This window comes from Bubalus bubalis, chromosome 1 (assembly GCF_019923935.1).
Source record: "Bubalus bubalis isolate 160015118507 breed Murrah chromosome 1, NDDB_SH_1, whole genome shotgun sequence".
Taxonomy (NCBI): Eukaryota; Metazoa; Chordata; class Mammalia; order Artiodactyla; family Bovidae; genus Bubalus; species Bubalus bubalis.
The window spans coordinates 118,243,979-118,387,343 of NC_059157.1; the positions used below are offsets into that span (position 1 = coordinate 118,243,979).

General features: G+C 45.6%; 3 protein-coding genes across 8 annotated transcripts; 2 read left to right on the top strand and 1 right to left on the bottom strand.

Moving 5' to 3' along the window:
- Positions 1 to 1,113: 1,113 nt before the first annotated feature.
- On the bottom strand, positions 1,114 to 4,323 carry FAM43A (family with sequence similarity 43 member A). Its single transcript, XM_006040605.4, has one exon. It carries the CDS (start codon positions 3,305 to 3,307, stop codon positions 2,036 to 2,038), a length of 1,272 nt encoding a protein of 423 aa, XP_006040667.2. The 5' UTR covers positions 3,308 to 4,323; the 3' UTR covers positions 1,114 to 2,035.
- Positions 4,324 to 17,655: 13,332 nt separating this feature from the next.
- On the top strand, positions 17,656 to 40,840 carry LSG1 (large 60S subunit nuclear export GTPase 1). The gene is made up of 14 exons (XM_025286175.3): positions 17,656 to 18,040; positions 19,458 to 19,584; positions 20,751 to 20,871; positions 21,053 to 21,139; positions 21,641 to 21,727; positions 25,929 to 25,989; positions 27,150 to 27,326; positions 32,645 to 33,040; positions 33,487 to 33,588; positions 33,735 to 33,878; positions 34,318 to 34,441; positions 36,637 to 36,716; positions 38,676 to 38,849; positions 40,381 to 40,840. The coding sequence occupies exons 1-14, from the start codon at positions 17,942 to 17,944 to the stop codon at positions 40,558 to 40,560; spliced, it is 1,959 nt and encodes a 652-aa protein (XP_025141960.3). The 5' UTR covers positions 17,656 to 17,941; the 3' UTR covers positions 40,561 to 40,840.
- Positions 40,841 to 49,145: 8,305 nt separating this feature from the next.
- On the top strand, positions 49,146 to 97,498 carry TMEM44 (transmembrane protein 44). Of its 6 annotated transcripts, none has more exons than XR_003109554.3 (13): positions 49,147 to 49,684; positions 52,113 to 52,239; positions 53,937 to 54,030; positions 55,128 to 55,294; positions 55,500 to 55,586; positions 60,701 to 60,871; positions 62,273 to 62,413; positions 63,996 to 64,100; positions 76,853 to 77,011; positions 89,612 to 89,644; positions 92,179 to 92,995; positions 96,896 to 97,092; positions 97,222 to 97,498. XR_003109554.3 is itself a non-coding variant. In XM_025286179.3 (11 exons), exons 1-11 carry the CDS (start codon positions 49,530 to 49,532, stop codon positions 92,287 to 92,289), a joined length of 1,350 nt encoding a protein of 449 aa, XP_025141964.3. In that variant the 5' UTR covers positions 49,147 to 49,529; the 3' UTR covers positions 92,290 to 93,477. The 6 variants fall into 6 exon arrangements, 3 of the variants coding, with proteins under 3 accessions (XP_025141976.3, XP_025141994.3, XP_025141964.3); XR_003109546.3 differs by having other exon boundaries at positions 96,896 to 97,074; XR_006551292.2 differs by lacking the exons at positions 89,612 to 89,644; positions 92,179 to 92,995 and having other exon boundaries at positions 49,146 to 49,684; positions 96,896 to 97,074.
- Positions 97,499 to 143,365: the final 45,867 nt, after the last annotated feature.

Consider the following 143,365-nt stretch of genomic DNA (forward strand, 5'->3'; position numbering starts at 1 on the left):
CCTTGTTCTAAGGCCCTCAAGAAGTGACTCTGAATATTTTTCAAATTCCCACCCACACTTGCTTTTGTAATAAGGATCACCAATTAACTTGTTAATTAGGAAGAAAATCTCTTCTCTCCACCCCACCCCGCCACCCCTCCTTCCTTTATGGTTTCAGTGAATTCTAGACTCCTTAAGATCACTGGGTCTATCTGCTCAGAACACATTTACAATGAAAACAAAACCAAGGGCCTCAGGACAGCAGGGAAGGCCAAGAGAGCAATCAATTTCTGCAACATAGGAAAAAAGGGCCCACAGGGGCAAAGGGAAAAAAATAATTTGCAGAAGGCACAGTTTTGGCAGCATCTTATTACAGCTTCCAGCTGATCGGGTGCAGCCAAACTAGAGACATCTGTTTGGAGTTTACAACAGAAACAAACACAGAGCAAGCATGAAAACACTAAGACACACACACAGACCAAGCTCTAGCAGTCCTTCTCCGCCCTGACCTCCAAACCACTCTCCCACTGGGTCAGGCTGGGTTGTAGAAGGAAAGAAAATGGGCTTTTCCACCTGCTCCCCACCCCACCCCACCTGCACTGTGGCTCATTCAAGCCATGACTAGAACTTAACTTTCCTTTCTCCTTGCTTTTCCTCTCAGGAAAAACAGAGATGCTCCCACTCCTTAGAGAACCTCATAGGGACTTCCATTCGTTCTCTAATTCTCATCTTTACAGCTCCTTGAGCTGTTTGGGAAGGAAAAGGTGAACCACAGGAGCTGGTAAAACCCTAGAAGACCTTGAAAGTTACCCCTCCCTGAATCACCTCACAGGTCTGGCAGTGAGGAACAGAATTCACCCGGCATCTCCAAGAATTCCCTCAAAGAGATCAGAAACAGCTGATGCTTATAGAGCTGAATAAGTGAAGAATCCGGGCCCAGCTGCAGTACCCAGAGTTTCAGAGGACAGGAAAGGCCCCAGACTACGCATAAAGCGGGTTCCCCCTTCTCAATCACCTCCAAGTCCTTCGAAGGACAAAGACTAGCCTCCCAACCCTATCCCAGTCATGGTCACACCCTTTCCCGCCCACCCCCATGGCCAAGCATTTTCTGAAGCAGCTGTGGATGCTCACCTGTTCTGTTCAATTTTTCTCTTTATTCTCTTCCCCACTGGCGTGCAAACAGAACCAGAGCAGTGCTACTCTTAAAAAATAACAAAATGTTTTATACACATTTCTGTATATACAACTGAACAACATTTTACATGTCCCTTTTGCACAGCAAAAGATATAAACATTGGACTCTGAGAACACAGTTATGTACAAGAAAACCAAAAAGATGTCAAAAATACTTCACAACAGTGCAAAAATATTTTACACAGTATCACGGAATGAGATCTTTTGAGCAGGAGCAAGGTGTGTGTGTTTCTTAAGGAAAACTTTTTTAGGTATTAGATGTCAATAACTGTAAACAAATACGACTTTCTTTCTCCCCCTCTCCCTTCCCCACTAGTTATTTGAGGAATTTGGCAGAATTTCAAGGGTCTGAGTCTGAGGTAAACCACCCAAGCTCCCGCACCAAAAAGACTGGGTCCAAGGAGGTGGCATTAAAGCCTCAAACACTGTGAAATCAATTACAAAAAAAAAAAACCCAAAAACTGCCATGTCAATGACAACGCTAGGCCCTCCCAGATGGCCGGTGGGGGAGGAAGTTAACCCCTCCTCCTCAGGCCCCAGCTGCCCCACAAACAGGAAACTGGCCGGCAGGCACTTGAAGCCCGCCGGGCTTTGCTAACACCAGCGGCCTTTCCCTTCCCCAGACCCCAGATGGCGACCTCTTTCCCCTTCCTTGTATGGTTTCCCCTCCCCCGTATCTCCACTTGCAATCTGAGCCCCGGTTCAAACACAGCCATAAGTATGGGTGTAGAGGGGGAGGGTCTGGGCCTCAACTGTCCCATTTCCCCTTTCCTGGGGCAGGTCGGGAGGTAAGGAAGTGGTGGAGGGGCGCGTGGGGATCACGATCGGGCGCCAAGGGCGCGCACACGACATTGCTGGGAGCTCAGCCCGAGTGGGGCTCGTCTGGGCTGGCGCAGTCCGCGGGGCCGGATGAGTCCCCGGCGGTGGCAGTGTTGGCATCCGGGCCCCCTCCTTCGATGGAGCTCTCGCTACCCGTGCTCTCGCCCGACAGCAGGCGCGTCACCCGCAAGTCCGCCTGCAGGCTGCGCACGTCGTTGCCAAAACTGAGCTCGCCCAGGTCGTTAATAAGCTGCGAAAGCTCGGCCCTCATGTCGGAGGTGCTGCCCAGCAGCAGAGGCGACGACCCAGCCTCAGGGCCCGGCGAGACCCCGCCGCCCCCCAGCGCCTCCTCGTGGCCACTCTCCAGCGTGTCCAGCAAGTCCCCGCATTCGAAGTGCATGGCCACCACCAGCGCCCGCTTCGCTTCGGCCTCTGGCTCTGCCGGCTCTCCTTCTCCGGCTCGGTCCTCCTCCTCCTCGGGGCAACCCTCCGCGTGCTCCTCTTCCTCTTCCTCCTGCAGCTCCTGCTCCTGCTGTTCGCCGAGCAGGTCCTCGGTGATGGAGCCGAGCTTGGGCGCACTTCGGCTGCGCTCCACCGGCGGTTTGTAGCAGCAGGGTCCGTGCAGGAGCAGCTTGCGCAGCGGCACTAGCGGGATGGTGTGAGCGCCAACCAGCTCCTGCTGCTGGTGACGCGCGTCGTCCCGCCGCTTGAGCCGTTTAAATTCCGCCAGAGCGTTGGCCGACGTCTGGTAAAGCAGCAGGGCCATGGCCTGCGCCTTCTCGGGCTTCGACACGAGTACCGCGTGACAGCGCAGCATGACCGCCTTGTGCTTGAGCTCGTGCCGGTACACCCAGGCGAAGACCTTGGGCAGTCGCGCGTCTGCCACACAGTAGGTAACGCGGTGCAGCAGGTACAGGTGGCCAGGGCGTCGCAGCGCGCGCTCCTCGGCGTGCACCATGCGGATACCCTGCGCACTCACAGTCAGCTTCATCTTGGTGCCCTGACGGCCCGCCTCACTCTTGCTCCAGATCTTGCCCACCGCTAGGTCGGTGCAGCCGTCGCCGCGCGCCTGGATGGTGGTGGCATTGCCCAGGTAGAGCACAGTATAAGTGGGATCCTCGCTGGTGATGTGCAGTTTTTTGCGCTTGGAGCGAAACATGCTGCCCACCCGGCTGAGCGCGCCTTCGGGGCACGCCCTCGCTAGAGAGCTGAGTGCCGAGTAGTGCAGGCTCACCGCGTAGCCCTTGGGCTTGGACGCCTGCCGTGGCGGCGCCTCGGCCAGCAGCTCGAACTTGTGCTTCTTCCACGGCAGCATCTCCGGAGGGCGCCCCCGCGCAGCTGGGCGGCGGCGGCGTAGCGCCGGTTGAGAGCCCGGCTGAGCCACCCGCCCCGGCCGGGCTCGGCCCGGGCAAGACCGAAAAATAAAACTCTGCTGGGAGTGGCCCAGTCCGGAGTGGGGGCGGGGGAATAGGGGTGTATAAGGCTCGAGAACCCAGCACAAGAGGTAGGGGTCGAATTTTTTTTTTTAAGATTTAACTGCAAGGGGGAGGAGGGAAGGAGCACACAGATTTATCCCAGCCTGAGCAGGATCAGGGCAAAGAGTCTTAGGCAGGCAAAATGAGAGAAAGACAGCACAAGAGTGGGGCGGAAAACGTCTTTAGAAAAAAAGAGATGCAAATAAATGAGGAAGCCCCCAGCAAAAGCAGCCGGGATGGTGCGAGAATACGCAGGAACTCCTCGGCGAAGGTGAAAAGAGCCCCCCCTCTCACATTCACACACACAGTCGCTAGGGCCAGAAACCGCGGAAACTCAACCGCAAGTGTACCCAGGGGTCGGTACTCCCCACCTCCAAGGGGTGCTGGAGGCAGAGAGCCCCTCGGTTGAACGGGTCCCAGAAGCAGTTGCTTGCCCCAAGTGCGCTCCGATGGTGGGTCGGATGGCCGCGGCGGGCCCCGCGCAGCAATCCCCCCGTGGCTCACTGCATCTTCCCACAGGCAGGACGCCGGGGACTCGGGCTCCGTGGCTCACTGTTAGGGCTGGCTCGGCGGGGGCAGCGCGGGGCTCCGAGGGCCAGGCGTGCGCATGGTCGGCTCCCGGGGCGGTCGCTACCTCATTTCTTTTCTCCGGAGGGTGTCTGACTCGGCTCCCGGGATCCCCTGGCTCGGCTGCCAGTCTTTGCAGCGCGCCCTCTCCGGTGCTACGAGCGGTAGCTGCCTCGCCAGCCTCACATCCTTGCCTTCCGAGAGGAAGATCTCGGGTAAATATAGGCCGGCACGAACCATTCGCCGCACGGGGACAGGGGAGGAGCAGAGACAAGGATCTGTTTCAGGCTTGGACGCCTGGCGGTTTGCCGATCTCTTAAAGGGATCTGGTTGCAGCCATTGGTTGGGGGGAAAGGGAGACCGATCCAGTCTGGCAATTTCATCCCAAATTTACCAATATCCCCTATATCTACAGAAATCTCCAAGACCTGGGGTTACCCCGCAGGAAAAGCAACTTGAATTCTGACACTCCACCCCCAGGCTGAATTGCAACTCACTGAATAAATGTATGTCTCCATCGAAACTTCTGGGGGAGGCGGTGTAAGGTGGGATTTAGACTATAATGTGCAAAAAGGTTGGGGAAATAGTAATTCTTTCTGTGTGTGACAGCTTTCTGAGAATGACTGGGTGCTATTTTTTTCCCCAGAATTTTATTCTGTCAAAGAAAATAAAGAAGGGCAAAGAAAACATCTTTCACTCTCTTGGAACCCCTTCTACACAGATAAAGAGCAGATAATGAAAAGAGAGATGAGTGGTAATAAGATGGTTGGAGTGAAGACTACAGTGTGTATTTGATAAATAAGCTCCTAACCCCTAGCAGTGGCCCTGCCTTCTGTCAGGGCCTAAGCGGGAGAGCACTTTTCTGAGATATATACAGTTTCTAAATAATCCTTGTGTGTGGTTAAGAATTCAGTTTACTTTGGCAGGCCAGTCATTTAGTTTTATTACATTACTATCACATTATGGATGAAATTTCCTAGTAAAAATTCAAATGACTTTTATTTGTTTCAAATAATGCCCACCCACCCTCCATGAGAATGCTTAGCATTAATCACTCTCTTCTCTTGTGCCAGCTTGACACTGCCACTTGAATCATCTGTCCGGCTTGACCCTTGGTTAGTAACTCATTTCTGGGCCCTTGAAACAACCAGCTTTCCTCTATGGTCTGCTCACTCAAAGCAAAACCACTTGTAGCTGGAATATGTAATAAATGTCCTGATAACCCTGCATGGAACACCCAAGCTCATCCCACAGGAGGACAGTAGACCCTCCCACTCTCCAGGCCCAGGCTTCTGGGGATCTGGGTGTCTGTGGCTTCCATGCCAGGTCCTGATCTCAGCACAACCGTAACCCCTCCTGGAGATTCTCTGGCCCTCTATTTTTGCTAACTTTTAACCTTTCTTTGAAAGTAAGTGAAATTCACTCAGTCGTGTCCGACTCTTTGCGACCCCATGGACTGTATGTCCATGGAATTCTCCAGGCCAGAATACTAGAGTTGGTAGCCTTTTCCTTCTCCAGGGATCTTCCCAACCCAGGGATCGAACCCAGGTCTCCCGCATTGCAGGCAGATTCTTTACCTGCTGAGCCACGACTCAATTTTCTAGAGTCATTGGTACTGAATTTCAGTTTAACTAACTTTCCTGAGTACCTTTTGGAACCAGGCCCTGAACTGGGAGTCGACAGACCTAATTCCTGTCTCCAAGAAACCCCCAGTCCAGTGAAGGATATAAAGTTCACTCAACTCTGGGCTTCTGCTGGAACGTAAATTCTATGAGAGCACCCTGTCTGCACAGTGCCTGGCACCACTTAATTGTTGAATGAATGAATGAAACATGCATGTAAACAAGAAGACAGAGTGGATCAAATGGCCTGTGAAGATCCCAGAGTACTCTGAGAAGCTGGAGAAGAAAAGATTCTTTGTGACTAGGAAAATCAAAGAAGGTTCCACAGAGGTGGTTATGTTTAAAATGAACAAGACGTCACCAAGCCGGAAAGAGTTAAAGGGCTTTCCAGATATAGCAAACATAGAACATAATAATGCATGCACGTGTGCAGTTTAGGATGGCATTTAATAACAATGAAACAGGAGAACTTTCCTGGTGGTTCAGTGGTTAAGAATCCACCTGCCAGTGCAGGGGACATGGGTTCGATCCCTTGTCTAGGAAGATTCTACATGCCATGGGACAACTAAGCCCATGTGCCACAACTAATGAGGCCCACATGCCCTTCAGCCTGTGCTCTGCAACAAGAGAAGCCCCAGCAATGAGAAGATCACACTGCAACCACAGAATAGCCCCTGCTCTCCGCAACTAGAGAAAGCCTGCATCCAGCAGCAAAGACCCAGGGCAGCCAAAATAAAATAAATTAAATAGTTTTTTTAAGTGAAAGACGAAAATTTCCTGATCAAACAAGGAATTCTGCTGATCATGCTTTCTGGGCTCTCCTAGTCTCTGAGAGAAGGAATGGCCTTTTCACGGCTGGCTGGGCCCAGAATGTGATTAGACCAGAGCTATAATGACTTACCCCTCAACTGCACTGATAGGTTAATGGAGGCAAGGTGTTGGAAGGAGCTGGTTAGGACTGTAATAAGCCACTTAAACCAAGGTTAATTCCTCTTCTGCTTGCATTTCAGGAATATCTTATAGTGGCAATGAAGTAGAGAGACTAAGTGGTCCAAACAATAAAAAATCCTATAAAAACCACACCAAATTAACTTGTGCTAAGTGACCTTTCGGAGAAGGCAATGGCACCCCACTCCTGCACTTTTGCCTGGAGAATCCCATGGACGCAGGAGCCTGGTGGGCTGCAGTCCATGGGGTCGCTAGAGTCAGACACAACTGAGCGACTTCACTTTCACGTTTCACTTTCATGCATTGGAGAAGGAGATGGCAACCCACTCCAGTGTTCTTGCCTGGAGAATCCCAGGGACAGCGGAGTCGCACAGAGTTGGACACGACTGAAGTGACTTAGCAGCAGCAGCAGCAGCAAGTGACCTTTAGCTAGTCCATATCTGAAAGTCTAGACTCTACAAAAGCAGACATCATGTTCAAGCAGTTAACATTTCCAAATTACTCAGAGGTTCAAGGATTACGACAAGGCTGTGTATTGTCACCCTGCTTATTTAATGTATATGCAGAGTACATCATGTGAAATGCCAGCTTGGATGAAGCACAAGCTGGAATCAAGATTGCCAGGAGAAATATCTTCAGATATGCAGATGATACAACATTGATGGCAGAAAGCACAGAGAAACTAAAGAGCCTCTTGAAGAGTGTGAAAGAGGAGAGTGAAAAAGCTGCCTTAAAACTCAACATTTGAAAACTAAGATCATGGCATCCAGTCCCATCACTTCATGGCAAATAGAAGGGGAAAAAGTGGAAGCAGTGACAGATTTTATTTTCTTGGGCTCCAAAATCACTGTGGATGGTGACTGCAGCCATGAAAATTAAAAGACACTTGCTCATTGGAAGGAAATCTATGGCAAACCTAGACAGCACATTAAAAAACAGAGACGTCACTTTGCTGACAAAGGTCCATATAGTTAAAGCTATGGTTTTTCCAGTAGTCATGTACTGATGTGAGAATTGGACCATAAAGAAAGCTGAGTGCTGAAGAATTGATGCTTTCAAATTATGGTGCTGGAGAAGACTCTTGAGAGTCCCTTGGATTGCAAAGGGATCAAACCAGTCAATCCTAAAGGAAATCAACCCTGAATATTCTAATGAAGGATTGATGCTGAAGCTGATAGGCTCCAATACTTTGGCCACCTGATGCGAAAAGCCAACTCATTGGAAAAGACCCTGATGCTGGGAAAGATGGAAGGCAAAAGGAGAAGGGGGTGGCAAGAGGATGAGATGATTAGATAGCATCACCGACCGATTGAATGGACGTGAATTTGAGTAAACTCTGGCAGACAGTGAAGGACAGAGGAGCCTGGCATGTTATAGTCCGTGGAGTCGCAGAGTCGGACACAACTTAGTGACTGAACAACAATGAACAACAACCAAGGATCAGAAGGGTTTAGGGAGGAAGTGGAGGCGCTGGTGATGGGAGCTAGGGCTTGTCTCAGCCTCCACGAGAGGCACCTCCTTGCGCTTCATGCAAGGGCAGAGAAACCAGTGGTGCACAGCAGCAGGGAGGACTCCACTGGCGGGCCAGGCTTTCCAGCACACCCAATGTCCCAGATGCACAGGTTCACAGAGCTGCTCCTGGGCTATCGTCTTAGTAAGCTTATTTTCAACCTGGGAGGACAGAGAAGATTTAGGCAAATATGAGCACTCCAATGTGTAAGACACACACCATGTAGACCTGAGATGTAGAACATTTCCAGAATAGACCTCAGCAAAGTCAGCTGGCAAGGGCTGACCGAAACTGCATGGCTAGAAACTGCATGGACCACAGACTGTTTTTTATGACACTGCCCCATCTACTGGTGCCAGGCAAGAGTGACACTTGGTGAAACGTTTTCTCACAGAAGCAGATAAGCCAGAGTTGAACCAACACATAGCCAAGTCACAGCTGGAAAGAAACCCAGCCTCTAACATAACATCAAAGAGTAAGCCTTTTAGCTTGCATGAAGCTTTGGGGCTGGCTTTCTCCCACCTTATTTCTCGCATAATGCTCTTCCTGGTTGGTCCCCCTCCCCCTACATCCCACTGAATGAACACTGGCTTCAGCCATGACAAATGACATACCTGGGATCTTCAAAGTCATTCAACACATATTTGTCGAGAGTCCACTGTAGATGTGATGTCATTGCTGGGGATACTGCACCAAAGCAGACAGACAGGTCTTTGCCCTCATGGGATTTATATCCTGTGGCGAGGCAGATAACAAGCAAACACCTGAGAAAATATCAGTTAGTGAAGAGTCTCTGAAGAAAAGAAAGCAATGTCAGGAGGAGGAAGTAGCTGGTTTGGACTACATAGCCACGGAAGGCCTCTCTGGGCAGATACCTGGATGGAATGAAGCCAGCCAGACAAAGAAATGGAGGGAGAGCATCCCAACCTGTGATGGCCAAAATGGTAGTCATGGGCCAAATGCTGTTAATGAGCACCTGAAAAGTGCTGGGTCCAAATTGAAATGCGATGCAAACATGAAATACACTCAATATTTTAAAGACCTAGATAGTATTGTAAAATATTCAATAATTTTATAGTAATTATATATTAAATGATAATGTTTTGGCTACATTGAGTTAGTAGAATATGCTGTTAAAATTAATTTTTCCCATTTCCCTTTACTTCTTTAATGTGGCTGCTGGAACATTTAAAACTATGCATTTGGACAGCTTTATGCTAGGCAGAGTTCACAGCCAGTGTGAAGTCCCCAAGGTGGGAATGACTCCAGTGGGTTCAAGGACTCTCCAACTTCAAAATCTTACTGTGAGATTACAGCCTCTTACTCTTCCAGCTCTCTTCATTCCTGACTCCTATCACATCAGCATTCTTCACAGAGCAGACTCACCCCCTGGCTGTATCAGAATTCTGTGGGAAAATTCCTGGATCCCACCCATAAACCAGAATATCTGGAGTTAGAGGTTGGGAATATGTGTGCTTCAACTTCTCATGATTAAACAGATACTCAAGTGCAGGGAGCTCTGCCCTACCCCACTTAATTTTTCCCACTATCAACCCCTTCCTAACCTCTTATCCTTGCCCTTCTCCTCATCCAAGACCTTCTGGATGAGCATCAGGTTCACAATTTCTGTGCACTGTATCCACTCCTTCCCTGGATTACTACCACCGTCTCTGTGCTCTGCTCCTGGAGTCAGAACGTAAGTAGAATCCTCCAGTTGTTCAGACAGTGCCTCGACACATTCTGACCATCCTAAATAGGCAGAATAATCACCACCACTACCAACATAAAGAAGGCTGAGCACAAAGCATTGATGCTTTTCAACTGTGGTGTTGGAGAAGACTCTTGAGAGTCCCTTGGACTGCAAAGAGATCAAACCAGTCAGTCCTAAAGGAAATCAGTTTTGAATATTCATTGGAAGGACTGATCCAATACTTTGGCCACCTGATTCAAAGAGTCAACTCATTAGAAAAACCCTGATGCTGGGAAAGATTGAAGGCAGGAGGAGAAGGGGATGACAGAGGATGAGATGGCTGGATGGCATCACTAACTCCATGGACATGAGTTTGAACAAGTTCTAGGAGATGGCAAAGGACACCAGGGAAGCCTAGTGTGCTGCAGTCCACGGGGTCGCAAAAAGTCAGACACGACTGAGCGACTGAACAACAACCACAACCACCACCAACAATCTCACCCCCGCCAAAGATGCCTATGTCCTAACCCCCAGAATCTATGAATAAGTTACAGTACATGGCAAAGGGAAAGGAAGATTGTAAATGGAATTAAGGTTGCTAACCAACTGAAAATAACCAGGGAAAATAGCTTGAATTATCCAGATGGGCTCATTCTAATCACCATGGTCCGTGAGAGTGGAGATCTACAAAAACATTATGCTAAAGTGAAACCCTAATGACAGAACACAGGTTGGGCATTGCCAGGGGCTGGAGGGATGGAGGAAGAGGGAGCAAGTGCTTAAGGTATACAGGGTTTCCTTTGGGGTGATGAAAATGTTATGAAACTTGACAGAGGTGGTGGTTGCATAACATTTTGAATATACTAAATACCACTCAATTATTCCCTTTAACAAGGATAATTTTATGTTACATCAATTTTTTTAAATGAAAGCAGGATGTAAAAGAGTTAGAGTGGTGTCATATTTTAGATTCCACCTATAAGGGATATCATATGGTATTTGTCTTTTTCTGACTTTAGTATGATAATCTATAGGTCCATCCATGTTGCTAGAAATGACTTTATATCATTCTTTTTATGGCTGAGTAGTGGAGAAGGAAATGGTAACCCACTCCAGTGTTCTTGCCTGGAGAATCCCAGGGGCGGGGGAGCCTGGCGGGCTGCCGTCTATGGGGGTCTCACAGAGTCTGACATGACTGAAGTGACTTAGCAGTAGCAGCAGCAGCAGTATTCCATTGAATATGTGTACCACATTTTCTTTATCCATTCATCTGTTAATTGTTTCCATGTCTTGGCTACTATGAATAGTGCTGCAAGGAACATAGAATTGCATGTATCTTTTTGAATTATAGTTTTGTTTGAACATAGTGGAATTGCAGATGATATGCCAATTCTATTTTTAGTTTTTTGGAGGAAACTCCATACTATTTTACATAGTGGCTGCACCAATTTACATTCCCACCAAAAATGCAGGAGTGTTCTTTTTTCTCCACACCATTTATTATTTTTAGGCTTCTTTGATGATGGCCATTCTAATCAATGTGAGGTGGTATCTCATTGTAGTTTTGATCTGCATTTCTCTAATAATTGACAATGTTGAGCATCTTCTCATGTGCCTGGTGGCCATCTGTATGTCTTCTTTGGAGAAATGTCTACTTAGATCTTCGGCCCGTTTTTTCAATTGGATTTTGTTATTGTTGTCATTGAGTTGTATGAGCTGTTTGTATGAGCTGTTTTGGAAATGAAGCCCTTGTAGGTCACATCATTTGCAAATATTTTTTCCCAAGCTATGCTCTTTGCATTGAGTCAGGTCAGGGACTGAGTCTGGAGGACCCTGAATAGCAGGTAGAGGCATCTTGCAAGCTGGGTGAGTCACTGGAGGCCTTTGAGTAGGGATGTGCTGTGATCAGAGTCAGAGCTCAGATACCCATGTCCCAGCTCTGACTCATTGAGGGTCCCAGAGCAAGATGCTGCCTCTTCCTGGCCCCTCTCCTTCCTGCTTGTGAGCTGAGCAAATTCCCCTCTGGTTCTAAGATCATAAGAAGCTATGTTGGCTTTCTAAGTCTGCCATAACAAATTACCATGAACAGAATGGCTGAAAATAATAGAGTTTTTTTTCTCTCTTAGCTCCTGAGGCTAGTAGAAGATAGCATCCTTCCTTGCCTCTTCCTAGCTTCTGCAATCCCTGGCATTCCTTGGCTTGTAGACACATCACCCCGTCTCTGCCTTCCTCCTCTGATGATGTTCTCCCCCGATTTTGTATCTTTTCTGTGTGTGCCCAAATTTGTGTCTTCTTATAGGGACATCTGTCATTGCAGTAGGGCCCACTCTAATCACATGTAACCCTGTCTTCACTTTAGTACATCTGCAAAGATCCTATTTTCAAATAATATCAGGTTAAGACTGGAATCTCTATTTTTGAAAGACAGCATTCAACTCAAAGCAAAGGCCATAGTAGGAAATTGCAAGGATAGGAGAAGAAAATAGACAGATTAGATGTCTATAAACTTTGGAGGTCATCCTGTGTCCTAAGGCCCCAAAAATGTTCTCACGGTTTTTTGACTTTGCTTGCATTGAAGCCCCGCCTTTCAAGCACTGCTTGCTTGGAATGTTTACCACCTGGAGAAGGGCCTGGCAGAAATGCAAAGGCATAAGAAGGCAGTCAAGAGAAGTGAAACTCTGAGCCTTGCAAGTGAGCCTTTCTCATCAGCACCACCAGAGTCAAGGAATGAATGCCAAGTTTGTTCCCTCAAAAGGCAGAGGACAGAGAAACTGCTCTGCCTGCATAGTTATCTTTAAAACTGGAGCCTTCAATACACATTTTCATTTGTGCTAGTCAGTTCAGTTCAGTCTCTCAGTCACGTCTGACTCTTTGCAATCCCATGGACAGCAGCATGCCAGGCCTCCCTATCACCAACTCCCAGAGCTTGCTCAAACTCACGTCCATCGAGTTGGTGATGCCATTCAACCATTTCCCCTCTGTCGTCCCCTTCTCCTCCTACCTTCAATCTTTCCCAGCATCAGGGTCTTTTCTAATGAGTCAGCTCTTTGCATCAGGTGGCCAAAATATTGGAGTTTCAGCTTCATCATCAGCCCTTCCAATGAATAAGTGCTTGTCAGATCAGATCAGATCAGTCGCTCAGTCGTGTCCAACTCTTCGCGACCCCATGAATTGCAGCACGCCAGGCCTCCCTGTCCATCACCAACTCCCAGAGTTCACCCAGACCCACGTCCATCGAGTCAGTGATGCCATCCAGCCAACTCATCCTCTTTCGTCCCCTTCTCCTCCTGCCCCCAATCCCTCCCAGCATCAGAGTCTTTTCCAATGAGTCAACTCTTCGCATGAGGTGGCCAAAGTACTGGAGTTTCAGCTTTAGCATCATTCCTTCCAAAGAAATCCCAGGGCTGCTTGTAGTACTTGTAAATAATAATGAGCACATTTGCTAGATCGTTGGCTCATGATGCCCTTGACCCTTACATGACAAAGAGGGCAGGATGTACTCTTCTTCCTGGGTTATGTAGTGAAGGTACCATGCTGATATTGCCAGCCTAGGCACCTTCTCTGAGATCATCATTGTGCTACTATTATTTCAGATATTGGAGTGAAACAAAGAGTGGCATAAGCAGGAGGGGCAAGGAGTCTATTAGCTAAGAACCTTACCTAATTGAGCACCTTAGTGACTATCCATTCCAACACCCACTTTGAAGCATGAGCCTACTTGAGAACATCCTGATGCTTGATTATTTAGCCTTTGCTTAAACACCTCCAGCGACAGAGAGCTCACTCCCTTTCAAAGCTGTCATTCCATCTTTGAACCACTTCAATTGTAAGAAGGCTCACACAGGTTGAAATGGCAACTCTGTAGTTTCTCCCTATTTGTTCTAGTTCCACTTTCTTTGTCAAAACAATCCTCTCCTGTCCCTATGACAGTCCTTCAGATAAACAGAAACGGCCCTATATACTTTCTCCTGACTCTATTCACACTTCCTCCAACTTTTTCTCATTTCCTTGCCATCCAAGTGTACCTGCTAACATTATCGATGTATCTATTAAAATGATTTAGGGGAGGGACCACAGTTAGAGACAAACAGTGAAATCCCAATGGTCAGAAGGCCCTCCTTGTGGATTAGGGTGTTACTGGTGGTATAGTTCATCACCCCACCACTGACTTGAGCTATTTAACCTTGGATGAGTCCCTCTGTTGGACTGATGACCACTAAAATATAAGCTCATGGGAGCAGGGAGTTTGTCCATTGCTGAACCCCAGAGACTAGTAATGAATGAATTAATGAACAAATGAAAGAAACCTGGCACTTTTCATCTGAAGATTTTAGAGTTGCTGAATATTCACTCTACTAGGAGCCTTCTTTATTTTGTATTACTTCACTGAACTTTACTGGATCTCAATTTCTACTGCCAAACGTTCAGAAAACAGACAGTGCCCTTTCTTATTTGCTGTTGTGAGGGAAAAAATAATTTTCAGAGTCATCTGTGAATAAAAAACCCCAGAAATTCCACATATAACTCCAAGAGTTGGGAAAAATTCATGGGTTCAAATACAGAACACATAGGATCTTGTTGCCTACCCAAAAAAAACAAGAGGTCTTTTACATGTTTCATTGAACACACAGTGACTTGCACAAGCAGGAAAGCAATGTTTGAAGTGACTCAAATTTATCATGTATAGTCACTGCTGAACTATTGAAACTTGCTTATGTGTAGGAATCCACCCATTTTCACCAGGGATAAATTGAGAATCAGAGATAATCGAAGGGAGTTTCCTACTGATTCAGTGACTCTATGGGGACTGCCAGACTTCTATTTTCACAACTCTCAGGCTTATGCAAATTGCTTTAATGTCCTTGTGGAAGAAGTTGGTGTAGAGAATGGGAAAGAGGGAGGGCAGGGTTGCAAGCTTGCCTTGGGATAATTTTTCTGCCACTGACACATTGTTGGCCGAGGGGTGAAAACAAAACCAAAACAGAAACCCACCCACTCACCCCTCTCCATCCCCAGAGAGAGGTGGAGCTCAGAGGCACAAGAGTGTAAAGCTGGAGAGCAGAAAGCTACTCCAAGGTTTATTCCTGCATGTAGGTTTGGGGGACTTGGAATTGCATTTGTTGAATCACAGTAAATCAAGAATGAGGAACACCCCGTATTGCTATTTGGAAACTGAATAGGAGGCTCCCAAGCTCCAAATCAATGCAACATTCCCCAGGAGTCAGCTATTTAGAGAATCTTGGCCTCAACAGGTCTCAGCTATATGGGGTATTAGGAAGATCTGACTAGTCTTCCAGACACAAACATTTCCACTGTCGTGACAAAGTGATGAAGAGAGTTTGGCTGGGTTGTGTTGTTCCCTGAAGTGTGTGGGTGGAATGGCTTTTGTAGTTAGAGGGTAGGGGCTGGGCTGATTCATCTTTGCAACTTCCTCACTCAGGAGCAGCAACCAACACCTTCTCCGCCCTTAACCATCACCATCACCATTCCCTGTGCCCCCATCTCATTTTGTTCCTCTGAATCTAGATCCCACAATCGTGTCTCATCAGCATCCTCAATTCCCCTTCCTCCTTGCCCTCTCACTGAACTAGCCTCATAATCCTTCAGTATAAACCAATTATACATCTGGAATCTCACCGGCATTATCCAGTTGTTGGGGAAAAAAATTTTTCAGTTGTGAAAATGAACACAAAATACTAGGCAATGATCTTGCAGCATTATCTCATTTACTACCTCTGCAGGACAGGAATTATTATTATCCTCATTAACCAGATAAGAAAGCTGAGATTTAGTTCTTTGTCAGTGGTAGATTTGAGGAATATCTCAGGGGGGAGTAGATTTTTTTTATGCCTTACTTATTTGTCAGCTAAGAGTAGTTGTTGACATTTTACGATGTCAGTGTCTTTTTGATGCCCTATCTATCTTGATTAAATTATCACTTTATTTGATCCAGATTTTTTGAAGCCTAGGAGAAGAATGACAATAGAAACCAAAAGTGTTTGTTTTCCTTAAATCACTGAAGGTGACAAAATCTGGAAGAGGAAATGAAAGTGAAGTCCCAAGTTTCTAACTGAGCTCTAGGTGGCAGGTTTGTTTACATCCTTTGATTATTATTGTCACTAGAATATAAAGTTCACTGAATCTTGCTTTATGAGTTAGTTTTTTCCACTGAGCCCTGGTGGCTCAGAGGGTAAAGCACCTGCCTGAAACACAGTAAATCTGGGTTCAATCCCTGGGTCAGGAAAGTCCCCTAGAGAAGGATGTGGCAGCCCACCACAGTACTCTTGCCTGGAAAATCCCATGGACGGAGGGGCCTGGTAGGCTACAGTCCATGGGGTCGCAAAGAGTCAGACATGACTGAGCACATTCATTTTCTTTCTTTCTTTCTTTATCCACTCAGCTCTAAGAGAATGCCAGAAACTGTCTCTTCCATCTTAGTTCTGGAGTTGATGTTCAGGTTTGGGGGGGGGGGGTTGTTTGTTTGTTTGTTTAACCCAATTTTATTGTATGTTGTTATTGTGGTCATGCCTCAATGCATGTACCATCTTAATTCCTGACCAGGGATCCAACCCATGCCCCCTGCAGTGGAAGGGTGGAGTCTTAATCAGTAGACTGCCATGGAAATTTCTCAGGTTTTTTGAAAGATATGGTATCTCTAAGTTGAGAGATGGGAGAAACCACATTCTAATGCTTTCCTTCACTGATCTGTGAGCACCACCTTCCCAAAGCCTTGCCGACTACTACATGGTTTGTCAGCAATCCTTTGCACGTTTCCCAAAGTGCACTCCAATTCAGTTAAGAGTCAGCAGTGAGATACAGCCCACAGCAGGGCTTACCAGGGAATGCAGACATGGGTGGGGGATATGGTTCCAGCTCTTCCTGACCCAGACTTGCTGTGACTGACTTCTAGCCAGTGCTCTTCAGGGTCTTCATCTGCACCAGCAGGAAATGGACTTCTCTTGCTCTTCAGAGTGGCCTGTGGGCCAGACCAACATCATCATCATCTCCTGGAAGAACCCAGTGCAGCCAGACCCTAGACCTTATCAGTCAGAATCAGCACGTTAGCAAGATTCCTAGAGGGTTCACATGCACATCAAAGTTGGGGAAGAACTGGGTTCTAAAATACACAATAACAACCCTCATTCTCCCCTCTTATCCGCCCCAGGAACTGATAAAATATTGAAGAGACTTGGGTTTGATGCCTGACCGAATATATTTCAGCTATGATTTGGGCATGCTGCTTGCTCTCAGAGCATCACAACAATGAGGTGTTCTGATTAATGAGAATGGAGTTAAAACCCCCAACACCCTCATAACTTTAATCCGACTTCTCTAAAGATAAAGTGAGAAGCAAAAGTCAGGCCACAAAGAGTGGACCGGGATCACTGCTTTCACTTTATTTTAATTTATAGGAAAATTTAAATACAATTCTAGCTGGAAGTTTTAAACGCTTTTTAAAAAGCTATTTGAAAAAACAAAACAAAACAAAACAAAACGTTTAAGTCAGATTCCTTTGGCTTTCCTTGCAACCTTGTCAAGCTCTTTCCATTCCAAACTGCCATCCACGCAGGAACTCTTCTCACCAATTCACAGCTTGGGAAGACCAAGTAAACACAAAGCTGTTTAGTTGCCAGGCGTGACAGCAGTAAAGCCACACCTTACAACACTAGGCCGAAAATTAGCGCCAGAAAGCAACGCCACCTAGCGCTGCAGGAACACCCTACACGCACGTCACCGCCTCCTCCTGACGAAATTAACCGGAGGCGTGGCTGCTACCGCAAATATGCCCGGCCACTTTTTTCCGAATCTCCTAGTTGTACCCCGAACACTAAAAGTCGACGCACAAATTTAGAAGGTACCATTCGCGTAATCTAGTCGCCCTATCCAACTTTGAGATATTGTTAGGAATATATATTGAAAATTAAGCTCTGAGGCCACTTTTTGCATTTACTTTCTATCGTAGTGGCAAGTGTGAGATATATAAGTGGAGATTTGAGGCAAGTTATTCTGTCCCTGCGATTTCGGGCCTTAACCACTTCGGCTCGCCTACACGTCACTTCCGGAGATCGCGCTCCTGAATACCCGGCAAACTGGTGTGACTCTTGCTTGCTGCTTTTCGTTCGTCTTCTGGATAAGCATGGGTCGGAGAAGAGCGCCAGAGGGTGGAACCCTTGGCCGGGCTCTTATCCGCCAGCAAGTTCAACGGAGCCGTAGCCACCGCCACACTGACTCATGGGTAAAAACGTCTTTCTCAGCCTTTCTGCCTAGTTGTGAGTCTGAACGCTGCGAAATTTACGGTCAGGGTTCTCAGGGAAATATTCCAAAGGAAATGATGCCAAAGTAGGGTTTCTAGGGATGAATACAGTTGCTCCCCGGTAACGGCGGGGATCCGTTCTAGGCCCACCCCCAGCCCCTCTCGGATACTGAAATGCGCAAATGCTCAAGACCGTTAGAATCGACCAGACGGGTGAACAGGCCCTCCTAGCAAGACACAGGGCCCATAGGTGGAGGCTAATGTGATGAGGTCGGAGTGGGATCTTGAAAACCAGGGCAAAAACCAGGGCAGAAACAAGGGCAAAAGTTTGATATTTATCCTGTAGGCCGTGGAAGCATTTGGAAGTTTCCTCATAGGAATGACGCAAAAACTACTTCTTGTTGTATTCATTTTTCTAAAGAATTGATCCTCCAAGAGCCGCTGGTTGGTAGCAGAAGTACAAAATAACTCAGATTCGTGCTTCACTTTTTTTTATTCCCTAGTGGTATTACTCAGAACTGGACAGCATTTCTCCAAAGTTTGGCGGGCCTAGTAGCTTCCTGGGCCTGGAAACGGTCATAGCTTTAGGATCCTTGAAGAGCGAATGAAGTGGTTTGATTGATTTGTAATTGTCATTTTGACATTCATTCCTCGAAGTGTTTGAGATTTCACAAAGTTCTCAGTAAAGAACTGGATTCTAATCCTTTCCCTGATTTATGCTGATTCTGTGGCCTTTGGGCAAACCACCTAGCCTTTTAACCTTCAGTTTTTTTCATTTATTTGTACCTGTACAGAGCATGTAGCTTAGGATGGTGTTTATCTTATCAAACTGAGGTGTGTCTGGAATCAGAACAGTAAGTGGCAACTAGCCAAGCTTTTCACCCCACAGAATAAAACTCAAGGAAAAAACCACGTTGTGTGGAATGTAATAAAGGTAACTTTCAGGATTCTTCTGTTTTCACTTTACTATACTGAATGGTACACAGCATCTCACAGCATTTAAGTCACTATCTGAAGTGTATTGCTCACTGTGGGTGTCTGTCTAAAAAAGTTGACCAACAGTGGCTGCCAGAACCAGAGTATATGGTTTATGGATTTAGATTCAAATACCTCTGCCACTTATTAGCTTATGACTATAGGCAATTTATTCTCTCCAGTTTAATCCTGATAGAGATACGAAGTTTATTTCAAAAGATTTTGAAAATTAAATAAAGTAAAAGGAAAATAACTCTTATGAGGTAAGAAAGTGCTCATTTAAATGTTAACTGTTACTAGTGTTGACTAAAAGAGCTAACACCACCCTCAAGGCCATAGAATGGTTTTTTGAGAACATAGCGTTTATTTGGATGTGAAGAGCAGAAGAAGGCAGCTGTCTTACCCTCGTATGTTTTACTCATAGCTACACACAAGTGAGCTCAACGATGGCTATGATTGGGGTCGACTTAATCTTCAGTCCATGACTGAACAGAGTTCCCTGGATGACTTCCTTGCCACTGCGGAACTTGCAGGAACAGAGTTTGTAGCTGGTAAGTTGTTGCTGAGTGCCTCCAACGCATTTCTGTCTTTGCTGACTAGATACAAGTAAGTCTACTTGGGGGTGTTTTGCCAATCTTCCTAAACTCTTAGGGAGCTGTTTTTAACCCAAAGGCAGATATCCCAGGAGCAGTGCGGAAGGGTCAGTTGAATTCAACAGGGAGGTACAAAATGTGCCACGGTTTTAAAATTCAGCTCTAAAAAGCATCTGTGGTTATCTGTCATGTCAAATTCGAGAAACTCAGTCTCTCATCAGGGAAGAGACCAGTTAACATTATGGTGAGTAAGTTCCCATATTAAGTGGGAACATTGGGTAGGAGGTCTCCATTGGAAGGAGAAATTAATGTCAAAAAATGATCAAGCATGGGGTTAGAGGGGTGTGTGTTCTGACTGGTGGTTGAGGAGGACATGATGAGAATGGTGACTGGACCGTCCAGTATTGATGTTTGCATGAGGGTAGTGGATTGCCGTCTTTGCCTAAAGATCAAGAGAACCATTGCTGAGGATGACCTGTTATCCTTGAATAGGACCTCCTCTTGGCATTTGGGTAAGAAGTGTAGCTGGCTCCCAAGTGCTTATCTCACTGGAGTCACCTGCCCCGGAGACTAGGTGGCTGTGTGGAGAGGTGCAGTAGAGAGGCTTGGAGCAGCTTCGGGGGATAGAGCCTAGAGCAGAGGCCTCTGGTTTATACATATACTGGGTGTTTTTTTATTCCTTTAAATTCTTGTACAGCTTAATTGTGAATGTTTATAAATGTTTTATGTAAATTCTAGCTTTGTAGTAGCTCACCAGTTTGATTGGAGTGTGTCTCCTTGCTGAACTTTGCTTTTCCCCTCAGTCCCTTTGGCTTATAATTATTCTCCATGGGTACAATGAGGAGATTGGTTGTAATGAATATTTGCAATCGCTTCCCATTTCTGTTGTTTCTGGTTCCAAGAAATGCATTTAGCATATGGAGTTTTATAAAAATCAGTACTGGAAAAAGTGGTTGACTTTTTGAAACATTTAGTAAAGATCTTTTCTTTTTTTTTAGGTTAGGGGAATCTATGTAAATCAAGAAAGCTTAAATTCTGTTTTAGGTGCTCATATTTTTAGTATTCTAAGTAATGAATTCACCGCCTCTTAAATAGCAGTACTTTTTTTTCCCCCCTATGGATAGAGAAGCTTAATATTAAATTTGTGCCTCCTGAGGCTAGAACTGGACTACTATCTTTTGAGGAGAACCAGAGAATTAAGAAACTCCATGAAGAAAACAAACAGTTCCTGTGTATACCAAGGAGGTGAGTTGAGTAAAAATGTATATTAAAAGGCATAACAAAACCACTAAATGTAGAATTTTTTATTTGGTGTTCACTTTTTTCTGCTTTCTTTTCTCAACTGCCGTTATTAAATCCAGTTATCCTATTCTGTTTTGGTAACTCATGTGGATTTTTTTTTTTTTTTTTTTAATGATTGTTTCAGACCAAAGTGGGACCAAAAAACTAGCCCAGAAGAACTCAAACAGGCAGAGAAAGATAACTTTCTAGAATGGAGACGTCAGCTTGTCTGGTGAGTGTTCACCTCCATGAAGAATTTTCTTGAACTTTTAAGTTAGGCATGTTGATGTCCTTGCATTGCTGTTTGCATTTTTAAGGTTTTATTCTTTTAAAGAGAAATGGTAGATTTCATCTTATAAGTGCAAATTAGCGTGTGTGTGCAAGCCACATTGCTTTGTGCATGTGTTTCCTTGCACAAAGGTTGTAAGTTCATTGCTGCATTCCTGGCCTTTTCTCCTTTTCATATCCTTCTCCCACCATTTGTCACTCTGGAGTTGATCGCTGCTCCCTGGAGCCTTCTTCCAGTGTGATGGATAAACCTCTAGGACTTAAAAGCTTAAGTAGAAAATTTAAATTTGATTTACATATTAACTCAACAGAAAGGATATAAAAATCATTTGACAATTAATATTTGCATGCTTATTTTTTAATGCAATGAATTTGAGTATTTATATCACTTGAAACCTAACTATCAAAATCTAGCAGAAAGATAAACTTCTCATTCTAAAACCAGGTTGGAAGAGGAACAAAACCTGATATTGACACCATTTGAAAGAAATTTGGACTTTTGGCGCCAACTCTGGAGAGTGATTGAGAGAAGGTAGATTACCATTTTCTTCTGGTGTAAGAAGGATGTGGTGATGGTGTTGTATTAGATTTGCATGTTATATATGTTTGTGAGCCCAGGGAGGGGTTAAGGGAACAGGATCAAGCTATACAAAGGGCTACTGAGAATTATTATAAAAACTGAAACTGTGGTCCTACATTTCTTTTAAAATATGGGGGGGGTTGTTATTAATAAAACACATTGATAAACTTAATGATTGTTTTCTGTAAGATGAGTTGTGAACCACCTATAGTTATTTCAGCAAATGTATACAAATTCATACTAGTAACATGGAAAATACAGGTGTGAAAAAGGATTGGTGTCTGCTTGCAGAGAGCAAATGTGTTTTGGGGAGGGGTCAAACACCAGGGACACACAGATAGATGAAATGCAATCCTTGCACTAAGTAGACGAAATACTAGTAAAATACAAGATGGAGTGTGAGTCCTGCTGTGTTACAGATGAAGGATCACGGGCCAAGTCAGAGCCAAAGGAACAGTTAGTATTGGGGGAATTTAGAAGTGATTTGTTTCAACTGGGATTTGAAAATAAGAGAATGACTTTGGTAAGTTGAGAATGGGAGATTTTCGATCATTGCCATGTCCTGATGGTTAGAAATTGATGAATCAGCTTTCTTCAGTCTCATTCTTTGTTATTGCTAAAGGGTTTTTATTTTTGTCAAAAGAGTGTATGAGTTATTTATAAGGACCCCTTAAATTAACCTTATATTTGAAATGATGCTTTTAACAATAAGCCTTCGGGGAGCAGGGGTGTGTGTGTTTAATCTATAAAATACACCCAGTGAGAACGTTAGGAAACAGGATGCTTTCACTGGGATTCTTGGGAAAGAATATTAGCACATTTAGCATTATTACCAAGAAAAAGGGCTTGGATTAAATTGGTAAAAGTCACATTTCTTTTTAGGGTGATTAAAATGCTCTGGAATTAGTGGTGATAATTATACAACTTTGTGGCTGTATTAAAAACCACTAAATTGTATACCTTTAAAAGGATGAATTTTATGATAACATGAATTATCTCTTTTTCTTAAAAGTCATTTACATGCCTCCAGCCCATCTTGCTCCCTTGGGTAGAGAGGGTCTTTGGGCTGGGATGTGAGGAGGTGAGAATATTAAGGCAAATCTCCAAGCCTAAAGGAAGGGGATGCTATGCTAAGTCACTTCAGTCGTGTCCAACTCTGTGCGACCCCATAGACGGCAGCCCACCAGGCTTCCCCGTTCCTGGGATTCTCCAGGCAAGAACACTGGAGTGGGTTGCCGTTTCCTTCTCCAATGCATGAAAGTGAAAAAAAAAGTGAGAAAGTGAAGTCGCTCAGTTGTGTCCGACCTTCAGCGACCCCATGGGCTGCAGCCTTCCAGGCTCCTCCATCCATGGGATTTTCCAGGCAAGAGTACTGGAGTGGGGTGCCATTGCCTTCTCCGGAAGGAAGGGGAAGGTTGCTGCTAATTGCCAGGCTCCATGCAGACCTTAGATTGACCTAGGTTTGAATGGGGCTTAGGAAGACCCATTATGGTTCTTTTGGGGACTGACGTGGACTGATCTCTCCTTCATGCAGTTAGGATGTATATTGCTGAAAATGCACTTTCTTATTTTCCAAAGAGAATTGATAACAATGTGAAATATTGAAACTTCTACCTTGAGGGAATGCCCCCATCTGCACACTCTTAGTTTATTTTTTAATTCTAGATTTTCTCCTATTTCATATATTGTCTGTCTTTTTCCATATTTCTTTTTTTCCCTATTTATTCTGGTTTCTGACTTGTGTAAGAGGCTCTCCACAGGTATCCAGTGATGTTTGCCATCTGTTCGTATTTAAGAAAACAAAGTGTTACAAAGCTGATTGACGAACTTCTGTTTGGGTGATTTTGCCACCAGCTGAACTTCTCTGTGTGGTGACTAAGCAGAGATCAATTTTATTTGGTTGGGGTACCCGAAGATGTTCGTATCTATGGGTGTTTTCCCTAGAATCAGTCAGTTTCTCAAAGAGAAGCACTTTCGTCTGCCAGGAATGGGGTAAAGGTGATAATATACTACACGGGGGCTGGGCCTTTGCACCATTTGGGGTATATGTTGACTTACGTTAATCCTCCTCTCTTCAGTATGGCATCTCTTTCCCACCTTCTCCTATGCTTGAGGTCTTAGTTCTGGAGCCTCTCAGGTTCATCTTCTCCACAATAAAGCCTGGCTTCTGCCATTGGGATAGGGAGCTGAGGGGCTGTGAGGTGAAGTGTGGCCACCTGGCTGAATGGAACAAGGGAATGGACCTAATCACTCCCTGTTCAGAGTGATTTTAGCCCCACACCTTGCCCTTGTCTCAAAAGCTGCATCTGATGCTTCTGATCCTGAGCTTTCTCGGAGCTCTGGAGTGTGAACAGGCCTGCCTCTCATTGACTAACTTTCTAAGTTGCTCTTTCTTTTTGTCCTAATGAGTTCCAGCCTTTACTTTCATTTTTGTAGGTTTTGAGAGGGAACAAAGGTAACCATATGAATTCTTCCATGTTTAACAGAAAGGCCCTTATTTTTTATGCCCCTAAATAAGCTGTTTGTTTCCCCAGAGTAAGCCTGGACCTGTTGAAACTTGTAGCTTCAATTGGATTACAGCATCACTTGTTCTGTTGCTCTATCACATGAAAGTGGATCTGAATTACATAAAAATATCATTAAAGTGACTCCTGCTGTGTCTCTTAACAGGAAATATTTACTGATATGTTCTGTAAAGCGGCAGATGTCTCCTGTTTGATAACAGGCTAGCTGTGTCATCTGCCTCTTTAAGTTCAAGAATAGTTATCAGAAAGGATTTGGTGTATGACATTTCATTGAAATGCAGGAAACCACTGAGGCACGGAGGGCAGAATGCTGCTTCTGGTCAGACAGGGCATTTCCGTTGCGTTGCATCAAGCCTTCCCAGCACGTAACTGGCACTTTGCCCTGCATCTTAATTCAGTACACAAAGCATGCCATCTTAAACTTGTCTTCTTACTGGCGTGTCTAAGCTGGTTATTCTCTCTGCCTGTTTGGCAGGTAGACGTAATGTTTATGGACTTTGGTTCATTAGACTTTGTCTGTTTTTTGCAGTCGTTTTTGCATTTACTGTTAAATCCTTACAGTTGGAAAGCAGTAGTTATTACCTTAAAGAAGGAAATACTAGGACCCACTTAACTAGAGAACTTTTTAAGCATCTTGTCAGAAATTAGCAAGTCTGTGAGTTCCTTTACTCACAAGATTATGCTGGGAATTTATTCTGAAGGAAAATGCAAACCCAGATTTGTCAAAAGCTCTACCCTGAATGGTAGCCTTGATTTAACACATTTCCTTGGTGTTCAGCATAGTTGCATAGCAGTTACTTGAGGAAGAGTGAACCGGACATGGATTGGGAAGACTATTAGAAGGTGCTGGCACATGTGCAGCTTGTTCCCGTCCCAGCGGTGGTCACGGTGTCCTAGCCGCAGAGGCTGAGGGCAGGGAGGATCCTACCAGAGAAGTGCAGTATTTATTTGTACAGTGCTGGCCTGCTGGTCCCCGCTACCTTTGTGAGGAGTTCGAGGGACTTGCGGTCTGCGCAGAAAGTTTTCACATTGCTCCATCATCTTCTGTGTGATCAAAGGGGTTGGATTCATCATTTCCTGCTTCACCGTGGCAACTTCAGTTGATACTTTGCTGTTTTGAATCTTTGCATTTAAGCACATTCTTGAAACTGGTGGATGATGATCTGCTACATGTCAGAAGGGTTTCAGTGAGGGTTATAGTGGCAGCTGTGATCGGGTGATGTATCAGGGCTTTTTGAGGCCTTAACACAAGTGTAGACTGGGTGCTGAGCATACAGTAGACCTTACCGTGGGTTGAAGTCTTTGAAATAACTCTTTAATCTTTCCAGGAGAGATGACTAGAAGGTATAGTTAAAAATTTTAGCATATTGAGAGCAGGAAAATGTTATGATTACAGCATGATCTCTGGTCCAGAGTGCTTGAGTTCCCCTTCAAGCTCCATCACTTAGTACCTTGTGACTTTGAATAAACCATTTAGCTGTTCCAAGCTTCAGCTTCTTCACATATAAACTGGGGATAATTGTGCCCATTGAAAGTTAACTATATCAGTGCCTGACATGGAGAATGTCTGCTCTCAATACTGTTTCCTTTCACTTCACAGTGATTGGCGTCTCCCATTTGTTTTTCAGTGATATCGTGGTCCAGATAGTAGATGCTCGAAATCCGCTCCTGTTTAGGTGTGAGGATTTGGTAAGTAAAACGTGACAAGATTCAAACTTAAAGTCCTTGGAGCAGCAGTGGGAGAACCGTGTGACCGACAGCGGTGGCTCTGGGCCAGCCTTTGCACCCTGTCCGGCCCCCACCCCTTCCAAGGCCAGGAGCTTGCATAGTGGTGCCCTTTAGACAGATGTTTTCTTCAGACAGTTGTTTCCATCTGCAGGAATGCACAAACACTTGAACTTTCTAAGTTTTAGTTTAGAAGCCACTTTGTTCAGAGGCATCTGCCAATGTTTCTCATTTTTGAAGAGACAGTAAATGAAGTAGCATTTTGCTGAGTTTGGCATATGCCTAGTCCCTTCATCCTACTAAGCTTTCTCTTCTCACACCATAGTTACTACCTTCTGTGGTATTCTACAAATGATCTAAGTTTGTAAAATACTGCAGGGGTCATCATTAAGGTGTGAGGAGCACTAGAAATGAGGCGATACAGGCTTTGAATTAATAAGACTGAACACACATGAAGTATTCCTACTTCTGTTTGAGGACCATAGTAGAACCATTATTTTAAAATGTACTGGTGAATAGCAAAATTCAAAATAGGGAAACTCTTACTAATTCAGCTTTCAATATTTTTAGGGTATTTCCTAATGGAAAGCTATGCTTGGGAGTTAATTTAATCACTGGGTCTTATTTTCCTTTTAGACTTCAAAAATATTTTTTGTAATAAAAGGTAAGATTATTATTGGCTGTCATCATTTGGCTTGAAAATAGTTCTTGCTGACTGACAAATCAGCAGTTCTTTATTTTTGCTTAAAAGAAACTGTATAAAGAAATAAGAACAGGGCAGGAAAGCATTTCTTTTTTACCCTTTTGTTTTGTTTTTAAGTTAAATTTATATATTTTAATTAGAGGCTAATTACTGCACAATATTGTTTTGGTTTTTCCATACATCAGCATGTACCCTTTAGTTTTTTATGTGATTGTAAGTATATGTGACCTAACTTCTTTTCAAAGCCTGCTGAAAGGATCCATAGAATGTACCATGATTAAAAATCTTTTGTATTAGGACTTTTAAAACTGGGGACCGTAAGACCTTTTAGTAATAGCTACTGGGAGAAGGGGGTCTTCAGTATAATTAGCCAAATTTTTCCCCATTTGGAGAAATATCTGAATATCCTTGTCTTGCCTAGGAATGTTATGTGAAAACCATTGATGACAGCAAGGAGAATGTTATTCTGATAAATAAGGCAGACTTGTTGACTGCCAAGCAGCGGAGTGCCTGGGCTGAATTCTTCGAAAAAGAAAACGTGAAGGTCATCTTCTGGTCAGCTTTGGCTGAAGCCATTAAGCTGATGGGTAACTCTAAGGTAACTGGGACTTCTTCAGGTTGGGCTTCAGGGAGGAAGGTTTCGGTTTCTGTTAAGTGCGTTTTGTTTGTTTTTTCATATTGTTGATTTGTGGGGCTTTATTTTAGTAGGATAGTCAGACATGACTGAGCAACTTCACTTTCACTTTCATTTTCCTGCATTGGAGAAGGAAATGGCACCCTACTCCAGTGTTTTTGCCTGGAGAATCCCAGGGACGGAGAGGCCTGGTGGGCTGCCGTCTATGGGGTCGCACAGAGTTGGACACAACTGAAGTGACTCAGCAGCAGCAGCAGCAGTAGGGTAGTATGATGACTTACAGAAAAGTGAGTCGCAAAGTTGCTTTCTCTGAAGACACACAATTTTTTTAAATGTTAGGCAGAAAGTTGTATAGGATGTTTCCTAATGACTTCACAGTTACTTTTAAGAGCAGTCAAAACCACAATTCAGATACAGCTGAATGTAATAACTTCTCTGGACTCAACTAGAATCTCTTTTGACTTTATTTTGAAAACAAAGAAATGAGGTAATACTAAATTAAGATACACCATGTGTTTTAACCCAGTTTTGATAGAAACAGTTTAAGTTATTTTCTAATAAAAATTAATGATAACCAGCTATGGAAAGAACTTAGCAATAACATCTTGGAGCTGAAAGAGACTTAAAGTCATATCTTGTCTTGTCCACCTCCTTTTGTCTCACCTCTATTTATCAGCCATTGCTGACTAGTTCAATGGCACCCCACTCCAGTACTCTTGCCTGGAAATCCCATGGATGGAGGAGCCTGGTAGGCTGCAGTCCATGGGGTCACTAGGAGTCTGACACGACTGAGCGACTTCACTTTCACTTTTCGTGCATTGGAGAAGGAAATGGCAACCCACTCCAGTGTTCTTGCCTGGAGAATCCCAGGGACGGGGGAGCCTGGTGGACTGCCGTCTATGGGGTCGCACAGAGTCGGACATGACTGAAGCGACTTAGCAGCAGCAGCAGCTGACTAGTTAGTGGCCTGAGCTGGGTGCTCTGAATACAACCCCTTCTTGTTGGTGAGCTCACAAGTTAGTGAGCTCTACCTCTGTGAAGGACTTCTTCCCTCCACCTCTCTGGCAGACAGTCACATACTGTCTGCAGCCATACATACCAGATGTCTCATTATTTTTCTCTCCAGGGTGAAAGTTCTTCATTCAGTCCAATGAGGCTCAGCTCTCCTGACTTTGATCTAAGGCCTCTTACTTTCTCCCTGTGTTCTCTCTTCTGCAGAAGATACATTTTTCTGCTTTGCTGCTCCCTATAGACCTGTCCTCCAGCACACTCCTCACGCTGAGGGCCTCTCCTCCTGAGTCAGGAGAGCACCTAAAATGGGTGGCCACTGATCGAGTATGGTCTTTCAGATGTGGTTTGCTCAGGGCATGTGTTCTTATTTCTTGTAATCAGGATACTCCCAGGAATTCAGAGTTTTTGTTAATTCACCTCCTTTCAAAGGAGCTTATGCTTTTGGCTCATTAAACCTATGAACAACCATATCCCTCAAATATTGGGTTGGCCAAAAAGTTTGTTCTGGTTTTCCCGTACTACCTTAAGGGAAAAATCTATATGAACTTTTTGGCCAACTCATTATTTAAAAGATAAGATTTTACCAAGCAGAGCTCATCAATCTTTACATGTGGGGAAAGGTTTTCACTTTATTTTTAGCTCAGCTTAGGACATGTAACTCCTAAATATTAGTGGTTTGCGGACAAGGTAGAATTCATTTTGGATGTGTCATTTGCTTTTCTCTTCTTCCAGCGTTGAATCATCTGCAGATTTTGTGTTGGCCCTTCTGTGTATTCTTAATGTTCATTGATAACGCTGTTGAGTAGTCTGGGGCCGAGGACAGAGTTATGCGACCTTTCGTGGACTTAATAAGCACAGGTGTACCAAGCATTTAAGATGTATTTGAAAGGCTATAAAAGTAGTTATTGTGCTATTACTGTTGTTAATAAAAGCTAACCCACAGAAAACCTGTTCTTAGCAGGCACTGCTATTCTGAGTACTTTCTGTATTTTATTTCATCTTCTCCAGAAAGAGTGTAAGTGCTTGTAATCCTTGGGCAATCTGGCTTCATAGGCTGTCCTCTTCACCATGGCTTCTCTTGTTTCAAATCCTTCCTAGAAGTTGGTGTCTAGTTGCAGTGCTGAATAATTATTTATCAATATATCACTCAGCCCTGATACACCAACCCAGTGGCCCTGTTAAAAATGGGGAAAGGATCAGTTTTTACATCTGTGCTATTCCCTGAACTGACAATCAAGGAGTAGATTCCCAAGGGAAATGGAATTTGTTTGCAGGATCTGTTCTCAGGGAATCTGCTGCCTCCTGTTGCTGATTGTCAGCTAACTTGTGGAATTGATTCCCTGTCAGACTGGATTACCAGTGTTTGGTTTATGGAAGATATTCTTTCTTCCTTTTTAGAAGTTGAACCCTATTTATTCTTCCTAAGCCTTCGAAAATCTCTGTTCACGATTTTCCAGTTTGTTACCAGCTACTGTTGTGATATCATATCTAATCACATCTGTCATTTGAATATCAAGCATGAACTTATTAAAAATAGATATTCACTATTTTTTCACCTATCTGAAGTTTGGTTCTTTCTCCATGGTTTTTTGGAGAAGGAAATGGCAACCCACTCCAGTGTTCTTGCCTGGAGAATCCCAGGGACAGAGCAGCCTGGTGGGCTGCCGTCTCTGGGGTCTCACAGAGCTGGACACGACTGAAGCGACTTAGCAGCAGCAGCAGCCATGGTGGTTTAACCATTCTTATTTTTTTTTTAATGAGACTTTTTTTTAATTGAGTACTTTTGTTTTCTCTTGACCATTTGTTAAATTGCACTGTGTTCCCTAAAAGATGGACTTTTCCCTTCTTTCTTTCTTTTTTTTTTTTTTTTTTGGTGTGTGTGTAGCAGAGTTTTATTAAAGTGAAAAAGGGACAGATAAAGCTTCTGACATAGACATTAGAAGGGGGTGGAGAGTGCCTCACTGGCTAGTCTTAGCAAGGGACCTGTATATACTTTTTCAATTGGTCCCTTCTTTCAATTTTTGATGTAACTACTGCAAAGTCCTTTTGTTGCCTTTATCATTTTTCCTGAACCTAAACTGCTTCAAGCCTTAGTTTTCCTAGTACATACCCATGTTCAGTTCACATTCTTGTGTTCTATCTCTTTCATACTTTTAAATGATTCCGAATAGTACACAGTGACTTCTTGACATTCATTATAGAAATTGCTTCCAATTCCAAGTTTCTTTTTGAGTCGCCTGAAATGACAGTGAAATCATACCTCTTCTCCCTGACTTTGTTTCTTCCCTAAAATGTAGGATACCTATTTAACTGAGTTCATCATGCCCTCTCCTGTAGATTATTTGGAAATGATAGGTTTGCATCATTTCTAAATCTAAATCAGTTCATCCTTATTGATAAGAATTGGTAATACTGTAAATTGTTGTATTTCTGCTTTATTATCCATAAGAATTCAGAATGATTGTTGTTAAGTTGCTAAGTCATGTCCAATTCTTTGTGGTCTCATGGACTGCAGCGTGCCAGGCTTCCGTGTCCTTTACTATCTCCTGGAGTTTGCTCAAATTCATGTCCATTAAGTCGATAATGCCATCCAACCATCTCATCCTCTGTCGTCCCCTTCTCCTGCCTTCTGTCTTCCCCAGCATCAAGGCCTTTTCCAGTATGTCAGTTCTTCATATCAGGTGGCCAGGGTATTGGAGTTTTAGCTTCAGCATCAGTCCTTCCAATGAATATTTAGGACTGATTTCCTTGAGTACTGACTGGTTTGATCTCCTTGCTGTCCAGGGGACTCTCAAGAGTCTTCTCCAACACCACAGTTCAAAAGCATCAATTCTTTGATGCTCAGCCTTCTTTATGGTTTAACTCTCACATCCATACATGACTACTGGAAAAAAAACCATAGCTTTGACTGTACAGACCTTTGTCGGCAAAGTAATGTCTCTTCTTTTTAATATACTGTCTAGGTTAGTCATAGCTTTTCTTTCAAGGAGCAAGTATCTTTGAATTTTATGGCTGCAGTCACTGTCGCAGTTATTTTGGAACCCAAGAAAATAAAGTCTGTCGCTGTTTACATTTTTCCGCATCTATTTGCCATGAAGTGATGGGACCAGATGACATGATCTTAGTTTTTGAATGTTGAGTTTTAAGCCAGTTTTTTCACTCTTCTCTTTTACCCTCATCAAGAAGCTCTTCAGTTCCTCTTCACTTTCTGTGATTAAAGTGGTATCATATGCATATTTGAGTTTGTTATTTCTCCTGGCAATCTTGATTCCAACTTGTAATTCATCCAGAAGGATTAATATACCCATGAATTGTAAATGATTTTTACCAGTCTGTTTCAAAAAAAAAAAAATCATTGTTTGGTGAATAATTTCCATGCACAGCATTCTTTTGTTGCTCTCATATTTCACACACAGGGACCTGTGCTCTGTGGTGCTATGATTTATTAAAGGCAGTTATAAAAGAAGAGTTTCCTTAACTATGAAAATCACTGTCTTTGAAAATGCAAATATATATTAATTATAAAATGGCACCCCACTCCAGTACTCTTGCCTGGAAAATCCCATGGATGGAGGAGCCTGGTAGGCTGCAGTCCATGGGGTTGCGAAGAGTCGGACATGACTGATCGACTTCACTTTCAGTTTTCACTTTCATGCATTGGAGAAGGAAATGGCAACCCACTCCAGTGTTCTTGCCTGGAGAATCCCAGGGACGGGGGAGCCTGGTTGGCTGCCGTCTATGGGGTCGCACAGAGTTGGACATGACTGAAGTGACTTAGCAGCAGCAGCAGCAGCATACCCATCTTGCTTTGTGCAGAGAAGAGAATGTTAACTGTTTTACTGTTAATGAGAATGCTTTTATTTTATTCTACAGTCCATTGCAAAAGTACTGCCAAGGAAATCAGCTTGACACAGGCTTTTCTAAATTCTTACTCTCTTTTTAATAGATAAAAGAGTTATCTATTAGACAAGATCAAGGTATTCAGGGTAGTATGGCCTTAGACAAGAGTTATCTGTTAGAAAAATAATAGATGTTATTTGTTCAAAGTTCAAGTAACAAAAATGTGTGATGTGAAGGTCCACCTCTAGAGGGCACCACTGTTGATAGTTCAGTTATATTCTCATGTTATCTCGTCTGTCACCTTTCCTCTTCTTCATAATGTTTTTTGTCCTCTGTTCATCTTAGATAACCAACTCTGAGTGTTTTCACCAGAGTGAAAAGTGCAGTTGTTACACACTTCTGAACTTATGTGGTTTCTGTTATTTCATCAGGAAGAAGGAAACAGAGACACTGGAGAAGCTATCACAGCCCAGTTTGAAAACTCCAGTTGCGACGAAGCTGAAATTCTACACAAAGAGACTGAACATCTTTCACTTGGTGAAGCTGCCAGTAGTGAAGAAGATGAGAGCGAGTATGAGGACTGTCAGGAGGAGGAGGAGGACTGGCAGACGTGTTTGGAAGACAGCAGCAGCCCTGATGAGGAAGCCTGTGGCCAGGACTGCAAGGAGGGCCATACTGTGGATTCTGAGGCTCAAGGAAGGAACACCCCACAAAGGAGGCAAATACACAATTTTAGTCACTTGGTATCAAAGCAGGAATTGCTCGAGGTCTTTAAGCAGCTGCACTCTGGAAAGAAGGTGAAGGATGGACAACTTACTGTTGGACTGGTAAGATGAGATATGTCATAAAATTGATTCATGAGGGTCTGTATTCCCACTGCACTGGAACCCCAGAGACCAGTCAGGCCCTGGTGTCACAGGGAACACTGAAGACTTCTTGTTGCCCATGGGCGTCGTGGGAGCAGGCCATGTGTGACAGTCAAAGCCCAACTCAAAGAATGAACTTTCTCAAGGCTTAAACTGGTTACACCCCTCTTCGTATTAGTTACCTTCTGCAGTCTCCCAGTTAATCCCTACATGATTCGTGACTTACAAGATATACCAGAATGCAAACTTTTAAGGTTGTCTTCTGCCCTCTGATCCAGTGTTCTTTCCTTTAGGTAGGGTAGGCTTCTGGCATCCTGTGATGCAGGCTTTTTAGATAGGGTGGGTTTTTGGCATCCTGTGAAGATTGCCAACTTTTACTGTAGACATTCCGTCTGACTCCCTTCTAGGTGGGCTATCCAAACGTTGGTAAGAGTTCAACAATCAACACCATCCTAGGCAACAAGAAGGTATCTGTGTCTGCTACGCCTGGCCACACCAAGCATTTTCAGGTATTTCCACAGCATCAGCCTCTGCATTTACTCCTCAGACAGTTCCTCCCTCTGAGTATTTTCTGGAGTTCTTTGCCGCTCGTGTGCTGCTCTTCTTCCCCTTCCTGTGCCATGTGCCCAGCCTAACCCCCTTACTTGTCCTTCAGACTCTCTATGTAGAACCTGGCCTCTGCCTGTGTGACTGCCCAGGCCTGGTGATGCCCTCCTTTGTCTCTACCAAAGCCGAGATGATTTGCAGTGGAATCCTCCCAATTGACCAGATGAGAGACCATGTCCCACCTGTATCACTAATATCCTTGGTGCTATGCCAAAATTGTGGTTGTTCTGTGTATATTGGAGCTTCAGAAAAATCTGGGTAATTAAACAGGGGAGGGAAAAATAATCGCTTCTTACATAATTGTAAGGATTAGAAACAAAGATTGTGTGATTTATCTCTGAATTAGGATTATCTCACAAATCTGTAGTGTATTTAGGTAAAAATTTGTCATCTTAAAGTCTGTTTCAGAGATAATATTTTTAAAGGATACATTTGGAGGTGCATACATTTGGTGCATAAGGCTTTTTTTAAAAGAGGGACTGAAAGTCTTTTAAAATTAAAAATAATCATACTTCTTAGGAGAGGTGGAAAGTTTTTTGTCACCATGGTGCTGAAATACACTGTTCTTAGAAGATGCCATGGGGAGGAGGAGGAGGGTCAGTTCAGAGAAGTAGATTCCTTGACAAGCTTATGTTTGCCAGAATATTCCAAGACATGTTTTAGAAGCTACATATGGCATTGACATCATAAAGCCTAGAGAGGATGAAGATCCCCAGCGACCTCCAACATCAGAAGAGCTGCTGACGGCTTATGGATGTAAGTGGTGATTTATTTTAAAATGTGAACAAAAAAATAACAATATAATTACTGATAGAAGTACCCTGCAAAGATACAAATTCAGAATTTTCCCTTAGCATTTTGTCATCTTTCAGGGTGATATTTTTGTGGTCCTGTTGGTCTTTCCTGCGGAGTAGCCTCCAGGTAGCTGACTTGGTAGTGGTTTTGGGGTCTGGCAGTAAAGGAAGGGGAGCCGGCTGCTGCCTGAATGGTATTTTATTTCATGTTAGGTGCTTTTTAGAGTTAGAGAAGGAGGTGTGCTATATTCCTTGCCTCTTCCCCAGGTTTTAATCGTAGAAATCAGTGCCTGGGAGACGTGTCTTCCCAGGCTTTTGTGGTTTCAGGCCCTTCCCTGTAGGAGGCCTTGGACCCAAGTGTAGACGTAGGGGTTCTGATCTGAGGCTCTGTTGGCTTTTCTTCATGGGAGTTCCATGTAGAAACTTTCCAGGTGGTGGTAGTGGTAAAGAACCTGCCTGCCAGTGCAAAAGACATGAGAGATGAGGATTCAGTCCCTCAGTTGGGAAGATCCCCTGGAGGCGGGCATGGCAACCCACTCCAGTATTCTTGCCTGGAGAATCCCATGGACAGAGGAGCCCAGCAGGTTGTAGTCCATAGAGTTGCACAGAGTCAGACATGACTGAAGCAACTTAGCATACACACACATGAGAATTATCTTTGTCATTTCTCCAATTGACTGTGATTTACTCATCTTAAACACAAACTTTAATCTGGAGAGACCTGTATCTACCTAAAGAAATACCAGTGTTAAAAAGTTTCCATGTATATGTATCTTGCCTTTCAAGAAATTGCCCTCAGCCAGGAAAGAGTTCAGGTTATTTGAGTGTTTCCTGGCAGAGAAAGGTGATTTGATATAAACCACAGTTAAATCAGACCTTGAATTGTTGCCTTAGTTGAGATATTTTAAAGAGGATGGATACTAAGCACTGTGGTAAGACTAGTATAGTCACAAAAGCATAGGACAAGAAGGGGTCTGAAGGATTTCCCCATCTCGCCTCTCCCTTTCCTTACAACAAGTAATCTGAACTCTGAGCATGAAATGACTTGCCTAAGGTGGTGTCTGGTCAGTGGCATAGCCTCAGTGAGAACCTAGGTTTCTTTCCTAATCCATCTCTCCCTTCTGCTGGCCTGAAAGATGGGGAAAAGTAGACTTTGTATCAGACTTTCCATCTGGTTTGATATCCAGATAAAACTGAAAGTAATATGAGTCTTTTCAAATTTTTCATCTAATTCTCTCTGGTAAATCAAAAAGTGAGGACAAAGCCAGTTTGTAAAAACACATGCCTAAACATTCTTAAAATACTAGTACAATCCATCATCTGTTCATGTATTTGTTAACCATTTTATCTTCTAAGAATCACTTTTTTCTATGCATCATTTGTGTCTTAATGATTTGTAGCAATTCTTTGCCACCTATGTTTCAAATGTTTTTCCTGATGTATATTTTCTTTAGCCCCATAGAAGTCAGTTTTGTTCCGTTTTTAGTTTGGTTGGGTTTGGTGTTTTACTTGGGAAAAGCTGTTTTCCTATAATTTTTTTTTTTATTTTTAGATTTTCATCCTCCTTCAAAGGTATCTTTGTGTATAGTTGTAACTGCTTTCTTCTAAACTAAAGGACCCAACAACATAGGGCTAGTAGGAGGAGCTGGGTTTTGAACCTGTCCGCTAAAGCCTGTGTTATTATCAGCTCTGCTCTGTTGCTCCCTTCTAATTGGATTAGTATTAAAGGGATCTTTGTTGTATGTTTGGGAAACTGAAAAAAGTGTAGGTATGTCATTAAATAAGAAAACTTGATCTGTTACTTTTGGTTTTGCTTATAATGACAACGTAGCATTCTACAAGTAGTCTCCTTGGATCAGTGTTTAAAATCAAAGAGATCAAAGAAATAAGTAGAGTAGAGAGAGGCTGAACGTGTCTGTCACAACATGTTGCTAGGTGTTTGTCAAAAGATCAGATGTACCAGTATAGTCGGTCCTGGATTATCAGATATATTTGTAATGCTAACCAAAATATTTTCTACATTGTTAATTGATTTTTTTTTAAGGTAATATAAGAATGCAGTGTAGTAATAGAAAAGGCTAGATTTCCATTAACCTCAAGTTTCTTTGTTACAGTGTCTTCTAACTTAGGTTTTACAAAATTCATTTCCCCTCATAGGTATGCGAGGATTCATGACAGCACGTGGACAGCCGGACCAGCCTCGATCTGCGCGCTACATCCTGAAGGACTATGTCAACGTAAGTGAACCTGGCCTCTTGTTCCTCTAAGATAAGTACGTAGGTCTTTTTCCATTGCCTGTGTTTAGGGTAATGGCAACCAGCTGGGTTATAAAGGAGATATTTTCTCTTTGATACTGTTTTATAACTGGAATTATACTCTTGATCCAGGGGAGCCAGCATCATATAAAACATAGAAAGGACTGACATGATACGAAATACATGAACATCTCTGAATATCTGTTATCAGTAAAGGTGATAAAGTATGTAAGTCTGTGAGCTATTATTTTCCTGTTACAGTGAGGACATAGTAAGTTTTGGGTTTTTCTTATCAGCAAAATAGGAGTTCATAGTACCTATCTCATGAGATTATTATGGGAGATAAATGAGAATGGCGTATATGAGTTGGAGACAGACACCCGCATATACACAAACACCACTTAGCTCAGTGCCTAGTGTAAAGTTAGCCCCAGTAGTTTTTATTAGCAATAGTGGTAAGCTGCTTCTTTCCACAAGAAGTATTCCAGGAGGCTCGTAATAGCCGGCTGTGAGGGCCGCTTCATTCCCTCCTCTGCTCAGTGTGTCACAGTGGGCTTTGGGGCACAGAAGTGAAAGAGGACAGCCGTGTTCTTTTTTTTCTTAATTTAGGAAGAAAATAGTTAATAGAATACTTGTATGGATGAATTATTTATTAATTATTCTTTGCCATTTGTCAATCTGTGAAGGATGGGGTGGTTGTTGTGTTCAGTCACTCAGTTGTGTCCGACTCTTTGCAACGCCATGGACTGCAGCACGCCAGGTTTCCGTGTCCTTCACCATCTCCTGGAGTTTGCTCAAACTCATGTCCATTGAGTCTCTGATGCTATCCAGCCATCTCATCCTCTTTCACCCCCTTTCCCAGCATCAGGGTCTTTTCCAATGAGTCAGTTCTTTACATCAGGTGACCAAAGTATTGACGCTTCAACTCCAGCACAGTCCTTCCAATGAATATTCAGGGTTGGTTTCCTTAAGTATTGACTGATTTGATCTCCCTGCTGTCCAAGGAACTCTTCAAGAATCTTCTCTAGCATCACAGTTCGAAAGTATCAGTTCTTCAAAGCTCAGCCTTCTTTATGATCCAGCTCTCACACCCATACATGACTACTGGAAAAACCATAGCTTTGACTAGACGGACCTTTGTCGGCAAAGTGATATCTGCTTTTTAATATGCTGTTTAGGTAGAGGATGGGGGAAATGAGTTAAAACACAGCACAGTCTTCAGAGAACACATGGTAGGAAGAGGAAACTTGGCGCCCAGTGAACAACGGCATTAGGGCCAGAGTCCCCATTAGTGCAGCCACACTGTCCAACTGCATCCTGGCTTTTGTTTCGGAAAATACATTAAGTATAGGGCTTCCCTGATGACTCAGTCAGGGAAGAATCCACCTACAGTGCAGGAGACTGCCTGCAAAGCAGGAGATGCGGTTCAATCCCTGGGTCAGCAGATTGCCCTGGAGAAGGAAATGGCAACCCACTCCAGTATTCTTGCCTAGGAAATCCCTTGGACAGAGGATTCTGGTCGGCTACAGTCCATGGGGATGCAAAGAGTTGTTCACAACGGAGTGACTAAACCCCCACCTACCACATTAAGTTTTGGATTGGCTAAAAAGTTTGTTCAGGTATTTACATAAGATGGTACAGAAAAACCCCAAACAGCTTTTTGGCCAACCCAATATAATCACGTACTTGTACTGAGGAATACATTAAACAAGATAAAGAGGGGCACAGAGAAGAAAGGTTACATTCTAAGTTAGGACTATGGAAGGAGTGAGGCCTCTAGAACACTAAGGATCGTCGTCTGGGTGTTTGCAGTGACCAGAACTCATCTCGGCTGTCAAAAGAACGCAAGTTCCATCAGTGTGCCCTGGGGAGAGGCCACCTCTGTGAACCTCACACAGGTGCTCTGAGGATGTGCTGTTACCACATGTGTTATCTCTGCAGGGTAAACTCCTGTACTGTCATCCTCCTCCTGGCAGAGATCCTGTGACCTTTCAGTACCAACACCAGCGACTCCTGGAGAAAAAAGTGAATGGTGGGGAAATAAAACTGCAGGTGGTTAGGAATAAAAAGGTACATCAGATTGAAAATGTAGTGGACAAAGCTTTTTTCCATCAGGTGAGTTTTTTTAAGTTTTTCTTTTAACTTCTGATCCAATACACTTTATTGAACAGCTTTATTTAGTAACAGCTTTATTGAAATGTCATTTGCATATCATTGAATTCACCCTATTAAAATATATGATTTAATAGTTTATGGTATATTCACAGAGTTGTGTTAACCGTCACCACCATCTAATTTTAGAACATTTTATCACTCCAGAAGGAGACCTTGTACCCATTAACATTCACTCCCCATTCCCCACTTCCACTAGCCACTTCCAACCAGTCATCCACTTTCTCTATAAATAGATTATTCTGGACATTTCATATAAATGGGATCATGTACTGTATGATCCTTTGTGGCTGGCTTCTTTATCGAAGCCTAACAGCTTCAGGGTTCATTCACATATCCGTACTTCTTTTGCTTTTTATTGTCAAATAATATTCCATTAAATGGAATATACCACATTTTGTTTATTCATTTGTCAGTTGATGGATATTTGGGTTGTTTCCACTTTTTGTGGATTATAAATACAGCTGCTGTGTACATTCACGTGAAGGTTTTTCTGTTTACATGTATTTCATTTCTCTTGGGTGTATACTTTGGAGTAAGATTGCTGGGTCATTGAAATTGCTCTATGTTTAACCTTCTGAGTAGCTGCCAGACTATCTTCCAAAGTGGCTACACCATAATACATTCCCACCAGCAATTTATGAGGGTTCTAATACCTCCACATCCTTTCCAGACTACAGAAGGGTAATGATATTTAAGCTAGGCTTTGAGAAACAAATAAAAATGTGTCAGTGGGAAGAAGTGATGAAATTTCCAGGTAGGAGTAAATGAACAGAGGCAAAAAGATATGGGAGTGTGGGTTTTATCAGCACCGAACCCATGTTGCAGGTGACCCTGTGTGCCATTGGAAGGAATATGGATTTGATTCCCCAGTCTGCAAGGGGCCTTCAGAGATCTGTGAGGACAGGACTTAGAGAGATACAGATTAGAGAACTCTGATAGAAGTGTGGACTCTGGACTCAACGAGTCTTGCAGTGGTCCAGTAAAAGCCAATGAACACCTGGGTTCATTGGGTTAAAGCAGTGGGGATGGATAAGAGGGGAGGATGTACAAAGTTCTAGAGACTGGAGTCCACGGAACTCAGTGCCTAACTGTTGTGACAGATAAGACGGAGTGTGTCATCTTGGGGGCTGAGCAGGTTCTTATACCACTGGCCGCAATAAAGAATGTAGAGTCAGCTTCTGACTAACTGACTTGCACAAGTAGAATTTTTATATCAAGAGAGATTTCCAGAAAATAGCTGGTATTACAAATATTGATATAGATGGTGTTTGAAGCCATGGGACTAAACAAAAGTTGAAGGCAGAATGAATTGAAGACAAAACTCTGAGAAACTTATTTCGGGAATGGGGAGAGAAAGAAGAGCAGTGAGAAATGGAAGTCCACTATCCTGGAGTTCTCCACAAACAATTCTGTGCGTATCCTCTGAAGGAGACTGCTGACACCGCCATTAATATCTTGCCTTATTCCCTAGGAAAATGTGAGAGCTCTGACCAGAGGAGTCCAGGCTGTGATGGGCTACAAGCCTGGGAGTGGCTTGGCGACAGCTGCTGCTGTGAGCTCTGAGAGGGGGGCCGGGAAGCCCTGGAAAAAACATGGCAACAGAAATAAAAAAGAGAAAAGCCGCAGACTCTATAAGCACCTGGATACGTGAACTTGGACTGCAACGAAACTGGCACCTTTGCTGTGCATCCTGGTGCTACAGGCTGGACCCTTGTGATGCACACACAGCAGCCGCTGTTAAGACCAAGGGGCTCCTTAGAGAGCACCAGCTCAGACTAGCAGTTGTCTCAGATTCCCAGAACCCTGCTCCTGTGAAAGGCTGAATTTATGATGAGGGAATTTATGATGTATATTTGTGTAAATATATACACAAATGCAGAGTAATTTATAAATTGGGAATTTTGGGGAAAGATATTAAAGTTCAGTTGCTACTTGTGGCTTTTTATTGGCTCATATAGATTTATTGCTATTTGGACATTTCACATTCTTTAAATGATTTTAATTTGCTGAAACATGGCTGGATTTTTTAGTACATGATTATATTTGTGATACTTAACCTCACACACATACCCAGCTTACGCCCCTGATACGGCAGAAGGCATATCAGATCTTAGAACGGGGTTTGACACGGGTGAGTTTTAAAGCCTGTGGAGAGCATGACCTACTGAAGATTTGAGTGTCCACCCCAGAGAGGGGAGCATGTGTTTTTTTGTGTCATAGATGGTTTTGGAAATTTAATGGAAGTTATGGACACTTTTTCCAGAAAAATGTGCATTACCACCTACACAAATATGCAAAATGTATCCAGAGATTCATAGACCCCAAAGTTCATGAATTCACAGTTAAGAAGACTTACCTTTAACTGACCATAATATATCTGGTATATTTGAAAATGTGTTCTATCTGGGGAATTTAAAAATTTTTATTCACCAATTTAACAAATACTCATTGACCAACTCTTCTATTTTGATGAAGTCTAAATTTATCTTTTTTCTTTGGTTGCTTGTTAGAAGTGTTAGAAGCAAAGTATTGCCAAATGCAAGATTACTAGGATATACTCATTTTTTTCCTGAAGAGTTTTAGGGTTTTAACTCTTAAATTCAGGTCTCTGGACCAGAGTTCACTTTTGTACATAGTGTGAGTCAGGAAATGGATCAGCTTAATTCTTTTACATGTGCATATCCAGTAGACCCAGTACCATTTATTGAAAAGGTTAGTCTTCTCCCATGTAGTTGTTTGGGCACCTTTGTGGAAAATCAAGCATAAATAGGAGGGCATTTCTAGAGATGTACCTTTGACAAGTCAAACGTTCATGAGTGGATAACAACTGTCAATAGTATCGGACTCAGCTTTCTAGCAAGTACAGCGTGTAAGAGATGGATGTGTCTACAGATGCCCCGCCCCACACACATACACACATACTCCACAGCCCTCAGTGTCAAATGGCATCCGCCTGCCTGCAGCCCGGTTCCTGTACAGGCTGACAGCTTGCCACAAGCCCTGTGTTCCCTGCTTTCCCACCTGAGGACTTTTCCTGCACCCCAGGAGCTTGCTCAGCCTACACAAAGGGCAGCTTGGAAGGGCAGGAGGTTGAACCCCCCAGAGTAACCCCCAACCAGTAAGGAGTTGGGGCCGGCTGGTAAGTACCCCAGCTTCCTGTCACGCAGCACGCACATTCTGGTTTCTCACAAGATCCTTAGTGGAACTGAGCCCTGTTTGCCCGCGATTAAACTGTCTTGTTAACTCGCCTTTCCTTGCTCTTCTCCCTATCCTTCTCACTTTCGCTGCTTCCTCACTTCTGCTTCATGGAGTTGCCTCCCAAATAAACTAACTGAACCTTTGCTTAGAGTCTGAGGAACCCAACTAGGACATCCTGAAAGGGAATTTCTGTCTTCACTTTCGCTTCTGCCTGGAATATGTCTTATTAAGCAAACTTGAAATTTGTAAATAGTATGCCCACCCTTGTAGAGGTTAGTATTTTGAGATTTTCGAAGGGCAGTCAGTATCATTTTATTGTTTTGAAGTCTTTTCTTACAGGGAACATACCATCCTTTTAAAGCAGAACCTGCTATACATCTGTCATCTGTTTACTTTCAGGAAATTAGAAGGAAGTAAAGTTTTTGTCAAGAAACCAATAGCAATGTTTTCTTCATGGATACACAGGGAAAAATTAATAGCAGTCCAGAAATCCAAGTGCTACCTTGTTTTATTAGCCCTTTCTCCTCTTCAGTCTTTGTGGAGAAGTGAGGAAAATTTTTGAATTTCCACCATTTACAGCCATTTGTTGTCTGTTGTGTTCAATGTACTGTATACTAGTTGAGGGTGAGAGGCCATACAGAAAGGAAAGATAGTGCTTTCAAAAGTCTCCAGTTATAAAAAGGTAACAACAACCATTTTGAGCAATTTAAAAATGAAGACTTACCTGGCCCTGTGGTTAAGACTCCGATTCCTCTACAGGGGCCATGAGTTCTATCCTTTGTGGGGCAACATCTCACATAATGCATGGCATGGCCAAAACAACAACAAAATGATTGATTTTTTTTTTTTTTTTAAGGCATTATGTTAGCAAAAAGTGCTCACTCGGTTCAGTTCAGTCGCTCAGTCATGTCCAACTCTTTGCAACCCCATGAATCACAGTACACCAGGCCTCCCTGTCCATCACCAACTCCCGGAGTTCACTCAGACTCACGTCCATTGAGTCGGTGATGCCATCCAGCCATCTCATCCTCTGTCGTCCCCTTCTCCTCCTGCCCCCAATCCCTCCCAGCATCAGAGTCTTTTCCGATGAGTCAACTCTTGGCTTGAAGTGGCCAAAGTACTGGAGTTTCAGCTTTAGCATCATTCCTTCCAAAGAAATCCCAGGGCTGATCTTCAGAATGGACTGGTTGGATCTCCTTGCAGTCCAAGGGACTCTCAAGAGTCTTCTCCAACACCACAGTTCAAAAGCATCAATTCTTCGGTGCTCAGCTTTGTTCACAGTCCAACTCTCACATCCATACGTGACCACAGGAAAAACCATAGCCTTGACTAGACAGACGTTTGTTGGCAAAGTAATGTCTCTGCTTTTGAATACGCTATCCAGGTTGATCATAACTTTCCTTCCAAGGAGTAAGTGTCTTTTAATTTCATGGCTGCAGTCACCATCTGCAGTGATTTTTGGAGCCCAAAAAAATAAAGTCTGACACTGTTTCCCCATCTATTTCCCATGAAGTGATGGGACTGGATGCCATGATCTTTGTTTTCTGAATGTTGAGCTTTAAGCCAACTTTTTCACTCTCCTCTTTCACTTTCATCAAGAGGCTTTTTAGTTCCTCTTCACTTTCTGCCATAAGGGTGGTGTCATCTGCATATCTGAGGTTATTGATATTTCTTCCAGCAATCTTGATTCCAGCTTGTGCTTCTTCCAGCCCAGCGTTTCTCATTATGTACTCTGCATATAAGTTAAATAAGCAGGGTGACAATATACAGCCTTGACGTACTCCTTTTCCTATTTGGAACCAGTCTGTTGTTCCATGTCCAGTTCTAACTGTTGCTTCCTGACCTGCATATAGGTTTCTCAAGAGGCAGGTCAGGTGGTCTGGTATTCCCATTTCTTTCCGAATTTTCCAGTTTATTGTGATCCACTCGGTAGACCCTAAATAAAATTTTTTAATGTTTTATTAAAAACAAGATCGTACAGTGTGTTGATGGCAAAGTTCTAAATAGAACTCAGGACCTTAACAATCCTATCACTTCAATCTCATCTCCAGTGTTTCCACAATGGGGCCAGTATGTCAAAATGCATTCTTTAGGGACTTCCTGAGTGATGCAGTGGCTAAGACTCCACACTCCCAATGCTGGATCAGGGAACTAGATCCCACATGCCTCAACTAAAGACCCTGCACGCTGCAACAAAGATCAAAGGTCTTGTGTGCTGCAACTAAGACCTGGGGTAGCCAAGTAGAGAGATAAACATACATTTTTTTTTTAATGCATTATCTTAGAATTTCTGTCTACATAGCAGGTAAATTAAATTGATGAACTTTTTTTTATGTTACTGTTTGAGGAGTAGCCACAAGCCCTTTCTCTAAATAATGCATTTTACAAGAACATTGACAGGAGACAGTGTGTCCTCAGAAGAGGAAAGCTGTTGAGCTGCTCACCTGCCCACAGCCACCTCCCACCCTCTCACCAACCCCACCCCCCTTCACAGGCAGCTGGGATTTATGGTCCGATTGGCTGCCCGCTCCGGCAGGGCTAGTCAGCCTGCTGCAGCCCTTCCTTCTTCAGGACAATGCCAGTGGCCGCAGTGCCTCTGCCAACAGGATGTGCTTACGAGCTGTGTGGGGAGGACGTGTGTTATGGTTCCCTTGTTAACTTTTCCTTTTTGTTAAACTCTGGACCATGGCCAGAAGACATTCACTCCTGGGCCTGGGAGGACCCTGGTAAAGGAACTGACTCACTTCCTGAGGGTGGATCAGGTGGAGAGCCCTATGGAAGGTACTGGAATTTGGGAGGGAGGGAGTTGGTTAAAATTCATCATCCTAAGTGTCCCCTACAGGACGGAGTCCTGGCTCCCTTGGGACTGGACCAACTGCCCCTCTCACATGGTTCTACCTGCTGCAGCATCTGCTGCTGCCTGTGCCCACAGGCCAGCCCTTCCTGCCATCAGGAGCACCTGATCGCCAAAGCTCAGCTCATGCCTTTCTTGAAAGCCTTCCCTAGCGTACTCACACAATACTAAGTATTGTTAGAGCATTTCCAGTATGTTCTTACGTACATATCACTCTCTGGCCTGTTTAAAAATCAATATTTTCGTTCTATGTATTTTCCTTACTATATGCCAAGCACTGAGTTGCAGAGACAGATACGAACAAAACCATGGCAAGGCACTCACAGCCTGGTAGAAAGACAACACTTAGCATGCTTGAAAGTCCCTAACAGAGGAGTAGAGTGGACACTGGACCCCTCAGGACCAAGATCCCCGATCACCTGTGAGGGAAGACCACCTCGGTGGAGCAGCTTTGGAAAGGAAAATCATCCAGTTTTGTTGTAGATGTGCTCAATTAAGATATGCAAGACATGTTACAAAGGCAGTTGCTATGTGGGACTGAACTGTGGGAGTTCTCAGCTGTGGATAATTCACTCCAGAGACCCAGGGGCAGAAGACAGATGCCCCTGGCACTTGGTAGAAAAGAGAACTAAGAACTGAGCTATGTCTCCATTAGTTGACGTTCCTTTTCACATTTTCATTGAACCACATTTGTATATAATATATATATATGTGTGTATGTATGTATGTATTTAGCTGCATTGGGTCTTAGTTGTGGCGCGAGGGATCTTTAGTTACGGCACGTGGGACCTAGTTCCCAGACCAGAGCACAGAGCTCCAGCCACTGGACCACCAGGGAAGTCCCTGAACCACATTTGTTTTTAAGTATATCTGAGGCTCTTCCTGGGAAAGACAGTAACAATAATAATTGCCACAGTTGGCATGTGCCAGATGCTTTATCTGTAGGATTTCTAATAATCATAGTAACTCTATGGTAGGTACTCTTGTTATCAGCTTACAGGTAAGAATACTCCTGTGCAAAAAGGATCAGCGCTTTACCCAGTCATAGCTGCAAGGAGGCAGAATGTGAATCCCAGTCCAAGATTATCGAAAACCCACACTTTCCTACTGCAATGTCCCATGTCCCCAGATATCCAGTGACTGGAAACAGCTCCCCACAGTTTCTCCACCCCAAGCAAAGGCCATCTCATAACCCTGTTTCTCATAAGCATCTCCCAGGAAACTTGCATAAAACAGTGCAGTTGGCTGGATAATGGCCCCCAAAGATACCAAGTCCTGATCCTTAGAGCCTGTAAATGTTACCTTGTATGAAGAAAGGGTCTTTGCAGGTGTGATTTAGTTAAGGCTCTTGAGACGGAGATTATTGTGGATTATTTGAGGAGGCCGCAAACACAATGTTTTTATAAGAGAGAGGCAGAGGGAGATTAAACATAGAAGAGGAAAAGGCAATACAGACATGAAGACAGGAGGTAGAGACTGATCAGAGTGATGCAGCCGCAAGGCAGGGAATGTTTGCGGCCACCAGATGCTGAAAGAGAGGGGACAAGAAAGAGCTTCTCCCTTAAAGTGCCAGGGAGTAGGGCAGGCACCAGATACCAGATACCACTAGGGGATAAAGCAGGCAGCCCAGGAAACACCTTGATTTTAGTCCTGTGACACTGATTGCAGACTTTGGGCCTCCAGGACTGTGAGGGAATGCATTTTTGTTGCTTTAAACCACGAAATTTGTGATGATTTGTTTCAGCAGATCTAGGACACTAATCCATGTGGATTCCAAGGACACATGCCCAGGGAGTTAGATTTAGTAGGTCTGCTTTTTGAAGGGCAACCAGAGCGATTCTGATACTGACAATCTGTGGGCCACACGGCCTCAACTGCTCAGGCAGGGCAACTGTAGGACTTAAACCCTTAAGTGCTAACCGCTGGACCGCCAGAGAATTACTGAAACAACTTTTAAATTAGGTCCATTTCCCCAGGATTTATGCTGAGGCTGAGGGAGAAGGAAACCATAATAAAGACTGAATCAAGTTAAACAGTGGTAATTTCAGATCGAAACAAAACTGATAGTATAAGGTGATCTTGGGCCTGGTGAAAGGGCGACACCAAACTGAACAGTGCTCACTTTAGCAAGACAACTAGTGGGATAGATAATTTGGGGATAGACCTGCCTCTGGGAGCTGTAGGCACCAGAGGAACCCAGGATCTAGGTGGCCACCAGTCAGCACCCATGGGTGATTAGATCAAGGCAGAGATGACCATTTGCAAACACAGAGGAGAACACCAGAAGAACCCACAAAAACCCAGAAGACAAAAACAAAAAGAAGGAAAAAAAAAAAGAACCAGAAGGCAGAGATTTGACTAAGGGTATTTATTGTTTATAGACTATGAGAAACTTGGGTTACATATATTTTTCCTTTTAATTTACCCCTCTAATCTTGTCTCGCATGTATGCATGCTCAGTTGTATTCAACTTTGCAACCTCACGGACAGTAGCCTGCCAGGCTCCTCTGTCCATGGGATTCTCCAGGCAAGAGTACTGGAGTGGATTTTCATTTCCTCCTCCAGGCATCTTCCTGACCCAGGGATCAAACCTGCATCTCCTTCATTCACAGGTGAATTTTTTACCACTGAACCAACTGTCTTAGTTGGCATTAATTTTATACAACTTCGTCTTAATCATTTTACTTACTTGAATTTTGGCCCCTTTTGTTTAATAATATATTTAATCTCTATTTGCTCAATTGCCTATTGAGCAAATATCTCTCTCTTCTGCTGAACTGTAAAGGTAGGTGGGAGCCATGTCTGTTTCTCTCAGCAGTGGTCCCCAGCTCTTAGCACAAGACTGACAGTGTTCGTTTCTCCTGTGAGTGATCGTAACTTTTAAAGATGAATGAACCCGTGAAATGGCACAGCCACTTTGGTAAACAGTCCAGTAGTTCCTCAAAACTTGAAACACAGAGCCACCCGGGGACCCAGCAATTTCACACCCAGGTATATGCCCAAGAGACTGAAAATCTGTATCCACACAAAAACTTGTACACAAGTGTTCATAATAGCATCGTTCATAATGTCCCCAAAGTGGAAACAACTCAATTGTCCATCAAGTGATGAAAAGATAAATAAAATGTGGTACACCCATACAGTGGATTATTTTTTAGTCGTGAAAAAAAATGGGGACTTCTCTGGTGGTCCAGGCCCTAAGACTCCGAACTCCCAAGGTAGGGGACCCCACTTCAATCCCTGTCAGAGAACTAAATCCCTGCATGCCTCAATAAAGATGGAAGTTCCTGAGTACCGCAACCACCCGTGCAGTCAAATAAATAAATAACAAAGAAATGACACTCTGATACATGCCACAATGCGGATGAACCTTAAAAACATCATGCTGAGTGAAAGAAGTCAGTCACAAAAAGGTTATCTATTGGATGATTCCATTTATAAGGAATGTCCAGCATAGACAAATCCATAGAGACAGAGGCTGCCGAGGGCTGGGAGTGCTTGAGGGGGACGAAGAGTAACTAAACGCTAGTGGGTGCTAGGTTTTTTGCCAGGTAATGAAAATGTTCTAAAATTCGATAATGATGGTGGCTGCAGCAACTCGGTGGATATGTTAAAAACCACTGACTTGTACACTTTAAAAGGGTGAATTTTCTGTGGTATATGAATGGGATCTCCATAGAACTATCTTTAAAAATAAAAAAAGAAATGATACAGACAAGTCCTTCTTTAAGTTATTAAAAATCAACAAGGAAAATTTTAAATTATAATAGTTTATTTTCAAGAAAAATAGTCCCATGTACTTGAGTGGCCGTGTGTCTGAATGGAAGGGGGCAGATTGCAAAAATCACGGGGCTCCCTGGCTGCGGGGGTCGCCGCCTAGGAGGACTTCACTTCTAGAGCCCCGCTTGGGCAAATGGTGGGGACGCAGGGTGCAGCCACAGCCTCAGAAAAGAGGGTGAGAGGATGACGGGGAGCGCGTGCGATTCCTCTTTCCTGGCCTCCCACCGCACCCTTTGTATCGTGCCATTTTAACTATCTCACACCTCTCGGGATCACCAGAGCCCAAGCGGCTCGCCGGGAGCGAAGTGTGTATTGTTTAGCTCAGGAAATGTGGGGTAATGAAGGTGCCTCCCACTGGGCTGGCAGGTCACTGTATTCCGCCCTGGCCTCCGGTTTGGGGGATGGGTGACAGCGAAGGGGTCCGCGGAGCCGCGCCGCCGCTGTCTGCGGGGCAGGGAGCGCAGCCTTTGTGCCGAGGCTGCTCCGGGCTCCCGCCGCTGGGGGGCGGCCTCTCACCCGCAGACCCCCGACAATAGCGGGAGGGGTGGGGAGCCGCACGGTTCCGGAAACTTTTCCCTGGAGTCCTGACCGCCGCCGCCCGCCCCCGGGATCGCGGAGCTGGGCGCGCCCATCTCCGGCCTGCCGACTGTGTGCTCGGGCTGGCCGGGTGCGGCAGAACCGAACACAGAAGGGGGAGTGCGGGGCGGCAGCGCCGGGGCCGCGGGCAGCAAGGGAGGCTGCACGCGGGTCCCTGGCCACGCGAAGGCGCGGGCACCAGACTGGGCGGAATGGAGCTTGCCATGGGGGAGGCTTCCAGCCGCGCACCGGAGCCCGCGCTCTGGGACTGGGACTACCTGGACCGCTGCTTCGCCCGCCACCGTGTCTGCATCTCCTTCGGCCTGTGGATCTGCTCCTCTTCCTGCTGGATCGCCGTCCACGCGCTGTAATGGGGGCCGGGGCGGCCGCGGGGGGAACGGGGCGCTGGCCCTGCTGACTCGCTCTTGGGCACCTAGAAGGAGGAGGGCAGAAAGGGAGGATCCGAGAGGCAAGACAATTCCAGGGTTGAAAGGAACATTTTGCTGTAGACTGAAATCAGATCCTTCTTTCCGGATTCCACGAACGAGGAGGCTGGGCTGGGAGCCCACAGAAGGCTGGGTGGTATGGTGGGCGGGACCGTGGACTGGAAGCCGCCAGTCCTGGGTTCTCTCGTTAGCCTTTCCCCATTGACTGGCCCTGTGAGCTGGGCGAGGTGTAAAGTCCCTGGGGCTCACTTTTCCTTACATAAATGGGAATGTTAGCACTTAGGACCGGCTGGGAGGATCTAATGAGTTAGTGCTGGTAGAGCTCTTCCTAAGTGCTCATTAAACAGCATTATTATTGCTCCCGCACTGCCATCCACCCTTGGCAGAGAACATGGGCCTGTCTCTCCATGTTTCTGGCCTCAGTTTACCCAAGGCCCTCCTAGCTGAGAAGGGGAGAGGTAATACTATAACTCTGGCTACAGACTTTGCCAACACCCGAAGTGATCTGGCCGAGTGATCACCGTAACCTGGATTCTAAGGGTGATGTCTGGCTAAAGGTGGCCTCTAGGTCTTCTGCCACCCTGTCCCAAGGTCTGAAGGATGATACCCCCCACCATGTATTCCCTAGGTGGAGGGGGAGGGAGAGAAGGACCACCACCAGGGAGGCCGGCACCTGCTCACCTTCAGCACTCAATCCTGTTTACTTCAGGTCTGACGTTGTTGGAGAGAGTCTGCAGGCCATGAATAAGAAAACACTTGGAACATTTGCTGAGGGCCTAGTCCTGCCATCGTTAACTCACCAATCGCTGCCACCACCCCGTGAGGCAGGGACTGTCACTGACTCTTTTAAATGAGGAAGCCTGAGGTTCTGACAAGTTAACTAACTTGCCTGAGTGAACGGGGAGAACTGAAACCCCAGGACCTACTGGAAGGGGCAGGCTTGTGAGGTGACTACCCAGACCAGAGGATGGGAACTAAGGAGGCAGTTTACCTGCATTGTCTCACATGTTCATCAGCGCCACCCTCTGAGATCGGTGTTATCAGACAGCTTACCCTCCGTGAACTAAACTTGGAGAGGTTACGGAGCTTCTGTGAGAATGCCCACTGGCTGGGCCGAGAGCAGAGCCTCTGCCTTTCCACCCTGCCTCAGCTGTGTAGGGGCTGGATCAGGGCCGACCCAGGGTCCCTGACCCCTGAGAGCTGGAGACGTGGCTGAAGAGCAGCAGGGCACACGCAGGGCCTCCATAGGCAAAGTGGAAGGCCTGCCATTAACTCACCTTTCACCATAGCCCTCAGTTTTCTCCTCTCTCAAATGGGAGGGTTGAAATGAATTATTTCTAATTTGGGTCCAACTCGGAGAGTTTCTAGTGTAGAGTCTTCACTCTCGGTTCTTCAGTTTCAGGACTCAAAATTAACAGTTGACCTTTCCACTGGGAGCTCTGGGCTTTGTCTGGCCAGTCAGGAATGTTTGGGAGCCCAGTCGTCTTCTGTCCACATCAATTTGTCCCAAGGGCTGATGCTCAGAACTGGCCAAATGGTCCTAATGATGTGGAGTAAGTCCTACCCTGTGGTTAAAGGAAATGAAACCAGAGCTGCAATTGTGCCTCAGTTTCCCTGTAGAAATGTTGGCAGGGAAACATCTCAGACAAAGTATTTCCAAGATCCGACTGATGATGCTGACCAAGAGATGTCTGCCCCTTCCAGCTTGTCCTGCCTTCCTGCACTTATTCCTGGGGGAACGAGGGGGTAGAAAGTGAGCAGTAAGGGAGAGAGAAGCCAGCAGTGGCAACCCAAAGTGCCACAGCATCTTTGAGGAGTCTTCCCTGGTGTGCGAAGAGCGTGCACCCAAAATGAAATCAACTCAGATGCAGCTGGCAGAAACTGAGCCATCTCACTGCACAGATGGATTAGAAGGATTTCATGTTAATTGCAAAGAAACAAGTTGCCTTTTTAATTTAGGCAATTAACTCTGCTCTGCAGTAAAACTGCAATGATTGGATTACTTTTATAACTCTCCTGTTTCCTTTCAAAAAAAGAAAAGCTGACAGCTCATTTGTCAGCACTGAGAGGTGGGTCGTGAATTTGAGGCAGCCAGATTGATAGGGGGAAAGAAACTCCTCCTTTTGTGAGGCCTGGCTCTTGCTGTGGGCTTGTTGGTCAGAGGCTCAGAGTCCTTTCCATCCTTTACTTTTTGCATCTGTAAACTAAGGTCAAAAACACCTGGTGAATATCTGGGGAAGAAAGTGATTCGTAAGGACACCAAGTCACAACTGCCTTTTTCAGACACCTGCTCTGGGAGCCCAACCTTACATCTCTGTATTCTGTCCACACTCCCGTCTGTCTCCTCAGGCTTCTGTATCTGAGATGTGGGAGGAAATCTGGACGGGACCAGTCAGCGTTGTGGGCTGCGTGCTGCCTCCTGATCAGTCTGTGTGACACCATTGGGGCGATTCTGGCCAAACAGCTCACCATTCAGGTGGGTTGGGCCCACAGGTGACTGTGGCCTCTGCTTTGCTCCTTCCCCACGCAAAGCAGCTTTGACCTAGGGTCTGTGCCCCTGCTGGCCTTTCTGCTCCTCCAATAACCACGTGACTCACTGCTTACCTCCTTCAAGTCTTTGCTCAAAAATCTCCTCTCAATAAGACCTCCTGACCATCTGTTAAAAATTGTGCCCTGTGTCTCCTACAGCTGCTCCAGACCCCTTATCCTGCTCATTTCCCCCTTAATATACCATCTGCTTTACTTTATTCATTATGTCTATTCTTTATTGCATGTTAACCCTTACTAGCATGTCAGCTTCATAAGGGCAACAACTTTAATTCAGTGCCGTCTCCCCAGCACTTAAAACAGGAGCTGGCACATAGTAGATGTCCAATTTAAAAAAAAAAAAAAAGGATGGTTGCTGTTAACTGTTTTTTAGAGCCTGGGCACTGTCCCCACTCATGCAGAGGTATCTGAATCCTTTCCCAGGTGGTGATGTGGGCTTTGGAGCAAATGAGAAACATTTCAAGTTTTTCCAAAGTCTGGGACCTTAAACAAATCTGTGTAGAAAGGGGCCTATCTCAAAACACATATCCCAAGGAAGAAGGACCTGTGGGCCCCACTTCAGGGGGCTGGTCCTGGCCTTTTGCCACCCAGGGAGATGTGAAGGAGGGCAGCCTGGTGGTCGGACACAGATTTGGAGAGTTCCAGACCCTGCTGTGAGCAGCATTCTATCAGAAACAAATCACCTTTCGTTTTGGAGGCAATCCTCACTAGCTGATAAAAGATAATGAAGTTCAGCTCAAGTCCAATAATAATAGCTGATATTTATTAAATAGTAAGGGTTTTTCATATATTAAATCACTTAATCCTTAAATTATGGGTGCTCACATCATCCGTGTTTTACACATGAGCTGTAAAAGTGGTGTGGAGAGGTGTAGAGAGGTTAAATAACCCTGCTAAGGTCACTCTCTTGTAAGTAGCAGTGTTAGGACTCAAACCCTAGAACACATGCGGTTAAGCACTAAATACAGTGGACCCTTGAACAATACGGGTTTGAACTGTGTGCATTCACTTATACGTGGATTTTTTCAAATAATACACACTGTGGCACCCCACGGTCCAAGGGTGGTTGAATCTATGGATGCAGAACACAGGATACAGAGGACCTACTGCAAAGTGACACTCAGAATTTCCACTGCAAGGAAGTGGACGCCCCACCCCTGAGCTGTTCAGGTGTCAACTGTAGCGTCAGTAGCGAGTGCGAGTTTCGGCAGGTGCATCTTACTTTCCTCCAATCACTGGCCTCAGCAACTTTCCACGTGTCAGCTCATATCATCTACTTCACACTGAGAAAACTGCTGTTATTATCCCTGCTTTACAGATGAGGAAACAGAGGCGCCGGGAAGGTCAGTGGCTGGGCCAAAGTTGCACAAGACTACGCCGTACAATGGAAAGTGTGGTGGGCTGGGATCCTGTCCCATCTCTATGATGAACGTTTTCATAATGGCTTTGGTCACTTGAGCAAAACCCCATTTCCTCAAATGGAGGTGATAACCAACCTTTATGGGGTGGGAGGTATCCCTGGAAACCCTATTTCAGTGGAACATATGTGGTGGAGGAGATGCAGAACGAGAGGTACTACAGTTGTTGAAAGAGGTTTGAACACCAAGACCTTTCCTTTGCTCGCAGGTCTTCACTGGTGCCTACCTAGCAGCTGTCGACCTGGTGAACTTTGTGTCCGTTCTCTTCCCAGTCTGTGGCTCCAAATTCAAGTCTAATTCGGGTGAGTGTGCTGCCACCTGTTCCTGACTTCATCACCCACTCATTTCATTCATCAGCACCTCTCCCTGTCGTGCCCGAGCTGGGCCCCCGCCAGGCACAGATGAATGGGCGAGCTCCCCGGCCTCAGCCAGAGCAGGGAGTCAGGGCCCTAAAAGGTAGTCAGCACTGCTAGTGAGGGGTGTGCGCACGGTGGGCAGCAGAGGAGAGGAGGGTCTGCAGGTGTCGGGAGAAGGTGATGTTGGAACTGGGACCGCACGAAAGGGCCCTCCAGATGAAAGAGCAGCCTGGGAAGAGGTCGGGAAGAAGGAGGGGGCAGGGCTTAGGGGACAGATGGTGATACTCAGTGTGCAAGTCTAGGGGCTCAGGTGAAGCCCCACCACTTCTGGAAATGGAGTCCAGGAACGGGCCTGCACGGCCTCAGGCCAAGCAGGGGCTGGAGGTGGCTGAGATGGGATGAGTAGGCTGGGAATATGTGGGATCAGACGTTTCTGACAAGGGGCAGCAACATGCTTGGACCCTTATCTTAAAAGGAGATGCTTGTACCAGGGCGTAATGTAAGATGTCCTTGGGCTCAATGCTGCCCAGAGGAGGAATGCTCTTTTTGGAATTGTTCAGCGGAGGATCTGTCTTCTATTTCAAGGAGTCTTTCAAAGTCGATGCTTCTGCTCACAGTTTTGATGCCTTGGCCCCACTCCACCCACTCATGGTGCATTCACCAAGCTTGTGCGGGTTCTGCTCAGTGCCGGGCTCTGTGCAGACTCTAGAGCTGCCTGGGCACAGTGCCTGCCCTTAGGGGGCTCCAGTCTAGGATGAATAGCACTGTGTGCACGCAGATGTATGTGATAAAGTATAACGCAGACCTGCCTTGAAACAAAACGACGTGAAAGGCTGAGAAGGGGAAGAGCACCAGGCGTGGGGGATGGGAGGAATGAGAGGGCACGACCACAGGCCCTTCAAGAGTGGGCAAGGTCTGGCCTGTGGAACAACGTGGGAGCCCGTCCTGGCCTCGTGGCCGGGGTCAACACCAGTTCTTCCCACGCAGCTGTCTGTCGGGTTCCAGATCCTGGCAGCCGAGCAGGATCTTGGTGTCTGTTGCAGGACGGGGCTCCCGGGAGAGGAAGAGGAGGCGGCGGCTCCAGGCCAGCATGTTTGCCCTGGTCCTGCCACTGAGCCTGGGCCCGGGCTGGGCTCTGTGGGCCGCCATCCCATGGGCTTCAGGCCGTGACCGAGGGCCTCAGAGGAGGCTGCTGGGCATCCTGGTGCAGGTGAGGCCAGGCCTGCTCGGGCTGGGGGAGAGTGGTATGATGTCGGGGAATGCGGGTGCCTCCCCTCCACACAGTCCCAACCAGTGTCCTGGGGGTGGGGCCAGATCTAGGCCTTGCTGGGAAGAACCACCTAAAAGCAGAAAAGGGTGGGCCAAGGGTGCCTGAGTGTCTTCCCAGGGTGCTGAGTGTATCACTGTTCCCACAGGACAATACAGAAATCCTCGGCTTCCTGCTGGGTGGCATCGCAGCCTTGGGCTCCTGGGTTTCCCGGATCCCCCCACTCTCCAGAATCGTGAGCCTGGGGCTGGGACTGTGGGGTCACTGCTGCAGGTCTTAGGGCATCTGGGACCATCCTCCCAGCTCCAGGTCACTGGGATGAAGAGGTGGTGTCCCTGTGTGCCCGGCCGTGTGTGTATGTATGGGGTGGGGTATGTTTGTGTATATGTGCGTGCGGGGCAGGGGACAGCTGGCCCCAGCCTCCAGGGATCCTGAGTCTCACAGCAGGAGGGCTCTGTGTTCACTCCATTTCTTGTAGCAAATGAGAAGCGGGTTCTCAGGAAGGAGCCCCTGGGTTTGGATGAACAAGCATCCTATTAAGGAATGAAAAGGTTTGAGATTTTGGAAGATAGGATTGTTCAGCTCCTGGGCTCTTTATATTCGAGAGTGTCTTGTTGGCAGATATTTTCCCAGTGTCTGGGGTAAAGCCCTATGTTGGCCAATCCCCTTGGGGAAACAGACATGACTTGAGATGTCCTGCTTGCCCTTGGCAAGCTCAGTCTCAAGAAGACACAGAAATGGAAAACAAGGTGTTCGAATGCTCTAAGAAAGAGAATCAAATGTTTGGGGTTTTGGAAAAGAGGGAGAGAAACCTCTGCGTTGTGCAAATGAATGAGGGTGGAAACTGTTGACACCACTGGGTGCTGGAGTGCCCAGGCTGGCAGGAAGGCAGGGTGGGGCCTGAGGAAGCAGAGGCGAGGGGAGGCCCTAGGGGTAGAGGAGCGTGCAGGAAAGGCCACCAAGGCAAGAGGGCACCTGCGAGAGAGCCACATATTACGTGACCCCAGATTGTGCCAGCCCATCATTTAGTCTTAAGACAGTCACTTGCCCAAGAGCACTGTGTTTCTTTATATTAATTTATTTATTCAGTGGGGCCGGGTCTTAACCGCAGCACTCAGGACCTTTGACCTTTGTTGCGGCTCATGGGATCTTTAGTTGTGGCATGCAATCTCTTAGTTGCAGCATTTGGGATCTAGTTCCCTGACCAGGGATTGAACTGGGGCCCACTGCACTGGGAGTGCAGAGTCTTAGCCACTGGACCACCAGGGAAGTCCCAACGCTGTGACTTAATAGCAGTTCCAGGAGAACAGGATTTGGGGATGACGGGGTCTTAGTTAAGCACTCTGAGAGCTGCAGCCTGAAACCTCCCAGGGCACCGGGCCTCCTCAGCAAAGGTACGATCTCCAGATCAACGGAGGTGAGTGTGGGGAGCACTGTGCTCAGTTCAGCCCCCCTGGGATGGGTCTTCAGGGTGGTGTGGGGGCTGGGAAGCTGTGTCACGTGACAACCTTTGAAGGAATTGCTGCAGTGCCCTGACCACCTGTATTGTAAAAGTTTCCTTCGCCTGCAGTAACAAAATGTCACAGACTTGGAACAACAGAAATGTATTGTCTTTAAGTCTCGGCGGCCAGAGGCCCGACCCCAAAGTGTCAGGGCCATGCTCCCTCTGAAGGCCCTAGAGAGGGATCTGTTTCAGGCCCTTCTCTGAGCTTCTGCTAGTTCCCTGGTGGCAGCACAACTCCAGGATTTGTGTGGTGTTCTCCGTATGTGTGTGTGTGTGTGCACGCGCACGCATGCGTGCACACACACCAATGCATGTAGTCTTCACATGGCCTTTCCTCCATACGTTCCTGTATCTGACTTTCCCCTTTTCATAAGGACATAGTCATCTTGGATTAAGGCTCATCCTAACAACCTCAGCTTAACCTGATCATCTACAAAGACCCTACTTCTAAATAAGGCTACATTTACTAGCTCTGGGAGTTGGACTCCAATGTCTTTTTGGGGAAACTCAATCCAACCCATAACACTAGCCCCCCTAAAATACTTAAGGCCAGCCCCACCTCTGAGTCCCTCCCTCTACTTCATTTTTTTGATCACATTTATCACAGCCTGAAATTAGCTCCTTTAGCTATTTGCTGAGTGGCTGCCTGGTTCCCCAGCAGAGGGTGGGCACCAAGAGAGCAGTGGCCCTTTCAGTTTTACTTCTCACTGTGTGCCAGACATTTGGGATCTGCCCAGGTTAGTGCCAGGAGACATTTCTTACTGAGTGGCTGTATCTGGCCTAGAAAATAGGGAGTTCATGGATAGAGGAAATGGAGGGCTGTCTTGAGGCAGAAAGAGTAGCCTTGTTCTCTGCAGTCTTAGTGATCAGAACCAAGACCGAAACCAATAACCAGGAGGTTACTGGGAGGGCCACTTCCCATTCAGTGGGAAAAAAGGCTCCATGGGTTAGACACTTTGCCCAGTGGCTGGCATGTTGAGAGCAATTGGTATTGTTATTCCTGCTTTAGTAGGTAGTGAGCTCCTCATCACTAGAGGCATTCAAGCCAGATGACCCCTTGGCAGGAAGATAGAGGGAGATTGCATTGGGACTGAGCTGGGTAATCTAGGGGGGACTGCCAGCCCTGAGTGTGTCTGGTCCAGTGAACAAAAGCCCAGGGCTAGGGTTCCCTCATTCGGAGAAGGCAATGGCACCCCACTCCAGTACTCTTGCCTGGAAAATCCCATGGGTGGAGGAGCCTGGTAGGCTGCAGTCCATGGGGTCGCTAAGAGCCGGACACGACTGAGTGACTTCACTTTCACTTTTCACTTTCCTGCATTGGAGAAGGAAATGGCAACCTACTCCAGTGTTCTTGCCTGGAGAATCCCAGGGATGGGGGAGCCTGGTGGGCTGCCGTCTATGGGGTCGCACAGAGTCGGACACGACTGAAGCGACTTAGCAGCAGCAGCAGCAGGGTTCCCTCATTAGGAAGAAAGCCAGCAGGACTGGGGTGCAATGGAAGTTGAGCCAGCATGGCCTCAGACCCTGGATCCCCCAGAGGCTGCTTCTAACTTACCCCTGGTGCGAGCACTGAGCAGTCCAGCTGGGTAGCTTTGATGGGAGAAGATCCCATTTTTCCAGGGGCAAGTCCTTGAATGGGACAAGGAGTGTGAAACATGCTCTGATCAGCAGAGCACTGTGCTGACAACATGGGGAATCATTGCTGCTGCAGGAGCAGCTGAGGCATGGCCCACTTCCAACTCCCAGCACAGATTTGCCTGGCAACCACCAGGTGGGTTGTCCCCTCAACCATCAGTCCTGAACTGTTAGGCAGGCCCGAGTGTGCTGGAGAAGCTCCTGCCACATCTTGAGTCACCAAGCCAGTTCCAGTCTTCAAGCAGCGATGCTTGAGGCACCTGCTGTGTGCCCAGCGCCACAGGCAAACAGAGCCCTCTAGCCCGCCAGAGCCCTAGTACCGACACTGACAAGAGCTTGAGTGCTGAGTCAGATGGTAGGCATGGGTTGGCACCAGAGTGAGACCAGAGGGCTCCCCCGGCTGAGCCCCTCTCTGCAAGTCACTGCCCCTCTGGCCATCAATGTTCCCTGTAAAATGGGGTGGATGGGCTGGAGGACCCCAAAGGTTTCTTGCTATAGTGGTGCTGCCTGCATTGTGTGAGGTAGGAAGGGCCAAGGGAAGGGCTGTCACTCCACCTGCAGCCTCTGGGGCTAGCCGTTCGGGGGTCACCCTCCCCGGCTAGGTGCTGTCTGTTCAGGGGTGTTGTGGTGGTGGTTTAGTCCTTAAGTCCTGTCTGACTCTGCAGCCCCATAGACTGTAGCCCGCCAGGCTCCTCTGTCCATGCGATTTCCCAGGCAAGAATACTGGAATGAGTTGCCATTTCCATCTCCAGGGTATCTTCCCAACCCGGGGATCGAACCCACATCTCCTGCGGCTCCTGTACTGGCAGGTGGACTTTTCACACTGAACCACCAGCAGGTAGTGAGCCAGAGACAGGGAGGCCTGGGAACAAAGTTAGAAGGGATGCAGAGGGGGACCTAGCACTCCTGAGGAATGTTTTTTTGTTTCCTTTTCCTTGGCTGCTCTGCATGGCTTGTGAGACCCTAATTCCCTGATCAGGGATTGAACCCAGGCCCTTGGCAGTGAAAGCGCAGAGATCCAACCACTGGGAATTCAGTCCTTTTGAGGATTAAAATTAAAATGGGGAAGATCAACCAAAACATGCTTTTCCTCTTGAATTTTGTCCATTCCTTAGGCAAGGACTGCATGTCTCCAAATACAGTCATCTAATGAGCAAACTAAGTTTATGTGTGTTTGTGTGTGTGTGTGTGTATGTAAACACATGTGTATATATATGTAGACACACGTGTATATATGTAAGCACACATGTGTATATATGTAAACACGTGTGTATATATATAAACACATGTGTATATATGTAAACACACACATATATGTATATGTATTCTGTGTTAATTTAAATACCTATGTAATTGTATAAATTGGAAATACATATGTGTTTATATACTTAATGTGTATAGAAAGTGACTTTATACCTGTAAATGGTACTTACATATAGATATTGCATATGTTTCCTTTTTAAAAAACCAATATTCATTACTCATTCTCCAAAAATATCCCCTTGGCTTCAAAATTACCAGAATGTTATCTCTAATTTCCCTGACTTTCCCATCTGGCCTGGTTCAGAGTTGGTGGCCCAGGAAGAGAAGGTCAGGGCTTGGCTCTCCATAATTCTATCTCCCTCATGCTCTGCCCACTGAAATACACGGGCCCCTGCCCAGTGCTGAGTTCCAGGGCACCGAGGTGGTGAGGCCCTCAGCCCTGCTCTGAGGAGCTCTCTGTCTGCTGAGCAGACAGCTGTGTAAGGAGCTGAGTCGTGACCAGGGTGAAAGGCACTCCAGTAGAGGGATATGTCAGGTGTGAGGGACCCAGAAGAAGGAATTACTTGCTCCCCTAAGGGTGGAGGCGGTAAGGGATGGTTTCCCAGAGTTGATTTTAAGCCAGGTTCTGAGGGATGAATAGGAGTTCACCAACAAAGGGGGCAACTATTTTTTTGGCCTTGGCTCATGGCTTGTGGGATCCTAGGTCCCTGACCAGGGATCGAACCTGTGTCCCCTGCCGTGAAAGAGTGCAGTCCACCAGACTGCCAGGGAATTCCTGGAAGCAGCTTGAAGCCCAGTGGAAACAACTCCTTTGGGGGCTGGCCTTGGTCAGAGGGCTTGCCCTCCAACCTCTCACATCAAGGGGCCTGGGTCTTAGAATCAACCGAAGGGAGCTGGATGAGGCGGCAGTGCTCCTCCCAGCCCAGCCCCTTCCTCTCTCTGCCCAGTGCCAGGGTAAGACATTTCCCTCCATCCACCTGTGGACCCGGCTCCTGTCAGCCCTGGCTGGCCTCCTCTACGCCTCGGCCGTCGTGGCCCACGACCGGCGGCCTGAGTACCTGCTGCGGGCCACGCCCTGGTTGCTGACCTCGCTCGGCCCTGCAGCACTGGACCTGTCTGTATCCACCCCGGGTCCCGGAGCTGGACTGCCTGTGTCTCGTCTCCCCTCTGCCCCACCACGCCCTCCTACCCGCTTGGTAGAAAGAATTCTTTCTCAGTGGCCTGGGTGGTGGTTTGAAGCCTAGGGCAGGCAGACACAATTGCAGCGTGCAATTCTGTGTTTTTTTCCTTTTTTTTTTTTTTTTTTTTTTAAATAAGAAGGATCTCTTGACTGGAGCTCTGTGAAACTGCAGAGAGGGAATGTGAACTTCTTGGCCCTGGGCTCAGAGAAGAGCCAGCTCCTGTCTCCATGCTGCTCCCTGCTGCGTCGGCCCCACCCTCTGTGAATCTGTTTTCTCACCTTTGCCTTGTCTTTCTTGTGGGCTGGGAAGGGCTTTGTGAGCTGACTTGGTCTGCACAGCTGATCCTGCGCTTCCTGTCCTATTTGGTGCTGGAGCCTGGGGTGGGGAAGCAGGTAGAAAAGCTGTTCCCCTTTCTTGTCCCCAAGGGGATGTTGCCCAATGTGCTGACACCCCGGTGACCTTGCTGTGAGGGCCTCAAGGGCACGCTAAGCTCAGACAGTGGCGGGTGGAGATGCTGACAGTGGGTAAGCCTCTGCTGGCGAGGGAGTGTGTAAAAAAACCCTGTGGATCTAGCATAAACAGTTCCGAAAAAGATTTTCTCACCTACTGTTTGAGGCTGCCAAGGTTGCCATAACACATTGCCACAAACTCAATGGCTTAAGCCAAAGGAATTTATTCTCTCAGCTTTGGAGACCAGAAGCCCCAAGTCCAGACAGGACCACACTCCCTCCAAAGGTTCCAAGAGAGAGTCTCGCCCTGCGTTTTCCATCTTCAGGTGGGCTCCTGGGGTGCCTTGGTTCCTGGCAGCATAATTCCCATTTCTGCCTCTATCGTCACGTGGCCCTTTTCCTTTTGTGTATCTCTGCCTGTCTTCTCTTCCTCTGAAGTTCCTCTTGTGGGACTTACCTTATCCGCCCTAGTCTACTGCCAACCTCATCTTAACTAACTCTTGATATCAGCAAAGACCCTGTTTCCAAATAAAGTCACATTCTGAGGTTCCGGGTGGATGTGAATCTGGAGAGGACGCTGTTCAACCCACTACATGTACCATCCCTCCTAAGCCGAGGAAGATGGTTTTCACAGTCCTTTGGTTTAAAAAGTATTCACCAGGTGCTTGTTGGAGCACCTGGTTGCATGGTGGGCCCTGGGGGGACAGAGAGAATTGGACCTGGGTCTGTCCTTAGATGATCTTGTGTCTGCTCTGGGGCCTACCCTGGCAGGATGATTCTGGGGAGTGAGGGCATCACTCCAGGGTGGAGCCTTCGGGGTGCCAAGGTGAAGGCAGCATCAGACAACTGAAGTTCTCCGCTTCCTTGAACCTTAACTTCCACTTCTCAGATCATTTTCCTTTCCTGCGTGATGAAGAGCAAGATGAGGCAGGTCTTGGGATTTGCCTCTGAAGCGGGAGAGAACCCCGACACCCAAGCCCTTCTGACCTGTGCAGAGAAGGAGGAAGAAAACCAGGAGGCAATGACCGAGGCAAGGTCTCCCAGCTGGATGGGGCCAACCAGTGTCTGTGCCCAGCATGGGCAGAGGTGGAGAGCCTCGCCAGGGCCCAGCCTGGGAATCTGGGGGTCCCTCCAGTGTGAGCCAGTCACTTTAAAGAACTACTGTTATGCACAACACTGAGTGCCCTGAGAAAATAGGATCCTCTGTTTTTCCAAGTACAAAATATTTTTAAAGTTTTTTCTTTGATTGCTGCATGAACTTAAACATTTTTTAGCAATGTAGATAAAACAGTCAAATGTCCATTTATGCTATTTGGTAATTTACACATATATTGAAATTCACTTACTATATAGATTAATACTTGAGTTTAGAAGTAATGTGCTTTTTGCCCTCATTTGATAAAAACTTATGTTCCTATTTTTGCATGAATTTGACATCCACAGCATCACCACCAATAACACAATTTTTTAAAAAGTTGATATTGCTAAAAAGCTGATTTTTAAAGTGTTGTTTACAATAAGATCCACCCTTTGCAATTATGTCATATCTGTAAATGTGTCTGTCTTTGTCTTTACTGATTTAATCAGGTGACCCCTGTAAGTAAGGAGAACTATGCTAACTGAGGGAGTTTGTCTTTGTCAGAAGTCCTTGGGTGCAAATAATTGAACAAGTGCCTCATGATAATAAGAGAGCTTGTAAAGACTTGAACGGAAAGCAGCTCCCTCTTTTCTAAGATAATTTTTTCAGAAAAAAAAAAAAAATCTAGTCTCCTATGAAGACTCTTCACTATTCTCATTTCTTTCAGAGTGGAAATGAGACTCTCTGTGAGTGAGCCAGGTCCACTCCTCCAAATGTTCTAGCTTTAACGGCATAATCTGACTGAGCTAATGAAACAGGAGATAGTGTGTAGGTACGGCCGAGCTAGAAGGGGCGATACAGGTTCTTGGACCAAAGATCCAAGTTCCCAGGAAGGCTCTAATGGAATGTTATTTTCATTCCATTCTAGAATCTGTTGTGAAATTATATTCCAAAAGGGATAGAACATTTCGGGAGAGCCCCATGTGTTTAGCGTTCTGAAGAGAGTAAGTACAGCCTTCACCGTCTCCAGCAGTTTTTACAGCTCTGGTTCTCAAAGTGTGGTCCCTGGACTAGCATCGCCCAAGAACTTGTTAGAAATGCAAATTCCAGGGTCCGCCAAGCTCTACCAAAACACAGCTCAATTGTTTTAATAAGTCCTCCTGGAACCACTTCTTCTAAAAGCACTTGTTTAGCACCCACCTACGTGGTCTCCCAGCTTTGCCAAACTTTATAATTATCCCGGGAGCTTTTAAACTCTCCAGGTCAGTTCCACACTGGTTAAATCGGAATGTCTGGGGTTAAAAGCTAAACATTAGCTGTTTTTTAAGAAGCCCAGGTAGTTCCACTGTGCAGCAAAGTTTCAGACCCACCCACCTTCTGTGACATCAAAGAGACAGATAAGATACATCTTATAGGAAGTGAGATGTGCCATAAAAACAGAAAAATACTGTAGGGATTCTTTTGAAGAAAATGGAATCCTGTTCTTAGGAAGTGTCTCCTTCTTCCTTTTTGTCTTCCTGTCTCCTTTTGAAAGAACTTGGATTGGGTGCCGCTCACCACACTCCCACACTGCAAGCCGCTCCAGAGGATGGCAGCCATCAGTCGCTACATGGAGCTAACCATTGAACCGGTGCAGCAGGCAAGTGGCTGTGAGCCGCCGCTCGGTGCCCAGAGGGTGGGGGGTAGTCATGGGAGGCTTCTTGGAGAGGTGACACTTTAGCTGCAGGAGGGGCAGGATGAGTCAGGAAAGCATGTAAAAAAGAGCTTTTGAAGGCCTTGGTAGGGAGGAGGTGGTCAGATGAAGTGGAGCTGGGAAGATGAAAAGGTGGCGAAGAGGCAAGGTCACAGTATGGAAGCTGACCATCATCCTGAGGATGACGGGAATCCAGGAGACTTCAGGACTAGAGACTCAGGGTCAGTCATGCATTTTAGGGCCATCACTCAGGCCGTGCTGGGGGCAGATTAGAGAGAGGAGCCTAGAGATAAGGGGGTCAGTGAGGGATGGCTGCAAGTCCAGGAAAGAGGTGGTGTGGCCTCAGAGCTGATGGAGATGCAGAGCTTCAGTGGAGTCAGTGGGTAGAGCAGTGGGAGCAGTGAGGGTATGGGGTGACTCCCGGTGTTCTGGCCTGTTCGTGGGGTCCTCAGGAGGAGGAGAGGAGAAGGCAATGGCACCACACTCCAGTACTCTTGTCCTCCTCCCATGGACGGAGGAGCCTGGTAGGCTGCAGTCCATGAGGTCGCTAAGAGTCGGACAGACTGAGCAACTTCACTTTCACTTTCCACTTTCATGCATTGGAGAAGGAAATGGCAACCCACTCCAGTGTTCTTGCCTGGAGAATCCCAGGGACGGGGGAGCCTGTGGGCTGCCGTCTATGGGGTCGCACAGAGTCGGACACGACTGAAGCGACTTAGCAGCAGCAGCAGCAACAGGAGGAGGAGAGTTGGAGAAAAGACTGAAAAAGGTGGTAAGACATCCACTTCACATCCCACACCCCACTAGGATGTTCCTGTCGAGGCTACAGTGACCTCCCTACCGCTAAATCCTGGGATAATTTCTGTCCTAGTTGAGATTCAACTCGTTCAGCCACCCGCTTCTTCCAGTTTCTGGGGCCCTCCTTGTCCTAGTTTTTCTGATTCCGCATTCCTGGCGGCTCCTCCCGGTGAGCCTGATTTCAAGGTTGCAGTACCCCAACTCCGCCTCAGGAGGGCTCCCTTCTCTGATCCCATAGCCCCACCTGCCAGCCCTTGCGATCTCCCCTGCCTGTGTCTCCATCCTTTCTAGTCTTGGCTGCTCTGCTACCTCTTCATTATCACCACAGGGCATCTCACACACCCCGTGTCTAATATAGAATTCTGGATTTCCATGCCCAGACCGGCTCCTGCTCCTCTCCCTATCTTCCTCATGTCAGTGCGGTGGGGCAAACCCAGATCCCCCTCTTCTCCTCAGTACATGCTTATGCCCATCTCACCCATGGGCGAGTCTTGTAAATACTTCATTTAAAGTAGATCCAGGAACTTCCCTGGTGGTCCAGTGGTTAAGACTCTGCGCTTCCAATGCAGGGAACATAGGTATTGATCCCAGTTTGGGGAACTGAGATCCCACATGGTACGGACACAGCCAAAAAATGAATAAATAAAAATAAAGTAGATCCAACCTGGAGATTATCATATAAGTGAAGTAACGAAGACAAGTATTATATGATGCCACTTTTATGTGGAATCTAAAAAATACTACAAATGAACTTATTTACAAAACAGAAATAGACTCACAGATATAGAAAACAAACTTATGGTTACCAAAGTGGAAGGGTAGGGGAAGGGATAAATTGGGAGCATGGGATTAACAGATGCACACAACTATGTATAAAATAGATAAATGACAAGATTTTGCTACATAGTACAGGGAACTATATTCAATATCTTGTAATAAACTATAGGGCTTCCCTGGTGGCTCAGATGGTAAAGAATCCACCTGCAATGTGGGAGACCTGGGTTTGATCCCTGGGCCAGGAAGATCCTATGGAGAAGGAAATGGCAACCCACTCCAGTATTCTTGCCTGGGAAATCCCATGGACAGAGGAGTCTGGCAGGTATAATGAGAAAGAATTGAAAAAAAGAATATAGGCATATACAGGTGAATATGTATAACTGAATCACTTTGCTGTATACCTAAAGCTAACATAACATTGTAAATCAACTGTACTTCAGTTTAAAAAGTGGGAAACAAGTAGATCCAGGAGACTTGTCACTGGTTTGCCCCTCTGCTATTTTTGTCCTATCCCCTCCACTTACAACCAGTAACCCGAAGGGTCTGTTTAAAACGTAAATTATATCTTGCTACTCTTTGGTTTAAGCACTCCTCTGGCTTCCCTTGTGGCTTGGCTGGTAAAGAATCTGCCTGCAATGCAGGAGACCTGGGTTCAATCCCTGGGTTGGGAAGATCCCCTGGAGAAGGGAAAGGCTACCCATTCCAGTATTCTGGCCTAGAGAATTCCATGGACTTTATATAGTCCATGGGGTTGCAAAGAGTCGGACATGACTGAGCGACTTCACTTCACTTCTGGCTTCCCATTTCACACAGAATAGAATCTAATCTCCTAACACAGACCTGTTAGACCCTCTGAGACCCGTGCTTGCCCCATCCCTGACTGCCTCCACTTTTACCCCGCTTCACTCCTCTCTGGCTACACAGAATATCTCTTCATTCCTCTGCCTACGTGCTCTTCCTCCTGATTTTTTTACATGTCTGCTTCTTTCTCGTCTTTATGTTCAGTAAAAACGTCACTTTCTCCGAAGGCCTTCTTCCCCCACCACCCAGTCAAATATCTCTTCTGCTGTTTTACTTTCAGTTCAGTTCAGTCACTCAGTCATGTCCGACTCTTTGCGACCCCATGAACTGCAGCACGCCAGACCTCCCTGTCCATCACCAACTCCCAGAGTCCACCCAAACCCATGTCCGTTGAGTCGGTGATGCCATCCAACCATCTCATCCTCTGTCATCCCCTTCTCCTCCTGCCCTCAATCTTTCCCAGCATCAGGGTCTTTTCAAATGAGTCAGCTCTTCGCATCAGGTGGCCAAAGTATTGGAGTTTCAGCTTCCATATCAGTCCTTGAATACCCAGGACTGATTTCCTTTAGGATGGACTGGTTGGATCTCCTTGCAGTCTAAGGGACTCTCAAGAGTCTTCTCCAACACCACAGTTCAAAAGCATCAATTCTTCAGCGCTCAGCTTTCTTCACAGTCCAACTCTCACATCCATACATGACCACTGGAAAAACCATAGCCTTGACTAGACGGACCTTTGTTGGTAAAGTAATGTCTCTGCTTTTGAATATGCTGTCTAGGTTGGTCATAACTTTCCTTCCAAGGAGTAGCCGTCTTTTAATTTCATGGCTGCAGTCGCCATCTGTATTACTTTATTACCTTTTAAAATGCTCTGCAAAGCACATTTCATGATCTTTTACTTTTGTTTGTTTTCTGTCTCCTGCTTGGATATAAACTTTGTCTGCTTCTGTCTCATCTGCCTCAACCCTGGTGCATCGAGTCACAGGCTCTCAGCACAGGTGTGTTGGAACGAAGAGTTCAGTAGTAGGGGCCCCACTGAGCTGACTTTGGGACATGCTGACACTCAGAGTTTGGTCCTGATAGAGAGGTTTTACTTATTGTTGTTCCTTGGGAAGTGGATGCAAATAGCCTGTATGTGATGTAAGTGAAGTTCAGGGAGATTTGGAGCACGTTTTCACAATTAAGAGCCTGTTTTGGCCATTAAACTCTTCTTCCATCGGGAGGGTGGGTGGGTAGGTGGGTGATTGGAAGCCCTGGGGGAAAGCACAGGGAGCCCTGGCAGCATCTGGCCAACACTTTACATTAGAAATTTTGAAATCATGGAATTTCTGAAAAATAATAATGCAAAATAAAAAAGAATGATGCAAAATAAAAAACAATAATGGAAAAATTGTGTTCACTTAAACGCAAGACTCCTGTACCTGAGTCTTGAGAGGATGCCTGCTGGGAAACAGACTCTGGGAGAAGACTGTGTTCTCTTTTTCTCTTCCTTCTGTGTCCACCAGAGGGCGAGCATTGTCTTCATGACAGCTCCCAGCTGGGAGCCTGGAGCCCTGCCTCTAGCCTGGGCAGAAGAGTCATCATTCCTGTGGTGGTCTATTAGGGCTAACTACCTGTCAGGCTCTGAGTAATTGATAACAACCAACCCTTCTGGTGATAACGGTACTGGTCATAGTGCTTAGAGTGCTGGTTATAGTGCTTAGAGTACTGGTCTAAGTGCTTTACGTAGATTACATCATTTAATCCAAACACCCAACCCTTGAGGTTACCATGCTCATTTTACAGAGAAGGAAAAGGGGCCAGTTGAGGTTAGGCAGCTTGCTCAAGGTCACACGATCTGTTGGTGTTAGAACCAGGATTCATACCTGTCTCTACCCAGATCTGTGCCTTTCCTTACAGTTATGCAGCTTCTTACTTGGCATAATGGCTGACACCCAGTAAATGCTTGATAAATGTTTTTTAAAATTATCATCAACACAAATTCTTATAACAACTTGAAGTAGATACAAGTGTTATTTCTATTGTTATATAAATTGTTGAATTATTATTATGCTAAATTATTATATTTAATACTTTTATTATTATTTTAGAATGAGGCACAGAGAGGGTTAACTCACTTGCCCAAGATCCTATAGTTAGAAAAATCTCAAAAATAGGTTTCAGGCTAAGCATGTCTGATTCCGGGCCCTGAGCTTTTATAGAAAGGACATGCTTTTTATGCTGCCATTTCATGCCTGCTATGTTAGCAGATTTTTTTTTTTTTTAAATGAGAGTGTCCTGATGGGCATGTTGTGGTTTGGTACCGTGATGCCATGTGCTTTAATACACATCCAGTTTGGACTACCCTGTGAAACAGGCAAACGAGCCAGTGAGGTCCCCACTCTTCCCAACATCCCCTCCTGAACACTGGTCTAATGAGAGATTTCCCAAGAGGCGCAGCTGGGGCCAGGCTGGGCCTGAGGGGCTGAGGGCATGGGGTCCTAGGAGTCCACAACTCGCAGCATTTGAAACTCTGTTTTATCTGTTGACTCAGGTGTGATCAGGCCTGGGGAATTTATAGATTCTTTCATTGTTGTGGCTGGGAGGCCTCTGCTCCCCCCCCCACCCCCCACCCCCACCACCCCATGTCTCTGCCTGTGTTTCCTTTGTGGATTTTCCTCCCTTCCAGCCGACTCTCACAGGGCTCTGTGCCCTTGACCTGTCTAGGGTTGCAGCCCTGCGTGATTTGGGGACCAGTATGAGCAGCTGTTCTTCTCATGTGTCCAGGGCGTTTACTAAATCCTACCCTCGTGACACCACTTAAGAGGAGGGCAGGCAGGGGCCACCAGCCCTGTCTATAGGTCAGGAAAGTGACGCTCAGGAGGACAAGGTTTCTTGCCAAGGTAACACAGTTAGCTGATGGACACATGGTCTGGAAGGCAGGTTGCTCCCCCTGTGCTGTGTCAGTGTGATGACTGCCTGGCTCTGAAACCGCAGCCCACAGCCTCGAGGATCTTGAGGAAATCTGTGTGTCCTGTGAGGGGAAGCTGTCTTCTCAGATGGAAGAGAGATCAGTTCAGTTCAGTTCAGTTGCTCAGTCATGTCTAACTCTTTCCATCTCCATGGACTGCAGCACGCCAGGCATCCCTGTCCATCACCAAATCCCGGAGTTTACTCAAACTCATGTCTATTGAGTCGGTGATGCCATCCAACCATCTCATCCTCTGTCGTCTGTCCCCTTCTCCTTCTGCCTTCAATCTTTCCCAGCATCAGGGTCTTTTCCAGTGAGTCAGTTCTTTGCATTAGATGGCCAAAGTATTGGAGTTTCAGCTTCAACATCAGTCCTTCCAATGGATATTCAGGACTGATTTCCTTTAGGATGGACTGGTTGGATTTCCTTGCAGTCCAAGAGACTCTCAAGAGTCTTCTCCAACACCACAGTTCAAAAGCATCAGTCCTTTGCCCCTCAGCTTTCTTTATAGTCCGACTCTCACATCCATACATGACTACTGGAAAAACCATAGCCTTGACTAGGCGGACCTTTGTTGGTAAAGTAATGTCTCTGCCTTTTAATATGCTGTCTAGATTGGTCATAACTTTCCTTCCAAGGAGCAAATGTCTTTTAATTTCATGGCTGCAGTCACCATCTGCAGTGATTTTGGAGCCCCAAAAAATAAAGTCTCTCACTGTTTCCCCATCTATTTGCCATGAAGTGATGGGACCAGATGCCATGATCTTCGTTTTCTGAATATTGAGTTTTAAGCCAACTTTTTCACTCTCCTCTTTCACTTTCATCAAGAGGCTCTTTAGTTCTTCTTCACTTTCTGCCATAAGGGTGGTGTCATCTGCATATCTGAGGTTACTGATATTTCTGGCAATCTTGATTCCAGCTTGTGTTTCTTCCAGTCCAGCGTTTCTCATGATGTACTCTGCATATAAGTTAAATAAGCAGGGTGACAATATACAGCCTTGACGTACTCCTTTTCCTATTTGGAACCAGTCTGTTGTTCCATGTCCAGTTCTAAATGTTGCTTCCTGACATGCATACAGATTTCTCAAGAGCAGGTCAGGTGGTCTGGTATTCCCATCTCTTTCAGAAGTTTCCACAGTTTGTTGCGATCCACACAGTCAAAGGCTTTGGCATAGTCAATAAAACAGAAGTAGATTTTTTCTGGAACTCTCTTGCTTTTTTGATGATCCAACAGATGTTGGCAATTTGATCTCTGCTTCCTCTGCCATTTTTAAATTCAGCTTAAGCATCTGGAAGTTCATGGTTCATGTACTGTTGAAGCCTGGCTTGGAGAATTTTGAGCATTGCTTTACTAGTGTGTGAGATGAGTGCAGTTGTGCAGTAGTTTGAGCATTCTTTGGCATTGCCTTTCTTTGGGATTGGAATGAAAACTGACCTTTTCCAGTCCTGTGGCCACTGCTGAGTTTTCCAAATTTGCTGGCATATTGAGTGCAGCACTTTCACAGCATCGCCTTTTAGGATTTGAAATAGCAAGATGGTAGGAGAGACGGAATTGTGTTTAGATCAAACCCCATAGCCGCCAGAGACACTCAGAGGGCTCAAACAAACCTTGTGCGCACCAAGACCCAGAGACCCCACAGAGACTGAGACAGAACTGGGTTTGAGTGTCCCCTGCAGAGGTACAGGTCAGCAGTGGCCTGTTGCAGGGGCAGGGGCTTTGGGTGCAGCGTAAGCCCTCCTGGAGGAGGTTACCACTAACCCACCATAGAGCCGCCAGAACTTACACAGGACTGGGGAAACAGACTATTGGAGGGCACAAACAGAACCTTGTGTGCACCAGGACCCAGGAGAAAGGAGCAGTGACCCCACAAGAGACTGAGCCAGACTTGCCCGTGAGTGTCCAGGATTCGCTGGCCAAGGCGTGGGTTGGCGGTGGCCTGCTGCAGGGCTGGGGGCAGTGACTATAGCAGTGCATACATGGGACATTTTGAAGGAGGCCGCCATTGTCTTCATTACCGCCACCGTAGTTTGAAAGTGAAAGTGAAGGTTGCTCAGTCGTGTCCGACTATTTGCGACCCCGTGGACTGCAGAACACCAGGCCTCCCTGTCCATCACCAACTCCCAGAGTTTACTCAAACTCATGTCCATCGAGTCAGTGATGCCATCCAGCCATCTCATCCTTTATCGTCCCCTTCTCCTCCCACCTTCAATCTTTCCCAGCATCAGGGTCTTTTCAAATGAGTTAGTTCTAGTTTGGCCCCAGGTAAATAACAGGGAGGGAACACAGCTCCACCCATCCTCAAAAAATTGGATTAAAGATTTACTGAGCATGCCCACGCCCATCAGAACAAGACCCAGTTTCTCCCTCAGTCAGTCTCTCAGGAAGCTTCCATAAGCCTCTTATGCTTCTCCATCAGAGGGCAGACAGACTGAAAACCACAGTCAAAGAAAACTAACCGATCTGATCACATGGACCACAGCCTTGTCTAACTCAATGAAACTATGAGCCATGCCGTGTGGGGCCACCCAAGACATACAGGTCATGGTGGAGAGTTCTGACAAAATGTGGTCCACTGGAGAAGGGAATTGCAAACCACTTCAGTATTCTTGCCTTGAGAACCACATGAACAGTATGAAAAGGTGAAAGGATAGGATACTGAAAGAGGAACTCCCTAGGTCGGTAGGTGCCCAATATGCTACTGGAGATCAGTGGAGAAATAACTCCAGAAAGAATGAAGAGATGGCGCCAAAGCAAAACCAACATCCAGTTGTGGATGTGACTGTTGATGGAAGTAAAGTCCGATGTTGTAAAGAGCAATACTGTATAGGAACCTGGAATGTTAGGTCCATGAATCAAGGCAAATTGAAAGTGGTCAAACAGGAGATGGCATCAACATTTTAGGAATCAGTGAACTAAAGTGGACTGGAATGAGTGAATTTAACTCAGATGACCATTATATCTACTACTGTGGGCAGGAATTGCTTAGAAGAAATGGAGTAGCCATCATGGTCAGCAAAAGAGTCTGAAATGCAGTACTTGGCTGCAATCTCAAAAATGACAGAATAATCTCTCTTCATTTCCAAAGCAAACCACTCAGTATCACAGTAATCCAAGTCTATGCCCCAACCAGTAATGCGAAGAAGCTGAAGTTGAACGGTTCTATGAAGACCTACAAGACCTTCTAGAACTAACACCCCAAAATGATGTCCTTTTCATCATAGGGGACTGTAATGCAAAAGTAGGAAGTCAAGAGATACCTGGAGTAACAGACAAATTTGGCCTTGGACTATAGAATGAAGCAGGGCAAAGGCTAACAGAGTTTTGCCAAGAGAACGCATTGCTGCTGCTGCTGCTGCTAAGTTGCTTCAGTTGTGTCCGACTCTGTGCGAACCCACAGACAGCAGCCCACCAGGCTTCCCCGTCCCTGGAATTCTCCAGTCAAGAACACTGGAGTGGGTTGCCATTTCCTTCTCCAATGCATGAAAGTAAAAAGTGAAAGTGAAGTTGCTCAGTCGTGTCCAACTCTTAGCAACCCCATGGACTGCAGCCTACCAGGCTTTTCCATCCATGGATTTTCCAGGCAAGAGTACTGGAGTGCGGTGCCATTGCCTTCTCCGAGAGAACGCACAGGTCATAGCAAACACCCTTTTCCAACAACACAAGAGAAGACTCTACACACGGTCGTCACCAGGTGGTCAATACAGAAATCAGATTGATTATATTTGTTGCAGCCAAAGATGGAGACGCTCTATGCTGCTGCTGCTGCTACCACTGCTAATTTGCTTCAGTCATGTCCGACTCTGTGGGACCCCATAGATGGCAGCCCACCAGGCTCCGCCGTCCCTGGGATTCTCCAGGCAAGAACACTGGAGTGGGTTGCCATTTCCTTCTCCAATGCATGAAAGTGAAAAGTGAAAGTGAAGTTGCTCAGTTGTGCCCGACTCTTAACAACCCCATGGACTGCAGCCCACCAGGATCCTCCATCCATGGGATTTTCCAGGCAAGAGTACTAGAGTGGGGTGCCATTGCCTTCTCCGGGAGACGCTCTGTACAATCAGCAAAAACAAGACCGGAAGCTGACTGTGCTCACATCATCAACTCCTTATTGCCAAATTCAGACTTAAATTGAAGAAAGTAGGGAAAACCCCTAGACCATTCAGGTATGACCTAAATCAAATCCCTTACAATTATACAGTGGAAATGACAAATAGATTCAAGGGATTATACAGTTCCTGAAGAACTATGGACGGAGGTTCATGACGTTGTACAGGAGATAGTGATCAAGACCATCCCCAAGAAAAAGAAATGCAAAAAGGCAAATGGTTGTCTGAGGAAGCCTTACAAATAGCTGTGAAAAGAAGAGAAGCAAAAAGCAAAGAAGAAAAGGAAAGGCATACCAATTTGAATGCAGAGTTCCAAAGAATAGTAAGGAGAGATAAGAAAGCCTTGCTCAGTGATCAATGCAAAGAAATAGAGGAAAACAATAGAATGGGAAAGACTAGAGATCTCTTCAAGAAAATTAGAGATGCCAAGGGAACATTTCATGCAAAGATGGGCTCAATAAAGTACAGAAATGGTAGGGACCTAACAGAAGCAGAAGATATTAAGAAGAGGTGGCAAGAATACACAGAAGAACTGTACAAAAAAGATCTTCATGACCCAGATAATCACAATGGTGCGACCACTCACCTAGAGCCAGACATCTGGAATGTGAAGTCAAGTGGGTCTTAGGAAGCATCACTACAAACAAAGCTGGTGGAGGTGATGGAATTCCAGTTGAGCTATTTCAAATCCTAAAAGATGATGCTGTGAAAGTGCTGCACTCAATATGCCAGCAAATTTGGAAAACTCAGCAGTGGCCACAGGACTGGAAAAGATCTGTTTTCATTCCAGTCCCAGAGAAAGGCAATGCCAAAGAATGCTCAAACTACCACACAATTGCACTCATCTCACATGCTAGCCAAGTAATGCTCAAAATTCTCCAAGCCAGGCTTCAACAGTACATGAACCATGAACTTCCAGATGTTCATGCTGGATTTAGAAAAGGGAGAGGAACCAGAGATCAAATTGCTAACATCTGTTATATCATTGAAAAAGCAAGAGAGTTCCAGAAAAAATCTACTTCTGTTTTATTGACTATGCCAAAGCCTTGGACTGTGTGGGTCACAACAAACTGTGGAAAATTCTTCAAGAGATGGGAGACTAGACCACCTGACCTGCCTCCTGAGAAATCTGTATGCAGGTCAGGAAGCAACAGTTAGAACTGGACATGGAACAACAGACTGGTTCCATATCAGAAAAGGAGTACGTCTAGACTGTGTATTTAGCATATATGCAGAGTGCATCATGAGAAACGCTGGGCTGGATGAAGCTCAAGCTGGAATCAAGATTTCTGGGAGAAATATCAATAACCTCAGATATGCAAATGACACCACTCTTATGGCAGAAAGCAAAGAAGAACTAAAGAGCCTCTTGATGAAGAAGGAGAGTGAAAAAGTTGGCTTAAAACTCAACATTCAGAAAACTATGGGACCATGGCATCTGATCCCATCACTTCATGGCAAATAGATGGGGAAGTAAGGGAAACAGTGAGATACTTTATTTTGGGGGGTGGGGGCTGTAAATGATGACTGCAGCCATGAAATTAAAAGGCACTCCTTGGAAGAAAAGTTATGACCAACCTAGACAGCATATTAAAAAGCAGAGACATTACTTTGTCAACAAAGGTCCGTCTAGTCAAACCTATGGTTTTTCCAGTAGTCATGTACAGATGTGAGAGTTGGACTGCAAAAAAAGCTGAGCACCGAAGAATTGATGCTTTTAAACTGTAGTGTTGGAGAAGACTCTTGAGAGTCCCTTGGACTGCAAGGAGATCCAACTGGTCCATCCTAAAGGAAATCAGTCCTGAATATTCATTGGAAGGACTGATGCTGAAGCTGAAACTCCAATACTTTGGCCACCTGATGTGAAGAATTGACTCATTTGAAGAGACCCTGATGCCAGGAAAGATTGAAGGCGGGAGGAGAAGGGGACGACAGAGGATGAAATGGTTGGATGGCATCACCAACTCGATGATCATGAGTTTGAGTAAACTCCGGGAGTTGGTGATGTACAGGGAAGCCTGTCACTGTATACAGTCCATGTGGTCGCAAAGAGTCGGACACAACTGAGCGACTGAACTGAACTGAAACCCCAGCCCATAGCCTCGAGGATCCCTGTGGAAACCTGCGTGCCCTGTAGGAGGAAGCTCTCTTCTGAGATGGACAGAGAGATAGATGATAGATAGATATGGGTGCTTGCTAAGTCGCCTCAGTCGTGTCCAACTCTTTGAGAATCTATGGAGTATAGCCTGCCAGGTTTCTCTGTCCATGGGATTCTTCAGGCCAGAATACTGGAGTAGGTTGCTGTTTCCTCCTCCAGGGGATCTTCGCCAACCAGGGATCGAGCCTGCGTCTCATGTCTCCTGCATTTGCGGGGCCACCTGGGAAGTCTAGATAGATAGATATAAATAGATGATAGATAATCTCACAAGTTTCTTCCTCCCTTAACCCTTCCCAAGGCACTCTCATAGGCTGCTGGCAGGTGTGTTGGTTAAGCCTCTATGGAGTGCACTTTTGGCAAGTGGAAGTAAGAATGAAAGCCACTCAGTCATTTCCAACTCTTCGCAACCGCATCGACTATACAGTCCATTGAATTCCCCATGCCAGAATACTGGAGTGGGTAGCCATTCCCTTCTCCAGGGGATCTTCCCAACCCATGGATCAAACCCAGGTCTCACATATTGCAGGCGGATTCTTTACCATTGAGCCACAAGGGAAGCCCTACTTTTGCCAAGAGCTACCCAAATGACAAGTGTGCATACCTTCTGACTCAGCAATTCCACTTCTAAGAATTTATCCTGTATATCCAGAAATTTTGAATGTAAAATATAATTTACCACACTCAATAATGATTGTAAAAGCAAGAGATTGGGAATACCCTAAAACATCCATCAGCAGGGGACTGGTTAAACAGATTGTGAACACCTATACAATGCTACAAAAACAGATCTGCTGTAGTACTATTTCTAAGGCATGTTGTTAAGTGGAAAAGAAAGGAAGATGCATAGGAGACTATAGAGTGTACTACTGTTAGTGGAAATGCGGGGAATATGTCCATGCATTTGCTCATGTGTGCACAGAAAGTTTGGAAGGACACACAAATGAGTGCTGGCTGCCTCTAGGGGGAGCTCGGTGGCTTCGGGAGCATGGTGGAGGCCGCCGCATGCTACATCCTTTCCTACCTTTGGAACCCTGAAGGACAAGAACGCCCTGACAGTGCAAAAAATAAAGATGCAAATTAAGTCTCTGCCTGCCCTTCCCACACACCTTGCAGGTGAGCTGCAGTGTCAGCAGGCTGCCTGGTGACGGACAGACAGACACAGGAGCCACATCCCTGCAGGAGCCCCCCTCCTACCCTCCGGTCCAGGTCATCCAGGCCCGTGTGTCCTCCAGCAGCTCCTCCCAGGTCTCTTCCATCAACTCCGACCTCGAGGTACGTGTGGGGTCTGCTGGTGGGTGTGTGCGTCCTCTTTCACCCGGGCTTGCCTGTGCCTCCATGGTACCTGCATTCTCTCTGTTCCTCCACTCCGACCTCATGCCTGCTGAATAGTGACTAAACATCTTCCAAGGACTTTCGTACACAGTCCGCGCTGGGGAGGACTTTCTGTGGTCAGATGAGTCAGGGAAGCTCTGCACACTGAGTCACTGGAAACAGTCATGTCTTAGAGAAATAAATGCTGAATGACAAACTTTTTAAAGAGGCTCCATGGTTCCCAAACCCATGTGACCAGGGAAGCCTTTCTTCCCCCGCAAGGAGCACCAGCTGCTCCCTGTGGTGCTGTCGTGGTGATACACGGAGGCCCTTGGAGGGCATCCTGTCTGGCACTTTCATAAGCTTTGCCTCATTGTGAATTTTTGGATCTGCAAACAAGACACATCACATTCTGTGATACAGAAATGGGTATAACTCTCAGGCCTGTGGTCCTGTCCCTCTCAGCCCCACAAGCTCCCCACAGAAGGAAGTTTCCCTTTGCAGCCAGTGAGAACAAGGAGAGCATCATGTACAGGTGGTGTCAGTGGGGGACACCTTCGGTCTGGGTTGGTTGGGTTCTCCCACTCTTTTGATGTTTAAATACCTTTTTATAACTTGATGATAATAGGAAGTGGTTAGTTGGTGCTGAGGTTTTGGTTTTGGTTGTAGTGGCCTTATTTGGCAAAGTAATGAGCCAGAGGTCCCGAGTCAGTCCCCCATACTTGTTGAACTCATAGTGAACCTGGAAATCTGAAAGACTTGGAGCCTGTGATTTTCAGGGGTAGAGTCCAGACCCTGGGGCGTGGGCTCCAGGCCATGCACACCTGCCCGGGCCTTGTGCCCTTCCTCTCCCTGAATACATGTCCCCCTTGGCCATGGACTGCTCCCTCATCCCCAGGGTTCTGGGCCTTTCTTCCTGGGTCTTCTCTGGCCCAGTTTCCACATGTCAGAATCATACCCAGATACCACCTACTCCCCCACCCCACACACACCCCAGGGATTAGAGCCTCCCTCCCTGGGGTGCCCACAGCCCATACATCTCTTACACCCCTTCTGTTGTGTGCCGTGTGGCCTGGAGGGCTGCAGGGACCTGCCTCCCCCACCAGGCTGTGCACAGGCTTTTAGGTCTGGAGGCCTGGGCTGCCCTCATCTTTATCTCTCCGTCCTGGACCAAACACAGCTGGTCCCTGAGAGCTTGGGTTTTGAGGGAGAGATTCTATTTCAGACCAGAGACCATTCAGGGTCCGTGTATCCCCAAGTCCTGCATTCGATGCTGTTTGTTTCTTGGGTTTGATCTCAGAGTGGGCAAGACACCCAAGGTGCATGGCTTGGTGGCTGGGAGCCAGCAGTCCAGGCTGAGTCCAAGGCTCCAGGGAGAGAGGGAGCCTGAGCGCAGAGTGTATTCAGTGAGGGGAAGGGACAGCCGAGTTGGTGAGATGGGGAGGGGGAGGAAGGAGGGAGAGAGTAGGAAGCTATACTCACTCTCACTCTGTGGAAACCCTAACTGAGGTCAGGATTGGACCGTGACCTTGGAAAGTTTGGAAATTTGTCTCTATGACTGTTTGGGCCATTTCTGTGTTTTCCAGCCCTTTTCCTTCCTCTCCTCTATTCTCTCTCTTTTTAGACAATTATTTGCTTAACTACGTAAATTCCAAGGGGATGGGATCACACTCATAAGTGAGGCAAGTGGAAATAAGTACATTTGCACTTGTTAAATAAGAAATATATTTTTAGAAGCTCAGCTGCCCCCATCCCCCACCCCGAACCCCTGCCTTCCCCCAGCACAGTCCTCCTGCTTCATTACCTGAAACACATGTACACGACACGTGGCAAAGCCCTGAGTCCTGAATAACTGAGAAGCTCACTAGACATAGACACTGCAGCTCAAATGGGATTATAAATCTCCCAGTTCAGACTGTTGAATATCCGAGCAGGGGACAGTGTAGCTTGTTAGATGTGTGACCCTTCGGGTCTTCTGCTAACCTGTATATTCTCTTCTTAAAAGTAAGATGTGTTTATTGTAGAAATTTTGGAAGGTGTTCAGTTCAGTTCAGGCACTCAGTCGTGTCCAATTCTTTGCGACCCCATGGACTGCAGCACTCCAGGCTTCCCTGTCCAACACCAACTCCTGGAGTTTACTCAAACTCACGTCCATCGAGCCGGTGATGCCATCCAACCATCTTATCCTCTGTCATCCCCTTCTCCTCCCTCCTTCAATCTTTCCTGGCATCAGGGTCTCTTCAAATGAGTCAGTTCTTCACATCAGGTGGCCAAAGTATTGGAGTTTCAGCTTCACCATCAGTCCTTCCAATGAATATTCAGGACTGATTTCCTTTAGGATGGACTGGTTGGATCTCCTTGCAGTCCAAGGGACTCTCAAGAGTCTTCTCCAACACCACAGTTCAAAAGCATCAGTTCTTCACCACTCAGCTTTCTTTATAGTCCAACTCTCACATCCGTACATGACTACTGGAAAAACCATAGGTTTGACTAGATGGACCTTTGTTGACAAAGTAATGTTTCTGCTTTTTAATATGCTATCTAAATAGGTCATACCTTTTCTTCCAAGGAGCAAATGTCTTTTAATTTCATGGCTGGAATCACCATTTGCAGTGATTTTGGAGCCCCCCAAAATAAAGTCTGTCACTGTTTCCATTGTTTCCCCATCTATTTGCCATGAAGTGATGGGATTGGATGCCATGATCTTATTTTTCTGAATTTTGAGTTTTAAGCCAATTTTTTCACTTTCCTCTTTCACTTTCATCAAGAGGCTCTTTAGTTCTTCACTTTCTGCCATAACGGTGGTGTCATCTGCATACCTGAGGTTATTGATTTTTCTCCCAACAATCTTGATTCCAGCTTGTGCTTCTTCCAGCCCAGCGTTTCTCATGATGTACTCTGCATATAAGTTAAATAAGCAGGGTGACAATATACAGCCTTGACGTACTCCTTTCCTGATTTGGAACCAGTCTGTTGTTCCATGTCCAGTTCTAACTGTTACTTCCTGACCTGCATACAGATTTCTCAGGAGGCAGATCAGGTGGTCCGGTATTCCCATCTCTTTAAGAATTTTCCACAGTTTGTTGTGATCCATGCAGTCAAAGGCTTTGGCATAGTCAGTAAAACAGAAGTAGATGTTTTTCTGGAACTCTCTTGCTTTTTTGATGATCCAACAGATGTCAATTTGATCTCTGGTTCCTCTCCCTTTTCTAAATCCAGCTTGAACATCTGGAAGTTCATGGTTCATGTACTGTTGAAGCCTGGCTTGGAGAATTTTGAGCATTACTTTGCTAGCGTGTGAGATGAGTGCAATTGTGTGGTAGTTTGAGCATTCTTTGACATTACCTTTCTCTGGGATTGGAATGAAAACAGACCTTTTCCAGTCCTGCGGCCACTTCTGAGTTTTCCACATTTGGAAGGTGTGATGATGAAAATTAAGCTGTAAGCCTGTCAGTTAACCAGCAGCAGCTCAGGGTGTTGGGACGGGGTGGTCTCCCTGGCTTTTCAGAGCAGTATTTCTTAAAGATTCTGGATCCCTGATGGTTGAAGGGCAGCAAGAGGGTATTTTACTTGATGAGTGTGATGCCACATTCACCCACCTGTTCCGTCACTCGCTCGTTCAGCAAGCATGTTCTGAGGGGGGCAGGATTTGAAAGCAAACCTTCTGAGGACAGGTGAGCCATCCTGACCCACCTCACCGGGTGGGAGGCCCTTGGTAGGTTGGCCACAGCCTGACAGTGACCTTGCTCCTCCAGACCACACACCAAAGGGGCTGAGGCCTGTGGTCAGATGCTGGGCCCCATGTTGCCACTTCCTCTGGTTTGCAGCCTCTCTTGCTCCCAGCATTGCACAGTTCAGATGTTTTGTAATGCTGGGCTGCAGCACCCGGGGCATCTGTCTCTACTCTCTGGCCACAGTGGGCATCCTCGCCCTTGACCTCCTCTTATTGTCTGTGTCTATTGCCAACCAGCTGGGCTTCCGCCTGACCCTGGGGTACAGAAGGGAGCATTTGCGCACTCCCACTGTGAGGCCCTGGAGACACTCTGTGTCGCTAAGGTGATGTGTTTACCTCCTGTGTGGTCTTTGGCCTTTACAGTTTTGTGACTTAACTCTCAGAGGGTGGCTTTGTGGCTTTGGGGCACATACTGAGCGATTTGAAGACCCACTTCCTGCCATACTGGGGGAGGTGGCGAGAAGAACGGCCCCTCAATACCACATACACTGTATCACATCACTCAGCTCACTAAGCATTTTAAGACCGTTGCTCACGGTGGCTGAGGTTGTGTCATGAGCCACACCTGGTGTGTTCTATACTCACAAACACTGTTTGGTATAATCCTTCTAACGGCCCGAGGCAAAGACCTTTAAATATTTGTTTCCCAGAAGAGAAAACTGGGATTAAGTGAGTTTAAGTAACATGCCCAAGAAAACATCATCACCATTATCATAGTTATAATTGGCAGACCTGGGGATCTGAACCTGGCTCAGAAGTCTGGCTCAGAAACCCTGTCGTTACCCACTACACCCCACTGCCTCAGCAGGAACTCCCCAGGGCGGTAGGCAGGGCCGAGTCTATTATCTATCGTTCTCATCATACAGATGAAAAACTCTCCATAGGACTCTCTCCGCTCACCTGTGCCCTGCCTTTGTTCTCAGGCAAGGCCCTGTCTAACAGACAGGATAAAACATTAGGATTTACCAGGAATTTCAGTGATGCAGAACACACAAGAGAAGGGAGGGATCAGACAGATAAGATGTGGAAACTTGCCTGAAGGGAGAATTGGGTTATTTTCACTGATCCTCGAAGTGTGCACCAGCTGGGCTGGTCAGGGCACCGGATGAACGGCGCCAGAGCCTGAGTGTGACCCGTGACTCTGTGGAGAGGTCATTTGTGTGGGCTGCGTGGATTTCTGCATGTCTCCACAAGAGAGGGCACATTCCACAGGGACCGTGCCCACTCACTCCCTCGGCCATTAAACACGAGGTAGCCCCACTCCTAACACAGCTGTCCGAGGGCATCCTGAGCACCTGTGGAGGAGGGGTCAGCAGCCGCAGTCTGTAGGTGGGGGGCCGGGCCCACAGGGAGCAGGACTTTCCAGCCAGCATCCTCACTTGCCAGGACAGTGGCCAGCCCCTGCTTCATGAGTGCAAGGTCGCCCTCGTGTTGAGACTACTCCTGTGCCTTTAAAGGTTTTCCTCTGCTAGCCTCTGGGATGCAAGAAAGGACTGAGTCCCTCTTGGTGAGGAAGGAGCACTTCGTCATTTTTTTCCCTTCTGTGCTTCTGAGCAATGCTGTCGACCTGGTGTAAGAAGCTTTGTAGGAATTCTGCAGGGGGGCTGTTTCTGTCAATGAAAGAAAGTCTGCATGTTGAGAATGACTGGCTGGAGCCGGCACAGAGTGTGTGTGTGTGTTTGTGTGTGTACAGAGCCAAACACCAGATGTCAGATTGCTGTCTGAAGAGGCTTGTCTTGCTAATTCTGTGCCTGAGGCTCTTGACAACCTTGACAATAAGCACTGCTTGTTCCAGATCCTGCTTCCAGCACCCGCAGGTCAGGACAGAGGCCTCTGATGTTTGTCCTTCTTAAAGCCGCATCATTCTTTTAAGGAAAAAACAATTAGTTAATAAAAAGAACCACACATCATCCCTGATGGCTCAGACAGTAAAGAATCTGGCTGCAATGTGGGAGACCCGGGTTCGACCCCTGGGTTGGGAAGATCCTCTGGAGGAGGGCATGACACCCCCCTGCAGTATTCTTGCCTGGAGAATCCCATGGACAGAGGAGCCTGGCAGGCTACAGTCCATGGGGTCTCAAAGAGTCAAATACAACCGAGAGACTAACACACCCACCTACACTGACTCTAAAAGTCCTAGTTTTAAAAGAAAATACATATAAGTATGAAGAAAGAGGCCAGAAGAAATAGGCCCCAAAGGCTAGAAATCAAGTTCAGGGTGTGGTATCTGCCCTGCCCAGATCTGTGTGCTCCTAGGTGCCCTGTGGCCAAGAGAGATGGTATGTCTGGAAGTGTGTGGAGAGTCAGCCGGTTCCCCCGGGGGTGAGGAAAGACTCTCCACTGGGCCCTGAGGGCAGCAGAGCTGAGGAGAAGAGAGGGTGCTGAGCAGGGATGGGGCTTGTTAGGCTCTCACCTGCCTGGTGGCCATGCTTCTGCACTGGACTCCTTGGGTTTGAGTTTCTCCCTTTGTAAACAGGAATCAGGAGACCTGCCCTGCCTACATTACAGAGATTGTGAGGATCAAATGGGGGTGCTGCTGGGGCTCTGCAAGCCTGTCAATGGTTCTAGATGCGGTGCGGTGGACAGCAGGGTGGCTGGACACCCACGCTGGCCCTGAGTCCCTGAGCCAGGCAGCGCCGTTCATCTTTCAGAACTTGCTCTGTAAGTGAAGATAATGAGCTCAGGGAGCTGGTGAGGCTCTGACAAAGCACCGTTCCCGCAGATGCTCAGCTGTGGACCAGGTCATCGTTCAGGTCCCACTTAGCAAGTGACTCTAGGTGTGAAGGTGTATGGCTGGGGGAGGTAGGCGGAGGTTAGTCACACTGAGTCAGTTCTTTGGTTCTAAGCAGCACATGAATAGCAAAATTTCTTCCAAAACCCCCACAAATATACAATGTTATATGTCAGCTATATCTCATATTTTAAAAGGTGAAAAAGATTTTTAAAGAATCAGGAATAGGAACCAAGGTTGCCAGGGCCAAGGTTGCCTGGTGGTCCTAGAGTTTGGCTTAAATACAGTATTTGTAAATCCCTGTGACTGGAGTAGAAACAGCCTTTTTCCCAACCCCTGCTGCCCACCGTTGTGATACACATGGCTTCTCTATCTCGACCCTTCATGCCAACTTTGGCATGTCCCTTCAGTGAAACTGTCATCCTTATTAAGGAAACCAGCCCTCCGTGGGTCAGAACTCCTCTCTCACTGATCCAGGTCACCAGGGGCCTTGCACATAGCACTCCATGGCTTGTGACCCATTTTGCTATCTCACATCCCATTTTACTCAGTACAGACCAGGAAGGAAGAGCTGAGTAGGAAGTTTGAACTGGTCAGTTCAGTCACGCAGTTGTGTCCGACTCTTTGCAACCCCACAGACTGCAGCTCCAGGCTTCCCTGTCCATCACCTACTCCCGGAGCTTACTCAAACTCATGTCCATTGAGTCGGTGATGCCATCCAACCATTTCATCCTCTGTCGTCCCCTTCTCCTCCTGCCTTCAATCTTTCCCAGTATCAGGGTCTTTTCAAATGAGTCAGTTCTTTGCATCAGATGGCCAAAGTATTGGAGTTTCAGCTTCAACATCAGTCCTTCCAATGGATATTCAGGACTGATTTCCTTTAGGATGGACTGGTTGGATCTTCTTGCAATCCAAGGGACTCTCAAGAGTCTTCTCCAACACCACAGTTCAAAAGCATCAGTTCTTCGACACTCAGCTTTCTTTATAGTCCAACTCTCACATCCATACATGACTACTGGAAAAACCATAGCTTTGACTAGACGGATCTTTGTTGGCAAAGTAATGTCACTGCTTTTTAATATGCTGTCTAGGTTGGTCATAGCTTTTCTTCCAAGGAGCAAGCATCTTTTAATTTCATGGCTGGAGTCACCATTTGCAGTGATTTTGGAGCCCAAAAAAAGTCTGTCACCATTTCCATTGTTTCCCCATCTATTTGCCATGAAGTGATGGGACTGGATGCCATGATCTTAGTTTTCTGAATGTTGAGTTTTAAGCCAACTTTTTCACTCTCATCTTTCACTTTCATCAAGAAGCTCTTTAATTCTTCTTCACTTTTTGCCATAAGGGTGGTGTCATCTGCATATCTGAGGTTATTGATATTTCTCCCAGCAATCTTGATTCCAGCTTGTGCTTCATCCAGCCTGGCATTTTGCATGATGTACTCTGCATATAAGTTAAATAAGCAGGGTGACAATACACAGTCTTGATGTACTCCTTTCCCAATTTGGAACCCATCTGTTGTTCCATGTCCAGTTCTAAATGTTGCTTCCTGATCTGCATACAGACTTATCGGGAGGTAGGTCAGGTGGTCTGGTCTTCCCATCTCTTGAAGAATTTTCCACAGTTTGTTGTGATCCACGCAGTCAAAGGCTTTGGCATAGTCAGTAAAACAGAAGTAGATGTTTTTCTGGAACTCTCTTGCTTTTTTGATGATCCAACAGATGTTGTCGATTTGATCTCTGGTTTCTCTGCCTTTTCTAAATCCAGCTTGAACATCTGGAAGTTCATGGTTCATGTACTGTTGAAGCCTGGCTTGGAGAAATTTGAGCATTACTTTGCTAGTGTGTGAGATGAGTGCAATTGTGCGGTAGTTTGAACATTCTTTGGTGTTGCCTTTCTTTGGAATTGGAATGAAAACTGACCTTTTCCAGTCCTGTGGCCACTGCTGAGTTTTCCAAATTTGCTGGCATATTGAGTGGGGCACTTTCACAGCATCATCTTTTAGGATTTGAAATAGCTCAACTGGAATTCCATCACCTTCACTAGCTTTGTTCGTAGTGATGCTTCCTAAGACCCACTTGACGTTGCATTCCAGGATGTCTGGCTCTAGGTGAGCGGTCACACCATTGTGGTTATCTGGGTCATGAATATTTTTTTGTACAGTTCTTCTGTGTATTCTTGGACCTCTTCTTAATATCTTCTGCTTCTGTTAGGTCCATACCATATCTGTCCTTTTTTGTGCCCATCATTACATGAAATATGCCCTTGGTGTCTCTAATTTTCTTGAAGAGATCTCTAGTTTTTCCCATTCTATTGTTTTCCTCTATTTGTTTGCATTGATCACTGAGGAAGGCTTTCTTATCTCTCCTTGCTATTCTCTGGAACTCTGCATTCAAATGAGTATATCTTTCCTTTTCTCCTTTACCTTTAGTTTCTCTTCTTTTCTCAGCTATTTGTAAGGCCTCCTCGGACAACGATTTTTGCCTTTTTGCATTTCTTTTTCTTGGAGATGGTCTTGATCACTGTACAGTGTCATGAACCTCTGTCCATAGTTCTTCAGGCACTCTGTCTATCAGAGCTAATCCCTTGAATCTATTTGTCACTTCCACTGTATAATCGTAAGGTAGAGAGGTAGAGAGCTGGTAGATAGGTGGAAAGAATGTATGAGAGGTGAAACCATGTTTGATCCCAAGTTAAGTGTTACAGAATTGCTTAATTAACTAAAGAAATAGGAAGGATGAGATACTGAAGTGTAAGGTGGAAGGTTTAAATGCCTGAGAGGTGCAAGGAAAATAAAAAAGGAAATCTACTTAATGAAATCTAAGACCAAACTGTAGCTGGTGTGTATCTGGCCATTCTCAAAACTTTATGATCAGAAAAACAAAAAAAACCTTTATAACGGGTCCTGAGTCCAGCAGCATTTCACCACCCCAGTCTTGGGGAAGTCTCTTCTCCCTAAATGTAAGGAGGAAGTTGTACAGATGGTCTCTGGGGGCCCATTCAGCTGCCAGTCTGGAAAGTGACTCTCCTTGGTGGCAGAAATACACCTCAGAGTCTTCAGGAACAAAGAAGTTAGCACATGACCTGGGGGCAGGTTTCAGAACACAAAAATGTGTACTTTTAGCAATGAGGTGAATTGAAATACTGTGTGCTATGGTTCATGAAAGTGATGGAATTGTGGTCCTAAAGACTGCATATTCAAAAGCAGAGACATTCCTTTGCCAACAAAGGTTCGTCTAGTCAAGGCTATGGTTTTTCCTGTGGTCATGTATGGATGTGAGAGTTGGACTGTGAAGAAGACTGAGCACCGAAGAATTGATGCTTTTGAACTGTGGTGTTGGAGAAGACTCTTGAGAGTCCCTTGGACTGCAAGGAGATCCAACCAGTCCATTCTGAAGGAGATCAGCCCTGGGATTTCTTTGGAAGGAATGATGCTAAAGCTGAAACTCCAGTACTTTGGCCACCTCATGCGAAGAGTTGACTCATTGGAAAAGACTCTGATGCTGGGAGGGATTGGGGGCAGGAGGAGAAGGGGACGACAGAGGATGAGATGGCTGGATGGCATCACTGAGTCGATGGATGTGAATCTGAGTGAACTCTGGGAGTTGGTGATGGACAGGGAGGCCTGGCGTGCTGTGATTCATGGGGTCGCAAAGAGTTGGACACAACTGAGTGACTGAACTGAACTGAACTGAAAGACAATTTAAGGGTATACAGAAATGCTTATTCTGTGTTAAGAGAGAAAAGCAATTTGCATAATTTGATTTGTGTGTGTGTGTGTTTCAGAGGGCTGTTCCTTCATTAAATCATAAAGGCTCTCAGGGATAGAATTACGTGCAGTCTTCAGTTTGTTTTTTTAAAAAGTTTCTATATAAAAATGAACACATTTTGCTCCTGAAACAGGGAAAAGACTACAAAAATGTTAGTTACTTTCGCTTTTTTTCGTAAGGGGTGGAGAGAGACCTCCTTTACAAAGATTTGGATTAATCATACCCCTTAGGGACATTCTCATCTACTACTTCCACTAGAGGGCACTCTTCTGAAATTTTAGGTTGCTGAAGATTTTGGAAAGGAGGTTTCAAGGTTTCATTTCAAACCTAGTTGGAGGACTCAGCTTCTTTATTTGTTTGCTTATTTGTTTGCTTGTCTTTAAATACACTGTTTCTTTGGGGATAATTTTAGATTTACAGAAAAGTTACAAAGGTAGTCCAGAGAGTTCTTGTTTACCTTCACTCAGTTCCTCCTAAGATTAACACATTGCAGCACCATTCTGCATGTGTCAGAACTGAGAAATTAACATTATTATGGTAGAACATTACTGTTAACTAAAGTACAGACTTTATTTGAATTACACCAGTTTTTCCATTAAAATTCTTATTCTGTTCCAGAATATAATCCAGTATATCCCACTGAATTTAGTAATTTTTTTAAAACAAACAACAAAACTCACTGTGGTAATCACACATCACCAATTATACTTTACATGAACATCTGTATTTTCTAAAGAAAGATGAAGGTTACCATTCTTTCTTTCACCTCTCCTTTTATTTCCATTACGTTTGCAGAAGTTATATAACTTTTTCAATCCCTATGTTGTCATCAACATTTCCGTCTTTTGCAGTGTATGGGGAACCATCATTTTTAGTAATTTTGTATCTTCTCCAATTAATCTTTTTTTTTTTTTTCAGTTTATGTTTCCTCCAGCAGGATGTCATTAAGAAATGCATGCTGTGGAATTATAACAATTTTGTTAGGCATAATAATGGCATTGTGCTTAGGATTTTTTTTTAAGTCCTTATCTATAAGATACATACTGAAGTATTTACAGATGACATTATTTACTTTAAAATACTTCAGCAAATGAAAGCTTGGGGGAGCTAGAACAAATGAAGGAGGGTGTGTCCATGGGTGTTATTGTTTTACTTTTGTGTATGATTGAAAATCTTATAATTAAAGAGTTGTTCAAAAGAAAAAGGCGTGGTACAGCTGAAGTCAGTGGTGACTCAAGTTTTTGAAGTACATTCTGTCCTCCTGCAAAAAGGGGGAAGGACTTCAAGGGGGAGGATGGGAAGGCGAGGGAAGAGGGAGGACCTGGGGAGAAGACTGTCAGGCTTCTTTTTGCCTCACCCACCCCCATATTCTGCCCTCTCTCCTGCTGGGGCCACCACATCCTGCCCAGTGAGGGGTAGGGAGCTTGTGTGGGGGCACTGACCAAGAACCCAGCTTTGGTGCCCCTTCTCTGCCCTCCTCAGAGTCAAAGTGGGGTCTCTGCCCTTTGCCCCGGGCCTACCAGGTGCCCTGGGTGTGAGCTTGGGGCAGAGCTCTGCCAGCACAGCCTGGGACACCTCTCTGCCTGCTCGGCCCCTTCCTCCACCTCTGGCCCAGAGTGGAACTCCACCCCCTCCACCGCCCCCCCCTCGCCCCCCACACACACAGCAGAGCCCCGTCTCTGAGCTAGCAGTTATCAGCAGACAAATAGAGGGGTTCAGTCAAGCTTTTATAATCTTAATTCAGATAACACAGCTACACACACACACAAACACACATGTCCCGGGCACTGCAGGAGGTGCCAGAGGAATGAGAGCAGATGGCAACGTTACCCTTTAAGAACCTGAATCAGATATATTTGAGGCTTGGGGTGGAACCAACTGTACAGTAAAGGCTGATTAAAAATGAATCTTGGGTGGTAGCAAATACCTCGTAGTTTCGAAGTGAAGATTTTATTTGCATCTCTCTTAGTTTCATGGTTTCAAGTTGACTCATCTCAGCCATGTGGTTAATAAATGGAATCTTCATTGTTACGTCTAATAATGATAAGTCCTAATAATAGTAATTTAAAAATCTGTATAGATAATAATCTTTTTCAAGCCCTTCATAATTATCACAATCATCCTAGTGACCATTTAACTAAATTGGAGCCGCTAGTAGCTGCTGCCTTCTTGCTTGCTGAAGTCAGCTGTTCCTTTGCCTCCAGCCCAGTGGAGGGCCAGGCTTCTGGCTCAAGGAGCTGACAGGCTGGTGCTGATCTCTGCTCTGCTCAGTGATGGTGGCAAACTCTATTCAACACTTTTTTTCTTTATCTCTTTTTATTCTGCAGCAGAAGTATTGGGAAGCCCTAATCTCGGAGCAGGTATGGACAATTGTGCTCTCTCTTTATTCCAGAAGGGACTTCCTGTGGCTTGATTTCAGTTCCTGTTTTTGTGAGCCCCTCTGAGATGGCTGGGCCCATGCCAAATTCTTCTAGGGGAAAAAAATCTGAAAATAAGAGAAGAGTCTGAAAGTTGAGGTTCTTTCCAGGCTTTTTCAATTCAGAGTTCTTTCTGCTTTGTCCGAACCATCCAATGGGGACTCAGAGAAGATACATGACCCAAGGAAGAAATGTGCTTGGAACAAGTCTCTGAACAGGAGGAGGCCCAGCAGCTCCCTAATGGCAACGGTGCTGGGAGTGACTGTGAGAGCGTGGATCAACATTCCCCCCTGTTGTCACTTGGAGACCTTGGGCAGCTGGCTCCTGTCTCCCTGCCATCCTCGCCTCCAAGTGACAAATGAGCACATGATTCATGACAGCCACCTGTGCCTGTCACCTCCCAGGATTTTTTTTGTTTTTATGATCAGAGAGTAGATTATCTTTTGCTCAAATTCTCTGAATGCCTGGATTCCAGTGATGTTTTTATTACTTAAAATGACATTTAAAAACACATTATTCTGGGAATTCAGAAGGAAGAGATTTTAAATGTTTTTGAAGGTTTTAACCCAGTTTAAAGAGTGCACCTCATCAGAGTTTCTGTTTCCTGGCAGCTGAACTGGTCAGGAGTAGCAAGGATAACTCTTAAGAAGACATTTTAGGAGCCGGAGCAGTGGTTCTGATACATCAGGGTGGCCAAGAATCACCCTAGGAGTTTGTTCAAATGCTAAGCCTTAGATCCCAAACTACAGATGGGGTCAAGGGAGCCTTTTTGATAAGCACCCTGGGCCCTCCTGGTGAGGCTGGTCCAAAACCAGATCTAGCACGTGGGTCTCCGCTTGAAAATAGAATTCACCCATAAACACACTGTCCATTCTCAGAGAATGGACCAGGCCCCTGCTTCCACTGCTAGGCAACTGGGTCTTGGAGGCTGAGGGGCCAGGGAGCTCTTTTACTTGGCATCTCTGATAACATCTGGAAGGGATTTGGTTAGAGGTATCTCTCCAAGTCTGCAAACACAGATAGATGAGAAACCAGCACCGCAAGGGCCTGACACAGCCCCAGACACGGACGAGGGACTGAGCTGCACCAAGCAGATCAGCTCGGGCCCTCACCAGCAGGGTGACTGGGAGATGAGGTGGTCATTTTAACGTGATGCAGTTTCTCATGACCAAGTAGTAGAATCAGTTCAGTTATTATCAGTAAATCACGAATTAAATTGGACTCTCTGTTCAGAGCTACAATTTGTGTTTTATAACTGGCAGGCTGCAGGCATTGTCTGTCAAGTGACTCAGGGAGCCTTGAGGACCTTGTCCTGACCTTCTAAGGACTGGATTGTTTGATTCGTGTTTGAGGAGCTGGAGGAGCATTTTTCTTGAGTGCACATCTATGCCTGGCTCTATTTTCTTGCCCAAATAGACTGGCCTGGGCTGACACATCCTACATGGCCTTTGCTTATTGCTTCCTGGGTCTTTTGATACCTTCAAATGCAGCCTTGTGACTCAGAATCACCAGTCATAGAAACTCAGAAATGGCAGCTCATATTATCTAGTTCCTGATTCAGACTCCCAGTTCACACATGGAGAAATGAAGACCCACAGAAGAACCCCACATACCTCTGTCGCTGGAATCAGTAAGGATTCCCTTGCTTTTGGCCCGCACACAGAGCGCTCTCTCTCTTATCCAAACTATTAGAACAATAGGAAGACTGTATGCCGCTTCATCAGTACTTGTGTGCTCACCTGTTTTTTTTTTAACCTTTTATTCCTACTCCTGCAAATTTCAGTTTCCCATACTTGTCTGAGTCAGTGATGAAATAGTCACTGGCAGTGACCACCACTCTGGATTAGGTTTTAAGTGTTTGTTTTTGATGAGTTAGCTGACCTCAAGTTCAGAAGAAGCACCATATGGGGAGCGGGGGGCAAGGGTAGACTAGTGCCCTACTCTTAAGGTGCTCTGTCATCTACCTGAGGACAAGGTAGACACTCAGGCAAAGGGCAGGACCTCCCATGATCAGCCGCAAACCAGTGATACAAGCAGTACAGAGAAGAGGGTAAGAGCTCAGTGGGTGTCAGGGTAGGCTTCTTGGAGGAGGAGAGTCTTACCCGGGCCATAAGGAATAGGTTGAGTTTTCCTGGTCTTTTCTAGGAATGAGTCTGGCATAGAGATGGAAATTCTCAGGATAAAGGGAACATGCCTCAGGCTCACTAGAGAAGGACTTGGTGAAGGCAGGGGGAACAGAGAACAGGAGGGGAAGTAGGACTGATCTATTCAGGGTAGCTGTCCGTTAATTCCTTGATTTAGAGTTACCCTTGCCCTATTAGGTCCTAGAATCACAGGCCTGGTTACCCTGTCCTTATCTGTTTGTTCTTGTCTGTGCCTGGGCCTTGAGAACCAGGACTGGAGCTGTTGTTGGGGGAACTGTAAGAGACAGGACGGGTCTAGTCCACCAAGGTACCTCTTGTGTCTTTTTTCCACAGTGGGATCCTGAAGATGTTAACCTTGGAGGGAACAAAGACAGCATGGAGACAGTCAGATCACAGGCACACAGGTGGTCTGTGAAGCCAGTGGACTTGCCCTCTGATGAGTAACACTTTCTGGAGCCAACTCAGCAGCTCAGAGCCCAGGGTCAAGCATTTGTCAGGAACTGAGCAGGGATCAACCTTCAGGGACAGCCGTAGTAGGAATTAAGCTTCTACCGAGGCTGCCCATGAAAGTGAGGAACCAGGAGCTGTCATGGAACTTGGCTGGTCTCCACTACCACTCAGAATGGAGCTAAGACTTTGGGCCCAGTGGAGAGACTTGAACATGCCCAAAGTGTGTTCTAAAGATGTGCAGTTTGTCACAAACCACTCGTGCTTTGACATATAATCTGAAGGACTTTGGGCCCTCTTTTCCTTTTCCCTTTGGAGTCAACCATACTCTGAATATCTACTGTGAATGAGTTCATCTAACAAGCAGCTAATATGTTTGGATCTCAGCAAAGCCCCATTCTGCAAGACCTGGCTAAGCCTAGTGAGCGGTGGGCCCACATTCTGGGTCTCTAGGACACAATGACAAGTTCTGATGGGACCTGGCTACTGCCTTCCAGTAACCCACTAGAGTTTTCTGCTGAAAGTTGAGAGAGGACTGTTTGATCAACCACGTGTTTACAAGATCACTGGTATTGCAAAGGCAAGCAAAGCAAATTGCTCTAGGTACGAGGACTTGCTCCAATCTGGCAAAATGTGTGCTGGAGCAGGGTCTGCAGGTGAAGGGGACCGTCTGCTTTAGAAGGTAGCTGAAAGCACGCAAAGGGTAAGAGGCATGGCCAGAGGTGTTAAATTCAAGCACCGAAATCCCCTTGCAGGTTTATTTTGGAGCTAAGGTGGGAGGAACACTGGAATGAATAAATCCTGATTGAGAGAACTACAGTATTTCACCATGGAGCTCAGGGATACATCTGAATCCCAGCACAGCCTCCAAAGTCGGCCATGAGGGGATCTGGGAGAAATGCCAAGAAACACAGCTCTGCTCTTGGCTGGCCCCTGGCAGCCTGTGTGATTCAGCTGCAGCTGCCCAGTGGCTCCTAAGGGGTAGTGCAAGTCCCACCAGCATGAAAGAGGGGGTGCCTCTGGGAAGCAGTTTGGTTTCACAGGTCTCTGCATAGATTCTAATCAATTCCCTGTGTGACCTGTGAACTAGAAGTGAACCTAAAGCCACCCTATTTATCCAGTTGCTTTGGACCCTGGTTGTCTTGTAACGGAGTTTGCTAAGTTGGTTTTGCTTTGTGATCTTAATCACTGAAGCTGTACTTTGATGGAAGATGAAACTTTTGAGTTGGGGGCAGGGGTAGGGGGTTAGGAGAACATTCCAGAAGATGAAACCACACAGAGAATTGGAAGCAGGGAAGGGGGGAGTCTAGCCAAGGAAAGAAGACTCTGATGTAGCCAGAATGGAAGTAGAGAAAGGGTGAAGAGGCTGGAGAGGAACTGGGAGTTGGTACTTAATTCTTAGCTGACTGGTAGCTACTGGAAGATAGAGTAGGAAGCTGACTGGCATGCCTCAGATCAACCGCAGCTGATTGGTCAGTTTTACATCCCTACAGCCACAACTTTTCAGGAAGCAGAAATGTACAGTCATGGATACAGTACCAACTTGGGCAGTGTGTTTAATCTGATTGGTGACAGCAGGGAAGAAAAAGTGTTTATCTTTGGAAAGGTAAAAGGCATGGGAATAGGATGACATCCTTGGAGTTTGCCTTTAGTATGTCCCCTCCCTCCAAGGGAAGACTGGCTTATGCTCCCAGAAGTTGGTTGGATCCTGATGGGAATGTCCATTCAGTCAAGAACATCAAGTGATCTTGCTGGCTTTGACCAGCACAAATTGCTTGAGCTGTAGATGTTGACCATCTCTTTAGATCCCATTGTCCCAGCCTCTTCCTTCACAAACCATTTCTTATTATCATTGTCCGAGCTTGTCTCAAAACAGACTCCCAAGTCTCTTCATCCAGAGTGAACATTTAAACTGAGAATTTTGGAAGCAAAGTTTGGCCTCATTGTTTAATAAGAACCTGTTAGTCAAAGCTCTGTAACTCTGGAGCCTTTGTGAAGAAGTGCCAGCCCAAATGCCTTCCTCCTAGTAAGAGGATTCTTGCCCTGGGCCTCTGTTGCAACTCCATCCCTAACTGTCAGTCAGACCAGGATGATAATGGGAGTTAATTGCCCTGAAGACTCACATAGCAGTGCAAAGAGGTTGCCTACACTAGGGAGAGGCTGGGAACCAATTGTGTAATCCTCCTCTCCTGCCCATTCATCTGATCATAAGAGATGGGGTAATAGTTGTGCTGCCTATTGTCTGCATGGCTTGGAGCTTGTTACTTAAACGTGGTGAACTCTTGGGGTAGGCTGAGAATAATCGCTATCTAGAAAGCATGTTGTGAAGAGTAAGTAATATATATGGAATGCATAACACAACTAACACTACTTCTACTACTACTAAGTCGCTTCAGTCGTGTCCGACTCTGCGACCCCATAGACGGCAGCCCACCAGGCTCCCCCGTCCCTGGGATTCTCCAGGCAAGAACACTGGAGTGGGTTGCCATTTCCTTCTCCAGTGCATGAAAGCGAAAAGTGAAAGTGAAGTTGCTCAGTCGTGTCCGACTCTCAGCGACCCCGTGGACTGCAGCCTACTAGGCTCCTCCATCCATAGGATTCTCCAGGCAAGAGTACTGGAGTGGGGTGCCATTGCCTTCTCCGCTACTAACACTAGATGACTCAAAGTAGACATTGAAGAAGGATTAGTTTCCTTCCTCCCTATAATTCCTGGCCACATATGTCCGGAAAGCCAGCTGGTAACCAAAGAATCACACTGTCAGATGGAAGAAACTTCAGAGGAGTGAAGAGCCTGACAACAACTCCAATAAGTGATTAAGTGGTTATCCGGCCGCCTGCTTAAGCTACTCAAAAAAAAAAAAAAAATTTACCCATTTTAATCTCCCAAAGAAAGAAATCTGTGATTTAGGGAGAACTGTATCAGTAAAATTTTCTTAAAATCTGTCTAGACCCTGAAGAACCAATCCCCTTATTTCCCCCAGTACTTCAGTATGGTGAAGAGATGTATGAACAATCACCCGATGCACACTCACATGTGATTGTTACAATGGGGTATGGCTCCCCCAGAGCCAGAAGAGCAAGAAGCATGGCTGGGCTCCAGTTCCTAGGTCTGCTTCAGTGAGAGACTTGTCAAGTCATTTCCCTTTCTCGTTACAATTTCCTCATCTGTAAAATGAAAGGGCAAATCTCTGTCCCTTTTTCCTTTTTATGAACATGCCAGTGAATTCTTTCCTACAGAAGACTGACATGTTCATAAACTCTCAAGAAAGAGGCATTATCAAGAGAAATTTTAGATACACTTTAAAAATAGGTTTCATTATATAATATGCACTTCTCTCTGTTTGGATTTTACTATCCATTTAAGATAAAATCCCCCTTTTATGAAGAGTCCAAGTTTTGCTGTCACAAGAGATCACAGCATATGACATTAAAAATGTCTGCAGTTTCCTTCCAATACTGAAAAGTCTTAAATATGAGATATGAATAATATTTTCCACAGTGACAGAAAACGAACTCTGTATCAATCATTTAGAAAAAGAAAAACTTTTCTTATGTGATTGCCGCAGGGCTAAGTCCCTAACCTGGGTTAGGGGCGCTCGCCCCCTTCTCACCCTCCACACTGCCTTAGTGGGGCAGTAAGTGGCCTCCACAAGTTGTAACGGGGAGGGAGGCCCCTAGTGGCACCATGAGAAGTGAATCCCAGCTCCTACTTGCTACCTTTCCCTCTGGGATTCTGCCAAACCCCGGCAGCCTGCGATCCATTCAAACCACCGCCCGCCGACTTCCGGGAAGAGAGGGCCTGTGTGGCTCGGCGCGTGCGCACTGTGCAGCCACCGCCTCACGCGAGTCGTGAATTCTGCATGTGCCGGCCCGTCAGTCCCCGCTGTGTGCGCGTTCCTACCTCACCGCCACCGCGCCCGGGCCTCGGGGGCACTGCACAGGACGGCTCTTGGGGTGCATTTCACGCCGCTTGTTTTGTAAGGGGATAATCTCGAGATTACCCTTCTCAAAGTATTTGAGATCCTTCAGCATCCCTTAGGGTGTACTGCAGAGCAGACTCTGTTTTTAAATATATTTAAAATACTTTTTTTTTTTTTTTTAATATCGCAGGTACACGGTTTTTAAAAAGAGAATCAGACTGTAACAAAAAGCTTGTAAAGGAAAACATCAGCGCTCTGCTCCTCCCTTCTACCCATAATGGTCGACCCACCCACTTTTTTTTTTTTTTTTTTTTTTAAGACTGCTTTGTTCTAGCAGTTTTCTCCTTTAGGTTTGATTTCAAACGTGCTTTCCCGCCGTAAGTTTCCAAGATTATACTGCTTTTGTTTTGTTTTTCTTGGCTAGATTCTCTCAACTTCCATTAAGTACAAGCTAATGAGACACCACGGTGTGTTGAGAACAGTTTGTCGAAACTGTCTTTACATCCTGCTTGTTGCTGTGGAATCCTTCGTGCCAGGGCCCTTTCCTCTTGCTTTTTCCTGATCTAGCTTCCAGCTTCTAAGTCCTGCCCACCACAGGTCGCATCTGCTCTCAGAGCAGCCTAGCTAGTCCCGCCTCTGCTCTGGACTTGACCTTGACCTTCATCCTTTTCTCTCTCCTGCAGGTGTCCTAGTACTTGGAGCATCACCAGTGCAAGTCTCAGAGATTTTCTAAACCCACAACCGGAAAAGGGCTCTTCTACACTGCAGCTGCCACTGCCTTTCCAAAGGACAGCCTGACCATGTGTGAGAAGAGCTATGCCATAGGCCTTTCCTTCTGACCACCAAGTGCACTATGGACTATGTATGTCCTAAAGCTCTGGTGTGTGTGATATCTGTTCAAATAATAGGCTCTTAGGCTCCACCCTAGTGATTTCCTAGATCTGGACAGGGCCTGGGAATCTTTGGGGGTTTGTTTTTTGTTCATTTGTTGTTGTTTGTTTGTTTGCAGCACTGAGGTATGCAGGATCTTAGTTCTACCCGACATGGAGCCCCCTGCATGGAAGTGCAGAGTCTTAACCACTGGACCACCAGGGAAGTCCCAGGGTCTGGGAATCTTTAACAAGCTCCTCAAGTGATCCTTTGAGAACATTGCCCTAAGGAAATTACTTTTAAAGTCTTTCTATTTGTGTGAGATGTTTTCATAAATGTATTTAGAACAGGTGCAAAAGTGATAAAGCCTCAAAACCCCACTTGTTTGGAAAGATTAAACATTATACTTTCATGAACAAATGCTATTTGGGTATTAGACTAGAAGATCACAGAGGAATAGATCTGAATTACTTGAAATCATCTAGTTCAGTGCCTGAGTGGCTTGCTTGTTCTCACAACTTGAATTCCCAGTTCTAACATGGAAAGAAAAATCTGCAGAAGACAATGTCAAGCAACAAAAGGAGAATCCAAGAGAGTTTGCCAATATTAGCAATTATTTTTAAAACATTGTTTGCTGACAATATCAAAAGAGTCTTTTTATGAGACTTTCTATAGTAAGGGGACTATGTGGATTCTTATAGTAGTGGTTTCTTTACTGTAGAAGCAGTTGAATACATTCTCCAGATTAAAAATATCTCCCCCTAAATTCTCTTCCCTTTCAAGTTTGCAGCATAAACCTTTGGTTCCAAGAGAAACCCCTTGGCTCAAGCAGCTGCTGTAGTTCCAACTCGTTGCTGATCTCATCCCTCAAGACTAAAGAACAATAAAGGGAGACCAGATAGCAGTGATTCTCAAACCAGGGAAAACAGACAGGAGAGAGCCCCTGAGAAAATATGAAAGCCTAGTTGTTGTTTAAAAGCAAGGTGGGAAGACAAAAAGGACAGTTTGTTTTTGTTTTTTTTTTTTGAGAGTTCTATAGTATGAGCCCCCTGGTGGCTTAGATGGTAAAGAATCTACCTGCAATGCAGGAGACGTGGGTTCGATCCCTGAGTCAGGAAGATCTCCTGGAGAAGAGAATGGCAACCCACTCCAGTATTCTTGCCTGGAGAATTCCATGGACAGAGCAGCCTGGTGGGCCACAGTATATGGGGTTGCAAAGAGTCAGACACGACTGAGTGACTAACACTTTCACTTTCTTTAGTATGAATAAGAAAAGAGGCATATCAAAATATATATATATATGTTAATATACAGAACTAACTGTCATGGATATATTTGTAAATGTTATGCTTTTAAATACTTTTTGGTGCTTCATTAACGTTTAAAAAATTTTTTTTGGAGTATAGTTGATTTACGATGTTGTGTTAGTTTCAGTTGTACAACAAAGTAAATCAGATTTACTTTCAGATTCCTTTTCAGATTCTTTCCCCATAGGTTGTTACAGATATTATAAACTTTTAAAATTAGTATTGTTTATCATATAAGTATACTAAATAAACTGAAGAAAGTTATGAATACCTATATGCTGCCCCGAATAACATTCATGTAAACATTAGAAGAGGGGAAGCTTATAAGTAACTATGTATTGTGCATGTATTTTCATCTTGCTCTCTGTGTGGATGTAGAAATTATATTTTCATTATACTTTTCAGTATTTTATACCTTTTTCATAATGAGCATTTTTTGGGGGGATTAAAACAAAGTGATCCATCATAATAATATTTGACAGGCAAGGACCTCAGTAATTGCTAAAAACTCATGAGAAGACATTCACAGGGTCACAAAGTACCTCTTGTGTATGAAAATTCAGTTAACAATCAGCCTAAGAAGAAAAAAAGGGAATTTTATTTGAACCAAACTGAAGATTATAACCCAGGAAACAGATTCTCAGAAAGCTCTGAGAGCTATTCTTTCTGTTAGAAGTCATTCTTAAGACAAAGGACAGTAAATACATCAAAATGACATACTAATGTTTTGCATAAAGTTCACCAAGGTTATGTAGTCCAGGTAAACGTGTGCAAAGTGGGCTTAAAGTCAGCACAACCCACTACAGAATTGGGGAAAAGTGCTAATCTTCAAGGAATTTACATGACTAGTGTTGGAAACAAGGGTAAAAGTGAACTTTACAGTTAAGAGGCACTCCCATCACTGAGAAGTTCTGGTCTATGTGTATTGCAGATACTCACTGGACATTAAGGAGAGGGAGGAGTTGCAACTGGATGCAGAGAGAGGATTTTATGTTTAAGTTTTCTTGTCCTGTCTTAAAAGATAGATTTTATTTCATCACATCCTGCTAATTACTTTATTAATTACAAATGGAAATAGATTCCTATACAATGATGAAATCTGCATATTACTGTGGGGGTGATGTGAGGATATCACCTTAACCAGGATATGAAGTTCACATTACCAAGATCAAGGACATTGGAGCGTGTACTGCATATTAGCTAACATTATTATTTCATTTTCTTGAGAGTGATAATAGTATGGTTGTGTAGGAGAACCCCCTATTCTTCAGATAGACATGCCAGCTATTTAGGAGAGAAGCATCATGATTTGGCCACTTTGAAATGGTCAGACAAGAAAAAGTATGTATTGTTCAGCTATATATGAAAACTAAAACAAATGTGATGAAATGGGGTCAACTGATGAATCCAGGTGAATAGTATAAGCATGTGCATCATATCATTCTTGCAACTTTTCTGTAGGTTGAAAGTTTTTCAGAGTAAAATTTGAGGGCGAAAGTACAGTCAGCTTCACCAAGAGGTGGTTCTCCATCACCCTTGCCTGTACAGGACCCTGAAATTCTAGGGCTTTGTGAAGGAAACTGCTGGATTACTAGGGACTGCTGTTCAAGCACCTTCCCTGTGCAGCTGGCTTCTGAGCTGGCTGATTCTGGGATGATATCAGGCCATAAAGGGTGAACAGATTCCAGTTTATCTGGTACTGAGAGAAAAATAGGCCCTGTATCTTAGACAGCCCTGATAAGGCACCTCCATGGATATGAGTAATTGTCAGACCCAGGGGATGAACCAGGGCTGAGAAAGCTGAACAATGGAAAGCCGGGAGCACAGTGACAAGGAAATTCTTCCCCTGAATTGCCTTTTCCTATTGAGATAAGATAGTATGCAATAAAGCGCTAGGCTCAGGAGTGCTGCCACCAGTCCCAGTGGGAGTGGCTGGCACGTAGCCTGAGCGGCAGCACGTGTGAGCCTGGCGCTTTCAGCACCTGGGTGGTCCCTCAAGGGCTTGCACTGGCCTGCCGCACAAGGTGCGGGGCGAAGTCAGTGACCTCAGACCCAGAAGGCATGGGGGCAAGTCCTGATTCCACCACTCGCTAGCTCGGGGACTGATTCTCTTGTTCTTGTTTGCACACACACACAAAAATATTTCCTTTTCTCCCGTCTGCCTTACTGATAGGTTGCAAAACCCGAAAACAAACCATAAAAGGGTTTTTCAACTCCCAAAGGCCATCAAACTGTCAGTCATTATCATGACTCCCTAAGCATGAAGCAGTTTGTTTTGTAGCTTTCCCTCCTCTTCAGGCCAAACTCACCTGGATGTCTTTTAGACCCTGAGTACGTTATAAAAATTTTTATCTTTAATTAGAAGATGATTGCTTTACAATATTGTGCTGGTTTCCGCTGTACAACAATGTGAATCAGCCATATTCATATATCTCCTCGCTCCTGAGTTTCCCTCCCACCCTAGAGTACATTTTTATTATGAGATTGTATGAGTAAAACCTTTCAAACTTCTGAGGAGGCAGGATGGAGATGCTTCGAGATGCTCTAACTTCTCCTGAACAGGCAGAGTGGCTGAGGATGTTGCCCCTTTGATATACCGTAACTGGGAAATAGATCCCCATAGGCAAGCCGTGACTCATCCACACTGTTCAGCTGAGTCGCTGTCCCAGCTGAGCGAGCATGGGTGGCCCTCTGTCAGAGTGCCACACAGGAGGGCCTCCACTCAGTCCTGGATGTCAGCCTTAGCGTCTCAGGGGCAGTAGAGCAGAGTGGACAGAGTGGAAAGGGAGCCATGCCTTTGGCTGATCTTCAGGAGGAGAGGATTGAGCTGGTGCAAGGAAGAACTTGCCTTCGGTTCTGTCCCAGCTGCAGTGGAGGCCAGGAGTTCCCTGGTACTAAAGTTATCCCACACAGCTCCATCACCCCTTCTCTGAAGTGTTTTGGGGAAGGGGCATTACTGACTAGAGATGGATCAGATGATATTCCAGGGCTCTTCCAACTTTAAGAATCTAAGCTACTTTTGACTAGTAAGGAATTTGGATTATCCCATCCTCTGCTTATTGGTCATGTGACCTTGAACATATTAACTTTCTTTCCTTTTTTTGTCGTTGCACCATGTGGCATGCAGGATCTCAGTTCCCCAATCAGGAATTGGGGATCTCAATTCCCCAGTCAGGAATTGAACTCTGGTTCCCTGCATTGAAAGTGCAAAATCCTAACCAGTGGACCTTCAGGGAAATCACTGTTTTTTAGTTTCCTGATCCTTCATTTCCTCAGATGTAAAATTAGATTATTAACATCTACCCTAGTTACCTCCTAGAGTAGAAGCATCCACACAAGTTAAGTCATGCTTCTTGGTGCAGTCATAAAATTTTTCCCAGCTCTCTCGGTCCTCTGCCCACAGTTCCTGGGTGGCCAGGAGACAGCCTGGACTGGCATATTCCATGGGTCCAAACAGAGGTCACAAATGCTCAAGGGGTCAGCACTAAATACAATTTCACTGGCCAGCCTCCGTCCTTGCTCAGCACCTGGCCCTTTCTGACTTCCCCCTCCCTCTGTCGTCACTCTTCCCTTCCTCCTTTCTCTTCTGCTCAGTCAGCTAGCGCTTCTGAGAGAGGACTATGTCTCAGACACCCTACTGGGCCAGGGAGCATGTGAAAATTACCCAGTCCTGCCAGCATGTCTTGCCTGGTGCGGGGGGAACACAGAAGGAGGGTTGTTCTGGGGCTCCCAGGGTGCAAGCCTTTGTGGCAGCAAGGCCGGGAGGGCCAGCTGGACAGGAGAAGTGTTCACCAAGAATAAGACATTTGAGACTGTCTTTTAACAGACTGGTTTCCAAGTACAGAAGGACAGCAGAGGGCATGAGCCTTGGGCCCCCTGGGCTTGGCTTCTCTGCTCCCAGTCTTTAGCCAGCTCCTTCCCTCTAGGCAGCTCCCACCCGCAGCTTCCTTCTAAGCAGGAGGACTTGGAAACTAGAAACAGTTCCTGGAAACACTGCTGCTGGGTCATTGAGGGTGTAAAATACTACTGTGAAATAAAGGCAGTAATTCTCAGCCCTGACTGCACACCAGCATCACCTGTGGTTTGTTTTCGGTTTTGTTTTCAGTTCACATTTCCTGGCCCCACCCTTCATCTACTCTCATTCAGTAAATCTGGGGCTACTGCTGCTGCTGCTAAGTCGCTTCAGTCGTGTCCGACTCTGTGTGACCCCATAGACGGCAGCCCACCAGTCTCCCCCGTCCCTGGGATTCTCCAGGCAAGAACACTGGAGTGGGTTGCCATTTCCTTCTCCAATGCATGGAAGTAAAAAGTGAAAGTGAAGTCGCTCAATTGTGTCCGACTCTTGGCGACCCCATGGACAGCAGCCTACCAGGCTCTGCTATCCATGGATTTTCCAGGCCTAGGATCCCCTAATCAAGAGTCTCACTTAACTGCAGTTTTCTAAGAATCCTAAAGGCTCAGAAGTTCCAAAAAACAGAGGAACCATGGTGAGATTAGGTGGGATTAGTCTGGCCTTCATTTCCAGAATGGGAGAGAATAATGATGAGCAGTCCACTAATAAATCTTCTGTGAAATGGGAATAAAACCAGCTCCTACCTCATAAGATAGTGGTGAGCACAGAGAACATAATAGCGTGTAGTAAGCACTCAGAAAACAGTGGCTGATGTTATGGAGGCAGCGAGGCCTGTCTGGCAGTTAAGGATGTGGGCTCTGGAGCCAGACTGCCCGGTTCACAGCCTGCTGGCTACTCTCATATAACCTCCGTGCCTCAATTTCCTTTTCTTTACAAAAGGGTGATAATAACTCCCTCACAGAGCTGTTATTAAAGGAATGAATAAGGGCTTGGCACTTAGATCGGTGCTGGTCTAACCAAAGGAATATTGCACATATCACGACTTGTGCTGTGACTGCTAGCGGCCTCATGGTGTCACTATTGGACACTGGTCCTGCCGCCTCTTCAGCTGGTGCCCGCGATGCTCCCTGCAGTTTTTCAGGCCCAACCCTAGCCCTTGGAGAAGGAACCAATGCCTCCCGCCACCCCGCTAACTGTGCTCTCCCAACACAGCAGGTCGCCTCCACAGCCCCCTCCCAGGACACCAGCTGGCTCCACAATGCTGAGTCAGACCTGGTTCCACCCCACCAGCTGGCAGAGCCAGAATCGCCCTACCTCCTTCCCTGCAACCATCTACCCGAGGGTTCGAGGCTTCTTTGACCATCTTGGAACCTAAAGCATCTGAGCACATCCCTTTCCCTAAGAGGGCTACTCTTTTAAAAGAAGTCATTTGGGCAAGTCATGGGGTTCCCATGCCCCTCTTTACTCAGAAGGCTGTCTGTCCTCCATGGCCCCAAATGACTGGTCCTCATTAGGGAGATTCCCGAAGAGATTAGCAGGTGCGAACACATAACCTTCTGGTGAAACCACTGCCAGGGTTTCTAAAGCCCTTTTTTTGCTTTTTAGAGAAGAGAGGAGAATCTCCCCCGCCCCCCCGCCCCCCCATCTACCTTCTGCTTAGAAATCATATGTAATTGTTTTAAAACTCCACACATAATTCTGATATGCCGTCAGGGTTAAGAATCACTAAAGTAAGAAGACAGAGACCTAATGATTATTAGAACTCACCTGTGCCAGTGGGAGGCTGGGGGCTTACTCCCTGGAGCCTGCCATCCCACAGAACATTTCAATCCAAGAATGCCAGAGTTAAATCTGTCCCCGAAATCAGCTGGCTGAATGATTCCCAAACTCAATGCAGCAGAATCACCAGGGCCTGCCCATCACACAGATCCTCAAGTTTTAAAATTCAGGAGATCTGGGGGTGGGAGACGGGGGAGGAGTCTCAAATCCTCATGAGATGCCAAGGAACGGATCTGTGGGGAGGGTGTGGGCAAAGAGGGTAAAAGGCTGCCCACACAGTGGTACCTAAGCAGGGGCTTATGTGAGGCAAGGGGGCTTCTCAGGAGGGCTGAGACAGAAAGGAGTTGTCATCTGTGCACTTCTCAGCATTAAAACTCAAATCTCTTACCAAATAATATAGCCCCTATCTGGCTATCGGGGCATATTTTTCAGATGAAAGAAAATATATGTCCAAAGCAGGAATCCCAGTATCAGAACCCTCTGTGGGAGCGGAGGTGAACCCCTGGGAACACAAGCTGGGAAGACAATTGCTGCCACCGGTCAGTGAGGAAAGCCTCGAACTCCGATGACCTCATGGCTCTTTTCTGTCGCCGGTGACGGGACACACCCTTCCCCTCTGCCCACCTCCACCCACTAGCATATCAGACAGATGACCGCATGAGCCCAGGGGAAAAGTGTTCCCGTCGATAACACGGCATTCTCACATGCTGCTGCCGCCACTGGCCTCATCTCCCAAACGTCCCATGATGTCAAGCTGAGCAAGCCTGGCTGAGGTCAACAGGAGCTCTCTCTCTCCCCGGAGATGCAGGAATTTTTGAAAAGTTGTCTAAGGGCAAATGCCTGGTTGTGCCTTGAATCTTTCCTGCGAAAACTTTAGCTCTGACAGTTCGAGTCACTTTTGCCCCCTGGCTCACTGTGCCTGGTTTTGTTTTTCTGAGCAGTGCTCATAGTGAGAAGTAAAATTGCTCCAGAGGCGTCAGGGAGGCAGCCTGTCCAGCCGTGAGGTAAGTGATTGCCCAATCAAATGAGGCTCACATGCTCATGGCCTCTGGATTCCACCCCTCCAAAGGAATCTTTCCCTCTCTCTCCAAATTCTGTAAGTGATCCCAAGGTGTCACCTAAACCCCAAAGAACTCAGTTAGTGATAAAGAAGTCAGGGGGCCAGAGCCTCCTGGGTATCACTATTTCCATCAAAATACCAGAGGATCTCCCCAAAAAAGTCCTTTCCCCACATTATCAAGCTCTCAAACCTCTCTGATGGCTCCCCAGCCCTCCCCAGCCTCCTACTTGGCTAAATATTTGGGAGCTGAAACAATAGCCTCACTGAAGCAGTGGTGGGCAATTACTGGAAAGTCATGTGATTGCCCGAATTCAACCAATTTGTCAAAGACCATTTTCCTTTCACTCATCACCTCCCCCACGATAAGATAGGGTCCCCAGAGCACAATAATCCTTTCCTGAGATACAATGTAGAGGCTCCTGAGAAAAGAAACAAAAGTGAGGCTAATTTTGGCTTTTCTGGGACTAAAGAAAAGCAGGCAGACAGGCAAGCAGGCCTGGTTCAGCTCGAGGAAGCTGCTCCTTGTTGCTTGCTCCAGGGTGTCTGCTTAGGTCACCAGGGAATTTGGAGAACAATGCAGGGGGGGTGGGTGGGATGGAAACAGATCTGGCCCTGGTCACCGTGACTGAAGCCTCGTCCAGGCTCTGAAGAGGTCTCTAGAATGGCAGCCCATGGCTTCAGACTTGGATATCTTTTAAAATTATAAACTCCTTGCTGCTCTTCCTCTACTAAATTATTCATGAATTAAGACTTGGGGATACCTTACAGACCCAGCCAGTGGTCTTCAGGCTCTTCAGGGCTCTGTGAAAGCCCTAGAGTTGCAGGTGAATGTTGGTCACCATGGGCCCTTTTTCCTGGGACAAGGACCCTTGACTTTCCTCTGATTCTCAGAGGGATCTGCTGTCCCCAAATGGTGTATCTTTCTTGGCAGAGCATTCCCCACTCTCCCACTCCACCCTCAGGCAGAACTCCAGTTCTTTGTGGCAGTGGTGGTCAAATTTCCGTGGGCATTAGAATGACCTGGGTATCAAGTTAACATGTAAATTCAAATTCCTTAGGTCTGGGTGGGACTCAAGAGTCTGCATTGTTGACAAGCTCTAGGTGATGCAGCAGAGAAGGCAATGGCACCCCACTCCAGTACTCTTGCCTGGAAAATCCCATGGACGGAGGAGCCTGGAAGGCTGCAGTCCATGGGGTCGCTACAAGTCGGACACGACTGAGTGACTTCACTTTCACTATTCACTTTGATGCATTGGAGAAGGAAATGGCAACCCACTCCAGTGTTCTTGCCTGGAGAATCCCAGGGACGGGGGAGCCTGGTGGGCTGCCGTCTATGGGGTCACACAGAGTCGGACACGACTGAAGCGACTTAGCAGCAGCAGCAGCAGGTGATGCAGAGGCTACTGGTCCTGGAGCAGAGCTTGGGGGCAAGCCATCATTCTTCTTCCAAGACTGGGTCTTGGTTGTGGCCTCCTAACTGATCTCCTGTGTACCCTCCTGCTGGCCACAGGAATGACCTTGATGCACGTTTTTGTTTTTTTTTTTTTTTTTTAACTTTTATTGAAGTGTAGTTGCTTAAGAATGTTGTATTTGTTTCAGGTGTACAGCAAAGTGATTCAGTTCTACAAATACATATGTCCTCTCTTTCGAGGCACATTTTTAGTCGTGTTCCTCCCCTTCCTGAAAGCCTCTGTGCCCTCCATCTCTGTTAAATAAAACGCTTCAGAAGATGTTTACTACTTTTAGACAACATCCATAAACAAGATGTTGATGATTTGTCTTCATTCTATCCTTTCTCCCATTGTGTCATCCTCAGTTCAGTTCAGTTCAGTCACACAGTCATGTCCGACTCTTTGCGACCCCATGAATCGCAGTACGCCAGCTAATTCCATCCATGCTGGAATCCATAAGAGTAAAGACTTGGGAGATGGGGGTGTCATTATTCCTGCCATTTTGTGACCATCTGGTCTCCAGTTTCTTCATGTGTAAAATGGGAATAAAAATACCTACCTCAGGAACTTGCTCGTGGCCCCGTGTCTAAGACCCCATGCTCCAATGTAGGGAGCCTGGGTTTGATCCCTGCTCAGGAAACTAGATTCCACATTCCGAAACTAATTCACATGCTAAGATTCCACATGCTGCAACAAAAGCTCAAAGATCTCGAGTGCCGCAACTAACACCCGGTGAGTGTGTGTGTGTGTGTGTGTGTGTGTGTGTGCTTAGTCACTTCAGTAGTGTCTGACTCTTTGCAACCCCATGGACTGTAGTCTTCCAGGCTCCTCTGTCTATGGGATTTGCCAGGTAAGCATACTGGAGTGGGTGGCTATGTCCTCTTCCAGGGGATCTTTCCCATGCAGGAATCAAACCCATGTCTCCTGCATTGGCAGGCAAATTCTTTACCACTGAGCCACTTGGGATGTCCCCTGAAGCCAAATAAATGAATATTTAAAAAATACCCACCTCATAGAGTTACCATGAGTAACAAATAAGATAGTGTATATAAAACACTTCGCACAGTGCCTACATAGCAAATGCAGTGACTGTTGTGACTTAATCATTGTGCCCAGAGTTTCATTCATCACATGGTTCCCTGCTTGGGTTATCCCCCCAGTCCCCCTTTTCTGCCCACATCAAATGCCACCTCTCTCTTAAATCCTTCCTGACACTTCCCCCTCATCACCATTCAGTCCTTCACCCGGTTATAATACTATGAGTGACTTCTTCCTGCATACTGCAATGCCCAGCCTGGTTTGGGGCCCACATTGATAACAGTCATTAGTAAAGTTTTATGAAATTGAACTGTGCTCTTATTTCTTTTTGTTGTCTATGTATAATACATACCTGTAATACTTATTCCTTAGCTACAATAGACAGTCTGCATTATCTTATAACTAGAGAGATTTATTTGGTTATTTCTTTCCCCCCCCTGAATTAATTTGATCTTCAGTAGTATCCATCACTTCTGCCCTGAAAAGTTGCAGATCTTAAAAAAGTGTAGGATTAGCATGGGGCATTACCTTCTTCTGGAATCAATTCACTTAACCAACATTTACTGGCATCTGCCCGTAAATAAATTCTTGTCATGAAGCTGATTGCAACAACACAGGTGCTGTGGCCTTCCTTCCGGAGGTGCTGGCTCTGGAACAGCTTCTGCCACTCAGGAGAGGACAGGGTCTATGCTGAGACCTCCCTCTGTAAGGGGGAGGATACCCGCTGTATGCCCTCAGGGAGCCCATAAATGCAGAGACGCTCCGCAATGGACCCCTTAGGTAAGGACCCCTTGAAGCTCTTTCCCAACTCCAAAATGATTTGGGCTAATTCACTGAAAAATCAATCCTTTTGAGTATTTGTATGCCCATCCAAGCCTCAATTCCCTAATTATAAAGGTCCTCATTCAAACGTCTTTACAGTTTACAAAGGTCTTTCACATAACACTAATGAGATTGATCTGTGTCACAACTCTGAAGGGTAAGCAGGGTTTGTTTCTAGATTCCTGTTCTGAAGTTGAGGGGCCGAAAGCTCAGAAGAATCAAAGGATCGACCCAAGGTCTTGTGGCAAGTACTTGAACCTCTCAATACCCATATCCAGATGGATGACTAGAGACCCCAAAATTCCTTTTATTGTGACGGGATTCCAGGTCTCATAGCTAGGGAAAGATGGAGCAGGAGAGCAATGCTTACTCAGTGCATCTCCTGAAAGAGAGGAGGGGACCAGGTGAAGTCTCAAGGCCATGGGCCTGTGGGAGACTTCAGGCTAGAGGGAGGGTAGCCCTTCCAGGTGTCAAGTACCAGGAGAGAAGACAGCCCTTAGACTGCACCCTAGAATTTCTCCCTTGCTCTGAACTTTACAGACCACTATTGGAACTTTACAGACCACTGATGGAAACTTCTGGTCTGCTGGGAAAGAGAATGGCCTCAGCCACATGGGCCCAGGCAGGGAGACAACCAACAGGCGTCCCTCTTGAAACCAAGCAGAACCCTTCAGGGCCCCTCTAGGTACAAAAGCCCCTCTACTTCCCCTGTTTCTTGTCTGTGGCAAAAGGCTTCAGTCTCCTAGGCTTTCCCTAAATTCAGACGAGCAGACACAAGCAGTTAGTAATTAGGGTAGCGGAATGCGGAAACAAAGGAAAAAGAGTCAACTAAGAAAAGTAAAGATGATTGTTCCTCCGTGAAACAGAGTCTGAACTCTTCCTCAAGGGATATACAGAACAATCTGACGTGTATCTTTGAGCTGTTCTACAGGCTCTAACGGCCCCCACCCTGTCAGATGAAGGATGGTAGACTACAAGCTTTGCATATAGACCCCAGACTAGTTGGAACCAGAAGATTGATGAGTAAGATTCCCCAAGCCACACTGTCACCACTAACCAATCAGAACAAGTCATGGTCCCTGTATCCCTCAGCCCAAATGCTGTCTTTAAAAACCCTCCCCAGACTTCCCTGGTGGTCCAGTGGATAAGACCCCTTACTTCCTCTGCAGGGAGCATGGGTTCAGTCCCTGGTTGGGATATTCTAGATGCTGCATGGTGTGGGGGAAAAAAAGCAAGGAGTAAAAAACACTTCCATAAAATCAAGGTAAAATAAAATAAAGATTTGGGGTCTTTTGAGCCTGAGCCACCCATGCTGCTTGCTTGCGGCCCTGTAAATAAATGCTGTACGTTCCTTCACCACAACCCCGGGTCAATAAATTGGCTTTGCTGCATGGTGGGCAAGTGGACCCAAGTTTTTGGTTTGGTAAAACTTTCAGAAGATATGTGAGTGAAAGTGGGAACAGAGTTGCTTGGTGGATGTGACTTTCTGTGGTTACTTCCCATCAGTTGTCCCTCAACATTTTAGCAAAGCCATGTCTAGTTGGGAGTGAGGGGTCCTCTGTCCAGCTTGGCAGCAGCACCTGTGATCAGTGAGTCCATCCAGGGGAGGGTGACTGTTGGTCACTCTCAGTGCAGGGCCCAGCTGCCCTCCCACGTGGATAGGGATGCGCCTGCATGGATATTTTTAGAATTGGGGATGATTTTTATTGAGGAAACCCAAGACTTTCTATACATGGGGAAGGCAGCAATTTTTGTAAATCACTACTAGGTACTCTTCAAGGATTAGGGGTTCCAAGCTCTGAGGTCCAGTCCTGACTCTGCTGCCGACTAACAGAGTGGGTCAGCACTGGGCCTGAGCTCCTCTCCTCCAAGAGCTCTAAATCATGAAGGGTTAAATGCTTCAGCCTTCAAAACACATTGGAATCACCTGCGGAGTTTTTTAAAAACCAAAAAACGCTAAACAGGGCCTCATCCTCAGATTCTTATTCAATTGGTTTGGTGACACAGGGAAGTGGTATTTTTTTTTTTTTTTTACAAGTTCCCTCAGGTGACCTACCGCATAGTGACAGTAAAGAAATAGAATGTGTTAATTTCTGAGCTGCTGGGAAGAGCTGGGCAAGAACCTGAGTTCGTGTATCCATCTGGTCGACTTTCCACAGTGGATTGCACCAGGTGGCGTTCCAACTTTAGACTCAAGGCTATGAAAGACCAGAGCAGGCAGTACTATACAGAGAGCCCCTGGGGGGCATGTGTTCCAGGTCCACAGCAAGGCAGAGTGTACAGGTGTGTGAACACACAGGTGTTCAGGCATCCAGCCTCCAAGTCAGTGGCCCTGTATTACTGCCACACACTGCTGGAAGAAGCCAGGGGGATTATTGGAGAGAAAGCAAAGTTCTCCCTGCCCCCGTAAGGCTTTCACCTAAGGGTGTTTTGGAGTTCAGTGAGTATTTCCTCATTCCTCCTGCACTTGATAAACAAAGTGGTTCAAGCCCCAGAGAAGCAGTTTTTTACTACCCACAGATGACAGAACTACACAGGGAAAAGTTAAGACTTGCCCTGGTCACACAGCACAGTAACAGCAGGGGCTGCATCCCGGAAACAGAAGCTCTTGTCCTGGAGGAAAATCTCTTCCTTTTCATCATGACCTGTCTGTTGAGAAGCAGCAGGTCTTAGCTGGGCAGCTCCATGGAGAACAGAAGCACTCCTGCCTGAGGGGCTCCCACCCTCTCAAGTCCCAGAAAGAAGAGAAAGCATGCCCCAGTCTTTGCTGGGGCTTCAGCTTCAGCGAAGCTGGCAGCTCAGCTCTACGGCTGTGTTTTGGCACCTCGATATCTCTCACATGTTTATCAAGCCCTTTCACATCTTGTCCACTGGTTTTCCCCTCCCTTGTGTTCAGGCACGAGCTCTCTCAGCTGTCCCCAGAGGTCCCCTCTGCATCATTCTATCCGGAAAGACAAAATGACAGGAAAGCACCCATCAGGGGGTGGTGAGGTGATGAGAAGGAAAAACATTAAACTTTCAATTTTCCTGTGGTCAGTAGAACAACTGCTGAGGTGCTCCAGTGTGAAACCACACTGTGCCAAAGTGGAAACTCTGCTGGCTCCTGCAGGGTGCTGCCTGCTCGTCACCACACATACAGATATGGCATTCTGTTGACCAAGAATGAGAAGACCGTTGTCATCCAAATCTCCAGTATGCCATGAGATTTCTTTTTAGCTTTGCTCAGTGGAGAATCATTTTCGAAGCCCTGCTGTTGTTTCCCTACTCTTCCCACTTGGCTCTAAATCCATTAGCAGCCAAAGACAATGTGCCTCAGGAAACTGGGCAACACAGACATGTAGCCAACAAAGAGTCTGTGCAGCCCAGCAAAGAGGCTTTGTGTGCCTTGGCTTTGATGTTCCCAGCTGATGCTTCCCTTTTGGGAAACTTTAAACTCTACATTGGAAGGTTATTTGGGCTGATGGGAAATCGGACAGACCAAGAACACCATCCACAAAGCCTTGGGCTGCAGTAGCCAACACAGTGACACATCTCTCTCAGTTACCTGCCCTTTAGCTTTCTGTCAGCACTGCTCCTATCTGGCTTTACCTGACCTCACCAAGCCAGGTGTGGTAGCCACCCTCCCAGATGACCCCTAATATCTTCATCTCTTAGTATTCACAACTGTGTAGTCCCCTCATATAATGAAGAGGGCTGATCTATGAGATCAATAAGATATTGCAGACCTGATGGTATGAGGCTTCCCAAAGTGAAGTGTTAGTTGTTCAGTTGTACCCAATTCTTTGTGACCCCATGGACTGTAGCCCACCTGGATCCTCTGTCCATGGGATTCTCCAGGCAAGAATACTGGAGTGGGTAGCCATTCCCTTCTCCAGGGGATCTTCCTGACCCAGGATTGAATGCAGGTCTCCAGCATTGCAGGTGGATTATTTACCATCTGAGCCCTGGGGCTTCCCAAACAAGACTATTAATAAACATTTCAGCTTCCAATTTGGGCCCTTGACCTGCTCACTTGAAGAAGCCAACTGCCACGTCATTAAGGACCTTCAAGCAACACATGGAAAGACCAAGTTGGGATGAACAAATCTCCAGCAAGAACTTGCCAGGCACTTGAATGAACAATGCCTGGAAGCAGATTCTTTAGTTCCCGTTAAGCCTTCAGATGATTCCAGCTTCTCAGCATTTGAGTCTTCAGCAAAGAACCCAGACAACAGAGATAAGTTGTCTCTGCTGTGTCCTGTCTGAATTTCGGGCCCACAAAAATAATGGAATAATAAGTCATCATTGTTGTTTTCTGACAGGAAGGTATGGGGGTGATTTGTAAAATCCTTCTCAGCAAAGATTCTGAACTCCGTGTTTTAGGTTGAGGGGAGCCTCAGATCCTTGAAGAGCTCTGTGGGCACTTTTCTCTGTAGGTCAAACACTGCAGTAGGAGCTGCAGCCACCACACTGGTGTCCCTAATGCAGTGGGGATGATAGGATCCCCAGAGTGGCAGATACCAAGTGATAGCACTTCATCACAGAAGATGGGTGTGGTTACCATAATGGACAACTGAGCCAAGGCAGTCATCGCAGCAGTCTGAGTCACAGAGAACTATAACATTTGGCTAGCAAATCATGGTCTCTTTTGGGGAAGAGTGAGAGAAAGATTAACAGTGTAAAACTTTGGCAGTGTACCAGGGCCCTTCTCAAGGGACCTGGCCTCCACTTCATCCAAGAGTTCCTTGGCCTGTAAACTGGCTCAAGTCTTGGAATTGAGTGAATGTTCTGAGTGACTCTGTTTTGGTGGTCTAAGATATACTACTGTTCACTCAATGTAGAATTGCTATGCTTATCCATAGGCAAGGGTCTATGAAGATCCACAGGCTGTGAGCAGTGGTTGGGCTGAATGGGCAAGAACCTGAAAGGAACATTATTGGAAAGGTAGGGACAAGGAGGTCCCAGCAAGAGGTCAGTGTATAGCCATCTCTGAATGGGCAAAAACTGTGAAGATATTTGTAATCCATGTGAATGCTCATCAAAGGGTAACCTCCTCAGAGGTGAGAGTTGGATGGAAGCCCCAGGGCTCAGACAGTAAAGAATCAGGTGGATGGGGTAATACATTCTGTGGCTGTCAGTCAACTTCTTTCTTCAATCAGTCCTGTCATTGCCTATCAGGCTCATAAACAAAGTGAGAATGGTGGCAGGGATGGAGATTATGCATGGGCTCAGCTTCTCCTCACTGAAACTGACCTGGCTATGACCATTGCTAAGTGCCCAGATTGTCAGCAGCAGAGACCAATACTGAGATCCTGTTATGATTCTGGAGAGATCAGAGAGCTACTTGGTGACAAATTGATTACACTGGACTGTTTCCATCATGGAAAGGCCAGCACTTTGTTCTTATTCAATAGCCACTTAATCTAGACATGGATTTGCCTTTCCAACACACAATGCTTCTGCCCAAATGACCATATGGGGATGTACAGAATAATTTACTCACCATCTCATTACCCCACACCACTGTGCTTCTGATCAGGACGTTTACTTTATAGCTCATGAAGTACAGCAGTGAGCCTCTGCTCATGGAATTCATTAGCCTTACCACGCTCCCCATCATTCTGCATGTTGATAGAATGTGGGATGGCCTTCTGAAGACTTATCCATAGCACCAGCCAGGTGGCAGTATCTCATGAGGTTGGCGCAGTGTCCTCCAGCAGGCTGTGTACTCTCTAAATCAATATCCAATATATGGTACTGTTTCTCCCAGAGCCAGGATTTCTGGGTTCAGGAGTCAGGGGGTGGAAGCGGGAGTGGCTCCAGTTACTGACTCCTAATGATCCACTAGCAAAATATCTGTTGTCTTCCCTTGTGACCTGAGGCTGTACTGGCCTAAGGGGTCTTAGTTCCAAAGGAAGGAAACACAGCAATGATTTGAGTGTATTTCACTTTTTCTTGGAACTTCCAAGATTCCAAGATAGGTATTTGAGAGACAAGATGGTCTTCATTATGTATCAACTTGTCTAATTATAGTCCCCAATTATTCAGTCAAGCATTGACTGATGTTGCTGTGAAGGTATTTTACAGATATGTTTAAAGTCCTTAATCAGTTGACTTTAAGTAAGGGAGATAAGGGTTTCCCTGATGGCTCAGACGGTAGAGTCTGCCTGCAATGCAGGAGACCCAGGTTCAATTTCTGTGTTGGGAAGATCCCCTGGAGAAGGAAATGGATACACACTCCAGTATTCTTGCCTGGACAATTCCATGGACAGAGGAGCCTGGTGAGCTACAGTCCATGGGGTCACAAAGAGTCAGACGCAACTGAAGGAGTAATCCTTAAGGGAGTTTAACCTAGGTAATCAAGTGGTTTGATCAGTTGAAAGGTCATAAGAACTTCTTCCTTGGAGAATCTGCCCGAGGGTTCAGCCTACCTTCCCAGATTGTCTGCAATATGGATTTCAGCTTTGCCCAGCCAGCCCCCACAACTGCATAGGCCAATTCCTCGCAATGAATCTCTTAATATATTAATATATGTCACCTACTTGTTCTTCTCTACTCGAATCCTGGTAGAGACATTAGAAAGCCTTCTCTCCAAAGCCCCTCCCATTCCCCACCTTCCCATTCACAGGAGAAACCTAAGAATTAGGATAGCATGGGCTCATTTTCTCTTAATGGAAAAGGATATTAAAATGAAAATGTAAACCTAAGAAGGCAGAGGGACCTTTGTTTCTCTAGAAAGTGAAAGATTAAAATCATGTTGACCAAAGGAATCTAATGTAGACCCATTGAAGCTGAACTGATCATCTAGAAAGTGAAAGATTAAAATCATGTTGACCAAAGGAATCTAATGTAGACCCATTGAAGCTTAACTGATCCTTTTGTTTCTGGGTTGTTTTTTTTAAAATTGAGATACAATTGACACATAACATTGTGTAAGTTTGAGTTGAGGTGTACAGGTGTTGATTTGATGCATTGATATGTTGCAGTATGACTACCACCTTGGTATCAGTTAACACCTCCATCAAGTCACATAATTACTTTTTTTTTTGTAGTGAGAACAATGAAGATCTGGTCTCTTAGCAACTTTGAAGTTTATAATACAGCATTGTTGACCATAATTACTATGTTGTGCATTAGATCTCCAGGTCATATTTATCTACTAGTTGCAAATTTGTAATCCTTGAGGTGCAAGACGCCTCTGATTTTTTCGTTTGTATGTTTTCCTAACATATTTGGAGGAAAGCGAACTGCACTCTGAAATGGGATCCCTCTTTGTTCTGGATGTCCTCCATTTCCATTGCTGGAGCCACCTCTTCTCCATACCCAGAGGCAGAAAGTGGAGAGAAGACAGAGACATGCCGCTGCTGCTGCTAAGTCGCTTCAGTCGTGTCTGACTCTGTGCGACCCCATAGACGGCAGCCCACCAGGTTCCCCCGTCCCTGGGATTCTCCAGGCAAGAGGTATGCAATTTAGACATAAGAGGGGACTTGAACACAGATGTTTGACTGAATGTTGGTAATTCAATAAAATGGGGTTGGGAGATGCAGGGACTCTCGGGGCTTTAAAAAGGAAAGGGGAAATATGAGAAGGGAGAGAAGGCTGATGTTAGGAGAGGAAGGGTCATCCACATGGTTGAGGGCAAGGCAGTGAAGCTCCAGACTTCTGTCTGGGGCAAAAGGACAACATTTGAGAAAAGAGATTCAATGCCAGACTTTCCAAACTCCCAACTTAATATGGTTTACATCCATCAGTGGAACTTTGAGTAAAGGACTGCATGACTGCTCACCTTTGTTGAGATTCTGGTGTCTAAAACAGGAAGCAAGAGAACCACCCCCCACCCCCACCTCCAAGATCAGCATCAGAAATTAGAAACGCCTGCACTGAGGCTGCCAAAGGGGCAGTGACGGGGGCAAAAGCATAGTGCCTTCACATTGCCCTTTACAGAACCCTGGGTGGAAGGCACAGGGCGACACATTTCAGTTCTGCCAAAAAATACCTTTCAAGTGCTCTTTCTGAATAAAGGGAAATGGTCTGCCTTGGAAGGAAGTGAGTTTCTTTCTTCTATAGGTATTAGTAGATACAGATGACCACCTAATATGGGTGGTGTGGAAGAGAACTCTGCTGGATTATTTTAACAGTATAATTCTATCGTTATTGAATGATGCAGATACTGAGATAACTTTAAGAATATCTGAGACTAGGACAAGGAGTTGTTTTTTTTTTTTTTTTTAATAATCCCAGTGTTAAAACTCATCACAGAGAATCAGACAGGATCTTTAAAATCATCTTATCCAACTCTTCACCTTTTATCTAAATGGAAAAAAAGTAAGGCCCAGACACAAGTGACAAGTTCAGGGTCACATAGCTAAAAAGTGGATGATCTGGACTAGAACTTTCAGTGTGTTTCATCTCTCAACATCTTTGCTGGTCTCATTATCAAATCTTCCCAGCAATATCTGGAAACTTGCCAGGAAAAAAAAAATTGGAAACAATTAAACCTTGACAAATGACAGCTTCTTCAGATGTCATTTAAACACAAAGAAATATAAGGAACCCAACTGCTGAAACTCCTTGATAACATCAAGGAAAGGGAGTCATTTCACATAAATCTCAGAGATGATGTCATCCAAACACACTAGCAGTTAGCGGAAGTTCCAGCTCATTATGAAGGAAATGATTCTTATAAATAGTTTTGATCTGGAGATACTGTTTGGCGTCTTCAAATCATAGATTCTTGAAATAGGAAGACCTACGAAGAGGTCATCTAATCCTGGGCACACTGGTCCTGCAAATAATGGGCAGGGTTCACGCTGCTCTCAGCTTTATGTCTCATGGTACCTTGTACCAGCAACTACTCTAGCATTTTGCTGGAATACACAAAACTGAATGAAAGTTTTTTCTTCCAAACTGATAATAGTTTTTTCCCCCTAATAAAATAAACATACTTTTTGTAAAATTTCAAATAATACAGAGAAGTATAAAACAAAGTAAGAAGAAAAAAAGCTTACCAGAAATCTCACCACTCAAAGATAACCATGGTTAGCATTTTGATATCATTTAATTATTTCTCCACGAACGTATGTTTCCACTTGCACATCTATATTTTTGTAAAATTGGGACTGATTTTAAGTGACAGTTTTGTCACATTCTTCTCTCTGTATAGATCTGCATCTTCATTTTAACGGCTGTATGATACACCTTAATGTGGTGAGTCAGATGCTGACTGATGGATTAGTTGTTCTCAGTTTTCTTACTAATATGGGGGATTATTTCCTGCTTCAGGGAAAGAGGTCATCTCGGTCACCCTTGGAAGGGTGTATATCATCTCTGAAAACTAAAAGAAACTTGCTGCTACAAAGTGGTGATGAGGGTGATTGCAGGGCTAAGGCTCCCTGGAATGTGAGTGGGTAGAAGGAGGGTTCTATATTCTCCACTGGGAAAGGGAGTTTAAAGAAGCCTCTGGTTTGCTGGAGAAGCTACCATACTCCAGGGAAAGGACTCCAAGAGTAGCCAGTGACTGGAAACCATCTGACCTTGGCTGACTTCCCAATCAGCTTGCAAAACTGCTTCTGCCCTGTCCACAGCAGCAGCCAGAATTGAGGACTCAACAAACCTCTGGTCCAGAACTCAAATCACTCAGGTCAGTTGCTACTCTGTGACAAGGACTGCACTCCTGGAGCTTGAGACACAGCTGCCTAATTCCTTGGTCACTCAGTTCAGTTCAGTTCAGTCGCTCAGTCGCGTCTGACTCTGCGACCCCATGAATCGCAGCATGCCAGGCCTCCCTGTCCATCACCAACTCCCAGAGTTCACTCAGACTCACGTCCATTGAGTCAGTGATGCCATCCAGCCATCTCATCCTCTGTCGTCCCCTTCTCCTCCTGCCCCCAATCCCTCCCAGCATCAGAGTCTTTTCCAATGAGTCAACTCTTCGCATGAGGTGGCCAAAGTACTGGAGTTTCAGCTTTAGCATCATTCCTTCCAAAGAAATCCCAGGGCTGATCTCCTCCAGAATGGACTGGTTGGATCTCCTTGCAGTCCAAGGGACTCTCAAGAGTCTTCTCCAACACCACAGTTCAAAAGCATCAATTTTTCGGTGCTCAGCCTTCTTCACAGTCCAAATCTCACATCCATACATGACCACTGGAAAAACCATAGCCTTGACTAGTCGGACCTTTGTTGGCAAAGTAATGTCTCTGCTTTTGAATATGCTATCTAGGTTGGTCATAACTTGGTCACTAGATGAGGCCAAAAGTTCATTCACTTCCCAGCTTTGGGTATAGATTACTTAACCAACTCTGCTGTCACCAACACTTCCCCTCACAATTATAATAAGTGACACAACCATCAGTTAATTCCTAGGGGTGCTATAGAAAGTGGGGAATAGAGGAGTCTAGGACCCATCCACATTCTGGGAACAGCGTAGGATACAAAAGTACCTCACTACCACTTCAGCTGAGGAAGAGAGAAGATGACAATGCACTTTTCTACATCTCTACATATTTATCCAGATATCTGTTTAATATGGGCTTCCCTGGTGGCTCAAACAGTAAAGAATCTGCCTGCAATTCAGGAGACTGGAATTCAGTCCCTGGGTTGGGAAGACCTCCCTGGAGAAGGGAATTGCTACCCACTCCAGTATTCTTGTCTAGATAATCCTATGGACAGAGGAGCTTGGTGAGTTACTGTCCATGGGGTCACAAGAGTCACTTCTCTAAGTGGAGTTGCTGGGTTTGTGGGAAAATGCTAAACAAATCCTTCAGTGATGTTGCATGGTGCCTGGGAAGGGCCAGTTGGCCACCTGCTATGAACCTTCACAGAGCAGCAACATGTTATAGAAGCAGCCACTGTTCAGGGTCTGGTTTTGAAGGTTCAGAAACTTGATCCCGTTGGGTCCCAGAGTTAATCAGTCTCAGAAAGCTGAGTCATTCAGAGGAGACTGAAGGGGATAAAGCAGAATGCCAAGTGATTAATTTATAATGAGACATGTACATGCCAGGTGAAGCGGGCATTCGGGTCAGCCTGACCAGCCTGTTCTTTCTCGTGGCAGTCAGTGTGGGCAGTCAAATCACAGTCAAAAGCTAGTGGTGTCCCTAGAACAGAGGAAGGAGAGTTAGTGTGGTGTGATCTGAATGGTGGCCTGATGTATCCACTTCTCCACCAGGGCGAGGGTAATATACACTCACCACGTGACAGTGGCTGCAAAGGAGAGTCCAGCGAGTTGTAAGAACAGAAATTGCTCTGGGGCTAAGGTGAGCCGCAAGCCATTCCCTCTGCAGACTCCTTTCTTCCACCCAGCAGTCTTTAGGGTCTCGGAGACTTGCAGCTTTTCTTGTTGATAGGGTACAGAAGGGTTGAATGATGCCATAGGGACTCCTTTTTATTTTTTAACAGTGTAACCACTTCTCGCTTTTCTATTCATCTCTTCCTTTATTCGCACATTCAACAAATGATGGTTGGACATCGGTCAGGTCCTGGGAAGATAGCAGTGGGTAAAATAGACCAAATGTTTGCTCTTGTGAAGCTCATGTGCTAGAGGAGGAGAAAGACGATAGACAGATAACTGAACCAACAGACAATAATTTAAAAAACCATTTAATAAATAAGACAATTGTTAACTGCAAAAATCTTTATGCAAGATGTTAGAAGTCAAGATTTGCTATGAATGAAAATTAAGCAGAGTAAGAGGTTAAAGAGTAATAGATGAAAATGGGGAATATTTTTAGAGGGTGATCAGAGAAGTTCTTTCTGATAAGGTTACATTTGAACAAAGACCAAACTACAGCAGGAGGCAGAGCGGGGAGGGGGCACGTGGGGGGACAGTATTCCAAGTGGAGGGAACGCACATTCAAAGGCTTTGGGGCAAGAGCATGGATGGAACAGCAAAGAGATCCGGCTGGAATATATATAAGCAAGGGGAAGAAGAGGTAGAGGACGGTGCCATAGAAGTGATGAAGTGGAGTCAGATCATGTAGGGCTTTGTAGTTCCACGTTGTGAAAAGTGGATATTATTCTGAATGATATGAGAAACCACCAAAGGGTCAAACTCACGTTTTATAAGGAGTCTGGCTGCTGAGTGGTGAATAAACTGATTATTCTAATTTGTTAAGAATTGAGCCATTGAATATTAGCAAAGGAACCTTGAAGATCAAGACTCTTGCTACACAAAGTATGGCTATGGACCAGAAGAATGACCCACTCCAGTATTCTTGCCTGGAGAATCCTGTGGACAGAGGAGCCTGGGTCTCACAGAGTCAGACACGACTGAAGTGACTTAGCATGCATGCATGCATTGGAGAAGGAAATGGCAACCCACTCCAGTATTCTTGCCTGGAGAATCCCAGGGACAGAGGAGCCTGGTGGGCTGCCATCTATGGGGTCACACAGAGTCGGACACGACTGAAGTAGCAGCAGAAGAAGCTTATTAAACTTGAAGAATCTTAGAACACCACCCCAGACCTCCTGAATCAGAGTTTGCATTTAACAAGATCCCCTGACGACCTGTGTTGACATGGAGGTGTAAGAAGCACTGGTCTAGTCCAAGGCCCTCATTTTACAAGCGATGAAACCAAGTATCAGTGTGCGGAAGTAACTTGCTTACAATCACGTGGTTAGGTTCATAACTGGGTCAAGGCTAGAGCCCAGGTCTCCTGACTCTGGCAAGCCCACTGTCCATGGCTCTCAGATCATGAGATTATAAATTCATTCATTTAGTCACTAACTCACTCACTCACTCATCACTAAGGCCATTCCATAATCAGACACGATCATCTCACTAAAGATTTTTACCTTTTAAGAACTCAAGATCCAGTCAAGAGAAATTGATAACAGACTAATGTAACTCAATTGACCACCTACACCGATTTTTTAAAAAACAAGACAAAACTGACCATGAGTGCTATCAGCCTTAGTTTCAGTATTTCTCCCAAACTATCTCATCCTCTGCTGAGATTTGCTGGAAATGCCCAGGATGTTTAGGTGTGGTGTCCCCTGAAACATTTCTTCCTCTTTTGTGGGAGAAAGCACAGATTTCATTGTCTTCTCAGCAGAAAAATCCCCTCTGGCCTCAAGCAATTAAAAAAAAAATCTCTATGTGGGTACCACCCCAGAATCTTGGAGATTAAACATAGAAACCCAGGTCATGTCCCAAAAGGGAAGAGTCAAGATAGGAAGGACTCTATTTTAAGAGATGGCTAGGGTGAATGGCTGGAAGCTTCTACAATGGGAAAAAAAAGGCGGGTTATCATCTCTGTCATTGCTATTATTGTAGTTATTATCAAAAACTTGTAAATAGTGCTCTTAATTTATTGTCCCTTTGAAACAATAAAGGAGATAATGGAGACTTCTGCATGCATTTGCTATTCATCAGCAGCTTTGCCGTCAGAAAAATGGCCCAGTAATGACTGTGGGGATCCAGGCAATTGCAGGAGCAGGATGGAGAGGATCAGTGGGCCCTTCAAGAAGTGGTTCTGGCAGACTGTGAAGGGCACTTTCAACGGAAGAAGACCCACTCTCTAGGTGGGTCTGTTTAAGCCGATCAGGAGATAAGTGGCAGGAGAGAGGGAAAAGAAAGGCAGGGAGGGGAAGATGGGATACACTGCAGAGACACCTGGGCAGAAAGAGGGGCTCCCAGATGTCTTTGAAAGATAAAGCCTGAAGGATTGGGAGATTAGTGGGTCACCTGTAAATTTCCTCAATTTCGTTATTAAACAGGGTAGTTACCTCTAGCTGCTAATCATCTTCCTCCACCCTTCCTATGTGAGGACAAAGGCTTATTTATTTATTTATTAAATATTTATTTATTATTATTTATTTATTTGACTGTCCTGGGTTTTGGTTGAGGCATGCAAACTCTTAGTTGTATGTAGCACATGGGGTCTGGTTCCCTGACCGGTATTAAACTTGGCCTGACTGCATTGGGAGCATGGAGTCTCAGCCATGGGACCACCAGGGAAGTCCCAACAAAGGCTTGTTTATGTCTCATTCCTATAGTCTGCTGTGGGTGTATTCCAGGGACACAGGCATCCTGGCTCAGCCCATCTGGTAACTGCACCATCTTAGAATCCTTCATGTCCAGCCAGATAGGCAGAAAGTAAAGCTTTTTCTTCACTGCCATGAATGGGAGTTGACCCATAGCATTCACTTGCTTCTGTTGGTGAGGATTAGTCATGGGGCCCCACATCACCTCCAGGGACCAGGAAACCTAGTCCAGCCGTGGGCCCAGGAAGTGAGCCTGGCTGGGGAGCACAGCCAACCCTCTACTGGAGGCGGCCTGACCCACAAAGTAGGGGAGGCCATGCCACCCACACTTGTGTGGCTCTCAGGAGGTTGGCCACGGGCCAGTGTCAGGAGTGGGCAGATGTTGTGACCCCAGCAGAAGGGGGCCTCCTCACTCCAAGTCACACCCTGCTGCCCTGTCTGGACTATTCCTGGTTCAGATGAGGCCTGGAGGTCACCAAACCCCTCCCTGTAAATGGTAAGGCCCTGTACTCTGTCTTTCACTGTGACTGTACCTTTAATGCTCCTTCCAACACTGGGATCCGATGACCATTCAGAAGTTTTGGATTCTCACCCTGCCTCTCTGGTACCTTACGCTCTTACCTTTCCAGCAGTTAGGGCCTTAGTTTCCCTAACTGCAAAGGGAGTGGATTTGCCAAGATGGTCTTTCATGTTCTTTCCAGGCTTCAGTCTACTTTGCCTGAGGACTAGCTTTAACCAGTCCACTTCTACTGTTCCTGCGCCCTTGGAAAGGAATGAGGCATGAAAACCCTGGAGTTATTGCTGTGACCTGTGGCCCTATCTGATCCTGCCCCACACTGCCTAACAAACTCAGTGACAACTTCAGCTGAGTAGCTGCTGACAACTATCCCCCAAAAGCAGGACCTGAGAGGGCAGAGGGAGAGACCCAAGGGCATGTGCGAGGGCCAGAGGTCAGATTTCAAGGCAGCAAAGCGTTCTGCCTGCGGGGACCTCTGTGAGATCCTGGGTGTGAGCGAAGCCTAGAGCATCCATAGGTGTGAGTCCAAGTACATGAGTCAGGGTCCCAGCAGGCAACAGTGCGTACTTGGGTGTTTAGTGCGGTGGGAGTGGGGAGGAAAAGAGCTTAACGAACAGACTGTTTGCAAAAGGTGTGGCCAGAGTTATGGGACCAACAGAGAGTGGTGGGCACCCTGGGACTAGGACTGAGCCTGAAGGGTAAGGCGGGGAGACGCTGTGGCAGGACTCCATGAGAACAAGAGTCCTGGGAGAGGGGCCTCCACTTAGGAACCAGAGCCACAAATGAACGAGATCACTGCCCAAAGAGCAGTAAAGCAGGAAGGAAGGTGGTATTAAGGAGTAAGGAATAAATTTGTCAGCGTGGAGTCTCCTGCCCAACTCAATAAGAAGCCAAAGGAATAGAAGCTTGGTGATGTGGTTACAGAGCCCAGAGGGCCCAGAGCAGGGCCAGGAATGTGTGGCAGACGCACTTGGAAAATAACCAGGATGTGAGTCTCAGGTCTCACTTGGTCTTCCTCCCATCCTCGGTGAGATGTGGAAAGGGCTAAACCGGGTGGTCCACTCTCCACGACATCCCTGGCCACGGGGGTGACAACAGCCACCATAATGAAGATGGAGAACTTATCTTGTTTATAAACTCTACTCCCCTGCTATAATATCTGATTACCTGGAGCAACTTTTGCAGCCTCTGAAGGAGCCAGGTTGAGTTTTGGGCATCTTTCCTCTGCGATTGCTTGTAGATACAGATTCAGACATTGTTCTGCCTTTTTCTTGAGTGGTAGCACTAGCTGCTCCGTCAGTCCTGTGAGGGTTGGAAGACTGGGATAAATTTAGACCAGAGCATTATTGTGCCAGAGCCAATATTTTACATACTTGATTTTTAATATGACCTTGACCTCTGTGCTTTGCATAACCATTTATTTCTTGTCCTGAGCTTGACCAGCTTTTCAGTCTCTCGCCCCCATGCTTGTATGAATCTCCCCACCCCCAGAAGTTCCAAGGGGTCGGTGTGTACAATGAGACTGGTGTGGGGCTGTACTTGGTGCCCCCTCCATCAGATACCATGATTGTCAAAACAAAGTTAGCTATGTGAAAACCCTCACCATTCCCCCTGCCTCCTTTTGGAATGCACTGTTCTGACTGCAAGTACAAAGAAGCAATTTATAAGCATGACCTGGTACAGAAAACCAAGAAAATGAATATGATATGGCATAGCATGAAACCTAAAGCTGAAAACTTGGAGACAGGAATGGAATCAGGAACAAGGGTATATTTCAAAATTAATATACTGAGACACGAGAGCCTAGAAACCAGATCTCAGGTATTTCTTTTGTTGCTTTATGTAGTCACACTCACTATGGAATGACTATCAATACATGATTTTCTTCTGGTACTTTTAAAACTCTTGAAATAAGTGTGGCCATACTTACAGCTCTATTAAAGAATGAAAAAGAGATAGAAAGATGTATATGTATTTTTTACCCTCTAGTATAGTGTACAGTTTTTTAAATGGTAGGTCGCAATCCTTTAATAGGTCATGAAATTAATTTAACAATCTGATCAGCAGCTTTCAAAAAAACTGAAATAGAGTGAGAATCATCATAAGCATCAGAGTGTATCACGCAGAGCAAAGTGTACATTGGATGATACACGGCGACACACGCGTGCTGGGTGAGATCGTAGGCTGCGCTCTTCAATGCAGCCGAGGTGAGAAGTGGCTGGGGGTCAAGGCACTTGGGCACTTGTTCTAGCAGAGCTGTTAATTTTCCAAGGGGCCTCCTCTAATCCATTGTCCCCTCTGGCCTTGGTATCCTTATGTATAAAGTGATACATTTGGACAGAATGAACCCTAAGAGTCTTCCAAGCCCCCAGCTTTAACACAAATCAATTGAACACCTAGTAGGTGCCAAGCAGTGGCGATTCATTAGCCAAGACTTTGCCCCTACTGAGTTTATATTATGATGGGGGGATGCCCAACAATAGTCGAACAAGTGAATAAATAAAATGCTGAGTGGTGATAAGTGCAATGAAGAAAAACAAAGATAAGGGAGCTTACAGAACAATGAAGGGAGGGGATGCTGGTTTTTAATGTGGGTGGGTAGAGCCTCTCTGATGAGGTGACATTTCAGTTGAGACATTAAGAAAGTGAAAGACACAAACCACCCAGATATCTGGTGGAAGAGTTGTTGTTGTAAGTTGCTAAGTTGTGTCTGACTCTGCAACCCCATGGACGCAGCACGCCAGGCTTCCCTGTCCATCACCAACTCCTGGAGCTTGCTCAAACTCACGTGCACGGAGTCAGTGATGCCATCCAACATCTCATCCTCTGTCGTCCCCTTCTCCTCCTGCCTTCAATCTTTGCCAACATCAGGGTCTTTTCCAGTGAGTCAGCTCTTCACATCAGGGGGCCAGAGTACTGGAAGAAGAGTAGATACTGCCAAGATGAAAAGTGCTTACCTTATTGGAGGTAGAGGCCAGAGTGGCTGGAGCAGAGTGAGCCAGGGGTAGGACAGCGTCAGGGGGAGAGGGGCCAGATCAATGGAAACAAAGCCTGGAGTGGGTTTGACTTGATCTGACTCATATTGTGGGGCATTCCCTCGTGGTCCAGTGGCTAAGACTCTGCACTTCTACTGCAGAAGACATGGGTTCAATCCCTTGGGGTGGAGGAATTAAGATCCCACGTGTTGCTCGGGCATGGCATGGAGAAAGAAATGGAAAAAAGCAAAATGGCTGTCTGGAGAGGCCTTACAAATAGCTGTGAAAAGAAGAGAAGTGAAAAGCAAAGGAGAAAAGGAAAGATATAAGCATCTGAATGCAGAGTTCCAAAGAATAGCAAGAAGAGATAAGAAAGCCTTCCTCAGCGATCAATGCAAAGAAATAGAGGAAAACAACAGAATGGGAAAGACTAGAGATCTCGTCAAGAAAATTAGAGATACCAAGGGAACATTTCATGCAAAGATGGGCTTGATAAAGGACAGAAATGGTATGGACCTAACAGAAGCAGAAGATATTAAGAAGAGGTGGCAAGAATACACAGAAGAACTGTACAAAAAAGATCTTCACGAGCCAGATAATTATGATGGTGTGATCACTCATCGAGAGCCAGACATTCTGGAATGTGAAGTCAAGTGGGCCTAAGAAAGCATCACTACGAACAAAGCTAGTGGAGGTGATGGAATTCCAGTGGAGCTATTCCACATCCTGAAAGATGATGCTGTGAAAGTGCTGCACTCATAAGCCAGCAAATTTGGAAAACTCAGCAGTGGCCACAGGACTGGAAAAGGTCATTCATTCCAATCCCAAAGAAAGGCAATGCCAAAGAATGCTCAAACTACCACACAATTGTACTCATCTCACATGCTAGTAAACTAATGCTCAAAATTCTCCAAGCCAGGCTTCAGCAATATGTGAACCGTGAACTTCCTGATGTTCAAGCTGGTTTTAGAAAAGGCAGAGGAACCAGAGATCAAATGGCCAACATCTGCTGGATCATGGAAAAAGCAAGAGAGTTCCAGAAAAACATCTACTTCTGCTTTATTGACTATGCCAAAGCCTTTGACTGTGTGGATCACAATACACTGTGGAAAATTCTTCAAGAGATGGGAATACCAGACCACCTGACCTGCCTCTTGAGAAATCTGTATGCAGGTCAGGAAGCAACAGTTAGAACTGGACATGGGACAACAGACTGGTTCCAAATAGGAAAAGGAGTTCGTCAAGGCTGTATATTGTCACCCTGTTTATTTAACTTATATGCAGAGTACATCATGATAAATGCTGGACTGGAAGAAACACAAGCTGGAATCAAGATTGCCGGGAGAAATATCAATAACCTCAGATATGCAGATGACACCACCCCTATGGCAGAAAGTGAAGAGGAACTCAAAAGCCTTTTGATGAAAGTGAAAGTGGAGAGTGAAAAAGTTGGCTTAAAGCTCAACATTCAGAAAACGAAGATCATGACATCCGGTCCCATCACTTCATGGGAAATAGATGGGGAAACAGTGGAAACAGTGTCAGACTTTATTTTTTGGGGCTCCAAAATCACTGCAGATGGTGATTGCAGCCATGAAATTAAAAGACGTTTACTCCTTGGAAGGACAGTTATGACCAACCTAGATAGCATATTCAAAAGCAGAGACATTACTTTGCCAACAAAGGTCTGTCTAGTCAAGGATATAGTTTTTCCAGTAGTCATGTATGGATGTGAGAGTTGGACTGTGAAGAAAGCTGAGCACTGAAGAATTGATGCTTTTGAACTGTGGTGTTGGAGAAGACTCTTGAGAGTCCCTTGGACTGCAAGGAGATCCAACCAGTCCATTCTGAAGGAGATCAGCCCTGGGTATTCTTTGGAAGGAATGATGCTAAAGCTGAAACTCCAGTACTTTGGCCACCTGATGCGAAGAGTTGACTCATTGGAAAAGAGTCTGATGCTGGGAGGGATTGGGGGCAGGAGGAGAAGGGGACGACAGAGGATGAGATGGCTGGATGGCATCACTGACTCGATGGACGTGAGTCTGAGTGAACTCCAGGAATTGGTGATGGACAGGGAGGCCTGGTGTGCTGCGATTCATGGGGTCGCAAAGAGTCGGACACGACTGAGTGACTGAACTGAACTGAACTGAACTGACTCATGTTGTAAAAGGATCCCTGTAGATTGTAGGAGGTTAGTTAAGAGGGTTCTAGAATACTCCAGAAGCGCGATAATAGTGTCTTGCTCTAGGATAGCAGAAAGAAGACGTCAGAGAGATTCTGAATACATTTTGGAGGTAAAGCAAGCAAGGTGGTTTACATATAATGCAAGGAGTAAACAGGAATATAAGACGGATTCAAGGTTTGAGGCCTGAGCAGCTGGGGTTTTGATTTACATAGGTAAAGATGAGAGACAAGGCTTTGGGGAAGAGAGGGTGAGGTGGGAGATGCTTATGGGATGTTGGCATGCATGAATGCTGAATTGCTTCAGTTGTGTCTGACTCTTTGGAACCCCATGGACTGTATCCTGCCAAGCTCCTTTGTCCATGAAATTCTCCAGGCAAGAATACTGGAGTGGGTTGTCATTTCCTTCTCTGGGGCTCCTATAGAGGAAATTAGAATTGGATGCCTCAAGTCAAAGGGAGCCCCACAGGCATGTTCATTATCAGAGTATTCCTCTCCTCTGTAAAGCCCTATTGACTGCCAGATTATTTAACTGTGAGCCATTCAGGGACCATTGCTCTTTTGACCTTACTTAATATGCACCCCAAAGATCTTTCCTTCGGGATAGATGAAATATTCCCATTTTTATAAGCTTTATAACACGAAAACACAAAAGATGCAGACAAACTCCAACATAGACACAGAGATTAGAAGAGACTGCCAGGTCAGTTCCCAGCCCCTCCCACATAGAGACCCAGAGGATGAGAGAAAAAGAACCAGCAAACAGGATTTGACTCTGTGACTTTTTCCAGAAAAGGTTGGCTGAAAGAGAAAAGGAAAATCTGAAAAATGTAGGTTTCGTTTTAAAATAATGAGCATGAGTTTCCCATCAGTGATTGCTAAATCCCTCATTCCTGATTGCAACAACAGTAACATCTTGTACCAAGCTAGGCAGAGGTTTGCTGGCAGGGTAAATGGCAGTATGCATTGATTGACGCAGGGTTTCTTCCAGTTTCTTGGTGTTGTGGAAAAAAAAGGGAGCGGGAGCAAATTAGAGATTATTTGCATTCAGCAGACAATTCCAGCGGAAAGAAATGAACTCCCAGGGTTTCCCCTGCAGCCTCTGTGCTCCATAGGGAGGCTGCAGACGGGGTTTCCCCAGCTTTGCCCCTGTCAGTGCCATCTCTGGGTCAGAAGTTTAATTACAGTGCTGGGTCCTGAGTTCTCCGGGGAATTTTTCTTTTTGGGCGAAGGCAAGCGAGACCAGCCTTGTGATGAATCCTCAGCCACACACCTTTTTTCTCAGGCTTCAGGATTCTCTCTCTTCTATAGAAACAGGGAAAAACTGCAAGTGGAAGAGAATGCAGTGCATGCTTTAACTCCTTAAAATGTGTCCTCTTGAAAAAGGATTGCACACGGCAGAGCTCATCAGACTGTGTGGGGCTGCAGGGTGTGTCCTACTGTGAGTTCTGGATTTCGACTACAATTTCTGTGGGCAGTCTGGATGCAGCCAAGTTGGAAGGTCGTGGTGGCCACACCGAGATTAGAGGGAAGAGCGGAGGACTGCTATATTTGGAGCAGCCGCAAAAGGAACTAGCAATTTTTGCACCCCAGATAAACTTTCTAAACTGCCCCCCACTCCCGCCCCACCACTGCCCGCTGCCCCTTGGGCCACCTTCCCTCTCCCAGCAACAGATTCTCTGATTCTATTGTGACTTCTCTGGACACCAAGCCAGGACCCCATGCATTCCAGAAATTGTACTCTGGGCCTTCACCGTCTCTCTCTTTACTCTCTTTCCCCTTAGAGCACTGAACTCCTGAAATAACTAATCTGACCTGCAGGCAATGGCACCCCACTCCAGTACTCTTGCCTGGAAAATCCCATGGACGGGGGAGCCTGGTGGGCTGCAGTCCACGGGGTCACGAAGAGTTGGACACGACTGAGCGACTTCACTTTCACTTTTCACTTTTATGCATTGGAGAAGGAAATGGCGACCCGCCCTAGTGTTCTTGCCTGGAGAATCCCAGGGACGGAGGAGCCTGGTGGGCTGCCGTCTATGGGGTCACACAGAGTCGGATACGACTGAAGCAACTTAGCAGCAGCAGCAGCAGAGCTGCAGAACAGGTTGACAGATCTGGAGGCTCAATACAATTAAATATTGCCTGGATCAAAAACGAAGCCCCACTGAATATTCTCGAGGCTTCTGGGAGTGTACTTGTCAGGCTGGGGGGACAGGCTGACAGCTCTGGTCCCCTGACCAGTAGACAGGCTGAGGACGATGTTGGGACAATATAGCCCCATATTGTTGTTGTTCAGTCGTTCAGTTGTGGTCAACTTTTTGTGACCCCATGGACTGCAGCACGCCAGGCTTCCCTTCCAGAGTTTGTTCAAACTCATGTCCATTGAGTCGATGATGCCATCCAATCATCTCATTCTCTGTCGCCCCCTTCTCCTGCCCTCATTCTTTCCCAGCATCGGGATCTTTTCCAATGAGTTGGCTCTTCTCATCAGGTGGCCAAAGTATTGGAACTTCAGCTTCAGCATCAGTCCTTCCAATGAATATTTGGGGTTGATTTCTGTTTTTGTTCTTGGATGTACTGCCCTGCCCAGGCTGTGCATTATTTTTTAAAGTCTTTCCCTAGTTTCCTGTTGCCTGTAGTACATGGGTTAATCCTGGTGGCCTCTGATTCAAAACCTCACACCATTTAGACTTTCCACAAGAGTAAACCCTCTTCTCTTAAATATGCCCTGTGTGTACGTATGCACACACGTGCATGCACCCACACCCACAAACTCTAACATTCTATTCATGATGGCCAGAAGCTCTTTACCCCCAAAGTCTCCCCACATCTCTGGGCCTGTGTCCAAGTCTTTTCTTTTCCCCCTGGCTCTCAAAACCACCTTCCAAAACCCTAACTTACCCTGTTCTCGGTCAAGGCACTTTATCATAAAGCTTGCCACAGCCTGCGTGATATTTATGCTAACTGTGTGGGCTCCTGCCCACCGTGCTCCCTTCCCAACACCACAGCCCACAGGAAACTGAGCTCTTTGAGGTCAAATTAGTACCAGAGACAGTCACACGTCAGGGCCTTTGGCCCTTTCACAGAGTCAAATTAAAGACTGCTAATTCAAAATGGTAATAGGCTAGCAGCTGCAATATTAGTTTCTGTTCATTCCTTGGTGGCTCAGACAGTAAAGAATTTCCTGTATAAAGAACCCTGAAAAGATAAAATTTGACATATTCAAAAACAAAGAAACCTGGCACGTGGCCTGGGATTTGGGCATATCAAACACCCTCCAACTGTAGTTTCAAATAGGTTGTGGCCAGACACTTGGTCAAGGCAGCTACCTGAGCACAGGCTTAGAAGGGTAGCTCCTCCTTCCTGTTTTGACGCAGCAGTTCTCTTGTTAGAAATTTATCCCAAGTAATAATTATATAAACTGGTAAAGATTTAACCACAAGGGAAAATCAGGGCAAATTACATGCCTACCAGAAGAATAGGCTGAAAAATTGGGGTAAATTTGTGTGAAAGCGTATGTATATTCAATAAAAATTATGTTCTAAAAATATGTTTGCTGACATGAAAAAATGTCCATGATTTATTGTTGGTGAAAAAAATGCAAGTTATAAAACAGAATATATCATCCAATTTTTATAATAAAAACCTACCATAGCTATGTGAAGAGGATTAAGGCTAGAAGAATATGTGTCAAAATGTGGACCGTGGTAATCTCTGGGTAATGCAATTATGCCTAATTTTTACTTGCTTCTTTTAGTCTTTTTGATTATTTCAGCAACGAAATGTGTTTCTCCACTAATATTGAAACAGGAAGGAAGGGGGTAGGGCATGACTTTTAAAAGAATAACATAACCATAACACATTGGCTAGAACCAACTAGGTCCAAGATGGGGGACGAGACTACCACTAGACCTTGAGCCTCAGTACATCCTCACTGTAGCACACTGGCATGCTAAATGACACACCCAAGGCACCATGACAGTTCCAAGGCTGACCCTAAAATGTCAACAAGTGGGTGGTGGCCCAATTTCTAGAAATCTCCACCCCTTCCCCAAAATAGCTGGACTACTCCTCCCACTTCTTAGCCTATGAAGTTACCCACCCCGATAAAAACTCACAACCCTATACCCTGATGCCACTCTCACCTTCTGAGATGGTCCACATTCTGTCTGTGGAGTGCTTTTCTCTCTAAATAAATCCACTTCTTATCTATCATTTTGTCTCTCACTGGATTATTTCTGTAATGTGGCATCAAGAATCTGAGCTTCATTAAGTCCTGAGACCAGGTGTGTGATCTCAATTATAAAAGACAGTGAGTTCTAGTCCTAATCTGAGTCATATGATTTCAATATATAAAGTGTATCAGTAATAAATAGAGAAGCAAACTGACTTCAAACTCATACTGCTACTGCTGCTGCTAAGTCGCTTCAGTCGTGTCCGACTCTGTGCTACCCCAGAGACAGCAGCCCACCAGGCTCCCCCATCTCTGGGATTCTCCAGGCAAGAACACTGGAGTGGGTTGCCATTTCCTTCTCCAGTGCATGAAAGTGAAAAGTGAAAGTGAAGTCGCTCAGTCGTGTCTCACTCCTAGCGACCCCAGGGACTGCAGCCTACCAGGCTCCTCCGTCCATGGGATTTTCCAGGCAAGAGTACTGGAGTGGGGTGCCATGGCCTTCTCCGGACTTCAAACTCATAAAATCTGGCCTATTCTAAAGGCTCAATAAATGCATGTGAACAGGTAAGCAAGGGACTGAGCTCTGATTTAAACCTGAGAAAAAGTGAGATTGCTTAGGAAGAAAAGTAGGGTTAGATGAGCATGAGCCTGGGACTGGGTCAATGATCAGCTAGAGTGGGAGAAACAGGTAAAGGAAACGAAGAAATGCCCAGATAGGAATCACCAGTGTGTGGTACTGAAAACCAAGAAAATGGAGTGTTTCAGGAAGGAGGAAGTGGGCAGCTGGGCTGGGTGCTCTGCTGAGAACTTGGAGGAAGTGTGAACAGGTTGCTCTGGTAACAAAGGTCCTGGTGATGGTGGCAGATGCAGCTGCAGGGGAAGTGGGTGTAGGGGGATCCAGACTGGAGGGGGCTGAAGAATGACTGACGGGTGAGGAAACAAGACAGGCCGTGAAGACAACTTTCAGGAACCTTGGGAAGGGAGCAAAGAGAGACGTTAGCAACCAGAGGGAGATGTGGGACAGAAGAGAATTTATATTTGTTCTGTGCTTAGGATGGAATGACTGGAGAATGTGCAATAAGACCCTGACAAAAAAAGATGCTTTCTCCATGTCCACGAGGGATGATGGGAAGAGCATGATGCAGGTGCAGTGGTGGGAGGGTGAAACAGTCGCCATCAGAGATTTCTCTTTTTTCTGTGCAGTAGGAAGTCAGGTCATTTGCAAACAGTGAGGAGACTTGGAAGAGATGGGTGGATCTGTGAGGAGAGGAAGGTCTGTTGTGTTCTCTGGGGGGAGCCGGACAGCCATAGACAGCAAAGTATAGAAGGATTATGGACCTTTATCCATCCTGTGTTCCTTCTGCAAGTCTTCTCACCTCTGATTCCACAGCCAAGGATATAAAGACCCAGAGAGATGAAGCCATTTGCCCGAAGTCACACAGCACACTAGGGGCAAAGCTGTGACTGGAGTCAGGTTTTCAGGCCTCCAGTTGGGAGCACATCTATCCATGGCAGCAGTCACCTTCTCCTATGTCTGCTCATCATCTTGTACTGTCGGGTCAGCATCTTTGCAAAGGTTGGGCTCCTGGATCTAGCTGGATGCGTTGCCTCTTCTCCCCAGGCAAAGCCTTGCACATAAAGGGGACTGCAGCAATATTTTCTCAGCTAATGAATTATTAGAAATCAGGCTGCCCTATGTCTCATTATTAAGGGAAGGGCTCTCTTATGCTCTTCATGCTCCATCCTGCCTATTTCAGAATAAGTCAGGGGAGAACAGAATGTTCATCTCGTCTCTTTGTGACTTGGGATAACAGACACCAATTACTAGGGTATCTGCTTTCCTACACTGGGACATGGATAACATATTTACCCATGTACACTCCATCTTGTTCTGGAAACGATTTCATGCTTCTAGGGTGTATCAGTTGCTAAAAAATAACAATAAGTCCTCATTTTTATTGTGGATGTCCCAAAGCTCCACATAATGATTTGGCTACTACAGATTCTACTAATTAATTCATGGTATTTGCTAGGGGGCTTAGAAACTCATTTATGCAAATGAATGAAAAATAAACAACCCATTAGAATTCCCACCCGCACCCAATCCTTGCCACATTATAAAGACAGAATTTAGGAAGGAGTATTTACTATTTATCCACTCAATAGCTATTTTGCTTTCCATTATATAGAGTTGCTGTTGAGTTTTAAGCCAGCTTTTTCTCTTTCCTCTAAAAACTAAGATCATGGCATCCAGTCCCATCACTTCATGTCAAATATTTGGGGAAACAATGCAAACATGGACAGACTTTCTTTTCTTGGGCTCCAAAATCACTGCAGATGGTGACTGGAGCCATGAAGTTAAAAGATGCTTGCTCCTTAGAGAAAAGCTATGACAAACCTAGACAGCATATCAAAAAGCAGAGATGTTACTTTGCTGTCAAAGGTTCATCAAGCTATGGTTTTCCTAGTAGCTATGTATGGATGTGAGAGTTGGACCATGAAGAAAGCTGAACTCCAATTGATCCTCTTGGACTGTGGTGTTGGAGAAGATTCTCGAGACTTCCTTGGACTGCAAGGCGATCAAATCAGTTGATCCTAAAGGAAATTAGTCCTGAATATTCATTGGAAGGACTGATGCTGAAACTGAAGTTCCAATATTTTGGCCACCTGATGTGAAGAATTGACTCATTAGATAAGACTCTGATGGTAGGAAAGGTTGATGGCAGGAGAAGGGGATGACAGAGGATGAGATGGTGGGATGGCATCACTGACTTAATGGGCATGAGTTTGGGTAAACTCCAGGAGTTGGTGATGAACAGGGAGGCCTGGTGTGCTGCAGTCCATGGGGTCACTAAGAGTCGGACATGACTGAAAGACTGAATTGACTGAGAGATGCCGTGCAAAGTCACCTCAGTCATGTCTGACTCTGCGACCCTATGGACTGAAGCCCGCCAGGCTCCTCTGTCCATGGGATTCTCCAGGCAAGAATACTGGAGTGGGTTGCCATGCCCTCCTCCAGGGGATCTGCCCAACTAGGGATTGAACTCTGGTCTCCTGCTCCTGCCTTGCAGGCGGGTTCTTTATCAATAAGCCATGGGGGGAGACCATTACTTAAAGGTAACCTTACACAAATGTCAGTAGAAAACTCATAACCTTGCTCTGGTGGGTGGCAGGCCCTTGACCCTGGGCTACTCAGATGATGGGATCAGAGGCACAGAGAGTGTAACAGAACAGTAAGCAGGCGGTTGTTGGGAGATCTCTGCTCTAGGCTTGATTCCATCACTATCTTTCTAAACCGAATCTCTTCTGGTTTATGGGTGGATCAGAAAATGAAGCATTCATGCTGCTCTGACACAATGAGAACTTCTGGAATATAAACTGTTTTTTGCTGTGGTCCAGGTCTCACAGGGTTTTGAAGTCTCCTCAGGCACAGCACTCAGCCGCTTGTCCCTGGGCAGTCAGCAGGTTTTCGTGAACAGGAGGAGTTTGGTCCCAGTGGTTCAATCACTCCCCTGAGAGTTGCCAGGGCTCTGGGTCTGGTTCTGGCTGGCTAGATGGTGGGCATTCCTTGTTTTCATCCTGAACATCCTTAGGGCTCACTGTCAGGGTGGCTGCAATCAATGATAACTGACATCCTTTGTTTACTGGTATAGCAGGCGATATTTTATTTCTCACCAGAAAAATCTATTAATTCTGTGGCTGTAGGTAAGTCTTTGCCAGGTGCCAGGAATTTATAGGTGGATAAAACATGATTCATGTCCTCAAGGAGTTCCCAAGAGGCTGGTCCTTAAGAGGAGCTCTCTTAAAGCCTGGGAAGCTCCAAGGGAGCCTCCAAAATCAAGTTCCTGGAGAAGCAAAACTGAGGAGCAGACCCTTAACACACTTGGCCCCAGCAAGAGGCTCTTGTGCCAGGAAGTGCTAGAAACCCAGCTGGATTTTGCCCCTTCTCTGCTCAGTCAGTGGACTTCATTGCAGTAAGCACACTCCTCTCTAACCAGGCCCACATTTACTAGAACGGTGGAGTTTTTTGGTTGCTTTTCTTTATTTTTATCTGTTAGAATGTTAGAAATTTACGGTTTCCTTTTGTATTTAACTTGCTATTGATGATGATTCTTTATCTATTCACTCATTGTCTCTAGTTCCCAATAAAGGAAGGAAATAATGTCCTTTAGGCACCCCCCTTGCCCTTTAAAATTATGAAATGTTCCACATTCACAGAGTATATGCACAGTTTAAAGATAAATAATAAAACGAACACCTGGGCCTGAAGCCCAGCTGTGTGGCCCTGTCCAGTCTCTGTTTCCCTTGACTACTCCCAGCCAGCCCTCCCCCGACCAGGTAACCACAGTTTTACTCTCCATATTATATATCCCTAAGTAATCCACTGCTTGGATTTGAATAGCACACACAAACACAAAAAGCTGTATAAAGAAAGAGCACTATGGCTGTTATCAGAAGGGAAGCATTGTCCTAGGAAAACAATCTGACTAGCATCTCTAGTGGAGAAGGCAATGGCAACCCACTCCAGTACTCTTTTTTTTTTTTTTTTTTTTTTTACTCCAGTACTCTTGCCTGGAGAATCCCATGGATGGAGGAGCCTGGTAGGCTGCAGTCTATGGGGCAGCGAAGAGTTGGACATGACTGAGCGACTTCACTTTCACTTTTCACTTCCATGCACTGGAGAAGGAAATGGCAACCCACTCCAGTGTTCTTGCCTGGAGAATCCCAGGGATGGGGGAGCCTGGTGGGCTGCCATCTATGGGGTCACACAGAGTTGGACATGACTGAAGCGACTTAGCAGCAGCAGCAGCAGCATCTCTAGGGTACAGGATAACTTTAGCTTTCCTGAGTTTTTAAAAGCTTCTTCTGAGCAAGTTACAGGAAAAAGTCTCAAGTAGAAGCAGATCTAGGATTTGTGGGGTGTGAAGAGTATATAATTTGGAGGACTCTTTTAAGAAGAGTATGAATTCAAAATTACAAATGTTGAGTTATGTGCAGGGCTTTGGGAGGAAAGTATATGAGTAAGGAGCTTAAGTTCCAAAGTTTCATTGGCTTCAGGTAAATAAATCTCTAACCAAGAGGGCTCACCTGCATCCAGCATCTGGCAGATCTGCAGTATGGGTGAGGCACTGAACACCCTGTAAAATAGACAAAGGGAAAGGGTTGCTTTGTATTTTCTGTTTCTAAGCTCATCATAGCCTATGTCTAGTTCTCAACAATAGGTCAAAGAAGAACACTTCAGAAATGGAGATGTTGTAAAATGAGGGTTCTCAGCTGATTCTAGAGGCAGGACATTGGGACATGAGCAGAAATTGTCTTAAATATACAGTGAAGCCCTGACAAACACAGATAAGCATGTCCTTAAGTTTCAGTTCAGTACAGTTCAGTCGCTCAGCCGTGTCCGACTCTTTGCGACCCCATAAATCGCAGCACACCAGGCCTCCCTGTCCATCACCAACTCCTGGAGTTCACGCAAACTCACGTCCATCGAGTCGGTGATGCCATCCAGCCATCTCATCCTCTGTTGTCCCCTTTTCCCCCTGCCCCCAATCCCTCCGAGCATCAGAGTCTTTTCCAATGAGTCAACTCTTCGCATGAGGTGGCCAAAGTATTGGAGTTTCAGCTTTAGCATCATTCCTTCCAAAGAACACCCAGGGCTGATCTCCTTTAGAATTAAATGTGGCTATAATGTCAGTGGGGATTTTGGTGGTAACAGTTATCATTATATCTGTTTCTTTTTTGTTTGTTGCTCCATGTGGCTTGCAGGACTTAGTTCCCTGATCAAGTATTTAACCTGTGCCCTTGGCAGTGGAAGTTGAGTTCTAACCACCAGGGAATTCCCTCTTATCTGTTCTTGAGTCACTCTTCTCTACATGGAACTGGTTAATCTCTACATCTGGTGCAAGGCTATTATTGTGGGATTTCTCTTCACCATCTTCCTGGTGAATCCTTGTCTCTCTCCTGTTTTAGATCCTCTTCATTGATTTATTCTTTGAGTGGAGTACATTCTTCAGCAGCTTTCTTAGAAAGGATACATGATAGGTAAAAAAAAAAATGCTGACAACTTATATACTTGAAAAATAACTTTTTTCCACTTGCAGACTCAATTGGTCATTTGGCTGAGCATAGAATTCTAGACTAGAAATGACATCCTTCAGAATTTTATCGTATTTTGGCTTCTAGTGCTACTGATGAAAAGTCAGAAGCCATTCTGATTCCTAAATTTTGTATTTGACTTAACTTTTTTCCTCTCTGGAAGCAGTAAAAATCTCTTGGTTCCTCAAATGTTACCAGCCACTTATGGGCTCTTCAATCTGGCAGCTCATTCTGTTCTTGAATTACACCATTGATTGTTCCTCCCCCCCACCCCCAGTTTTTTTCTCTTTCTCTCTTTCTAGAAACACTGCTATTCAGATATAAGTCCTCTTAAGTGAGTGAAGTTGCTCAGCCATATCCAACTCTTTGTAACCCCATGGACTGTAGCCTACCAGGCTCCTCCATCCATAGGATTTTCCAGGCAAGAGAACTGGAGTGGGTTGCCATCTTAAACATGTACTCTAATTTCTTACTTTTTCTCTCTTGTTTTCTACCTCTTTGTCTTTTTGCTCTATTTGCTGGAAACTTTCCTCAATGTTATGTTCCAACTACTGTGTTGAGCTTTTTATTTTTACATAGGCAGATAATTCTTATCATATTTCCTTATAAGTCCTATAGGTATTATATGAACATTATTTAACAATTAAGTATTACAAAAATATTTTATATAGAAAATAAAAGGTTTCTGTAGTTTCATTTAGTAGATCATGAAACAGAACAGAGTTCAGAAACAGATTCATGCATGATAGCCTAAACTTTTATTTATGAACAATACTGTATATTTATTTCCAACAATGTTGCTGCATAGTAAGAAATGTGACCTCCAAAGAGAGGTCTGGCTTTTGTCCCAGTACCTGGGAAACAACCTCGAAACCCTTTGAATTTCCTGAGCAATAGGAATGTCTTTCTCTTTTATGGAGGGCCCCTGGAAATACAACTGGTATTTCAATCCTAATGAGATAACTCAGGGTGGGGGTTAGTCATGCAAGAAAGACAAAGCATGATATTAGAGGTGTGGGACTTTGGGTCACATGATATCAGTCCAACTTCAAGGAAAGAGAGGTCTAGAGATTGAATTCAACCACATGGGCAATATTTCAACCAATCATGACTCTGTAATGAAACCTCAATAAAATCTCTGAATACTAAAGCTCAGGTTAGTTTCCCTGGTTGGCAATATTCTGTACATATTATCACACGTGAATGTCAGTAGAGTAACACATCTCTGATGATGCGAGAAGAAATGCATTTAAACACTTGGGGCATCCCTGGTGGCGCTAGTGGTAAAGAACCCGCCTGCCAATAAGAGATGTGGGTTTGATCCCTGGTGGGGAAGACTCTCTGGAGGAGGGCATGGAAACCCACTCCAGTATTCTTGCCTGGAGAATCCCATGGACAGAGGAGCCTGGCAGGCTACAGTCCATAGAGTCTCAGAGCCGGACACGACTGAAGTGACAACACACACACAGACTTTGCCCATGAGTTTCTTCCTTTGGTTTTAATTTGCATGCTTTTGTTATAATAAAACTGTTATTGTAAGTACCCACTCCAGTATTCTTGGGCTTCCCTGGTGGCTCAGATGGTAAAGAATCCGCCTGCAATTTGAGACACCTGGGTTCAATCCCTGGGTTGGGAGATCCCCTGGAGGAGGGCATGGCAACCCACTCCAGTAATCTTGCCTGGAGAATCCCATGGACAGGAGAGTCTGGGGTCGCAAAGAGTTGGGCATGTCTGAGTGACTAAGCACACAACTGGTTATTGTAAGTATAAGGCTTTCCTGAGTTTTGTGAGTCATTCTGGCAAGTAATTGAATCTGAAAGTGGTTTTGGGAAAACCCCAAACTTGAAGTTGTCTGAAGTAAGGGCAGTCTTATGGGGACTGTTCCTTCTGGCTGTGCAGTTTGGAAAACCCCTTAGAGATACCAAGGCAATTCAGTGAAAAAATGGCACTCTTTTCCACAAGTGTTACTGTAATCATTGAGATCTATACATAAACAAGTGAACCGCAATGCTTACCTCAGAGAATTCCCTGGTGGTCCAGTGCTAGAACTTGCTTTCACTGCCAAGGGCACAGAATTCAATCCCTGATTTGGGAACTAAGATAATACAACCCATGCAGTGTGGCCAAATTAATAAATAAATAAAAATTTTTTAAAAGGTAAAAAGAAACACATTGAAATAAATTAGAAAAAAATATTTACCTCATACTATATACAAAAATTAACTTGGAATGGATCACAGATATAAATGTAAGAGCTATAAATACAACATTTCTAAAATAAAAAATAAGTGAAAATCTTTGTGACCTTCAGATCAGATCAGATCAGTCTCTCAGTCATGTCCGACTCTTTGCGACCCCATGAATCACAGCACGCCAGGCCTCCCTGTCCATCACCAACTCCCAGAGTTCACTCAGACTCACATCCATCGACTCAGTGATGCCATCCAGCCATCTCATCCTCTGTCGTCCCCTTTTCCTCTTGCCCCCAATCCCTCCCAGCATCAGAGTCTTTTCCAATGAGTCAACTCTTCGCATCAGGTGGCCAAAGTACTGGAGTTTCAGCTTTAGCATCATTCCTTCCAAAGAAATCCCAGGGCTGATCTCCTTCAGAATGGACTGGTTGGATCTCCTTGCAGTCCAAGGGACTCTCAAGAGTCTTCTCCAACACCACAGTTCAAAAGCATCAATTCTTCGGCGCTCAGCCTTCTTCACAGTCCAACTCTCACATCCATACATGACCACTGGAAAAACCATAGCCTTGACTAGACAAACCTTTGTTGGCAAAGTAATGTCTCTGCTTTTCAATATGCTATCTAGGTTGGTCATAACTTTCCTTCCAAGGAGTAAGCGTCTTTTAATTTCATGGCTGCAGTCACCATCTGCAGTGATTTTGGAGCCCAGAAAAATAGTCTGACACTGTTTCCACTATTTTCCCATCTATTTGCCATGAAGTGATGGGACAGGATGCCATGATCTTCGTTTTCTGAATGTTGAGCTTTAGGCCAACTTTTTCACTCTCCACTTTCACTTTCATCAAGAGGCTTTTGAGTTCCTCTTCACTTTCTGCCATAAGCGTGGTGTCATCTGCATATCTGAGGTTATTGTTATTTCTCCTGGCAATCTTGATTCCAGCTTGTGTTTCTTCCAGTCCAGCGTTTCTCATGATGTACTCTGCATATAAGTTAAATAAACAGGGTGACAATATACAGCCTTGATGAACTCCTTTTCCTATTTGGAACCAGTCTGTTGTTCCATGTCCAGTTCTAACTGTTGCTTCCTGACCTGCATACAGATTTCTCAAGAGGCAGGTCAGGTGGTCTGGTATTCCCATCTCTTGAAGAATTTTCCACAGTTCTTTGGGATCCACACAGTCAAAGGCTTTGGCATAGTCAATAAAGCAGAAATAGATGTTTTTCTGGAACTCTCTTGCTTTTTCCATGATCCAGCGGATGTTGGCAATTTGATCTCTGGTTCCTTTGCCTTTTCTAAAACCAGCTTGAACATCAGGAAGTTCACGGTTCACATATTGCTGAAGCCTGGCTTGGAGAATTTTGAGCATTACTTTACTAGCATGTGAGATGAGGGTAATAGTTGAGCATAACTGCAATTGTGCAATTACCACAATTGTGCGGTAGTTTGAGCATTCTTTGGCATTGCCTTTCTTTGGTATTGGAATGAAAACTGACCTTTTCCAGTCCTGTGGCCACTGCTGAGTTTTCCAAATTTGCTGGCATATTGAGTGCAGCACTTTCACAGCATCATCTTCCAGGATTTGGAATAGCTCAACTGGAATTCCATCACCTCCACTAGCTTTGTTCGTAGTGATGCTTTCTAAGGCCCACTTGACTTCACATTCCAGGATGTCTGGCTCTAGGTCAGTGATCACACCATCGTGATTATCTTGGTTGTGAAGCTCTTTTTTGTGCAGTTCTTCTGTGTATTCTTGCCATCTCTTCTTAATATCTTCTGCTTCTGTTAGGTCCATACCATTTCTGTCCTTTATCGAGCCCATCTTTGCATGAAATGTTCCTTTGGTATCTCTGATTTTCTTGAAGAGATCCCTAGTCTTTCCCATTCTGTTGTTTTCCTCTGTTTCTTTGCATTGATCACTGAGGAAGGCTTTCTTATCTCTCCTTGCTATTCTTTGGAACTCTGCATTCAGATGCTTATATCTTTCCTTTTCTCCTTTGCTTTTTGCTTCTCTTCTTTTCACAGCTATTTGTAAGGCCTCCCCAGACAGCCATTTTGCTTTTTTGCATTTCTTTTCCATGGGGATGGTCTTGATCCCTGTCTCCTGTACAATGTCACGCACCTCATTCCATAGTTCATCAGGCACTCTATCTATCAGATCTAGGCCCTTAAATCTATTTCTCACTTCCACTGTATAATCATAAGGGATTTGATTTAGGTCATACCTGAATGGTCTAGTGGTTTTCCCTACTTTCTTCAATTTCAGTCTGAATTTGGCAATAAGGAGTTCATGGTCTGAGCCACAGTCAGCTCCTGGTCTTGTTTTTGCTGACTGTATAGAGCTTCTCCATCTTTGGCTGCAAAGAATATAATCAATCTGATTTTGGTGTTGACCATCTGGTGATGTCCATATATAGAGTTTTCTCTTGTGTTGTTGGAAGAGGGTGTTTGTTATGACCAGTGCATTTTCTTGGCAAAACTCTATTAGTCTTTGCCCTGCTTCATTCCGTATTCCAAGGCCAAATTTGCCTGTTACTCCAGGTGTTTCTTGACTTCCTACTTTTGCATTCCAGTCCCCTATAATGAAAAGGACATCTTTTTTTGGGTGTTAGTTCTAAAAGGTCTTGTAGGTCTTCATAGAACCGTTCAACTTCAGCTTCTTCAGCGATACTCGTTGGGGCATAGACTTGGATTACTGTGATATTGAATGGTTTGCCTTGGAAACGAACAGAGATCATTCTGTCATTTATGAGATTGCATCCAAGTACTGCATTTCAGACTCTTTTGTTGACCATGATGGCTACTCCATTTCTTCTGAGGGATTCCTGCCTGCAGTAGTAGATATAATGGTCATCTGAGTTAAATTCACCCATTCCAGTCC

Coding starts and splice junctions, on each gene's coding strand:
- LSG1 (XM_025286175.3), top strand. CDS start 17,942: ATGGGTCGGAGAAGAGCGCCAGAGGGTGGAACCCTTGGCCGGGCTCTT. Junction 25,990..27,149: donor TGTTTAGGTGTGAGGATTTG/GTAAGTAAAACG, acceptor TGTCTTGCCTAG/GAATGTTATGTGAAAACCAT. Junction 33,589..33,734: donor GCCACACCAAGCATTTTCAG/GTATTTCCACAG, acceptor CTTGTCCTTCAG/ACTCTCTATGTAGAACCTGG.
- FAM43A (XM_006040605.4), bottom strand. CDS start 3,307: ATGCTGCCGTGGAAGAAGCACAAGTTCGAGCTGCTGGCCGAGGCGCCG.
- TMEM44 (XM_025286179.3), top strand. CDS start 49,530: ATGGAGCTTGCCATGGGGGAGGCTTCCAGCCGCGCACCGGAGCCCGCG. Junction 62,414..63,995: donor ACCAGGAGGCAATGACCGAG/GCAAGGTCTCCC, acceptor TCCTTTTGAAAG/AACTTGGATTGGGTGCCGCT. Junction 64,101..76,852: donor CCATTGAACCGGTGCAGCAG/GCAAGTGGCTGT, acceptor CACACCTTGCAG/GTGAGCTGCAGTGTCAGCAG.